Source organism: Rutilus rutilus, assembly GCF_951802725.1.
Source record: "Rutilus rutilus genome assembly, chromosome: 14".
In the NCBI taxonomy this organism is placed as follows: Eukaryota; Metazoa; Chordata; class Actinopteri; order Cypriniformes; family Leuciscidae; genus Rutilus; species Rutilus rutilus.
This window is the reverse complement of record NC_140219.1, coordinates 29,871,592-30,015,770: the sequence shown is the minus strand read 5'-3', so window position 1 is coordinate 30,015,770 and position 144,179 is coordinate 29,871,592. Positions and strand designations below refer to the sequence as shown.

The 144,179-nt window shown below is 40.2% G+C and overlaps 3 protein-coding genes and 1 long non-coding RNA gene across 10 annotated transcripts in view; 2 read left to right on the top strand and 2 right to left on the bottom strand.

The window, feature by feature from the left end:
• arhgef9b (Cdc42 guanine nucleotide exchange factor (GEF) 9b) overlaps positions 1-51,163 on the bottom strand; it is a 73,937-nt gene extending 22,774 nt beyond the window's left edge. For 2 of the 5 annotated variants that reach the window (XM_084429455.1, XM_084429457.1), the window contains exons 1-10: positions 50,804-51,163; positions 48,381-49,916; positions 43,666-43,804; positions 42,558-42,664; positions 12,270-12,449; positions 11,919-12,008; positions 5,208-5,408; positions 4,614-4,793; positions 4,158-4,390; positions 90-219 (exon numbers count right to left, since the gene is read on the bottom strand). In XM_084429455.1, coding sequence (XP_084285581.1) covers positions 90-219; positions 4,158-4,390; positions 4,614-4,793; positions 5,208-5,408; positions 11,919-12,008; positions 12,270-12,449; positions 42,558-42,664; positions 43,666-43,804; positions 48,381-49,844 — 2,724 coding nt within the window. In that variant the 5' untranslated portion in view covers positions 49,845-49,916; positions 50,804-51,163. Of the gene's footprint in view, positions 1-89; positions 220-4,157; positions 4,391-4,613; positions 4,794-5,207; positions 5,409-11,918; positions 12,009-12,269; positions 12,450-19,616; positions 19,885-19,994; positions 20,130-20,152; positions 20,215-42,557; positions 42,665-43,665; positions 43,805-48,380; positions 49,917-50,803 lie in introns of those variants that run through there. The other 3 variants (XM_084429456.1, XM_084429458.1, XM_084429459.1) reach the window with 3 other exon arrangements.
• Positions 51,164-61,250: 10,087 nt separating this feature from the next.
• Positions 61,251-143,580, top strand: msnb (moesin b). 3 transcript variants are annotated; one of them, XM_084431182.1, is made up of 13 exons: positions 61,251-61,313; positions 91,697-91,760; positions 91,887-91,982; positions 118,835-119,109; positions 119,235-119,318; positions 119,425-119,571; positions 119,674-119,770; positions 119,939-120,102; positions 129,398-129,528; positions 131,306-131,466; positions 135,963-136,055; positions 136,165-136,395; positions 143,145-143,580. In XM_084431182.1, exons 2-13 carry the CDS (start codon positions 91,722-91,724, stop codon positions 143,307-143,309), a joined length of 1,683 nt encoding a protein of 560 aa, XP_084287308.1. In that variant the 5' UTR covers positions 61,251-61,313; positions 91,697-91,721; the 3' UTR covers positions 143,310-143,580. The 3 variants fall into 3 exon arrangements, with proteins under 3 accessions (XP_084287308.1, XP_084287306.1, XP_084287307.1); XM_084431180.1 differs by having other exon boundaries at positions 91,697-91,780; XM_084431181.1 differs by lacking the exon at positions 61,251-61,313 and adding an exon at positions 90,722-90,803 and having other exon boundaries at positions 91,697-91,780.
• On the bottom strand, positions 74,267-84,647 carry asb12b (ankyrin repeat and SOCS box-containing 12b; the record flags this gene model as incomplete). Its single annotated transcript, XM_084431055.1, has 3 exons — positions 84,579-84,647; positions 80,853-81,690; positions 74,267-74,400 (listed from the first exon to the last, which is right to left on the bottom strand). Exons 2-3 carry the CDS (start codon positions 81,667-81,669, stop codon positions 74,267-74,269), a joined length of 951 nt encoding a protein of 316 aa, XP_084287181.1. The 5' UTR covers positions 81,670-81,690; positions 84,579-84,647.
• On the top strand, positions 87,503-88,174 carry LOC311304256. The gene is made up of 2 exons (XR_014629897.1): positions 87,503-87,727; positions 87,852-88,174. It is a non-coding gene; the product is annotated as an uncharacterized lncRNA (long non-coding RNA).
• Positions 143,581-144,179: the final 599 nt, after the last annotated feature.

Sequence of the window (144,179 nt, the reverse complement as noted above, 5' to 3'; positions counted from 1 at the left end):
CTAGGATCGGCAGTGGAGACCCTAAAGAACCTTTTATTAATAAAATGTGTTATTCCCCAAAAAGTTTGATTCCACACAACTTAACACACCTCCCAGTCCAACACTGAGGCTTGCCATTGAGCGATCTTGTCAATGTTCTCCAGTCTTCTTTTGCGCTCATTGATTTGCTGGGTGACGTTCCTCATGACTGCAAGCGCTGCTGCCACATAGCGGTAATCACTGTGGGGGGAAACATAAAGACCCACAGACTATTGATATATTATATACATATAGAACTCATAAAACATAGTCACAGTAAAGACACAATCTGACCAAACTAATAACACACAAACAAGTGTACACTGTAAAACTTAAAAAATATCCTACCTAAAACTTTCTATTTGAGTTGACTTAAATTGTAAAAATCTAGGAATTGTAGGAACTAGGAATTGTACTATTTGCATACTATGCCTTTGTTACTCAGAAAACCCTAATTAATATAAATTGATCATATGAGGCAGAACTTAAACTGAATGAGTTGCATCAGATTTCTAGTTCCCAGCATGCTTTGCTTCAGACTCTAGGAGCAAATGTTGAAATTAAATTATGTTGTGTGTTTTTGCACAAGATTAATACGGGGGGAGATTTGTACGTGTTTAATGTTCTGTCAGGACCACTACCGTCAAATGCGATTGACAATTAGCATACAGTTTGGATTGGCGGTATGGTTCCGTTCTGGGGCGAGAACTCCCTGCGCATCCATGCAGCCTACCATGGATAAGAGCAGGGAGAGCAGCAATAACCCCCCTTGGGGTAAACAGAACAGAACCAACATGAAAGTTTGCAAATATATTCAATTATAATTTTAAAGTACAACATATTTCGAGAATTTATTCTGATTCAAGGGGAATCAGAATGCCAAATCCTGACTGGGCGAGAGGAGGAGCTGGGGATGGAGGAGGGTAATTAGCTCCTGAGAAACGTGATAGCTGCTGATAATACTGAAGGAGCTTATATATGTGTACAGAGATAGGCGTCGTATTCCTATAGGTAGATGTGGATCAGCTGAGGGTCAGCTGATGCGAGCTTGACTAACGTGACCTGCCAGAACTAACGCTACGCTTGATTTCTGTTATGTTTGGTTTCCAAAGGGTTTCTATTGTGTCGGTATATTGGAGAGATTAACATTGTGCTGAAGAGTAGAGCCTGTGTTCCGGTCGAGGATGGGTCTGCAAACTCTAAAACTATAGACTGCTTTATTTAAACAGCAGTACCTGCACTGATAAAGTGGTAGTCTCTCTGTTAGTTGGAGATAGTTAGCTATGGCCAGCTGGATGATTGAAGCACCTAATTTACTGGAGTAACACTTACTTCCAAGTAAATACAACTAAGGAATTCCAAGTTGCAGGAAATGTTAGCTCAACTTAAATAAATGAGTTGTTCGGAATACACACTCAGTATATGTATGTAACTTTAAATGAATTTTTGAAACTAGTTGTTGTTGAAACTAAAAAGTGTTTTTTACCATATTCTTTTTTCCAAGTCAATCAGGTAGCAAGCTTTTTAAGTAAAGTTAACTAATTCGATTTTATACTGCACTTTTCAAAATGTTATTGATGAGACAGTAAGTTACAACTCTATTAAGTTTTCCTTTAAATTATATTATAGTTATCCAAAATCATTGTTAATGTACATAATGACTTCACCCTAGGCTGGAAGAGTGTGTATAGGCATTTCTCTGGATTAACAAAACTATATGTTTCATATAGAGAGATAAAAAATATATAGATCACCCTTTCTCTCCCTGTTTGCTCTTTTTTTTTACAGCAAAACTCATCTACGTCACTTTTTTCAATCTTGGAGTGAACTTTTTACCTGTATGGTGATTAGATTCACTGTTTTGGACTGCCGCCTGTCTGGTGTGCATCATAGCCTATATTTGAAGTATGTTTAAGGTTTAAAATGGCGTTTAGCAATGAGCAAAATAAATAGCACAGCTCATTTCCATAATGACCAATGCAAACTACCAAGAGCAGTGCAAATTAGCATAGGGTCGCAGCAAATTAAAAATAACATGGCTTGGTAATTGATATGTTCGGGTAGCGTCTTCCTTTGGCATTTCAAATAAATTAACATGAGTGGAGAAAATTCTCTCCCCTCTACCACACACTCTCCACGGTTCTTCCTCCTAGCAGCAACTATCGCAGCCATGTCAAGAGCTAAATGGGATAAGAAATGCTTTTTTCAGTGTGAAATTATGGCATAAGCCCAATTATGGTGAATTGACTACCACAAACCTTAGAGAATCATGTTGCATAATTCATTTAAATAATCTCCACCCATAAATTTTGCATCTGAAAGTGAAACTCCTACGAATGCATTTGCAATAAGGTCAGCTATAAAAATAACCCTGTCCACACCTTTTCAGTGCTAATTTCTCACTGCGTGTCTTTAGTAAATCCTGACAGTAGTTTTTTAATATCGTTTTAATATCGTAAATTTATAATATCGAAAGAGGGTTTGTGCTGGTACAAGCAGTAAATAAATCTGGCTGTAATTTTCTTTTATGGTCTCTGGACCCCTGAAGTAGCCTTGACTACCCCCTAGCCACCCCATGTGTTAGCAAAAACATTTTGAAATTTAGTGATGATACTGCTATTCTTAGCTTATTATATAAAGATCAAGACATCTCGTCTTACCACTCTGAAATTAACCAGTTTGCACCTAATTGTGAATGTGAATAAAACTGAGGAGATGATACTCGATCCAAAGTCAATTGGAGATCATAGCCCAGTACATATTCATAACGTTCCAATCACACAGGCGTTCTCATATAAATATCTTGATGTTTATATTGACTGTTCTCTTACATGGCATGTTCATGTTGACAACTTGTGCACTCGGTTACAGAAAAGATTGTATTTTCTGAGAAAGGCTCAGACTTTATGGTGTCAGTAGTAAGATTATGATGTTGTTTTATCAAGTTGTACTGGAGAATGTGATTAGATACGGAATACACCTATGGCATGGTAATTTGACAGTACAGTTGAAATCCAGGCCTGGACGACTTATTCAAACGGCCATGAAAACCATGGGCAGAATATAACCTTTTTATCTCCAGACCCTGTACATAAAGTCTATGCTGAGGGAGGCATTTAAGATTCTGCATGATACAACACACACCTTGAACTGTGAGTTTGAAATGTTGCCATCGGGTAGGAGATTAAGAATGCCAAGTTGTAGATTAAACCGGTTTAAGAATTTGTTTAAGAATGCATAAGGATGTAGTGTAACAACGCCCAGTTCTAGGAATGCACTAATATTTTGTTGGTAGTACCAGTTTGCAACAATTATTAGTTAACACTAAGTTGTTATCACTTCGGAAAAAATAATAATTCGTTGTTACACTACATCTTTATGCATCACTTTCTGCCAGGACTTTTACGTGCTTTTCCCAAACCACTGAAGTGACGTCGACTTCCAGGTTAGCGGTAGCATTAGCCATCAGGCAAGTGTTATTTAAATAAACTCCTGATGTACATACAAACTTTCCAATGCCTCGTTTTATGAGTACAGAACCTATTTGTACTACTGTAGAAGTTTGGTACCACTCTGGGCATTATTAGTTGGGTAATTTACGAGATCCATTAGAGGGTCCATTAGCCATCTGCACTAAGCCATCCGGCTGATTTCTCTAAATAAGCTCTAACTTTAATAATGTTCAACCAAGGGAAAAAAGGCTTCTGGGGGGGTGTTTGGCTCGAGGTCATGGTGCAAAGGACCCTAGGTTGATTTTACTCCGAACCATTAAACATGCAAAAAAGCATAATAGGTCCTCTTTTAACCAGCTTGGATGACGCATAATCTAAAGTGGGCTGTGCTATCAGGACAAACCTGAAATATTTATAAACTGAAACAGATTTGAAGGGATGGTTCAAAATTGTATAAAAGTCTTATAAGCAGCAACAGAACACATTTGATGAAGGTTTTGCTGCTAAAGAAAAATGAACAAGTTACTAAATTCAAGGCTTCACTGTGAAAACTGAGTTTAGTCAGATGCGTTTGTCTGTAATTGTGAGTTAAATTGAGATCATAGCACATTTTAAGTAATCAATGCAGATATCCCAATATTTTCAAAAGATTCACAAACTTTATTTTTTTACGTGCGTGTGTGTTACCTATGTTCCTGTGCTGTGTACTTGAGTAACTCTGCAAGTTGTAGTGGGTACTTGCAGATCTTCTGCACAGGGGTGAGGAGGAAGCCATCAATGGCGATGTCGATCATCTGCTGGAGGAGGCGACAGGCTTCAAAAAAGTGCTGATAGCGCCCGTCCTTCATCAGCTTGGAGAGCTCCATACAGGCATCAAGGTGGTTGTTGCAATACTCTGAATAGATCCAGAAACCGTCTTGCTGCATGGAAGACAGTCGTTAAGGTCAGGACTGAATCAAATTAAACTTTTTTGAAGTTTTCATGAATCAGTTAAAAAGTTTGAATAGTCAATACCCAACCATTATACACATGCTTGAAATTTTATAGATTTATTATGAAAGAGCTTGTAGGTACTTCAGCTAAAAATGGCTCTAATTTCAGATAAGATGTTGTTAACATCAAGTCATACGGCAATTTACTCACATGTTCCAGAAAACACGGTCCAATTTCACTAAGATGGGGATCCTCAATGTTGTACTGTTTCTCCAAGTCCCGCACAAATCCCATTTGAAATCTGTAGATTTCCTCAATGTTACCAAAAATCACTTTCAATTGGTCATCATTGAACATGTCAATCCTCTTTCGGCACTGCCTCAAGTAGCCCTGCAGAGAGAAACACCTTCAGTTTAGCATTCTGCAAGCCCCAGACGAGTAAATCAAGTGATGTCCACCACAGACCAACAGTGAAAGTGTGCGGAAACTCATTCTTCCTAAACGATTATGTCTCTTCAGTAACCTTGGATTCATGTGGGTTATTTTTTTACAATGCTACAAAGAATGTTTTGAAGCATCAAAGTTTTGGTGGAATGGACCTCAATGAAAGGACAGAAATATCTCAGGTTTCATTAAAATTATCTTAATTTATGTTTCGAAAGACAAATAAAAGTCTTACTGGTTTGGAATAAAACGAGGGTGAATAAATTATGGCAACTTTCATTTTTGGGTGAACTATCACTTTAATCTCTCAATGATACCAAGAGGTCAACAATCATAGTCATCTGATAATGGCAGCAGTACCTCACATATGTCCTTCAGGTGTTTGATATAGTGACGCTCAGTGCTCATGATCTCATTGATAACGTTGGCCCTCATCTGATCTCGGTTCTGAAGTGGTTGGCCAATGCACAGGCAGCCGTTGCTCGGGTCAGTGTGTCCATTCTGCACCTCACTGGCACCCTCAGTTGATTCTGTGGCCACATTTTCCTGGTTAACCCATAGCTGGCAGAAAAAAAAAACAAAAAAAAAACAGAGGCATAGAGTCATACATTATGCAGTATCTCCAAGCTGTGAGTTTTACAACGGGGAACAGGTCTGACCCCAAATTCTCACTGGGATTGAGATAGGGCTTGCTGACTGACAGACAGTTGTTTGGACTGAGAAGTTTGGACAATTAAAGGTCCTTTAGTACAATGGTTACAAAAATGCAAATTAATTTCTCTGCAGAGTTCCACTGAAGATAGTTGTTCTTTAACCATTTCGACTGGACACTTCTTATTCCAAACGAATGACGACTGAGTCTTGCTCTCATGGCCTTGGTAATAAGACCAAATATGTGTCTTTGGTCTGGGTCTCAGCTTATGGTTTCTTAAGAAACCACACATTGTGGCAAGGTGGCTCAGAAGCTGCTTCTAAAGTAGCATATATGCAGTTATATGCAGTTCACATAGACTTTTTATGTTTTAATGGGGCTCAGAAATATAATGGTGGCATAAATCGATTGATGGTGGCATGAATCACTCTCTTGAATGCTATATTACGATAATATGTCTTGGATTGTTTCCGTGGTGGGTCAGTGGCAGTATATTTTGTGGTTTGTATTGCACCGAGAAGGCCTAGAAGTTTATGAAAAAGGGTGACGTTTCAACTTTGTTTTTAAAATACACTGAATAAATAGAAAAAATAATGTACTTTAAAAAAAAAAGTAACTGGGTATTATGGATAAATTCCAAAAGTAGTTTATCCACATATTAATCCACATAGCTCTCTCTATTTACTCTTAATTTTGTTTTCGAAGAAAATGCTCCCTCAACTCTACCGAAATTCGTTTATGTACTTATGCACTTCTTATACTCTGTTTACTCAGCTCTTACGGTGATTTTCTGGAGTAAAACTGAAGCTTCATCTTTTGTGTGATGTAAAATACACTTTATTAAACTCATCAGTATATTTTTGGCCATCATTCGGACGGGGTCCACTACAGCAGGCTTGTATTAATAGTGGATACAAGCAGATGACAAATACGCTATAACCGTAATTAAAATAAAAACTCTTGAAGCTCCGCCCCCTGTGCCGTGCAGCAGCAGCTCATTTGCATTTAAAGGGCACACACTAAAACAGCATGTTTTTCTGAGCCCCAAAAAGTGACAATTTAAAAATGATGTAAAAAATGATCTGTTCGGGTATTTTGAGCTAAAACTTCACATACACACTCTGGGGACATCAGAGACTTCTTTTACATCTTGTGAAAAGGGGCATAATAGGTCCCCTTTAAAGCGTATTTGGTGTTTCCATGGTTTCTACAAAATAAAACCGGAAATCGAGGGTAAGGCGGGTATGATGTCATTGATAGGCGACGCACAGACATGGTCCGTGTCCTGGTTAAAACTGCTTATTTCTCTGGATTTAAACATTCTTGGAAACATTTGGGATAATTTAAGCACACAAGTCAAAACAAAGTATATAGCATTGTTCTAGTGGTTTTTGGATATTTTAATCCACAAATCTTACATACTGTGCCTTTAAGATAAAAAAAATTAGCAATGCAAAAAGATTTATTTAAAATTTCAGTTATTTGAAGAAATTGGAAACATTGACAATAATATTAAACTTAATTGTTTTAAATGAATGCAAAATAAATGTAAAAAAAAAAAAAAAAAAAATGTATGTGTGTCTAGGTCTTGTCTAGAGGTCAACTGATTCATTGGTTTTGCCGATATATCGGTACCGATAGTTGATTGGTGGAACTATCGTTATCGGCAAAAATCCATACCGATAGTTTTTCCGGGTTGTGTCCGTTGCTGGAGCGGCTGAGAAGAGTATGCTGTCATTACACGGTATGAGAGCACTGAGAAGAGACTGCTGGAATTATACAGAGCGAGAGCGGCCTCTAGAGGCCAAATAAAAAAACTATCACTGGCACCGCATGTTGTTTATTGTAACACATGAGGCTGCGCACAGCATGGAGAGAACACTTCACAGAGAGATGCGCATTTAAAACACTGACAGCGAAACGGTATGAATACAGAGCACTACAGTCCATAATTTGAATATCATTATAGAGTAATTACGTGGGACTACGGATGGAAATTAGCCTTTGGCTACAATCCGGCATGTTTCCATGCATGTATTCCATGTTTGTTTATTAACATGCACTGTCCCAATCAAATAAATAAATTAAATTAAATTAAATTAAATTAATTTGTTAACTAGATGCTGCATTTGCAGAGAAAGTATGTTTGCCGTCGAGGCTGAGAGGACTAACATTAGTACCTCAAGTGGTTAAAACAATGTGACAAAAACATACAAACCTGACCCAAATGTTTAATATCACAATTGTTACAATCTATTTGCATTAGTTTATATCCAGCTGGTCACTTTTATGCATTCATTAGCCGGCGAAGTTGCATATTTAAAGCTAGTGGCGTGATTGCTTTCTCAACATTGATATGTTCATGTAGCCGACAGAAACGCATTTGATTCTATTCTTTTTGATCACTGCAATACATATTGTTATTTTGATTAGATAATCATCAAGTGTTCTAATATAGAAGCAAATAAAGTGAGACACTATACATGTCATATAAATGTATGCAATTTTAATGCTCTGGCCTTTGCAGATATTTAAAGATGGCCATCTTTAAGCATAGCAGACTCATACAGTACATAGCAGGATTTATATGAAATGGTAACACTTTACAACCAGATTAAATTTTTTGCATTAACTAAGGTTAATAAATGTTGTAGTGTTGTTCATTGTTAGTTTGTTAATTTCAACATTTACTAATACATTTTAAATTGAGTTTTAATTTAAATTTTATCTGTTAATCTTAGTTAATGTACTATGAACTAACATGAATGATCAAGGTACAATTGTCTTACTCAAATATTAATACATGCTGTAAAAAAATGGATATTGAATAATGTATATACTAGGGCCGGGACTCGATTAAAAAAAAAAATCTAATTAATTAGAGGCTTTGTAATTAATTAATCGAAATTAATCGCATTTTAATTGCATGTAAATTAGGGCTGTCAATCAATTAAAAATAATTGAGTTGAACATGTTATTGAAATAATGTTCAAATGTTCAAAGGGTGAGCATTGAAATAATTGTGCCTAGCAAATAATCAATACAATACAATTGAACATTATTAAATTATTGAACATTATTAAATTATACATTTGATATTAAACATTAAATTATAAACATTATTTACACTTGCTTTACAGGTTTTTAACATTACTTCGAAAATGCTGAAATTTAAAGTTTGAGATGTTTTTCATCTGTTTTAGAAAGTATTTTTAGACTTTTGTTTTTTCAGAATAAAACTTGTTTTACAATCTTGAGCATGTGTTATATTTGTATTAAATGTGTTTAATTAAGCCATTGCTGCAAGTAATTTGACAGTTATATTTTAGTGTACAGTTAATCACAAATTCAGTCAGCATTGTCATGACTCAATATCCCATGATGAAAGCCAGGTAACTTAATACGGTGAAACAACGTCACGATATCAACGTTGATTCAATTTGCAAAACCGAAGCATAATTCATCATTGGTTCAACAACGTCGACATACAATCTTTATTCACCCATATTGAAAGAAGAGACGGTGAAACAACGTCACGAAATCAACAATGAAACAACGTCACGATTTCAACGTTGATTCGTTTTGCACAATCGAAACATAATCCAACATTGATTCGACCTTGGTCCCTTACGTTCACCGGTGAATCAACGTTGAAATGCCGGCTGTTTTTTATAAGTAAATGTTCCAATCAATGATCCAGGCAGCGCCAGCGCGTTCTCGTCTCCCTCCTTCATTTTACAGTCGAATTGTGGCTAGAACGGCTCCAGGTTCAAAGGTCAATACGGAATGGATTAATCTGCGTTATTTTTTTTTAACGCGTTATTTTGTCTCAGATTAATTAATCGAAATTAACGCGTTAATGTCACGGCCCTAGTATATACTAGTTCATGAAAGCTAGCTAATACATCCTTGTTAACAAATAGGACTTGCAAAGTGTTACCTATGAAATTTACGTATGTTTCTAGGTTATAGCTAAAGAATTATAGAGTTATAACTATTTTAAAGGAACACTTCGACTTTTTGGGACTTATTCACCGTATCCCCCAGAGTTAGATAAGTCCATACATACCTTTTTCATCTCCGTGCGTGCCTTAAGTCTGTTTGACGCACGCACCCACCGCTAGCCTAGCTTAGCACAAAGACTGGATGTAAATGGCTACAGCTAGCATACTAATCCCAATAAGTGACAAAATAACGCCAACATTTTCCTATTTATATGTTGTGATTTGTATAGTCACAGTGTGTACAAATAACAAGGTCATATGAGACACAGCCATTTTTTAAACGTTTAAATACTGGGAACTATTTTCTCAGAAGGCGAAGCACTGCTACTTGGGCGGAGTGATGAGCGCAGCACCCGAGAAGCGTCGTTCCGTCAACAAAACCAACGTGACTAACTAGCTAGTAGCGAACGTGATTTGTGATCATGGCTGACTTTGAGGAATTGTCAGAGGATTTTTATTTGGTATCAAACCAAGATCCAGAACCATATCGTTTTGAGCCAGAATACACAGACGAGGAGTTACAAACTTTGGAAGCTGATAGACAATGCCGAACAGACTGAGGTCGAGGGGAGAATCAGAATGGGAGTAGCCTACTATTTCACAAACAAGGTCACTGTTTCTCAAAAATGAAAACTGCCCATCCCCCCCTCCAATTCATTAGCAAGTTGAAGGCTACAGTCCTGAATGTTACCTTTAGCGCCGCTTATTTGTTACTGGGGCGATAGAGCGCGTTTGTGACAACACAATACTAACATTACAGGGGATACATGGAGCCCGGGAACAACTGTAATACCCTATTCATGTAATAGTGTCACTAAGGTTACATTACATCTAACGTTAGCTAATGGCACTGTAACAGTAGGCTAGTCATCTAAAAATATAACGGAACACTTACCGCAGCCGCAGGTGATCCACTTTGTCCTGTCTTTACTATCGGTGGGATGGCCGTATCCTTCAGCACACGTTTCATTGTCCGTGTGGCAAATTCCATTTTTTCAAAATAGTCGTCCTCAGTGAAATGTTCTGAGCAAACGCGATAGTCCTTGATGATGTCTACAGGTGTGTTTGGATCTATATCCAGAGCAAGTAGCCATTGATTCATCAGGTCAGCGTTTTTGGTTGGAATTCCCCTGTTTATTGTCGCAGCTCTTTACAATACAGCGAACACCCATGATTGTAAACTTTGCATTTACTATCTAGTAATTGCTGACTCTATTACTCCAACTCTGAGCGAACTCTCTGCTCCTCACCACGGCGCTTCTCGGGTGCTGCGCTCATCACTCCGCCCAAGTAGCAGTGCTTCGCCTTCTGAGAAAATAGTTCCCAGTATTTAAACGTTTAAAAAATGGCTGTGTCTCATATGACCTTGTTATTTGTACACACTGTGACTATACAAATCACAACATGTAAATAGGAAAATGGTGGCGTTATTTTTTCACTTATTGGGATTAGTATGCTAGCTGTAGCCATTTACATCCAGTCTTTGTGCTAAGCTAGGCTAGCGGTGGGTGCGTCAAACAGACTTAAAGCACGCACGGAGATGAAAAAGGTATGTATGGACTAATCTAACTCTGAGGGATACGGTGAATAAGCTAAAGTCCCAAAAAGTCGAAGTGTTCCTTTAATATTTAAATTATTTTCTGTAGAATTCGTTCTGTAGAACTTCTCATTTTAATATATTCATATTTATATATTTATTTCATATAGCACATTTCAGTTCAGCACTGTTTTACTTGGAGTGTTATATATATTTTTTTATATATCCAGTATCCATTTAAAAAAAATATCGGTTGATGAATCGGTTATCGGCACGTACGGTCAAACCTAAATATCGGTATCGGTAAAATCCACTATCGGTCGACCTCTAGTCTTGTCATAGTCTGGGTTTCAGAGGCTCTTAAGAAAGACCATTGACCATCTCCATTTCACAAGTCACCCTTGCATGGCCTACTAATCACAAAGAAACCCGTTCCCATCAGAAAGATTTGCTTGAGCGTCTAAAACCATGTTCCCAGTCAAAAAACAGCTTAATACGTACCAATGCCTGTGAATTTCCATTTGGAATTATTAAGAGTATTTTAAATCGTACACACTTGTTGCATTACAAATCTTGGCATCTACAAAGATGCAAACATAAAATAGGATGCTGCCTGGCAAAAAAGAGAAGATGGTTCTGAATGAAAAGCAGCTGCTAACATTTATTTCAACATGAGGCCTGTGATTTGGAGGCTACTACAAAACTGATCCAAAGCAGCACATGTAATGAAGAAACATGTTGGATGCTTATGTTCTAAATCTACTTGAAAAGCTATGAAACACACAAACAGCGTGATTTCAATTGGATGCTTTATAATGCTTTGTGAGAGACGGCAAAATCAGCAGCACTTGATGAGATTTGAGGAGCTGGGAACGCACCTTTGCTGTTGTGTTATGGAACCTTGGAGTTGCTATAGGGTTGATATAGAAAACTGGTTTTGTGTAAGGTTGAGGAGGGTGGGGATCAACCTTTGGAAAGAATGACAAAAATACACTGTTTTAATTTACTCTTGTTGTGGAAGAATAGAAATGGAACAGTGAGATGGAAGTAGCTTGGCAACACTGACTGCGTTCATTTCAAAGTCCAGACAGACGCATCTAATCAGGATCAGTGTCCCAAGACCTCATTTCTTCACTTGAGACCTTGAGTCGCATCATAATTAACTAATAAGATCAATGACCTTATAAGATGAGATGAGAGAGTTAGTCCAAAATGTGGCTGAAACCTACCCTCACAAAGCTGGCGGGGAACCAGCCCTCCTCGTCATCGATTTGACCCCACCACCAGTCTTTATTGGAGGCATCCAGGACTTTGATGACGTCTCCCGCCTTAAACGCCAACTCCCTCTCGGCCATCGTCACGTGATCCCATACTGCCTCTGCGCTGACCACTGAACCTCCGCTGATCAACTGTAGACAAATACAATGACCATGATGGAGAAGCGTTCATTCTTTTGCACACGTGACTGTTTCGAAAACACACTCCCCCATCTTCCATACCTCAGAAAAACAGTCCCGTCTCAAACTCATGCCACCGGTGGAGCCAGTGTTGCTGTGTTGGGCTGTTCAGTAGCTCTTGCAAATACAGCCCAATGTTTTGAATGCATCACAATTGTGTCTGCTTATTAAACTATGATAAGTGAAAGTGTTTCCTCAAAGGTACACCTTTGTGCCTTATCATAGGGGTTCATATTAGTCCCATATTATCTTAGGGTATATAATATGCAGAATGAGCCTAAACCACGCATTCTTGCAGTGATTCACAGGCTCATTTATAATCTACACATGCAGTACAACAACTTCTTGTCCTTTATGGCATCTATCTGCTCGTTAAGTCGTGACGTAAGGAATGCTGTTTCCGGGTCCTCTGTTTCAAGTGAGAATAGTGATGGGTCGATCATGGACAAATCATCATTTTGAACAAATCTTTAATATGACTCAGGAACAACGAGTTGTCTCAGAGGCTGATTTGTTCATTTTGCATTGACTATTGCTCAAAATCCCATAGGATCTGCACAGGAAACAGAAATTATTAGTTCACCTCTTCGGACTTGAGTCATTTGTTCTTTTGTCACGTGACAGCTATATTGGATACAGAAATTAGTTAATAGTTCCCAACATTCCTTACATTCCACACGTTATGCGTTTCTGGTCACAAATTTCTTACAGTTTATACATTTGTGAATTTCAGTCATGATGGTTCTTTTCCAAAACTCACGATGAACGTACAACTCAGACCCGAAGACACTGGAGGTGAACTAATTTCGTTTTCCGGTACAGACTGCATTCAGCCTATGGGGATGTGACGTGACAAAAGAACAAATGACTCGGATCGAGAGGTTAGGTGAACTAACAGACTGTATAGCCTGAAGACCCAGCTAAGCAATGAAAGAAGTCTCTGTGCTCACGGCATCATGGACACCAATATTTTAACGATTCATAAAAGATTAATAATTATTAATAATTAATCATTTTGAGACCATCCGAGATTTTGCTATGGAGATAAGTCACTTACTATTCTCACCACCTCATCATGTCTTTTTTTAAATTTGTATATAGTGTAGTGCTTAAATCAAGGTTTACCAAGGTGTTACATTTACCCGACTTTTTACATCAACAGAAAAATATACTGGGACAACCTGGCTTCTCTTGAGACTCCCCTGTTTCAGAGCGGTCATAGTTAATGATATGGCAAAGCCTGCCGGCACGTTGACGTGATTGGTTACGAGGTAGTTAGTTTGTGACGTAAGAAACACCAGCGATTTCAAACCACGTTTTTGAGACTGTCACTGGAGTTTTAAGGATAAAATACTCAGAAATGGTGTTGACATGAATTTGCATATGGTTTGTCTTAAAGGGATAGTTCACTTTGAAATTAATTTTTGATATGTTTTAGCTTACCTCAAGGGCATCCAAGATGTAGGTGTCTTTGTTTCCGCAGTAGTTTTAATTTTGATATTTTTAGGTCAAACCGTTCTAGTCTGTCAGTCATATAATGCAGGTCTATGGTCACTGTCTCAAAACACAAGCACAGAGTCCAAATTAAAACAATTCCCCACGTCCAAATGAAACAATTCCCCATCATAAGTACACATTGATGGCCTAAGACACGAAACGAGCGGTTTGTGTGAGAAAACGAACAGTATTTATATCGTTGTTATCTCTTGAAAACAGCACACGTCCAAATGATCTGACGGCGCGGGCGGGTATAGACATAGATGTCGCCTTGGCTACTGCAGTTCATTGGAACGAAACCGTAGCCAAGCGACATCTAGTGTATATATCTATACCCGCCAGATGTATACACTAGATGTCGCCTTCGCTACTGCAGTTCATTGGAACGAAACCGTAGCCAAGGCGACATCTATGTATATATCTATACCCGCCCGCGCCGTCAGATCATTTGGACGTGTGCTGTTTTCAAGAGATAACAACGATATACTGTTCGTTTTCTCACACAAACCGCTCGTTTCGTGTCTTAGGCCATCAATGTGTACTTATGATGGGGAATTGTTTCATTTGGACGATGGGGAATTGTTTTAATTTGGACTCTGTGCTTGTGTTTTGAGACAGTGACCATAGACCTGCATTATATGACTGACAGACAAGAACGGTTTGACCTAAAAATATCAAAATTGAAACTACTGCGGAAACAAAGACACCTACATCTTGGATGCCCTTGAGGTAAGCTAAAACATATCAAAAATTTATTTCAAAGTGAACTATCCCTTTAAAGCATATTAAAAACACCACATAGACATATAAACAACATTAAACACTTGATTTTCACCACAGGTAGTCTTAAATGAAGTTCAAAACGTATGTTCGGGAGGAGCCTAAACATTCAATCATCATTACGAGCATAAGCAGCAGACACCACGTCATCTCATTGACAAATTCTTCCGGCAACCCTCCTCCTCCCCTTCTCCTCCAGTAAATGATCTCTATCCTCTTATGTTAACTCGGAGCTCAAGCCGAGCCTCGGGTTCGAGCCTCCTCCAAGGACAGCAAGCCAAGTTAGTTTACTATTAACCTTTAACGCTGAACGGGCAGGCGAACTAGTGAAACACTGATTGCTCAGCTTTCTTTCTTAAATCGAGCAACTCCTGTGATGTAAAACAGTAAAACACACAGCAGGAGGATTCCTGATTGGCTGTTTGTACAGTATATGGCTCCTCTGACAGTGTCACCTCGTGCATGAGTGCAGTCAAATTGGGTGGTTGACGTGACGCTACATTTTTGTGTTCATGGTGACAAATATAAATAAAAATATATAATATTTAATTAAAATATCTGTTGTTATATACAGTTTAATCTTCCAGAACTAATACATCTGTAATTAATGAGTATTATAATTCAAATATGTAAATATTTAGTTTTAAACATGACATTTGTCCACTGGCGTGACTGTCCGGGGTAGCGTTGCTTATCTTAAAACTACCGTAATTAAATTAAAAATAAGTCCAAATACATTAAAATACTTGAATAGATGTTATAGCGGTGTTAACTTAATGAAACTAAAGGTTATAAATCATAAGGTCCCCATTTAAAATAATTGTGACGCATTACATTTTGTCCGCAAAACTGGTGTCCACCTGGTGTGACGCCATTCTGTAGATATAAAACAGGCATTAATTTGGGCACCCTATTACTGAGAGGGGCCCTTCTTCATCCAGGAAGTACAGTAGACCTCACTGGAGTACATGGACTGCCCACAAGGTGAGTCCTGTTTCAAATATTTTCATAATATTGCTATTTCCTTGCACTGTTGGAAATGGGATCCATTATGCAGTCCTTTGGTGTGACATAATCTAAGTATTGATCTGAAAATTTTCATCAATTTATATTGATTGACTATTGAAAATAATGTAAACCTTAACACTGTTAGTCAGGATTGAAGACTGTCTCTCATATAACTAGGCTGCAAACTGGCCTTGATCTTGAAAATGTCCACTGGTGTGACAGCACTGTCCTATAGTGTGACATGAAATCAGCGTCACACTGGTGGAAATGGCTGTCACACCAGTGGACGTAAACATTCTTTGTTCCTATAAAATAACCAAAATCGGACAGAAATCACACACACAAAACAGATATATTTGAATCCTGCATTTATTAGCTTCTTGAATCAGATGAAAAGATGTGTTTAGTTGTGTTTGTAGCTCAGAATAAGGAACTATACACAGACAGCGTCATTGCTTTAGAACAGCCTTATGGTCTGGTTGGTTCACGTGAGATGATTGACAGCTTTAGAAACTAATCATATCATGCTGATTTCATAGCTGATGCGAATCAGGAAGAGGAGAGTCATCGCTAGCTCAGTTAGTTGTTTTAAGCAGGAGGGCAGGGTTTCATAAAATATTGAAGCTTCTCCCGGGCGCCGCCATTGATTAGCAGACCATCACCTGCTGTTAGCATTCCATTGACTCCCATTCATTTTGGTGTCACTTTGACAGCGAATAACTTTACATCTGAGGCGTTTAAAGACTCCATTTGTCCATTATTTATTACTAAAGAAACACGAAAATGTATAAATGGCTCCATTACCTTGTATCTTACATTATGGCCCCTTGTATCTTACGTTATGGCCCCTTGTATCTTACGTTACGGCCCCTTGTATTTTACGTTACAGCCCCTTGAACAGATCACGTTACAGCCCCTTGTATCTTACGTTACGGCCCCTTGTATCTTACACTATGGCCCCGTAGATGCAGTTTTTGTAAAAATAGGCTAACGATTGCGTCATAACCACGCAACTCTCTGTCGCACAGTAGAGAATTACCGTATGGACAGGAGGAGAAGCTCGCGGGCAATCGGGGGGACGTGGAGGCAAAATGACAAAATAATTAATCAGAATACTTAGCAAAAGTTTCTCCTGCTCCTAGCTCATGGACACCTCCTACTTACACTCTTCGTCTCTGCAAGTTTTGGAAGGGAATGATTCAGATTTCTCTTGGCACAGCTACTAGAAGACAGACAGGTTGCTCACGTCACATCTACGTCGTCAAGCTCAGTTTGAGTCTGCGCAGTACACTCGACCGCCAGGAAGTGAGAGCTTCTAATTGACTTCACTTGTCTCCGTTGAATCCAATAGGGTCGCTGTGTCCAGTTTATATACTGTCTATGGTTTTAAGCTCTTGAGATCGCACATTTCAATGGGATATGAATATAAATGTTATGGGGACAGATTAGGCGATACCGCCCAAAATTGCATACTTTTACATATGTGTAATTATCTTAAAAACTGTTAATGATAGAGAGGTGCGGTCTTGTTTGCCGCATTTCTCAGATTCCGCTGAAAACAGTGGTATCCAGTTTGTATACACTTCCTTGTTGCGTAATACCACTGCATAAAAAGGCCAATGAAATCGATGTTTGTTAGGCAGATTCCACGCGCATCGTTTATTCTTCTTTCTTCTGACTTTATTGTACAAAACACATTTGAACTTGAAGTTGTAACTTTATTTTAATGATTTTTTTAAATTATTTGAACAAGAAATAATAAATGTGACTTTGTACAAAACAGGGGCATACCGGTACTTTTTGTTGTCCAATGGTGTGACGAAATGTCCTGTGGTGTGACAAACTGAATTATAAGTGGAAAAGGCCTTTAAATGCACAAATTTATGTAAAAGGTGTTGAATAGTATAATAATGATATCATCACTATGCACATATAAGGATGGATTGAAGCTTCATTAGGTTTTATACTAATTATATTGAATATAATCCAGGCGTTTGGGTAAAGTCCCTATGTATACATCTTATAGTGGGATAATAACATGATTGTGAATTTTTATTGGTTACTTTTGATGTGGGAATGTAATAAGGACAAATTGATAAGGATTGTGCATATTTGTCTTATCTGTCACACAATCTCTGAATTAAATATTAACATAAAAAATGTTGTCACACCGGTGGACAATATTTGGGACTACCACACAAAAAAGTTAATAAAATGCTAAATAAATAAGGAATTAGAAAGGGACACATTTAGTTTTGAGTTATTCACATATTAAGCAATATAATTATAAGACATTTGACATACATTTTAGAAATATTTTTTTTTTCCACTTTGGATTTGAGTTCACGTCAACCACCCATTTGTCGATGGTTGTCTCTGATCTCCCTTGCTGCGTACAGCAGCCACAGGTACAGCACATTTAGACTCCAGCCACAAATGCCCGAAGCCTTCTCTGGGCCAAGACTGCAAACATCGTATGCCAAAGACCCGATGTACATAACCACAAGTACATAACTACAAGAAGATCAAACACATACTCTGCAATTATCCGGATGATTAATGCCAATAAATATCCTCTCAGGCATTTAGCAAGTGATTTTAGACTGTTCTGTGAATGTAGCCTAAATTATTAAAAATCCAGAAGAACTATGTCAACAGATCATAATATTAAGACAACTTCAAAGTCGCCTCTCATTATGGAGTCTCAGGATTCCAGTGAATGTAATGGAATTATTGTTACATAATCGGCCTCTGTTCCCTTCATGTTTCTGCATACGGTATGCGGTAATGAATGCTATCTGACGTAGCACCAAACGCATATGAACACACAAAGATGTCAAAACTCAAAACAAAGAATGAGGAAACATGTCCTCTAGGCCTATCTATCATTTCACATCAATGTGCTATTCTGTCAGATTCATGGAGACTTTCTTATCTTTTAGGAAGAAAAAAGCTGACTAAAGAGAACTTCTACAAAGGAAAGCATTTCATTAACATCAAATTAGAATGAAAATAAGGAACTTATCATGTCTTTAATGGGTAGAAATTTGCTTAGAATTTGCTTTGAAATTTAACGGAAAATTCCATTAGCCCAAATTCCAACATCCTCACTGAAGAGTCAGTTACTAAACGGTGAAAAATATTATGTAACAGACTTGCGTCCTGAGAGTCAGGGCCAATCAAAGATGCACAAAATTGCCAAAGACAGGTGTACGCATTCAAACACATACGCAACATTTTAAACATTTGATGTGCCTTTTGAACCATCTATCTAGACTAAGTAAACAAAACTAAAACAGTTTAGAAAACAGCACCTAGCCCCTGTCAAGCTTTTCACTGTAATGCTGTTGAAACTGACAATTCACAACTTGCCAAAATGTGGCACCACGTGTACTGGCATGTGATCACAGCTCTGATCAAACATGATAATAACAGATTCCCAGAATGTACATCTCTATGACATCTGGCCATAGCCTATCTATATAACCCTTTGACTGTAATTGTGCCTTATTATATTTTGGAAGGACTCTGGCTTAAATAGGCTAAATGCATATTATCTGACCTCCTCTCAAGCAAGACTGCACAGTATTTTATCTCAAATTCATGGTTCATAGTTCATAGTCATGGTTCATGGAAATGGTTCATAAAATCTTCAGAAATAACTGATAGCAATTATTCTAGCACAAATATAATGTGTCTTGGCGTGGTTTTAGAGCATTGCCCATGAATATTAATAACCCTTATGTTCAAAATCATTCACACATTACACACACGTAGTTACGCGAAGAACACACACGCACACACTTCAAATTGTAACTGTAAAATATATTTTACCATATCCACCGCTGTATAGAGTAGAATCGCAGATACGAGGACTCGTGAAGCAGCCTCAGATGTTTCCAGGACAAGAAACAATCACAGATCTTTGTGTCTCTTTACGACTGTGTGTCAGTCATGCTGAAGATCCTTCAGTTGGAGCCCATGAAGATTAAAAGAATCACGTTGACCAGCAGTAGAAAGGCGATAACAGCGAACACCGCCACCGTTTGCACGTCCAAGGTCATGCTGCAGTGCTGCGAGATTCGCGAAGCTGATGTCAAACCTGCGATCAGTAGCCTACAATTATAAATGCATCCAGCCTCATAGATATGCATGCAAGAGGTAAAAAACACGACACTCCGGCTATGTCTCAAACCCTAGTGAGCTGCCTACCTAGACAGCATATTTGGGCTGAGCATCTGCGCGCACCTGTAATGTCCGGCAATGCTGTGTTGCTAGGCAAGTACGCAGCTCGCCAGGTTTTGAGATACAGATCTGTTTCTCTCTGTGCCTTACACGCCAAGACACGCACATATATGCCTCATCCTCACCATCATCTTTATCGGCATCTTTAGTCGTCAAAACAGCAGCGGAAATCAGCGCGAGGAGTCACTATTCACAGTGCTTATTCTATAGCACAGATGACGCGCATCTGCGTTCAACCAACCAGATCCCGCGTGCGTGATGATACACCCTCACCATGGAAACACTGTCATTAACATTAACAAACATTCAGACTCTATTATATAAGGCCTAACACACCGTTAGTCAATGTGCATGCAGTTAATAAAATTACTGCCTTATTAATGAAGTATGAACAGGTTCAAACTAAGAAGTTCAAATGTGCAAGACACAGATCTAAGATCCCTCAAATGATTTCCAGAGTGTGGATACCGAATATCAAAAGTGAAACAAATGAACTCACCAACAACCATCCTAAGCCTTTTCTTTTCACTAGCCTATTAAAAAGAGAATCGTCTGACAATTTAATAACTTAAAGGTGCTGTATGTAACTTTTTCACTCTACTAAAGCATAAAAATACCATAATATGTTTGCAGATATTTAGGAAACATGCTGAGTTCACATGCAGTTTAAAGGAGAACTCCGGTCAATTTTAACATTGAGCTCATTTTTTTGTACATTTGGAGTGCTGTCAGTACAGAGAACAACGACAAAAATCGGTGTTGCCTACACCGTGTTATCCTCGTTTTAAAATTTGCACCCTGTTGACTTCAATGGGGCAAGTTTTAAACCTGCTTTTAGCCTCTTAACATCCTTGATGTGTCATTACAAGTGCACAGCTAATGTGAGTGATTCCTTCAGAGTGAACACAGGTGAATCTGACTGGAGTAGATGTGAAAGAAATATATAAAAAATGATGTTTATTCAGCCAGCGCACATACCTGTATTTACATCCTGTTTTTGGTCGAAGTCCACAGTAATCGATTGTCGAGTTCACGCGCATAGGTTTAGTACCTATGATCACGCGCGTGAACTCGACAATCGATTACTGTTGACCGGAGTTCTCCTTTAAAGGCGCTTTCACACTAGCACTTTTGGTGCGCACCCGTGTTCGAATGACGTCAGAGTTCGGTTCGTTTGGATGATGTGAACGCTGCCTTCCGAACTCGGGTGCGCACCCGCGAACCGTACTCGAGTCCGCTTAAAAAGGTGGTCTGGGGTACGGTTCATGTGAACTCGGGTACGGTTCGCTGCTGATATGAACGCAATCGAACCAAACCGCGGAAGTGAACCGCTATTGTTGACGTATAATGTGTCTTCAGCGGACAGCCCGCTGTCTTTGAAACGTTTTCAGAATTTTTGCGGCAGACAGAGGCAAGTGTGTTTCTGTATGTCTATGTTGAAAACAAAACCAAAGGTTAAAAAAAAGAAGAAAAAATGTCAACCGAGCAAGTCTATCCATTTGGGCGCCTTTTCATTCGCGGTTACCAAGCAACACCATTACGCCAGCTGCAGCCTGATGATGCAAGTGTACCGCGGTTCGGATAGAAATAATATAATGTGAACACAGTCCATCGGGGGCAGGGGGAGGGGGGAGCAATCGAACTCGGGTTCGGAGCAGGCAATCGAACCAAGTGTGAAAGCGCCCTAAGTTATCTGAAAAACAGTTCTACAGCCAGTTATTTTACTTTGAAATTTGAAGTGTACTTTGAAACTCAGTGTATTGCAGCCACCAAACAAACTGGGTCACAGATTCGAGAACGAGAGCATATTAAAATGTGGATAAATCAACTCATCAACTTACAGTGTGTGTAAGTCTCCTTTGGCTTTCATTGTCAATTGCGCTCGTTCCTGTTGCGTGTCCTCAAACTGGCAACCCGCTTGAGCATCGAGGAGGGGGGGGGGGCGGGGGAAACAATGTTCTCCGTATTTTGAATTTGGACTGCAGTACCTATTTCGACCACTAGCTGTCATTCTTACAGACTGCACCTTTAACATAATATCTCGTAACATTGAGAAACTTTCTAGTAATTATTTATTACCGGTAAATCTACAGTCAATTCCACTCGATTTCCATGTGCAGACATGGCAAGTTTTTGTCATCTGTACGTTGAAAAATCCATGTGACAATTACAAGTGACTTTTGTGTGAGCAGTGCTTCATAAATCGCTACACTAATGACAATAGAAAATCGACCTTTTTGTAAGTGAAATTTTGCGAATGTAACCCCACCTTAAGACCGTCTTACTGATTTTGTGGTGAATTTTGTCTTCCCTCTTTGGCTCTGTCCCAAACCGGTCTTCCTACGAGTCTGCACTTTCGCAACGTAATGCTGCTTTGACTGTCGGAAGTCTGTTGCTGAACTCGCTTCAGGGCCTTTAAGGCTGCTACCTGACTGCCTAATCCTAAAGGCCGTGACACACCGAGCCAACGTAAAAGAATTAGTGGTGACGAAGCTGACTGCATGCATACTGCGGCTGCGTCTCAACCTGACAACCAACCCGACGCTGACGGATGCCGATTCAACCTGCTCACCAACAACAGGCTTGGTATGTCTGAGCCTTAACCTCACAACTAGTCCTAAACCTAACCATACTCGTGAATGAGGGGAGTATAAATCTGGAAGTCAGTCTTTTTTTTTTTTCACCACACCAGCCTGTCTAACAGTCACACTTTTGTTCATCATGAATAGCCAGAAGTAAAAAGCTAAACAAACACCATGGTCACATGACCTCAACATCACCATCATTAAGCTTCTGACAAAGCTGAAAGTTTGAGGTACAATAGCATACAACAGTGTCGTTTTAAACACAACAAGGCTGTGATCTTAGTGAGTAGAAAAGCTCTTGGGACAGATCCTCACCGATGACCTTGGATCCAATCCCTATGGCCAACTATGAATGCGTCATGCCAGGACCAGCAGGGACTTAAATGCAGTTTTAACAAGAAGGACGGTCGTGCTTAAGGCCACTTAAAAGCTAGTCGCGTACTATTGGCTCAATGGCAGCTCTACCTTCATGTTTTGCTGGACAGAGCACAACCCTTCTCTTGCCACCTAATGCCTGTGTGATGTATCCCAATCAGTTTCACACCATGTTCGTTCATATACTGTAGGCCAGAGGAGGACTGGCCCCCTGACTGAGCCTGGCTTCTCCCAAGGTTTTTTTTTGCCACCATTTCTGTTACCTGACGGAGTTTGGGTCACTGTCACCTTTGGCTTGCTAAGTTGGGGACTCTCAATATCCAGCAATATTAGGGTACTGATTTAAGTGCACTGACACTATCGGATGAGAAAACTTCTGAATAATGACATTATTACCTTGCTACAATGGCTTTACAGTAGAATTTGAATATCTTATTTGATCAACTTTGAATCAGAATTCTGTATTGTGAAGCTGATTTTAAACAATTTCTATTGTATAAAGAGCTATGAAAATAAAGCTGATTCGACTTGACCCCAAAAATGGGATTTTTAACAGATAATTGATATTCATGGTCAAGGAATAATAGTCCACACACATACAAAAAAAAAAAAAAAAAACCCTATCAGTTTCTGTTTATCATGAGTTAAAACCTGCTAATAGATGATCTTACTTCTTTACACAAACTGCACTGCAAAAAATGCTTTTCTTACTTAGTATTTTTGTCTGGTTTATCTAAAAATTCTTAAATCAAGATGCCTTTACTACATAAGTAAAATTAGACAAGATATTATGTCTTGTTTTCCGGAGGAATTAATAAAAAAAAATTTTTTGCTTAAAACAAGCAAAATTACCTGTCCATGGGGTAAGAATTTTTTTTTTTTTTTTCTGTTTGAATTAAGATTATTTTTCTTACCCCATGGACAGATCATTTTGCTTGTTTGCTTGTTTTAAGCAAAAACTTTGATTTATTTCCCCATAAAACAAGACATAATATCTTATGGCATCTTGATTTAAGTTTTTATATATATATATATATGTATATATATGTATATTTGGACTGGAAACAAGACAAAAATGCTAAGTAAGAAAAGCATTTTTTGCAGTGTATAAATGTCTCCCAACTGATTGTGTGTATTGTGTTGTTTCACACAGTACACTCAAAAAAAAAAAAAAAAAAACAAAAAAAAACACAGTACAAAAGCTGTCACTGGGCCTGTACACTCAGGTACACCATTGTACCTAAAGAATGCATATTAGTATCTTAAAGGTACATATTGCTACCAAAAATGTACATATTAGTACCTAAATGGTACATATTATAAAATGTTTAAAGGTTACTATCCCAGTGACAGCTTTTGTACCATTTTTCTAAGAGTATATAGCAGAAGACAAATAATTATTTGTGTCTTCAGATTATTCTTATGAAATATCTGAAGCATAATGTGTTTAAACAGATTTTCTCTTCTGATGCAGAACAGACAGTTACATAATGCTGACACAGAGATTCCCATATGGCTTGATTCCACCCATCCTGACATTTACACAACAAAGGTCACATCAGAAATTCAAACAGACACAAAGGATTTCGTGAATATACAGCCAAAGTTGGTAAGAATCATGTATGATTTCAGCAGTTAAACACATTATTCCACATACAAATATTAATGTCACATTATTCTGACATAAAATATCTTCTCAAAGAACTAGATTTAACTTCAAACCAATGTGAAGGTGAACTGTAAATCTTATCCTTAATTCTGTTATATTTTAGGGAAGGGGGATAATGTGTCTTGTACTTTATTTACATACGACTGTTTCGTACTGCAAGCTTGGGCAGCACGTGAGCAGAGTGTGAACTGGCTTTGATGGCACTGAATTGCTCAGAGTTTTACCACAATTAATCACTGTTTGTGTACACCTTTGAAATTAACGTGTAGTGCTGTACAATTAAACCAACCTGTCAAAAAAAAAATGTTATGTATGTACATAACAGTAAGAAAAGTACGCAAAAAATCTGTCCAGTTCAAATTGTCTGTTTTTTCCTCACATTTTTTAGTAGCATGGCTTCACAAAAAAACAGCAGAAAGATAAAGAGAGGCTGCTAAGGACGAACATTTCTTTACAAAGCAACAGCAAACATGTGAATGATGATGAAAATATATTCTTAATGAATTTCCTCCTCATTTTTGTTTTAACAAGATTTCACCATCATCTTTTAAAATTTCCTGTTACAAGCTATTGCCCACATAAGTAAATTTTGAATTTATTTTATTAATGTCCAGCCATGTGTATAGCAAGATTAGAAAACGTCTTGGTTACTGTTGGAGGGAACAGATACGTTATGTTGAAGACTGAGAAATTATACATTTTGTATAAAAAGGGCCAAAGGAATTGGCAAGTGAAATACATGCCAAGCCACTCCCCCATACATAAGGGTATATAAGATGGTGGCACGCATCCACTCAGGTTTATGCTGGGGAACCGAGAGAGGAATCCTGGCCATTCAGCGGGGTGGTTCAGGGTTGTGGCAGGAGGGGACATAATGTCTTTGTTCCCTCCATCAGGGAACATGGGTTACATCAGTAACCAAGACGTGCCCTATCTGTCAGTCACATTCAACATTGTCGAAGACTGACAAATGGGGTCCCAAAGGAAAGTGCCACATCTACTGAACTGTGTTTCGAGTGGTGGAGATGCAGATGCTGGCAAGCTCTATTGTGCCCTTTTGACAATTGCTCCCGTACAGTCGTAACCTACCCAGCTCCCCACGTAAGCCCTAAGAATAATAGTCCTCCATACCAATAGGATGTAAGGGACAAGGCTTTCCATGGAGACAGTTGTAGCTGCGGTTGCTTAGTATGTTTACTTCACAGGAAAAGTGCTTTGGTTCTCAATTCTTTTTTTTCCAGTCATGACCAGTGTTGTTAATGCGGGGGAAGTGTACCTAGTCCAATGGAGAGGGACGCTATGGAGGCCACATCCTACCCGTAGGGAGGAGCATGTGGAAATACACATATGGTCTGACCCTTGGGGCAGTGCTACATATGCAAAGATCTCTGCAGTAGGTCCTGCCTAGACAGGGATGGAACTACTACAGACGCAGAGACGGGGCAGAGAAGAATGTGGTGTGCTGAAGCGATCTCAAATGCATCAATCCAAGCAGCGTTGCCACGGCTGTGGATGCCATAAGCCCCAGGAGCCTCTCAAATTGTTTCATTGGAAGCGCCATCACATTGACTGAGTCCAACTCCATACCGAGAAAAAAGGGATGCTTTGCACAGGGGAGAGCTTGCTCTTCTCCCAGTTGACCCGAAGCCCCAGATCGCTGAGGTGCCTGAGCACTAGGTCCCTTTGCACCAGGTCCCTGTGTTCACCAGCAGCGGTACAGAAATAAACGAAACTGAAGATTCTCTCCCAGAAGGAGGGCCGGGCAAAGGAGTGATGCGGTTACCACCTCCTGGTTCTGAGCAGCTCCCTCCCTCCAGCAGGGCCACTTAGATGGATGCTTAGAGGGTTTAGCGGCAGCCTGAGGGATGGTCTGTTTTGCCTTCCGGTGGGGGGCTTGACGGGGCAGCCGGGTTTACATCTCCGATCATGCTGGAGCAGGTGTAGAAAATGCAGGGGGACTCCCTCAGCGATGAGCAGACTGGGGGCCAGCCTGCAGCGGCCTGGTGGCAGTGGTATCACGCTGGGGCAGGATGTGTTTGATGGCCTCAGAACTGCTGGGCAAAGTCCTCGCAAGCAATGCTGTCAACTCTGAATCCGATTGAGTGTGAGTGACCACCCTAGAGGGGGGAAACTCAGCTTCATCATCCTCTCCAGAGGACAATAGTTCACTCTCTGATGCAGCTATCGACATCTGATCCTCACCTGAAGCACCGAATGACATACAAGGTCTCCCACGAGAAGGACCTGTGCCATCATTCGGCAGCTCAATGGCACATGGCATGCTAGAGGAGTGGTCCGTAGGGACTTGCGTGGTGGAAGTGCTCCAACTATTAAGGACAAATATTTGTCACAGATGTTTTCAGGTGGGTTTGATTGATAGTTTAATGAACGTGTTAAAGTTGTTATGTAATGTTAACAAATAAACTGTCCAGCAATAAATCCAATAATTATTCTTTTAGTTAAATAATCTTAGTAAAGAGTCAACAAAAATAAACAATGGGTATGTGCCCGAGGCCAATACAAATCAATATTCGGAAAGGCATGGATAATGACTTCAAAACAAATTCCAACGAATGTAAAGTGAACTAGATAAAGTTGGTCAAGACAAACTTTAATGTTGCCATGAGAAAGTTTGAATTAGTTTGAAAAGCTTGAAGATTTTAATAATTGAAGTAGTTTTTGCATGGCTACTTTCGTACAGTCAGTCAGTAGCTGATCCACATTCAGGTGCCTGATTTGTTTATTTGAATTATGAAGGAAATAAACACTAGGTGTAATATAAATGAACAGACTCACAAGGCGGTGTTGATGAATCCATTTGCGGGGTTTATTACATTAGACACAGCAGAACAAAGCCAAAAAGTAAGGCAGGTAACGTGGTCAAAATCAAGGCACAAGGTCAAACACAATGAAACACGGCAAAATAGTAATCCAATAAACGTGATCCAAAAACAGACAGAGAAGTCATACACAAGAGGCAATGGTCAGACAATGAAAATGCTCTGTAATGGCAGTAAACTGGCAATACTTTGCAATGAACAATGCAAACAACCTGGCTTATATTAAGGACAGACAAGAAGCATGAAGAAGAGTATGAGCTAGAATTCTGAAGAAGACTCCCTCCGGTAGCTGGATGAATGAGAGGCCTTAACAGTTGTTACAGAATCCCTCTTCCTAGGAACACCTCTTGGTGTTCTACGTAACCGTCCCCTTGGTCTGGGTGCTGGGCTGTTTGGGTGTACTTAGTGGAATCCCTGGATTAATAAAGGGTTTAAAATGTCCTGTGTGGCCAACCATGACAGGCCATATCCTTCCCAGTCCACCAGGTGTTGCATCTGGCCCCCTAGTCTCTCTCACCAAATAGGCTGCTGCTCCATTGATCTCCAATGGTGGTGGAGGTTCAGTTTCCGTGGTTGCGGGACCAGGCACAGAGTGGACCAGTTTTAACATAGATACATGAAAGGAAGGGGAAATGCGATAGTTAGCAGGAAGCTCTAACCTGTAGGTCACTGGATTAATTTGTCGGATAATATGGAATAGACCTACATACCTTGGCCTGAGCTTCCTGCTGAGTAGCCGGGTTGGTAGTTGGGGTGGGGATGTGTCCTGGGGTTGGCTTGAATCCTCTGGGTCCTGATAGCCCATTGAAGCTTGACATGAGCACTGTCCCACCCCCAGTCGCTCCTTATGATCCAGTCATCCACCACTAGCACTTATGATGGTTAACCAGACGAAGGGGGTTATGCCTGTGGAGGATTGGGTGAATAATCTTGTGCATACTCAGCCCATGGGAGGAAGTCACTCCATCTCTGTTGTTCAGTGCTACAATATGACCTCAGGTATCATCCCAGTTCTTGGTTCAACATTTCGACCTGTCCGTTTGCTTAGACTGACATTGATATCAAGTTGTTTGTAGAAAGCTCACCAAACCCAATAGGTAAACTGTGATCCCGATCTGAGACAATACCTTCTGGAATACCATGAACTCTGAAGACGTGATTAAATAGGGCATGATCGGTTTCCATAGCTGTGGGTAGACCTTTGAAAGGGATTAGATGACATGATTTTTGAGAATCTGTCAATGATTACCAGAATTGTAGTGTAGCAGTTGGGAAGATCTGTAACAATGTCCACTGCCAGGTGAGACCAAGGCCACTGAGGAATGGGTAATGGCTCTAGAAGGCCAGCTGGAAGTTCTCAGGGGGTCTTGGACGGTGCACACAGAAGCCACCAGAAGGAGTTACGTACCAGACTGACAGTTCATTGAATACCAGGGTCCACTGCTAAGAGAAGAGTGGACCCATTTAATGATTCGTTGCCTGAGAGATCTAAGAACATTCAGGGAAGGTGGTTCAGTTTGTTGTTCTCGTTGTACCTCCTCCATGATATCCCAACGTATAGGTGCTATAATAACTGAAGGGGGTAAGATGGGACCCTGATTAGTGGGGTTGTCCGCCTAGTCATTTTTGCTTCCTGGGTGGTCAGTAACTGTAAACCTTGGAATGGGTGAGTAGATCCCTCCAGCCAGTGCCTCCACTCCTGCAGGGCATGCTTGATGGAAAGCAGCTCCTTATTGCCTACGTCATAGTTTCTTCCTGCAGGGGATAGCTTCCTGGAGAAAAATGCACAGGGGTACATTTTACCTGGACTGCCATGTCATTGGGAGAGAACTGCTCCGATACCACAGTCTGAGGCGTCTACTTCTACAATGAAGGGGAGATTGGGATCAGGGTGTTTGACGATTGGGGCTTTGGTGAAACTCGTCTGTAAAGAGCTAAAGGCAGCTCGAGCAGATTCGGTCCATTGTAATCTTCTAGGTTTTCCTTTGAGGAGTGATGTGAGTGGAGTGGCGATGGTACTGTAGTTGTGGATAAATCTTCTGTAGAAGTTTGCAAATCCTAGAAATCTTTGTAACTCCTTCACTGTGGTAGGACTCTCAGTGACTGCTTGAACCTTAGTTGAATCTCCACCCCCTGATGGCTGATGTTGAACCGAGGAAGGTTGTGTTGAGAACATGAAATTCACACTTATCTGCCTTGAAGTACAGGTGATTTCCCAGTAACTGTCACAATACAGTGGTGAGGAAGGCAGTTTTCCTTTCGCCCCCCTCTCATATTCAAATGAGCTTATATGCACTACGCATGTCTAGTTTAGTGAAAATCTTAGCTTCTTGTAATTGCTCAAGAGCTGTGGGGACCAGGGGAAGATGGTACCTGTGACAGTATTAAGGCCTCGATAGTCGATATATGGGCGAAGGCCACCATCCTTTTTCCCTACAAAGAAAAAATCTGACACCGCTGGGGATGTAGATGGATGGATAAGTGCAGTACTGTCAGACAATGTACTGATGTTGCAGTATTGGGTTAAAGGTCAATGGCACAGTCCCAGGGACGTTGAGGTGGTAATTGTGTGGCCTTGGTTTTGCTGAATACTTCCATGAACTTCCCAAAAGGTATTTGGGTCTGCTCCTGGGTTATAGGGCTTTCTATACTGGTGGTTAAACAGGGAAGCTGGATGTTAGATGGGTTTGACAGTGGGTTTGACAGTAAGGTGACCATTGTGCAAGTTCTTTGTGATTCCAGGAAATCTGAGGGTCATGGGCTGCTAACCATGGATGTCCCAGAATGATGGGGTTTTTGGCTGAAGAGATGACATACAGAGAAACAACCTTAGTGTGGAATAAACCAGCTTGAACTTTGTTCTCTCCCACCAGACTTGTTTGTGTAGGTGAGGTAAAGGGGGAACGCAAGCAGTGGTTGGACCAAAGCACTATGAGGCAAGGCAGGGGGGTTCAAAATGTTTCTAAACTTAAAAGTTTTTTGTTTGTTTTTGCATTTGTCTTGTTTTACTACTTCCATAGTTCTTTTAAGTATATATCATTATATTATTTACAATACACAGCGTGGATTTTAAAGGTACAATATGTACGAATTTTGTAATCAAATATCCAAAAACCACTTGCACAGTGTGATATATTTCCTGCAGTTGTGTACTTACAATATCCCAAAAGTTCCCAAAGATTTTTAATCTCAGAGAAATTCCAATTTTAAATAATGGCTCGTCCCTGGTCATTGTCGCCTGAAAATGACGTAATATCCGCGTTATCCCTGGTTTCCGCTCGTTCTGCCATAGTAGTGATGGGAAGTCCTACACAGTCATACATTTTTTGTATTTGTATTTTTGCCCCTCATTTAAGTCCTCGGTTCACCTATGCTTATGTATCAGCACAGCATGCACTTACCCGAAAGAAAGTTCGGTTCAGAGACGGTGCTATCACGCATGCTCAGTATCTCCAGCTCATCGGTTCTCTGTATCGAACGTGTCCGAAAGAAACAGTTCTCGGTTCTGTACTGGTGATCAGAGAACTGCTGTAGCAGTACGTTCACTGAGCTGAGAACTGCTGAAACCTGAATATAGCCTATAGTTGACAAAACTAAAAAGTTGATGCATGTCTCCAGTATGTTTAATACGTTATGTTTTGATTAACACATTATAAACATTTACTTTGCACCCTTAAAACTTTGGAGTTTACGTCAAATAGCCTATCAACTTACTTAGAAATTAAATGAGCTATTCCTGAAAATAATGTTTTAGTATAATAATAATTGGCACAACAGCGCCCAAGACCCGCCCACAAAGTTACTTGCGTTTCGCGCTTGATACTTGCGTTTCAGATCGTTAAAATAGGGCCCATAGAGTAACATTATGGGCCCTATTTTAACAATCTGAAACGCAAGTGTCAGACGCGAAACGCAAGTAACTTTGTGGGCAGATCTCGAGCGCTGTTGCTATTATACCAGCGGAATAAATTACTTTTGCGCCAGACGCAAATCTAAAATGGGTTGGTTTGAAGTAGCTACATTACTCATAGGAGTGGTTTGGGCATAACGTGAAATAAACCAATCAGAACATCTCACATTCCCTTTAAAAGCAGGTGCGCCTGTTCCATGGCGGTTTGCTATTATAATGGCGGATTTGCCAGGCGCACGCCAGGAGTAGTTCACAGGCGAGGAGACCAACGTTCTCGTCAGGGCCGTAAAAGATAGAGAAGTGACATTGTATGGGGATGGGAGAAACCCACCCAAATTAGCTTCGGTTAAACAGGCGTATAATAATTTGGGTAAATGTGTAAGCTAGATGTATGCCTATTTTTTCACATCTTCATGGACACCACAATGATTTCCCTTGTGTGGTAATATTGTTCCTTGTAATTAGGCCTTTGTGTGGTTTTCAAAAATGGGAACTGCTGCCTGCAGAATTGTTTTCTGAAACTGCAAAATAGCACCAGGGGAACGTTTGCGCTGGAACACGCCTCCTCTTTTCGCTGAACTGCCCCCGGGAGCGCAAGTTCATTCCCTAATTTACCGACGTGCGTCTGTGGAGGGAAAAGTCCGCTGTGCGTCGGGTGCAAAATAGGAATGAAACATGTGTAGGTGTACAAAGTCAGTTGCGCTGGGTGCAAGATAGGGCCCTATAACTTTCAACACACTCAAGTGCAGTTTAGTGTAAACCAAGTGAAACAGCGCTGTGTTACCTCACTAGTTTCATTCATCTAATAAACTGACCTGTATGAGTAGTAATACAGCACTTGCATGTAGTTCGGTAGAATGAAATGTCCTTATTCCTTTATATCCGCGGGACTCGCGTGTGGCGCTGATATCTGTCTCTCATTAGCAATCGCGCTTGCTTCATACCACAGTCATGTTAAAAACATCAATGTATTCACTCATCCATAAACATCATTAGATCAATCGGCATGACGATGGATAAGTTCCATAATTCTGCTTATACGTCATCAACCTACGCCTTTCTTATCGAAAGAGGTTAGCGAACCCTAGCGGCGAAAAAAATTACATATTGTAGCTTTAATCTTTTTTTGGGGGGGGGGGGGGGGGGGGGGCAACTCTCAGGTGGGGGAGTATCTGACCCCACCGACCCCGCGATTTATGCCTATGATTTATGCGTTTATGCCTACGCTCATGTGACATTGCATTTCTTCATCATCATTAAAGTTTATTTGCATGAATTTTAAAGCCGTATTAGTCCAAACTTCTGATATATGGTTTTCTGAATGCACACAATGCTCTGGCGAGGAGATAAACGTCGTGGCCTGTGTACAGCTCACTGGAGGAAGGAGCTAAGCTAATAGGGTAGATTCCATTGCCAGTCATGGGCGGGGCCTGTTCCAATGTGACGTGACATTGGAGCACATTCCTGATTGGCTCATATTGAGACACTGTTTCAGATTTATCGGGGAAATAAGAGTTGATGGATTTTTACCACTATAGGGTGGTTGTGTACATGCACTGTGGACACATAAATATGTTCAAAAACAACATAAAAGTGAAAAAATGAACTGTGGAATGTTGGACACTTCATGCACCCAACTGTTACAGCTTTGTACATAGTGCGTAAGTACATAGTTTATAAGTGCATAGTGTCTCATTTGGGACACAACTATCGACTAGTTTAGTGAATTGGCGTAGGCCTACTTGCTTAGTGAATCAAACTATTGATGCAGTGTTTAAAGGGCACCTATTATGCCCCTTTTCACAAGATGTAAAATAAGTCTCTGATGTCCCCAGTGAGTATGTGAAGTTTTAGCTCAAAATACCCAACAGATAATTTTGTATTCAAAAACAACGGGGGCTATACAAAAGCATCTTTGATTGTGTAAGCGTGAATGCGACCATCTCAGGTATATAGCCAATTACCTCTGTTTAGTGACCGAAGCTGGCGAGTTTGTGATCGTGAGAACCGCATTAAACAGAAGGCGTGAGGACCTCAAAGCGACATAGATTCCCAATATGAACGGGTAAAATATAAGTAAAGAGTTGAAAAGAATAAATCAAATGTGCTGCTAAAATAATATATAAATGACCATTAACCAATTGGCATTCTAACCTAAATTCGAGGTCGCAATAAAATGGAGTCAGATAAGTTTAATTGGAACTAAATTACTTTGCCACGCGGAAAAGACAGTAACGTGCAGAGACCTTCACCCGTTCTATCGGATACCGCCATTGGACCGATTTAGACGGGCTTACAAAACAAAAGAACTAAATACAAAATTAGAAAGTAAACAAAAGGTCAATGAAACAGTGTGGTAACCACAAACCACCACATGACCATGAACAGAGTGAACTGAAGGGCTTAAATGCACAAGATAATGAACTCAATGAAATCAATCAAACAATGAATTACTACAACAACCAAATGAAAACAGAAGGAAAACACATGAAATACTTGTGTTACAAATACACATTTTTCACTCAAGCTCAGGGACCAACTGAATTGATTGATGCTGATGTGACGGAGTCTAAAAAAAAACACAGCCAAAGAATGTGAATTTGCACAGCTGACTGAATCACTGATCCGAGACCGCATAGTGTGTGGCGTAAACAATTACCAAATTAGAGCTCAACTTTTAAGAGAACCAGATCTTGCTCTGAACAAAGTTGTGGATATCTGCAGAGCACGTAAAGTCACAAAAAGCCAAATTAAAGCACTCCAAGAGGAAACTGAAGTGACAAAATTATTAAGATAAAGCTAACTAATGCCGAGTTCACACTGCACAATTTTCAAATTAGTCGGGTCACTGCTCTTTTCACACCGCATGACTATCTATGGTAAAATTCAGATGCTGGTGTGTGCACACTGCACAATGGATGAGCGACAGGAGGTTTCACACTGCATGACTTTACAAAAGAAAGAATCGCCAACAACTTCTGTCTGGTCCGCAAACTACGTTTCACAACCAAACACACGCGTGATAAGGAAATAACGCAAGATCGCGTGTGCGTGAGACCGGAGCTCTCGCACGAGACTGAAATTGTTATTAAAAATGATAGCCTGCAAGAAGATTGCGATCCAAATTGTCTGTGCGCTGATTTGCAGTGAAAAGGAGAGAGAGAAAAAAAAAAAAGATTATGAAGGAGGAAATGGTTGGGGAGACGAGGGGAGCAAGGATTGTGTGTTCTGCAAAAAGAGTTGGGGGTAAATAAATAATTTTGCAATGTGCTGCTGTTGCTGCTGGTCAAGCAAATGTTTGTGCTTTTTTTCTGTTTGATATAATTGTAAATATATCTATTAAAATACTGATACTGATATTCTGGTCTATAACTCCTCCCCGAACATCCTGCTGCCCTGTATCTTGCTCTGTCATTGGCTGTCGGTCAAGCAAATGTTTGTGCTTTTTTTCTGTTTGATATAATTGTAAATCGAGCAAAGTTTCATGTTGTGTCGAACCTTCTTGGTGTTTTAAAAATAGCGATTTTTGATGCTATCATAGTAGTGCCCCAAGCACTCCCATTCAAAAGGCAATTTAACCGAAAACGAAAATACGGTCAAACTTAAAAGTAGCGTTTCCATTCTAATTATGCTTTTAAACGAAAGTTTGCCTACAGTAAGAGACAATGGTAACTTTAGCCACATTAGCACATTCAGAAAGGCAATTTGCAAACACACACATTATAAAGTGCAGTACTTATGTGTTCTGGATATGAAGTTGAATCACGAAGAGTTGCTATTGATCCATCTGGGAGAAGCAACTTTTGTGCAAATCCTGCGCTTTACTGACCCTCATTTGCAAAGCAGTTCAGTGTACAATGATTCACATAAACTTAAGAATATAGCTAATTTCTTCGCCATTGTTCCCTAAGTCCAGCGTCCCTAGGAAGGCCGATCAAAGAGGACCTGAAAGTAACAGCGTTTCAACGGCATGGCAACAACACTCTACTACTGTACAACAACTCTTCCTCTTCTCTAAAGCAGCCCAACATGGCCTCACCCTCTTTGTTGCGTGTTCCCGGGTGCAGGGTTTATGTAAATTTTAGGGTTTGTGATGTCACCAACCCGGGAAGCTCGTTGTAGTCCATATCAGCTGTTTGTTGTAGTTCTTAAAAAGTAATTTCTGTAAAAGAAAATATCACCCTTTGCATTGAACTTTGAGCGTCATTACTTTGCAGATGTTGTTTATGCTCAAACAGCAACATTACACATTAACTAAAGTTAAAAAGTTAAATCATAATCAAGGACCCTTTTTAGGGCTGGGCGATAAAACGATAACGATATGTATCGCGATAGACACGTAATCAATATCAATAAAAAATGCGTTCGATAAAACGTTCGATAATTTTTATTTTTTCTTCGTCGGAAGAAACCAGAGGTTGCGAAAGCAAATTTGGTTGCATGAACAAAGGCACTCAACTCTCTGGTAACCTTGCAACGTAGGGGGTGACACGCAACAGCCAGTCAGTATGGTTGCGCAATATTGTTGTCTCGTGTTGGATTCTTCAGTAACAGAACCGGCGTGTAGTGATACAGCGATTGTTGATAAAACAGGAAAAGTCAGCTCGCCTGACTTAAAGTCTGACCGTAGTCAGATCATGTCGTCTGCAAATTATGCAAGACCGTCGTCAGTTTCTGTTATTCGCGTGCTTATGAGCTGTTTTAACGTGTGCGTTTCTCAGCGCGTAACTTACATGTGAAGCTCACATGCACTCTGTCTACCAGCGCCTGGATACTGGACTGTATTTCGAGTCTTATTGTGCTAATACTGTTATATACACACAAGGTTTACATAAACTAGTTGGATATGTCTAAAGTGAAAGCAAACTTGAGAAAATTGAGAGAAAATCTGCTTGTCAAATGCGTGTATATTAGACGCGTCGCAGCTCTTAAAGAGACAGTATAGTAATAGTAAACACGCTGCCGCTTGTCCTTAAAGGGATAGTTCACCCAAAAATAAAAATTCTCTCATTATTTACGCACTCTAATGTTGTTCCAAACCTGTATTAATTTCCTTCTTATATTTTCAAATATTAATATTTTGAAGAATGTGGCTATCCAAACAGTAAACAGAGCTATCCCTTTAATGTTAATAAAACAACAAAATGCAAAGAGAAAATCATTCACTGCTCTTGACTGATAACTTTAATAGTAGCTTTAATAAGTATCAATGTATAATTTATACAGTGAAGTCTGTTTTGTTTTATTTTCATATTTGTTCATTTAATTACTTTCTTCAATGCTACTGTTAAATACACCTACTGTAGCTGAAAACATAAAGCACTGTTTATTAAATCTGTATATTAGGTTGTGTGTACGTGTAATGTGTATCTTTGATCTTAATATTTAATAACAAAGAACATAATGAGAACTTTTTTATCTTCGCCCCTGTCTGCCATTCTTTTTTATTTTACATTTTGTTACCTAAGGCTTTGAGCATTACAGCCAAACTAATGTCCATATTTTAAAAACAGCCACAAAATAGTAAAACCAACATAAAAAAGAATCGTGATAAAATCATTAATCGTGATTTTCCTGAAAAAAATATAAAAATATAAACATATTATATTATATGTTTGCCATATCGCCCACCCCTTTATAAAGCATTTCTTACGTATTCTTTAATTTTGCACCTTAATGTTAAGAGATAATTGTTAAGTGTTCATTCAGATTTTAGACTAATTATTTGAGTGAGTGTTTTCCATGGTCGTGTTGACATTTCTGCCTTTATAACTGATGGGATTATAATCAGAAAGTTTAAAATAAAAAATCTTTAAATGTAATGTATTTGTCTCCTGGACTGGTCCTTATTTTAAATATGTCATAAAAAATATCAATAATTATCGATATCGACCGATATGAAACACTTATATCGTGATACAGTTTTCAGCCATATCGCCCAGCCCTAACCCTTTTAAGTTCAAAGAGAGAGCAAGAGATGTATTGTTTTGGCACGGCATGGGAAAACAAATTGAAGATGTGGTGTCAAAGTGTGCTGTGTGCAATACTTTCAAAAGGAACAATACCAAAGAACATCTTGTCAGTCATGACTTAACAGACAGAGCTTGGGCAAAGGTAGGAGTTGACCTCTTTCACTTCAAAGCAGACTACCTGTTATGTGTGGACTACTTCTCGAAATTTCCTGAAATAGCAAACAGACAACAAGCCAGCATGTAATAACGGTACTGAAGTCAATATTTGCAAGACATGGGATTCCAGATGGAGTTGTTTCAGATAACGGACTGCAGTTTGTGAGTGCTCAATTCAGCAACTTCAGAGATAACTGGGAGTTCAAACACTCAACTTCAAGTCTAAGATATCCACAGTCTAATGCAGGGATGGGCAACTTCGGTCCTGGAGGGCCACTGTCCTACAGAGTTTAGCTCCAACCCTGAAAAAATCACCTGTCTGTAACTTTCTAGTAATCCTGAGGACCTTGATTAGCTTGTTCAGGTGTGTTTGATTAGGGTTGAAACTAAACTCTGTAGGACAGTGGCCCTCCAGGACCGAAGTTGCCCATCCCTGGTCTAATGCATGGTCAAAGTGAAAGAGCTGTACAAACCATCATAAACCTACTCAAGAAGATGCAAGAAAGTCAAGGAGATCCATACATTGCTCTTCTTGAGTACAGGAATACGCCACTAGGAGGAGTGAAGTTATCTCCTGCACAGCTTCTTATGGGCTGTAGATTGAAAGCCAGACTACCAAAAGCGAGTAAACTGCTACAGCCGCAACTGCACAAATATGTTCAGAAAAGCCTAAAGGACAGGCAGTTGAAGCAAAAGTCCTACTATAATCGTGGGGCAAGAAACCTGCCTACTCTGAGTGAAGGAGAAAGGGTGAGACTGAGAGCTGAGGATCGTTGGCAGCCAGCTGTGAAAAGCCAAGGTCATACCTGGTTCAAGCACAGGGTGGAGAAATCTACAGAAGAAATCGAAAAACACCTGCTCAAGAAGAAAGAGTTGAGTTTCCAGTATTCACAGATGCTCAGTTATAAATGATGGTGTTCCTAATGTGGTTGCTAGAAAAAGGTGTTGTCTCCTGTACCAACACCTGCAAAGATGTCTTCAATGCCTAAAGATGTTGCTGAAGAAACTCAGAAAGTGATTGGACCTCCAAAGCAATATTCTTGCTAAAGTACATAAGTTGTTAAGTAAAGTCTGAGATCTATCATATTATCTATTCATATTTCATTTTGTTATGGAGATTTAAATTGCAACACTGATTTTCTAATTTGCAATTAGAGTTGCGGACACCACCAGTCAGCTACAGGACACCAAAAAATGGGAATGTCCATGGAAAATGATTCATGAACGCGTCTCACAGCTACTCTCACAATTTCTAGAGTCTGTTAGGAAAGCAATAATACTTGCGGTTGTGAATAATAATTCAAAGATGCATCTTTACATAGGATAAGGACATGCACTCTCATAAGTAATTATGAGACACCAGACATGAGAGACAAGAGTCTTCAATGTACTATAGGTGCAAGAAAACATCACATTCTGTAACATTGACATGATGAAGATTTAAACCCGAGGACGAAAAACTAAAAGCTAAAAATTAACCAGTTATTGTACTTGGTGTGAACGGGCCATAAGCCATGTAGGCATACATTTTGAGTAGTCTGGCTGAGGAAACAACAATAAACCGGATAAAATGTTGACGAACAGGAAAACAATGATACTTCCTGTCTGAGAGCTTGTGCGTAATAGCAAATGCTTCTCAGTTCTTTTCGAATCAACTTGGAGGCGGACCTCACCAATAAATATGCAACAACACTATTGCTCTATAGTAAAAGATACTACCAAGGAAATAGAGACCATGATACAAAAAGCTGAATATCTTCTCAAATATCATAGGAAAAGAGTTATCAGTTATGTTGCATTAAGTATAATTGTCTCAAATGTTTCCCATACAATTTCTTAGGAGAAATAAAAATAGACACAATAAATCATTTTTGAAGCACAGTAAGAAAATGGAGCTATAAAAGGAATGTGGACAATATCTCTGATAATTTGCCCTTGATGAATTTGATGACAGTTTTGAGGTCGTATTGAGCTCAGTAAGCATCAGCCCTATAAAGCACCCATGAAAACCTTTCTGTTCCTATAAAGCTCCATGGTGTTTTTAGCCCCCAATGGCTCCTTCCAGGTAGCTAACCCTAACCTCAACCTTAAACCTATCCATCCCCTCGCTGCCTGGCTGGAAGGCGCCGTTGGGGGCTAAAAACACCAAACACCTCCTAGAAACACTGTTATAAGCAAGCAACTGCAGCACTAGTGGACGACAAACTGTCTGTTTAAACACAGTAGAAATGACCGATCATGTCCCACACTGTTTAACGCCTGATGATTAATTCATGCAGCCTTGAAACAAGGAGCATGATTCTCCTCTTTAACAACCCATCATCATTACTGCATGAATAAATACATTCTTCAACAACAGCAGGTCAAGGAGTAATTCCAAGTCCACAAACGGAACGTCAAACCTTTGCCGTTTAAAGTCTGCTAGTGTGCGATCTTGTAAACATAATCTGTGATAATTGGACTGCAATTACAATTGAACATGAATTATGCATATATTCATCATTTTGAAAGCCAATTGTGATACATTATGCACCTGCCATTGCAATTAAGTCACCATTAACTGCTGGTCTGTAACAAACATTTTAATCACATCATTGCCTTGACAGTTTTCTAAATTGTAAACCTGGTCTCACTGAGTCAGTTTCTGAAGCTTCTAAACTTAAGTAAAGACAAATAAACACAAACTAATGTGAAACAATTAAACAACAAAAACAATCAATCAAATTAATCAAATTAGTGTCTAATTTAAAAAAAAAAAGACTAAACAAGCTATCATGTATCAAAATAAGAGTACTCCAAAAAGTACTCTTTCCATTATTAATTTTTTTTTGTTTACATAAATTGCAGTATGAGAGAAAGTGAAGAACCAAATATTATATGAGAAGTGCAAAAAAGGAGTATAGAATATGAATGTGGAGTGGAATGGCTTTTACCAGACTGATGAGGAAAGAGGCCACTCGACACCATAGTTAATCTCTGATTCCCAGCATGCATGCTTTGTTTGAATTGATGACTCATGTCTTTAAATAAAACCTTTACATAATGCAATCGAGGGAACAATTTTAATAGTGACCCCAAATTAGCTGTGAGGCTGAGATTTCACTCCCCAAATTACAGCAATCCTTTGCGAGCATGAGCTTAAGATGACATGAGCTCATCACTAAACTAGAACTCAAAGTAGCTTCATCAGCAGTTTAGAAGTTGAGTGCTTCACGCATGCACACATCTACTCCTAAAAATGTGCAGGAAGAAAGCTTTACTCATTTACTCTGTATGATGCCATTTACCATACCAATGCCTTCAGACATATAATGAAATATATGAAGAGTAGAGATACATCCAGGCCCATTTAACCAGACTAAGGAGCTTTTTAAAGATTGCAGGCATGACAAAATGTGTAATGGGATATCATCACAACAAAACCCCTGACAACAGCTATTAAATTAAGCTATTAAATATTACATCATCGATATGACATATTGACGGATGATTGACAGATATGACATATTTACATAGATATATAGATTTTCATAATGTTATTTTATGAATAATAATCGAAATTATATAAGCAGTGTTTTCGGGCTGCTACATTGTAACTGACCTACCTGTAACTCTGAAGACCTCGATTAGCTTTCTCAGGTGTCTTTGATTGGGGTTGAAGCTAGACTCTGCAGTGCATTGTCCCTCCAGGACCGGATTTGAGGAACCCTGACCTACAGTATCACAACGTTGTCTACTCTTGCATTCCGAAGGTTATGTACATACCTGATGTCATTGCAACACAGTGGAAAAAGAAACCATAACCATGCCAACTGGCCTGGATCAGCAGGAAACAGCAAGATTTCCCAATGAAAACTGGTAACGCTTTAGAATAATTGTCCATGATTAAAGAGGTAATTCAGCACTTGCAAGATTTGCTTTTAATAAAATTTGTCTGTCTTTGTGAAAGGATTTTATTTATTTGTTTAAATCAGTGCTGCATGACCAAAGAAAACAGGAAAAAAAGGGCTGTGTCATTCCCTTTTGCCAAAAAGATAGGAACACATCCATAATACACTGAGCTCAATCCATGAGTGGGAATACAAAAATGCAGAGGTCTAATCTGTAGTTTTAACAGAAGCCTTAGAGCTGCCAAAAGTACTGTAAGAAACACGCCATGCGGCAGACTTTTGATCTTGAAGATCTTGATCTTGGCGCAGGTACACATTGTTCATTTACATTTACTACTGACATTGTAACAATACAGAGATGGTTGAAAATCAGCGAAGTTACCCTTTCAAATGCAACTAGCAAGTAATGCAGGACAACTGAGTAGTGCTACAGTAACACTTCAGCTCAATTTAGGATTGATATAGTTCCCTAATAGTTAATCAGTAACTATTGAATGAATTTAGCCTCATAAAGAACTATTAACTAACTACAGAATGACCAATTGTAAAGAATTACTAATTAACTACTTATTACAACATTAACATGTCTGATATTTGAAGTCAAGTGTGAACTAGTTACTCTGCAGTGACTACTAGTGATCTTGACCAAAGTGAAAAATGTGTTTGATGGTTCCAGGTCCAGATCGCTGACTGTCGAGTGACAAGGTAACACTTGAGAAATTAGGTGAGGCTTATTAAGAGTTTCACAAAGAATTATAGAATGGATTGTATATGTTTATATGTGAATAAAACCTTACATTTAATCTGTTCAATGTATAAAGAGACTGTGTCTCTTTCAGAAAACTTAGATGAAACTGCTTGATTCATATTGATTACATTTACAATGGCTTTGTGAACTTTTTGAAGCTCCTAAGTTTTGGTTCCATGGAATTTCAATGGAGGGACAGATAGTCTTGAGGTTGAGTAAATGATGCTGATGATTTCATTTTTGGATGAACTATCCTTTTAAAAGAAGTAACTGAAGTGTTAATGTTGTACCACTCATTTGTCTTGAATCACTTTCTCACACAGAAACATTATTCCCAAAAACATAAAGCAAACACCAGATGAAGAATAGAGGGTGGATTACTCACCATGTTTACATGCAGTGGTCCAGATCCTGGTCTAAACAACTTCCTTCTATTGGATCCTGTGCTGCTGTTCCTCACACGGAGAATGCCTGACTTAGCCATTGATTTAGCTGCAGAACAGATTGCTAGAATAAGTGCAAGTGCTCCATATAAAATTAGATTAAAATTCGTGCCACAACATGAAACTCTAACCAGAACTACATGAGAAACTTGAGAGAATGAAACTGCTATAAAAGATGTCGTAACACTGACAAGAGAAGAGTGGTAGTCCTATTCAGTTGTATGCTTTCATATTATTAATATTGCTCAGAGATCAGATTGTTTGGAGAATGTTCAGGCTACTGGTCATGTTTATTTTGCACTCCTTGTGTTATGCTTTTTGTTTATATATACAGTACTGTACAAAAGTCTTAGGCAAGCTAGTATTTTAACCCAAAAAATGTTTTTAAGACAGTTATTTGTATTTTTTTTTTTGCTGTAGTGTGTCACTAGTAAATATCAGTTTACATTTCCAAACATTCCTTTTCCCATTAATTGTTATAATCCAGTGAGAATTGAAGGAGTCTGACAACAGCCGGTATATGATCCACACTGAGATCTGATCTTACCATCATCAAGTCCGTCTGTGATTACATGAAACAGAAAAAAAAAAAAAATAATTTAGAAATAATTTAATTAAATTGAAATAAAGGTTAATTGATAAATAAAATCTATTTATGACATCATTTTTGAAAGCATCTAAAAGTGCCTAAAGCATTTCACTGTACTGTAGTTTGCAGGCAAGTTTCTTCAAGCATCTTGGAGACGTTGCCGCATTTCTTCTGGATTTAGTCTCAGTTTTTTTCTGTTTCTTCATGTAATCACAGATAGACTCGATGATGGTGAGTTCAGATCATACCAGCTGTTGTCAGACTCCTTGTGCATACAAAAATCTCACTGGATTATAACGATTCATGGCTTAAGGAATGTTTGGAAATGTAAACTGATATTTCCTACTGACACACCACAGCAAAAGATATAAAAAAATGCCTTAAAATAACCATTTTGAAATTAATCCACTATTCATCTATTTCTGCTCATGTCTGTATATGCGTTTTGACATGCACTGTACCTGGAGGAGTGAGCACATGTGTCAGGGCAATGGGCTCTAGTGCAGAGAGAGTGGTTGGCAGCGGCAGTGAGCGACACCGCTGAATCAGAGCTTTAAGTGGAGGATCTGCAGGCGACTGGCCAGGAGGGCGTGAGAGGGTCTGAAAATCACTGCATTAAGTCAGATAACCCTTAAAACAGCAACATATTACATTCCACTGCATCCAAAGTGTCTCATTTACCAACTGGCAAATAAAATGTTTCATGTCAAGTAGTGAGTGGGGTTAAAAAGGAGAAGAAGAGTATCTGAAAACATCTAACTGAGAATACAGTCAACAGTAAATCGAAAATAGAAATACTTTTAGCTATTGTACACACAGGCAGAACAATAGCTAAAAGTTGTGGCCTATTCAACTCAAATCTGTTGAGTGTTTTGGTCTTTTTGAGTTTAGTCTGAACAGGAAAACATGAAATCCTATTGTACTAGCCCTCTGGAGGGGGTTTGAAATCTGATAGAATTAAGTTATTTTCCCTAGTGCATTTTAGCCTGAAAAGTAAGATCATATTCCTTCCTACTGAAAAAAAAAGAAGAAAAAAAAAAGAATTTAAAATACATTATTTCGTATAATACAAATCAATTAACATATTTACTGACATACTGTATCGCTTGAAACTTACTGATATAAATATTATAATAGTACTTCTTTATTGCACGATGCACATTTCTTAATATTAAGCCTAAAATATGTTTAATATCACAATTAGAAAGGCTAGTATGATATAATATCAGTCTTCTTTAAATGCAAGATATTTAAAGTGTATCTAAAGTATGCTTGCAATAGTTCAATTTTAGCACAATCAAATATACTTAAGTGTATCTTTAGTTGGATCTCAGCACTATTTCTGGATAACTAAAGTACATTAAGTACAAAATTAGTTGTTCCGATTTAGCAGACTTAAAGTATGCCAATGCAGTATACCAAAAGTACAATTGCAGGGTATTTACATAAATGTATTTGTAGTATACTTAGCATAAAATAAATGTATTTCAAATACATTTTAGAAAATTTATTTTTCAACAGGGTCATCATGCGAATGGTTGTTAAGATGTCAGATGTTCAATACATACAGTTATTAAATGCATGAGCAAGGTTAGTGTGTAAAAGACCACACAGCATGTCATATGTTACCCTTAGCAAACAATTTGAAGTTAGTAAACCAACTATCCTCTCCAAACATTCAGAGGGTGACATGTTCCTACCACTGACTGTTTTGTTGCTGGTCTATATCTCTGCCAAAAATAAATAAATAAATTTAGAATATAGAATTTTATTTATTTAGAATAATTTATTTAGAATAAAAATATAGAATTTATAAATACACTTATGGTATATTGCTTGTATGTTTTGAAGACACTTGTAATACATTTGTAATGTACTTGTAACACAAATAAAGTACACTTTAATATCACTAATTAAGCATGTAATTAGTCCCTACACAGGCATATACTTAAAATATATTCCAATTTAGCACACAAAATGTACACACAATTTTATTACAACTAAAATAGCACACTTCAAGTTAACCAATCATTAACACACTTGAAGTATACTAAATTAGTCTGGCTGCAAGTATACTTAGCATAATTATTTTTTCACCAGGGTACTCCTCCTAACCACACTGAACCTGCTGATCAGTAAAGGTGTCTTAGAAGGTGCGATTAACATGAGGACAACACTTCTAGTTTGTAAAGTCCAGGTGTCAGAAAGTAAAGTGTTTATTCATGAACTCAGGCAGCTGATTTCACTAATTAGTTCTATCTCCTGGCTGAAAAACTGTGCTAATTAGCAAATCCAGGTGATTGGAACAAAATACTGAGGAGGACTTTTACTTTCTGAACCTGGACTTTACACCTCTGGTTTCAATTATATGCCTATTAAATTAACATTGGGCACTTTATTTCCAGTTTTCAAACGTTTTCTTCATTTAAAACAAACGCCTCTGCTCTGGGCTGATATAAGAAGAGTGAGTTTGGAGAAAGGATGATTCGAACTCGGGTTGGTTGGGTCAAAAGCTAAATGCTAAATGAACTGTCCTTACTCTCCACTCTCCACTGTCCCAGTTACTGACTTGATTTCTTTTGTAATTTTGTCTTTTTCAACCAGACAGTGAAGGGTGGAGTTAATGTAAATAGACACTTCATTATGAATATAATATTTAATAATTAGCACTCAAAATAATTATTATAATGAATAGAGAGTCACAGTTTTACTTTTCATTGTGGGCAGTGTTTCCCAAGCCTGTTCCTGGAGGCACACCAACCTCGCTTATCTGACCCATGTGTTTCTGGGCTGCGTTCCACTTGTTTATTCTCTTCCCTCGCTAACTTCCCCCATCTCGCTGATTCGGATGTACATCATTGCTTAGGTCAGTTCTCGCTACTGGCAGAACCCATGCAATTGAACTGGAAAGTCCTATGCCTTTATCACTTTGAACCCACTATGGAACTGATTTATTAAAAAAATTTCTTTATGAATTTGTTTCATTCACCATTCCATATGGCTACAGGTATTGATCTGTTGGAGAAAATGTATAAATTATACAAATGAACATTAATCCTTTTGCTTTCCTGATTTTATCCCACGAGGCCCATCCCATGGTAACTCCAGTTTAGATCCAGCCGCACTTCAGATGATGCCATTTTTTGATGGACAAAGTGCCAGATATTACCCTTAAATTTGAATCATTACAATCACAAGCTGTATTCATTGCTTTAAAATCACGTTAAGGTTTTGTTGACAAATCAGCAGAAATATGGCTTTTCAGGTCCAACCACATCTAATGTTCCTGCTGTAAAACCACCATCATTTTCTCTTTTCAAATTGAAAAACAATCTATCAAAACGTACATGGACCATACTGCCCTCATGAGAAAATACATCCATTGTTAAAGTCGCATGCATGATGCACCTACTCAAGTTTGTTACTGTGACAACCGATGTTAATATGCTAGCAAAAGTGACTGCAGTCTGAACAGAAAAAAATATATCTGATCTGTCAACTTATTATTTTAACAGTGAGTCTAAAAAGTTTGAGGGGAAAAAATTATCGAATTTCCCCTACAGCGTGACTAAAGGCAATGCAACACTCACTAGAACAAACTAGACCAAGGCTGGCGCTGCTGTATTTACAAAGGACTAGATGGAAATCAAAGGTCTTTTACATTAGTCAGTTACTAATTTAAAGTTACAGGTTACAAAATATTAATTACATTTTTTATATTTTTCATATCACTCTCTCTTGGACTACAAAGATAAAGCAGATTCTGCATGAGATTTTTTTTTAACTTAGATTAGAATTACGATTTAACACACTAAATCAAGGAGCGGAAACTCTGGTCCTGGAGGGCCACTGTCCTGCCGAGTTTAGCTCCATCACTAATCAGACATCTAATCAAATCTAAAGTTGTCCCTCATTTCAAAGGCTGTGTCCTCCGGAGGTTTCATTTGTCGGCCACGTACGTTATAAAAGATGTCTTATTTTAGAAAGTTAACCATTATCAAATTGACCATTAATCCTAGTGAAGCGTAATTTTTTATGACTTTGGAATGTAGTGGTCAGTTTACTGAAATGAAGGTATTTGGCTGACAAATACAACTTCCAGAGGACTCAGTCTTCGAAACGATACACAGCTTAAAGGCTGTAGTGCCTTGATGAGGTGCCTTGAAACCTGCAGGATTATTCAATGTGTTGATGTAATTTCCACTGAAACAGGAAGACAGTGCGGGACATATTAAGCAGCTCCTCCCTTTTTTTAAATGGCCAATAGCGTTTTGTTCATATCACAGCTCGGCCAGAGCCGTTGAGCTCGGCAAACAACTCAGATTCTAGAAAATCTGATGAGATGCTGAAGTGCAGAGTGATGTCATCAAAATCATTGATCCATATTGGCGAAACGATATTGTAAGGTTTGAACGCTTATATCTTCTAAATGCAAATGTTGTCATTATTTTGAAGCACACTAAATGATAGATAACCTTAAAGCTAACATATTCATACTAAATGCAAAAAACTTAAAAGACTTTAAGTCTTCAGGATTGCTTGGTATACAGGCAGGTGTGTTTGACAAAAAAAAAATGTGTAACCCAGGTACTGGCACTGAATGGAACTAAATTCTGCAGGATAGAGGCCCACCAGGACCGAAGTTACTCATTCCTGCTCTAAATGAAACCACGTCAGATCCATGACATATTTATAATAGCATTTGAAAAACACATCTTTCATTGACAGCAAAAAGAGTTAGTTGTGCAAACAAGTTAGTAGTGCGTTGATAGCAAAGTCAGCATGACACAAGGTAATGAAATGAATGCCAGCCATGACAATAAGATTGAGCAGCATTAGGATAGTCTTCTTATGAAATGTTTTTCAACATAAAATCTTATATTTACTTTCTTAATAAACATTCCTGGAAGTTTGTTTTCATGATATCTCTTCAAAAAGTACTGATTTCTAAAACATTTTAGCTGACAACACCATTACTTCTTATTTTGTCAAGCCCAACTTTCTATCTACCTGTCATAGAGACCCCCTTTCACCATCCAATCAGCTATCAATGGACAAAATCCTACAGTACACTTATTGAATATCCCTTTCACCTGAAAATATGTTACATTATAGAAATAAATATTGGTTGTGAATGTCATTAAAAAAAGTCACAGTTTAAGGCAGCTTACGTTACCTTAAATATGTCCTCCGGGCAGTTTGTTATCTTTTTCCTATCTGTGCAAATATCTTGGTTTTCATCAACAGTTTTGTTAGATAAGTGATGTGAGATCACAGAGTTTTCTTTTGGTGTATCTGGTTCTTCATATCTTGGGTGGCTCTCAATGGTGGCAAGAGAGATATGAGTCGAGCTGAGCTGAGACTGGGATTCATCCGAGTTATTACACAGGGAATTGCTATCTCTTGGAGAGTCAGGGCAAGTTCTCCAGGCCTTCAGCACCACAGGAGGAGAGCAATCCACCTTGTCACTGACAGTTGAGACCACCATGTCAGTAGATAACGTAGATGTACAGTGAACTGAGGTATCGGCTTTGTGCTCACTCTTGATTGGCATATTGTGGATGAGCTCTCCTGACTGATCTGTCTTTCTCAAATTAAGAGGCGACTGCTGTCCTTCAGGGGGGGAGAATGAGCGAGACGAGTTTCTCCATTTCATTGCTGTCTCAGCCACACTGTTGAAAAATCGGAGAAGGCCTCGAAAATGGCTGCTTTTGCCATCAAGGCCCGTTTGTTCAGGTGCAGAGTTCAAATCTTTGACCAGCTCAAAGCTGACCGAGCCATAGTCCGAATCAATGGTTTTGTCCAGGGTATTCATTGACTCAAAACTACTCTCTGCCAACGTCTGACTTCCTTTTCCTTTGAGGGAAATTCTTCTCAAGTAATTCAAAACATCACCCCCCTTTGACCATCGTCTTCTTTGAGGTATCTTGAGGCTTTGCTTCACATAGCAGGATTCCTGTTCCATCACAGATGAATTGTTGCAGTTTGAGAAGTTGGGGTGAGATTTCTTTGTATACATGACTCTTTCTGACAACTTATACCCATTTTGGTTGCCACCGGTGTCCTTGGTCTCCTGGTGGACAATCTCTGGGGTTGCAGCTGGGTCTATGTCCTCAAATGAACAGTAGAAGTCTGCAGTGTGTCCTGCAAATGAATGTCTCTTGGCTTTATTCCTAAACACATGCTTGAACTCTGAAGAAGGAGATTCCTTGCACATATACACATCATCTATGTCATCTTTCAGGTCAATGTCGAATTTGGCATCAGAAATCTTACCAGCTTTCCCTCTAAAAACAGATGGGGACTTTAATTTCTTGAAGGACCTTACTTTGTTTGTGATTGACAGTTTTAGAAAGGACGCTTCACCTGGGAGGATCACTGAGTGAGGTCGCCTGTCCAGGTCAGAGGTGGCCTTGCGGCGGTGCAGGATCCTCCAGATGGCTGCGGTCCTGGAGCGCCGGTTGGGTTCCTGTTTTTCTCTTCTGAGGGTCTGACAGGGAGTAATGGAGTCTGAGGAACTGGACTCTGGAATCCATGAGATCTCAGTTTTGCTGTTTTCGTCAGCTGAGACATTGAAAACATTATTGACGAATCCATTGGTAAGATTAGACTCTGACATGGGGCTGGTTGTGCTATCCATCCTCTCTCATTTTAAGACAAAATGTCAGGTGTCCAGTTTATGAAGCATCATTTTTGTCATCCTTGAGAAAACCTGTGATGAAGCAAAAATCACACAATATGGGAGATTTATGTCTCTAATGTAAAACAACGAAATGCAAATTATCTGTTAACATTCTGCATTCATGTCCCCAGGATTGTAAAAACCCAATATGCCCATTAAAGACAAACAAGAATACTTTTCCGCTTGTTCTTAATCCATATCCACAATGAACTTGTAGTAACCTGTAACATGAACAACCTTTACTTTCTTTCTCTCTCTCTCTCTCTCTCTCTCTCTCTCTCTCTCTCTCTCTCTCTCTCTATACACACACTCTTTATAAATAAACAATAAACAAATGTTTGTGGTCTATAAACATGTTTTTGAAAGAAATGTATACTTTTATTTAGCAAGAATGATTTAAATGGACATTTAGAATGTTACAAAAAATATATATATTTAAAAAAGTTTCTGTTCATCAAAGAAAAAAAACACACTGTAATCATAGTTTCCACACTTAATTAAGTCATAAGAAATATTACAATGATTTCTTAAGGATCATGTGAGACTGAACTGCTGTGAGTAATGGCTGCTGATACTACAGGGGGAAAAATCAAATATATATATATATATATATATATATATATATATATATATATATATATATATATATATACATAAAGTATTTATAAAGTATAAAGAGCTTTAGAAATAAAAAAAATAAAATCTTTCTGACGGCAAATGTTTGAACTGTATACGCATATACAAGAATCTACGTACAACATGAGGTGTGATTTCAAATTCTAATCCTGTAAGATTTCATAATGCTATATAATCGGAATGTACTTATAAAAAAAAAAGACAAAAATGAGACAATGTTATGAACCCACACTTCAGGAAATTCCTATTCTTTGATAAGAAAGGGATTTGGAAAAACTTACCAAATTAGAGTGCGTGTCTCATAGAAGAACAAAAAACATTCCTTTGTGAATCCTTTAACATTAAAAATGGGTTTCCAATATAATCATTTGGACGACTGCTAATCCACAGCATTCTTCAGAAATGGTCTAGGGTTTTTCTCAGCCTGATGCCCCACAGAGACCGAACAGACGCCACATACACACACGCCCAGTTCCTCTCATTAAGTTTGAAGTCATGATCCAGTTATTTTTGCCACTCTTCCACTGCAACTACAAAGACTCTAAATGGAACACACTATTTGGCTTGGTCAGTCCTTTTTACATTTGCAGTGAAATGTTAATTTGAAATAACTTTTCATAGCCACAGCAGTTTTGAATATGTTCATCAGTGCAGTGAAGAGTGCTGTAATGTCCATAGTAAATCAACACAATACACAAAACGTAGGGTCAAAGTTTGAGGGCCTATTTTAAACACTTCCTTTTTGTCCTGTTTTGGTACTACTGTAATCACATGCAATTTTCCTGCTCTACACAGGAAAGAGTGGATCTGAGTGAAAAAATGCTTTAAGTTTGACAAAGACAGGAAGCCTGGCTGACAGCATGTAAATATCTGCTCCGTACACTCTTTCCCTTCTGTCTGTGCAGCACCATTGTGAGGGAAAGACAATTGGGTTTTCTTTCCCCTTGTGAGTCAGTACGCTCCAGTTTGTCAACATGATACTGCCGCTGTAGCCATTTCCTCAGCTAAAACATATTACTGCCACACTGTACGCATCGAACAGACATATACATTTAAAGCTAAAGCTTTTTATTGGCATCCACTTTTCTTAAACTGTTTCTACTTAAAAAGACAAAAGACCATAAAACATTCTCCAAACGCCTCACATTCAGCACGCTTCCTGTGCATGAGCAGGCAGCTTTCCTGCTATCCATTTCTGTCACAATGCACATCCTGGATAAGTTAACCCTCCTTTATTTTTATTTATTTATTTATTTATTTGCTTTTTAAAACCAAAGGCAAGACTAAATTCTTTTGTCAATGAGCTGAACACACACACACACACACACACACACACACACAAACACAAGTTGAATTCTCGTTTATACGTACAGACAGAGAGATGATTAATGGGAAAAGGGTAAAAAACCTGGACTAGATTCAGAAGTTTTGACTCATAATTAAATCAACTACCTTTGATGTTTGTTCCATATTATCTCCGTTTCAAAATGTTGTTCAGAAAGCACCTCGTGTGATGTCATCACTTTTTATCTTGTAGAACAATTGGCCTTTTCCTTAGTTTCCTGTGACATAGTTCCAGATCAACATCATGATAGTGTAGGCTCAACCACACACACACACACACAATGGTTTGAGCTAAACCTGAACTTGCAATGAACTGGCTTTTGGATTTTTTGTTTTTGTTTTACTGAACAAACTACATATTATATCCCCTTACATCTAAACCTACCCATCACACAAAACTTTCTGCATTTTTTTACATTTTCCAATGATTAGCGTATGATTTATAACACGTTTTTTTTTAAAGTCCCTCCAAGGTAAAAAATGACTGGTATTACTATCCTTGTGGGGACATATTGGTTGAATGGTTGAAGCTAAACCTGAACTTGTTTTACCAGGAACTATCTATAGGCAAAGCTCCCTTTTATTAAAAGTATTAAAAAAACAGTAAAATTATATTTTAATAAGATATTATGTGGTAATATATCTGTCACGGTTCTGTACAGTTAGTTTCATTTTCACAGACTTTTAGGTTGTTGTTTTTTCCTTTGTCTTAGTTTCCCGCCAATCATTAGTTTCTATGCACACTGATCAATCTTCACAGCTGCTTATCATTTAGTTTATTATGTCTGTCTATTTAAGTTCCTCTGTATCACTCATTGTCTGGTATTGTTTGTGCGTACACACGGTTTCATTTTGTTTGCCCGTATTGAATAAATCAGCTGTTATTGGGAAATTCTTCTTCTTCTTCTTCTTCTTCTTCTTCTTCTTCTTTGACCTGGGATTGTTCTTTTATGATTGTATTTTATGATTCTTACTTTACAAGGTGTTATGACTGACAACTTTAATAATTTTATTTTTTTTGAAAAGCACATTACTTATTTTCCTAACCGTATAACTCAAACCATGCTTGTTTGGACTCTGGCTAGGAAGAACATTTATAGACGGGACCTTTTCAAACTTGAATGCCCCTGTTGAATGCCTCTGCTCTAATCAGTCTATTTATCTCATGTGGGATGATGCAACAAATATGAGGTTCTAAAGTAAGTAAACAAAAGAATATTATTTTACAAAAAATATACAAAGTTTATTGTTGAAATGGGAGGTTGTGTTCTGTTATGGAAATCCATTTCCTGCTCTCTCGCTCTTCTGAAATTTGACTTTCAGATTTTAGGAATGTAACGTTAAATTAAGATCTAAACGATTTTAAATGATATTTTGTGTATGTAACACAGTCAAGTGAAGTGAAGTCTTAATATTACTAAATTTGAATTAGCAGTTTAACTGTTATAAATCAGTGGCCAAGGATGCCTACTATCACCTACAGTGTGGTATTAAAGTGCCCTTATTATTACCTTTATTTTAGTGCTGGAACGAGTCATCAGCAATTCCAGTCTCACTTCCTGTTACATACCTACATCCTGTTACATACCTTACATACCTACATAAAATGTATGTTTGAGCTGGTTTAACTGAAAATAACTGGCATACCTTAAAATATGTCAGTGCCATTGTTTTGTCTCAAGTAACACACCAGTAATGTTTCTATCTAAGGCATGTTTATAAAAGCTACTTAAATGTCCTAATTGAACTAAGGCCTAATCCTGGCTTAAAGGGATAGTTCACTTTGAAATTAATTTTTTATATGTTTTAGCTTACCTCAAGGGCATCCAAGATGTAGGTGTCTTTGTTTCCGCAGTAGTTTCAATTTTGATATTTTTAGGTCAAACCGTTCTTGTCTGTCAGTCATATAATGCAGGTCTATGGTCACTGTCTCAAAACACAAGCACAGAGTCCAAATTAAAACAATTCCCCACGTCCAAATGAAACAATTCCCCCTCGTAAGTACACATTGATGGCCTAAGACACGAAACGAGCGGTTTGTGTGAGAAAACGAACAGTATTTATATCGTTGTTATCTCTTGAAAACAGCACACGTCCAAATGATCTGACGGCGCGGGCGGGTATAGATATATACATAGATGTCGCCTTGGCTACTGCAGTTCATTGGAACGAAGCTAAAACATATAAAAAATTAATTTCAAAGTGAACTATCCCTTTAATCTAAGCCCTGTCTGTGAAACCAGGCCTACATGGTCAAAAGTATGTGGACACCCTTTTCTGATTAACAGGTTTGGTTATTATAGTAATTCAATTGAAGCCTAAATCATTAAAAATACACTATTCAGTTAAATTCTAAAGAATTCTTTCAACTTTTTTAGTAAGATAGTTTAAAGATCAGTTAAACTCACATTCACTTGTCCATTGATAACCCATCACAATATGGCATTTAAGCAGTGACTGTCATACAACTGTCAACAAGTGCAATCACTGTTTGAGAAAACCATAGAAATTATTGGGAAGTGTCATAAACTGGGTCCTATCTGATGCCAAATTTTCTGTTGCTTCTTATAAAAGAGCTATGTTTAGGTTTTTACTTTACTAAATAAAGTTTAAAAAAAAAAATGAAAAAAAAAATGTTTAAATGGCAAAAATGCCTTACCTCCATTGACATCCATTAAAAAGAGACTCTTGTCTCTTCACCAGTAACTCTGAGGCTTGCCTAAAGGGGGCTCTGGTATTAGTGTGTTCTAAATAGTTGAATTGTTCTATATTGCTAATATTCTAGCAGGGACACGTGCCACAAAAAAAGCTATAAGCATGTATAGAGCATCTGCTGTTTGAAATTCTGTATTCTCTGTCAAATAAAACAACAATAATATCCTGGCCCTAGTTATATTATAGTTTACTTTGTTAATACTGACACCTAGTGGTTACCAGACATTTAGGATTTTCAGAGCTCATGGTGCAGAGTACAGAGGTGGATCCACGTCCATCCTTCTTGCTTTGCTCTTGAAAAGGCACAATCTGTAAGTTTAAAAGGTTAATCTATGTAGTAGCATATGGTTATGTGTATTTTGATAAGTTATGCATGTGTTTGAGACCAGTTAACATGTGAGATCCTAAATGTAACTCGAGGCATTTGATTGTGATGCTTGTAATTTGATTGTTCATTGTAACATCCTTAAGTCCTTAAGTCATATGTAGGTGATTTATATGTATCTTACATTTGAGTACATCTTACATATTGTTTTGAGCTATGTGAAGTGACTGTAACTTTGTAAGCGACAGTATTTTTTCAATATCAGTGTTCATTTGTGTTACAGTTTCACAAATTGGTCTTCAGTAGTCAAGTCAAGTCACCTTCATTTATATAGCTCTTTTTACAATATAGATTGTTTCAAAGCAGCTTTACAGTGATAATAGGAAATTAAAGTAACAGAGATTGTTTTGACTTTACAGCAGCTCTAGAATAAAGTTATTGTCCAGCTAAAGTTAGTTTTGCTTGATTCACTTCCGTTGCACAGATCATTAGTTAATAACTTAAATAACTGCACATTTTAGAGTGGCCTTTTATTGTGGCCAGCCTAAGGCACACCTGTGCAATAATCATGCTGTCTAATCAGCATCTTGAAATGCCACACCTGTGAGGTGGATGGATTATCTCGGCAAAGGAGAAGTGCTCACTAACACAGATTTAGACAGATTTGTGAACAATATTTGAGAGAAATAGGCCTTTTGTGTACATAGAAAAAGTCTTAGTCTTAGGGGCAAAAACGGATAATAAGAGCAAATAATTTGTGACTCTAATGAGAGCTGTCTCAGTACTATGGTACGGTCTAAATCCTGATTGATAATCCTCGCAGATATCATTTCTTTCTAAAAAGGAACATAGTTGTGAGAATACCACCTTTTCTAGTATCTTTGACAGAAAAGGTAGATTTCAGATCGGCCTGTAATTGACTAATTCTGTAGGATCAAGTTGCGCTTTTTTAACAAGCGATTTAATCATAGCCAGTTTAAAAGATTTTGGTACGTATCCTAATGGCAATGATGAAATAATGATATTAAGAAGAGGATCTATGACCTCTGGAAGCATCTCTTTCAATAGCTTAGTCGGTATATGGTCTAACATACATGTTGTTGATTTAGATGATTTAACGAGTTTAAAAAAATTCTTCCTCTCCTATAGCAATGAATGAATAAAAATTTTCCTCAGGGAGACTACAATGCACTGCCTGATGCTATACTGTAGTAGACGGTTGCATAGTTATAATTTTCTCCCTAATATTATCAATCTTGTAAGTAAAGAATTTCATAAAGTCATTACTGCTGTACTGCTTGGAAACCTCTGGGGTTGAAGATTTATTTTTTGTTAATTTAACCACTGTTTCAAATAAATACTTAGGGTTTTGTTTATTTTCTTCTAATAGGGTTAAAAAATAAGCAGATCTAGCAGCTTTTAAGGCCTCTCTGTATGCAATCGTGCTCTCTTTCCATGAAATGCGAAAAAATTCTGGTTTTGTTTTCTTCCAGTTGCGCTCCATTTTTCTGGCTGCTCCCTTAAAGGTGAACTAAGTAACTTTTTTACCTTAACTGAACAGCTTCGGAGTCATTGGAATGGTTATATTACTTATTTCGGGTTGAATGGTGGTAGTTTCGCACCCCCCTGGTGCCCGTGAGCGGAAAATTCGCACTTGCAACTTTGAGCCGGTGGGCCGCCGGCCGCCGCGTCAGGAAGTATCGCGTGATATCAGGTCTCGCGATGTAAACAATTGCTTTACGGCCAAAAGAAATCTGCTAAAATGCTGTCATTATTGCGCTCCCTCACGCTGTTCGAACCCGAATGAAGAAGACGTTTTAAAGAATGTCCCATCTGCTTTGATGTCGTTGATCTACTAGCCTCTGGTGTCTGAGAATCGCCAACGAGTTTTTACAACAGTGTTGTCAAATATCTATTCCAAAGCTGTGGGGGGAGCTCTAGAGAGAAACCTGCGAGCAAAAAGCGAGAATATAGCGAAGAAATCCCGAAACTACTGAGCCCCGCCAGAGAATGTCTAATATGGCGAGAAGTTTCACTCTCACTACACTTCCGGCTTCTAATCTGGTTGCAGTTCCACTCTGATTCCATATGAGGGCGCTCACAGGACGAGTGCAGAATGAATGGAGGTCAATGGCGGTATACCCCTCAAAATCCACTTTTCTCAGGATATAATTTTTTGTCAAGTAATTTGAATGTTGTATTCGAAAGGAGATGCAAAGAAATTACACATTGCTGGGTGTTAGATTTTTTAGAGTCACTTATTTGCTTTAAAAAGTCTTTGAAAATGTCAATGACGTCAGAATGCTGACGTCATTAGCAGAATGCTAGCGTGTTATGGGCAACAACAACTCAACCTGTAAGAAATCGAAAGGACATAAGTACTCGTTCATTCAACTTTCGACCTAAAACCCATGTTGAACTTGCAAAATCTACAATCAAATCTGAGATTTCTCAACGGCAATCGGGTGAAAGAGACAAATTTAGCTGTCTAGCCCCATTGACTCCCATTCATTTTGCACTCATGGCGATCGCCCCCAGTGGAACTCTGGTGGTACTACAACCAAAATTCGGTACAATAGAGCTTAATAGGGAGTGGGCAGGCTCTCCGTAGACGGGCTCTGGCCCCGCTTTAAAGGAGCTATATGTAGTTTTCAGCGGCCTCTAGCGGTGATGTTTCAGATTGCAACCAATAAGTTGACAAGCGCATGCTCTTGCGCGTGCTCGAATTTATGAGCGAGCACTGTGGGAACAGGTGTTACAATATATTCGGTTCCTGAAATATTTGGTTCCAATGGGTGGAGCTATCATGAATATTCACGAGACCATAGCGTGGGCGGGCCGACAAATACAAGCGAGTGGAACAGAAATTATTAGCGTGAGCACCTCAGATCGCGTTTTGTCCTAAACTACTCCTAACTGTTCGTTTCTCACTAATGACTTAGCCTGACTACGTCAGACTTCTTACTTCCGCTCAATTTCATTTCGCTTCTGTACTCAGTCTGAGACAGCGTAATAGCTTTCCGGTTTCCTCCGGCCTGAAAACAGCCGGCCAATCAACGAACAGAGGGCGGGCTGAGAGCCGTGACATAGACACTGATTGTACCGTGGATGCGTAGATTTACTTCACATAATCTGTTCACAGCCATGTTCACTCCGGTATTTCGCTCGATGGTTTTGTTTTCGCATCATACATGTGTTTACAGTGGAAGTTAGATGCGGCTGAGCATGCGCATAACACACGCCATAACCAAACGTTATGTGATTGGCTTACGGGAACCAATGATTTTAAACTTCAGACAAGCGCCCCCCCACGAGAAAGAAAACGCTTTTCAATTATGCCATGCCAGACTCTGTCTACGAAGCAAAGCGAAGTAGCAGAGTTTGGTATTACCAGGCTACTAATGACTGAGATTAAACTTTTTAAATGTCTAGTATTGCATGTTTAAATAAATATTAACAAATATATTCTTGTGTTTTGATTCATCTCCCAAAGTTGTCTGTAGGCTATTATTGAAATAGCTTTTATATTATATATGATAGCTCAAGACAACATAGGCTACTTGGAGTTGCATGTTGTTGCATGCTTTGAATGTGGCTTTACACTCAACTGAAAATCTTTTTGATACAGAACTGTCAAAGGTTATCATAAATGTTAAGCTTCAGTTGCTTTAACAGTTGTTTTCTCTAGCAATGCTTTAGAACGTTGGTCAAATTAAGTGATAATTATTTCAATTGTATTGATGTATACATAGCAAGGTCCAACTAAAGTAATGTTATATGTGCAATTTGTAGTTTTGAATGTACCATTCCAAAGGTAAGTGCACTTAACCCATTTGTGCCCAAATTTTTCTGAATGGTTTCATGCATATAATCGTGTTAATAGTGTCCTATGTTCTGCATTTATTTTCCCCAGGTTTTTTTTTTTCTGTCTTGAAAATCATATTTGAATGTGCGGCAACTATAGTTGCCGGTGGGCAAATATGTTGTACGCACCCCCTCAATGTAAAATATGAATAGGAGGAGAACATTTGGCATTTATCTAAAAATAACTGCTTTCAACAGATCAATCTTTATTCATAAACAAATTTATTATGTATAAAAGTCGAAGAACATTTGATGCAAAAAAGTTATGTTTATGCACTAAACAAGACCAATAACCTTGATTTATTAATCTATTAACACAGTATACCCCATTTTCCCATGATATATGTACTTACAACTATAGTTGCCGCTTGGACTTTTGACTAAGTATACAAAAAACTATAGATCTCTTGTAAGATTTGTTTTGTTTGGATGATTCTAGAGACCTTCATGATTATGAAGATATATATATGTCAACAAAAAATACTTATTAGTAACATGAAAATGACCTTTCTTTGGGAGGGTTTGCCTTCGCCATACTTCCTAGAAGTAGGGCTAGGAAGTTGACAGCCTCATGTGACAGGGAGGAAGTGAATAACTTTTTTTTTTTCTTGAAATCCTTTATTTGGTTGTTGGCTTGCATGTCATTGAGAAATAAAACATGGACAACATCTAGAAAAATACTTACAAAAGGAAAATTACAACTATGCATTGCGGCAACTATAGTTGCCGGTGGGCTTAAATGGGTTAATTGTAATAAAACAGAGACAAAACTCTAGAAAATTGATTCATTTAATTTAGTTTTTTATTTGGCAATGCCAAATTTCTAATTTTCTTTCATTGATATCATGCATGGGAGTACAAAATTAAGGGTGTTTGCATCTAGGGCAAATAAAAACCTCACTGTATAATATAGTATAAGACTTCATCTAAAAAGTTCTGTGCCCTTCTAAGAAGAACTTTTTTTTTTTTTTTTTGAAACACCATGAGGAACCTTTCCAGATTTTTTCAATTCATACAAGGTTTTAAACATTTCCTTATCTATATTGTCAGCCAAAATGACAAATTCAACAAAGAGGGGTATGTTTATTTATATGAATTGTGGTTGAGACTCGTTATTCTTTTAAAACATCACCATTGGATGTTGAATGCTTCACAAACTATATGTACTGAACCAATTATTTATTTGCCAAAGCTGTGTACAATAGTAAATTGCACAGAAATAGAGGTCAGAAAATAAGTTTCTCAGGTGTGGTGGGATATGGACATATAATTAAAAAGTATTCGCATTTAAAGAATATAATAATTTTTATAATATAAAACAATATGCATAAAGTTATCTACCTATCCTAAATATGGTCTAGAGTCTAGACTGTTTAAAATTGATAAACAAAAACATCTGCCTCAACATATTTCTGTGTAAAAAAAATTTTTTCGAAATTACTTTTATAGTAAGATACAGTGTCTTAAAATTACATATTTTATTCATATTCATCTGTAAAAACGAGAATGTTAGACAAGAGAAAAAAATGGGATCAAGGACAAAATTAATACAGCATGACTAATAAAATATTTACTATGTTATTCAAATATGTATTTATAAATATACCTTTCCTTAATATTTTGGTATACCCATGCCTTCTACACCAGTGTGTTTTTGTGTTCACTTGTTTACAAAAAGATTACATAAGAATGATAACATTACTAAACTGATAAGATGTAGGCCTAATTTTTATGATTAATGGTTAGTCATTATTGTCAATTAATTTGACCAACGTTCTAAAGCATTGCTAGAGAAAACAACTGTTAATGCATTTGAAGCTTAACATTTATGATAACCTTTGATAAAGTAAAGGTTGTGTATCAAAAAGATTTCCAGTTGAGTCAGTATAAAGCAACATCCAAAGCATGCAACACGCAACTCCAAGTTCTTATGTTGTCTTGAGCTATCAGCCTATAATTGAAAGGCTATTTTAATAATATGCAGACAACTTTGGGAGACAGAATAAAGACACAAGAATATATTTGTAAATATTTATTTAAACAACAATCGCACACCTTTAAAAATCCTAATCTCAGTCATTCATGAGAAACGAACAGTTCTATACACCATAGAATGTCAGCAACAACTAATCTGGGAAAATTTGGAGAAATTATGCCTTATTGTAGGTCTTGCAACGCTTCCTACAGGATCAGGTCTGTAATAGTTCAGGTAAACTCAGAGTAGGCTACTGAACACACATGCTACAAAACGATGAATTATTTCTAAAATATATACGAGTAGTTTAAGCTTAACTTCGTTCAACTTTATTACCTGTTTGAAATAAATAATCCATAAAACAAAACGAGGTGCTCACGCTAATAATTTCTGTTCCACTCGCTTGTATTTGTCGCCCCGCCCACGCTATGGTATCGTAAATATTCATGATAGCTCCACCCATTGGAACCAAATATTTCAGTAACCGAATATATTGTAACACTGGCCAGACTGAGACGCGTCACGCAACACACCGGAGAAAGCATCCCACAACATGCTGGAAACTCAGGTAAACTCCCACTGCAACGTTACAATAATAGGCTACTTTTATCAGCTTGACATTGAACTAATGCTCCATGCTCGTACCATGATAAGTATGGAACCCTATCAACCGTGCCGAATTTTGCCACTGCAAGCACTACTTCACATTTTCTTCAGGAAATGTACATTCTAGGTTTGTAGATAAGGTTTCTCCATGATTCAGATGCCCTGCCGATGTTGATCCGTGTTTTTTTCACCCGAAGATCATCCTATTCAAGTTTGGCCTTTAATACGAGCTTCAGCAGAAAAAAACTTTTATTGTTTTTTTTGTTTTTTATCAATATGGGGAGTTTGTGTTGGAGTCTGTGACGTGTTGTGCTGGGAGCAGGTTGGTTGACTCTTAGTGTTATCAGACATGCATAGTTCGAATTACAGGGATGTTAATTCAGCCCCCAAAGGGACAGAAATATCAGTTTTGGGGGGGTCAGATAATTTTTCTGATGTTGTGAAAAAATATAATTACAGTTACAATACAAGTCAACTCCTATTTTCACTGTAGGAACATTTTAATGTAAAGCGATTTCAGACACCCCTATTGTGGACCGTACCATTTTTAACCACCGTGGCTAGAAGCAACGGAGATAGAGAACGACTTCAACTTCTTAAGCAAGTGTCAACGTTGAATGATAACACGCTAGTTTCATAAAGTATTATTCTTTTCAACATTCCTTATTTGTATATTCAAAAATGTTTAAAATAATCTAATTTAATACAGTTATACGTTTTCGATGTAAATTATTTAATTTTATTGGTAACAGCCTAGTGTCTAATTATTTTAATTGAATATATTTATCAAATTTAAGAATTTGAAATGAAAGATGGAGCATACATTTAATAAAATTAGGGGAAAATGCCCTTTATAAAGGTACCAAAAAATTATTCTGAGTGTTTTCAAACAGTGATGTAATGAAACATTGACAATTTAAGCTTGAAGGGAGTAAAACCTCTGTTTAGGCTATTAAGGAAATGTAATTTTGCCAAAAGAAGAACTTTTATTTTAAATAAATGTTCATTTTAAATCAGCCTACTTCAGTGTGATGTTACCATATTATCATGCTTAACACTAAGAATTTGAATAATTGTAATATGATGATCAGATGCAGATATCTAAATCAAAGAATATAGGCGGATTTGTGGGTGGATTATTTATTTTTAATAGTGGATTCGGGTGACTCAAAGTGCACCAGATTAATGAATTTATCTTTAAAGGGATACTCCACTTTTTTCGGAAATATGCTCATTTTACAACTCCCCCAGAGTTAAACAGTTGAGTTTTACCGTTTTAGAATCCATTCAGCCGAACTCCGGGTCTGACGGTACCACTTTTAGCATAGCTTAGCATAAATCATTGATTCAGACGAGTCCAGTAGCATTTCTTTCAAAATGACCAAAGAGTTTCAATATTTTTCCTATTTAAAACTTGACTCTTCTGTAGTTAAACCGTGTACTAAGATCGACGGAAAATGAAAAGTTGCGATTTTTCTAAGCCTATATGACTAGGAACTACTCTCATTCCGGCGTAATAATCAAGGAACTGTGCGGCCGTACCATGGGTGCAGCAGGCGTAGTGATATGACGCAGCGCCTGAAAATAGGTCTAATAGGTTAGACAAACTTAGTCCCGGTCACGTTGGAAGAAGTTACCGAGCTGGGGACTATTTTTAGGCGCTGCGTCATATCACTACGCCTGCTGCACCCATGGTACGGCCGCACAGTTCCTTGATTATTACGCCGGAATGAGAGTAGTTCCTAGCCATATAGGCTTAGAAAATCGCAACTTTTCATTTTCCGTCGATCTTAGTACACGGTTTAACTACAGAAGAGTCAAGTTTTAAATAGGAAAAATATTGAAACTCTTTGGTCATTTTGAAAGAAATGCTACTGGACTCGTCTGAATCAATGATTTATGCTAAGCTATGCTAAAAGTGGTACCGTCAGACCCGGAGTTCGGCTGAATGGATTCTAAAACGGTAAAACTCATCTGTTTAACTCTGGGGGAGTTGTAAAATGAGCAAATTTCCGAAAAAAGTGGAGTATCCCTTTAAAATGTACAAAATTTTCTTACGAGGGGGCATGCCCCCGGACCCCCCTGAGATACCAAGCTCCACCAACAAAAAAATGTGGGAAACACATTAGGCTATATGATGATCTACAAAAAAAATACACATTTACTTAGCTTATTATTAAAATACATTATTATGATTTTACCACCTCCGCCTCATTTTGAGCCAGGAAAAACCCTGAAATAGGCAATAGGCTTCTTGTAAAGGTATTACTTTTACTAGTAATTAGAATGGTATTTCAGTGCACCTTAACTTTTGGGAGTTGATCAAAACAGTTCTCTTTTGGATATATAATAACAATGAGATATTCTTTAGCCTACTGATTATCAGTTTGTCGCATGTTTAGACCTTGTAGGCTATGTGTGTTGCACAACACATGTTGCATTTGGCGAACACGGTGGGGATTGATATGGTAGTGGACCATGATGGTCATAGAAGAAGTGAAGGAGCAGTTCCCCCCAATTATGGTGGGGTAATTCACACTCTGCAGACATGTCATAAGTTGCATAAGTCATAAGTCCATGTCATAAGTTGCAGCGTCGTCGCTGTTGAGTGCAAAGTCAGTAGGCTAGATGAGGCGAGAGGCTCGGGAGCGCGCATGCAGGTGACGTCACTGGCAGGTGACGTCACTGGCACCTTCACATAAAAATAAGAATACTTGCTTTCAGAGATAATAGCAAAACCCGCAAAGTGGATCATTTTAATGTGAGATTACAACCCCTTCACACACAGGCAATAAAAAAAGGATTCGTTTTAGTAGAAAAGCTACATACAGCACCTTTAAGGGCCCGAGTGTGCTCGTTGTACCACGGCGTTGGACTATTTTCTTTAATCTTCTTTAAGCGCAAAGGAGCAACTGTGTCTAAAGTGCTGGAAAAGAGAGAGTCAAAAGTTTCTGTCACAATATCGAGTTCTTCTAAGCTATCTGGGATGCTGAGGAGATGAAACTGATCAGGAATATTATTAATAAAGCAATCTTTAGTGGCAGAAGTGATAGACCTAACATATTTTTAACACGGAGTCTGCTTTGCAGCCTTGTCTAAATTAAGTTTACACGAGACTAGATAATGATCTGAGATGTCATCGCTCTGCTGCAGAATTTCCACGGCATCAACAATGATTCCATGTGATAATATTACACCTAGAGTATGATTACGACAATGAAGTAAGTCCTGACACATGTTGTCTAACTCCAATAGAGTTCAGAATGTCTCTAAATGCCAATCCCAATGCGTCCTTTTTGTTATCTATATGTATATTAAAATCACCAACAATTAGGACTTTACCTGCAGCCAGTACTAACTCTGATAAAAAATAAAAAAAATCAGCAAATTCTTTGATAAAGTCTGTATGGTGCCCTGGTGGCCTGTGTATATATATATATAGGAAATTTCCAAGCAACACAGCAGTAATGACTTTATGAACTTCTTCACTTATAAGATTGATAATATCAGGGACAAAATTATAACTATACAACAGTCTACTACAGTATTGCATCAGGGAGTGCATTGTAGTCTCCCTAAGGAAAATTTCGATTCATTTATTGCTATAGGAGAGGAAGAATTCGCTAAACTCATTAAATCATCTAAACCGACAGCATGTATGTTAGACCCTATACCGACTAAGCTACTGAAAGAGATGCTTCCAGAGGTCATAGATCCTCTTCTTACTATCATCAATTCATTTTTGTCTCTAGGATACGTACCAAAAACCTTTAAGCTGGCTATGATTAAACCGCTTGTTAAAAAAATGCAACTTGATCCTACAGAATTAGTCAATTACTGGCCGATCTCAAATCTACCCTTTCTGTCAAAGATACTAAAAAGGCAGTATCTTCACAACTATGTTCCTTTTTAGAAAGAAATGATATCTGCGAGGATTTTCAGTCAGGATTTAGACCGTACCATAGTACTGAGACTGCTCTCATTAGAGTTACAAATGATTTGCTCTTATCATCCGATCGTGGTTGTATCTCTCTATTGGTGTTACTCGATCTCAGTGCTGCACTATTGACCACAACATTCTTTTAAATAGACTTGAAAATTATGTTGGCATTAGTGGAATTGCATTAGCATGGTTTGAATCATACTTATCTGACCGTTATCAGTTTGTAGCAGTAAATGAAGAGATGTCTTATCGATCACAAGTTCAGTATGGCGTACCACAAGGCTCAGTACTAGTACCACTGCTGTTCACTCTGTACATGCTACCATTAGGAGATATCATTAGGAAGCATGGAATTAGCTTTCACTGTTATGCCGATGATCCTCAGCTCTATATTTCTTCACAACCTAACGAAAACCACCAATTCACAAAATTAACGGAATGCATTGCTGATATAAAAAATTGGATGACTAGTAATTTCCTACTTCTAAATTCTGAAAAAAACAGAGATTCTAATTATTCTAATAGGAAAAACTTCCTCACGTAATAACCTAGAATACTGTCTAACACTTGATGGCTGCTCTGTTAAGTCGTCATCGGTTAGGAACCTGGGTGTGCTCTTTGATACCAATCTTTCATTTGAAAGTCACGTGTCTAGTATCTGTAAAACCACATTTTTCCATCTTAAAAATATATCTAAATTACACCATATGCTCTCATTGACAAATCCGGAACAATTAGTTAATGCGTTCATGACCTCAAGGCTAGATTATTGTAATGCTCTACTGGGTGGTTGCCCTGCACGCTTAATAAACAAACTACAGCTGGTCCAAAACGCAGCAGCTCAAGTTCTTACCAGAACCAGGAAGTATGACCATATTAGCCCTGTTCTGTCAACACTGCATTGGCTCCCTATTAAACATAGTATAAATTTTAAAATATTGCTGATTACTTACAAAGCACTAAATGGTTTAGCTCCGCAGTACTAGCGAGCTCTTAACGCATTATAGTCCTTCACGTCTATTGCGATCTCAAAATTCCGTCCAGTTGATAATACCTAGAATATCAAAATCGACTGCTGGCGGTAGATCCTTCTCCTATTTAGCACCAAAACTTTGGGAACAGTCTTCCTACCATTGTCCGGGAAGCAGACACATAACACATTATAGACTTCTATAATTCAATGTTAGGCTGCATAGATCAGGTCAGCCGGAACCAGGAACACTTCCCATAAATCCTGATGTACTCATTACATCATAAGAAGAATGGCATCTTTTTTTTATCCCTAGGTTTTCCCGCAGCCTGCCGGATACAGGCTGTATCCAGATCTTATGAAGGACCTGCGCCTGGACCTGATGTCATAGCGGGGTGCTAAAGTGCCAACTAGTTTCTCCTTATGGAGGATCCCTTTACCACTCAGATAAAGCGTTGTCGGGAAAATTCGGTTCGCGTATCTACCCCGAAGTGATACAATTCTGTATCAAAATGTTAAGGCCAGACAAGTAGTTTTTAAGGCTTAGTTTGTAGGGAATTACAAACCTGCGCACATATATTCAAACGTGCATACCAATAGACTGAACTCATAATACGCATGTGCACGCCATCAGCGTTCTCACAGGTTTCGCGTTTAAAGTCTGTGTAGAGTTTCCTGTTAAAACGGTGTTGTGTTAGCGGCCCCTAAGTTAATAACTAATGATCGTTGCGACAGAAGTGAATCAATCAAATTAACTTTAGCTGGAAAATAACTTGATTCAAGAACTGCTATAAAGCCAAAACAATCTCTGTTACTTTAAACTATCCTTGTATCTCTGTAAAGCCGCTTTGGAACAATCTACATTGTTAAAAGCGCTATATAAATGAAGATGACTTGACTTGACTTGTAAAAGGCGCGAGCGTGCATGAGACGGCAAGCACGGAAGGCAGGTTGACAGGCTAGCGAGATACTAACGATTTAGATAAAAGCTAGAAATGTCAGATTAATGTGATAGGCAATGAAAAGGAGTAAGGGGATGCTTAGGTAGCTAGCTTGAAGCCAATGGGGTTGTCACTCAGGTATCAAGGTCTTTATTTTACATCCAAGCAGGTATTGTATGTGTGTGTGGTTTCTACAAAAGAATAGAAATACAGTGTTTTAGTTTACAATAGTCAAGTCAAGTCAAGTCACCTTCATTTATATAGCGCTTTTAACAATATGGATTGTTTTAGAGCAGCTTTACAGTGATAATAGGAAATTACCATAACAGATTGTTTAGGCTTTACAACAGCTCTAGGATACAGTTATTGTCCAGCTAAAGTTAGCTTTGATTGACTGATTGACTTCCGTTGCGAAGATCATTAGTTATTAACTTAGGGGCCGCTAACACAACACCGTTCTAACAGGAAAACCCTTAACACACTCCGGCCGCCCATCTGCACAAAACAGTGCCTGGTGTCTCGAGAACACACTCCCTGAAATAGCTTCCAAGGTGCAAACGATTAGCCGTTATCTCTGCACAAACCTCTAAAACGCCAACCCGCGAAAATGCAGATTTCGTGCACATGAGCATTACGTGTTCAGTCCAAAGGTATGCGCATTTGAATATATATGTGCGCAGGAATGTAGTCCTTCTTTACAAATCAACCCTCAATAAACTACTTGTCTGGCCTTATAATACAGACATTTTTTGTCGCGTCTGCGTAGCCACGTGAACCGGAATTATCCCGACAACATTTTATCTGTACTGAGGTAAAGGGAAGGGAAGGAGGCCTTCACAGGGGAGGGACTGGTTGACACTTCAGGACTGCATTGTCATCGTGTCCAGGCTCAGGTCCTTCATCAGATCTGGATACGGCCTGGATCCGGTGAACTGCGGTAAACCTTTGATAAACAGAGAGACTAATATTAGCGTAGACGCCATCCTTATTATGATGTAACAAATACATCAGGATTATTTAATTATAGAAGACTATAATGTGTTATGTGTATGCTAGCCCAAAGAGATGTGTTTTTAGTCTAGATTTGAACTGACAGAGTGTGTCTGCAATAAACAATGCCAGATCAGATTGAATTCACAGGAAATAAAGTAATTTAAACAATACATGAGGCCATCTACTCATACTATAAGCTCATCAAATACAAATCTAAATAACTAAAGAACATGCCTAGGCAGGAAATATAGCAAGCATAAAACACACATTTAGGACAAACTTAAGAAATACAGAATAATATTTAAGTATCAAAAAAGGCACTTACATGGTCAATTACGCACACGCAGGAAAAAACAAAGAAAGGATAAAAACTCAGTCCTCTGCACAGTACATAGCTGGAGCTAGAGGTTAATAGGGAAATTAACAGGCTAAGAGGGGTGTGGCACATGCTTTGCACCTTGCAGCTTAGGGACACAAAAACTTCTCAACAGGCAATATTAGACAATATCTAATATATGTTGATGAGTAAGAATAAGTTAAATATAAACAACAAGGAATGATAGTAAATAGATATTCAAAGCAGAAAGCTGTACGGAGCATACAGACGCAAACTAGCAGCAAGGCAGACAGTAGCAATCGATCAGGTGCTAAATAGACATTTTCCGCCCAGAGACGCCAGACAGGGTGTGCATCTTTTAGAGTCCTGGCATTGAGCCACCTGAAGTTGGTGCAAATTCTCAAACTGCCATCCTTTTTCCATACCATTACCAGTGGTGATGCAAACTCGCTGGTGGATTTGCTTATTATGGCCTGATCCTCCATTTCTGTCAAGACCTGCCTTAGTTTTTGGTAATGAGCTGGTGGAGTAAGGTAAGGAAGGTGAAATGGTCATTCATCCATCAGATTGCAATGAGAGAAGCCTTTTGCCACACCACAATCCAAAGCATGTTTCGAGATGATGTCATTATAGCTAACTAAAAGCAAATCCTTTTTAGTAGAGAGGCCAACTTGGCACAACTTGATGTCTGTATCTTTTAGGCCAACTTCTGCAAGTTTCTTCTCAAAAGCCTCAGAGTTTTGGAAAACCGTAAAATCTTCGGTAGCCACAGAGGGCGATACATCGGCCAACTTGCAATTCCTCTTCAAAGTCTCCTTAAATGCAGTCTCCAATGATCCAGAACAACCAATGATACTAACACCAGGAATGCTGCTCATGTAGAAAGTTGGAGCAACTCCAGTACCACCTGGCCAATTTGAAAATCACAACCTATGCATAGCTCAGTTGTTGTGTTCAGTATTTAGCCAATGTCTTCTGGGGAAGATGGAAGAATGAGTATTTGAGTGGACTTTAAGGATGTTGCAAGTGGCGCACAGCTAAGCCAAACCTACAGAATGGAGATGTTGTTCTTCTGAAAGATGTGTGGGAGAAAAGAAATGACTGGCCAGTTGGGATCATAACTAAAACCTATCCAAGTGAGGACGGCTAAGTTAGAAAGGTTGATCATGCTCGGACTCGGACCACAGCAAACGTGCCCATTGTAAAAACGGCTGGTGTTTTTGGTGTGCCATCTGTTTATGTCAGGTGGGGAGTATCTTGGTCTTAGTTATATTATAGTTTACTTTGTTAATAGTGACACCTAGTGGTCTAGAAATCTGTCACTTTTTAGTGATGGGAAGTCTGGTTCTTTTCCGCGAACCGGTTCTTTCAGACAGTTTATTTCAATGAACCGGTTAAAAAAAATGGTTCACCCGTTCTTTTATGTCATCACGTAATGACGTCAATTCTATCATCCCGACGGATAAAAAAAACCTTAAAATAAAGTAATTTGTAATCATAACTTCTGTTAAATAGTAATCATTGTCATCATCTTGGATAAGTTTCTTACATTTACGTTTTTGCAAATTAACCTGCGAATGTCTTACATGTCTTAAAAGATATACATTGAATAAATTAGTCTTCATCAACTTTTTACAGAAACCAGGATCTAGCTCATAAATCTAAAAATATAGGTTCACTAGTTCGCCTGCCCATTCAGCCTTAAAGGTTAATAGTAAACTAACTTGGCTTGCTGTCCTTGGAGAAGTCTCGAACCCGAGGCTATTAGAATATTTTGCTGAAGTCGCTGTGGGGGAATACAGGGCGGCTCGTGGGATGAATCTCTTGTTGAAGCTAAGAGAAAACGAAGGGGCTCCTGCGGGGAGCAGGGGAAGAAATCACTGATGCTGCAGTGAAAAGAATGGACTTTTGACATGTGACTTGCTAAATGTAACTCGGGGCACATAATTGTGATGCTAGATTGTTTACTTATCTCAACATTGCTACATTCTAAGTTAAATAAAGGTGATTTATATGCATCTTACATTTGAGTGTATCTTACATATTGTTTTGAGCTATGTGAAGTGACTAACTTTGTAAGAGATAGTATTTTTTTTCAATTTCATTGTTCATTTGTGTTACAGTTTCACAAATTGGTCTTCAGTAAAGAGAGTTTGACCCTGACTTCCATCTACGACCTTTACTGGGTCTTTGTTTAGCTCTCTGCCAAAACAAAATAAGAAAAACATAAGCTGAGGGCAGAAGAAATAAAATGGAGATAAGTTAAAACATTAGAATACTGCTTTTAGAAAAGAATTATGGATACAATGCATAAAACATTAGAGATTAGATCATAAACATTCTTATGATTTGTTTGCATTTTGTCAATGACATTCAAAAATAAAGCACATGATGAACTGATAACAGGTTTCAGTAATAAGCCTACATGTACAAAAGCAACTAACCAGCAATTGATTTGTACCTCTATGGGAAATAATGGTCACACCTGTGATAACAGAGACCTCTGCTGGCAGTAGGCTACTGAGATGCATTCTTTTTTTTTTGAGACAAGTGGATTTTGAACTGTTTTTGATAATGAAGTTACAGCAGTATTGTTGTCACGAGAAGGTTTATTGAAAGGTTTGGATATTGACAGGCAATTCAGGTTAGACATAACAAAATGAATTAAACACGGGCAATAGAGCAGACGATGGAGAACATCTAAGAAAGTATATCTAACAGATAAGAGTCTAAATACAGAACAGTCTAGCAGAGTAGACTTATGGCACTTTTCCACTGCATGGTACGGTATGGCATGGTACGGCACGACACGCTTTGGCGCTTTTCCACTGCATGGTACGGTACGGCTCACTTTGGTGCTTTTCCACTGCATGGTACGGTACTGTACAGTACGGCTCGCTTTGGCTCGCTTTAAATGGTACCACCTCTGTTGAGGTTTCATGCGTACCGTACCGATACTAAAATGTGACGTGAAAACACTGCAGATCATTGATTGGTCAGTCAATCTTTGGTCACTACCAGCGTCACTGTATCTGCGACACGAGACACCAAACCCGCTAGATTTAAATAGCCAGTAACAGCCACCGCTGTAGCACCTGTTTTTAAACTACACTGAACAAAATTATAAACGCAACACTTTTGTTTTTGCCCCCATTTTTCATGAGCTGAACTCAAAGATCTAAGACTTTTTCTAAGTAGACAAAAGGCCTATTTCACTCAAATATTGTTCACAAATCTGTCTAAATCTATGTTAGTGAGCACTTCTCCTTTGCCGTCACACTTACAAAAAAAATCTGAAATCGGCCAAGAAAATTGCAATCAGTGCATTTCTAGTTATCATCTATTATGCTGTGCTGTTCAGACTACATGACTTGCTGTCTGGAATTGAAGTCGCTGTGGTGTTAACACTATGTGACACTACGTAAATTATCCACAACAGGGGGGTCACACACTACACAAGCTGACAACAGCTCTGTCACCCAACGACTCCATCCGGGCCCAAAACCACGTTTTATCTTGAAAACACATGCAAGAAGTGAAATGATGCGAAACAACGCGCAAAACAGGAGTCGTTAATTTGAAAATGGATGTCGGGAAGAAATTAGCCCTACAAGCTGTTTGCACAATGACCTGTTCTGAAAAACCCAGAAAAAAGAAAAAAAGAATATGTGTAAAAGAATATATCAGCACACATGGGCAGCAGGGATTGTCTGTGATACAGAGAGAGTTGGAGGTGAGTAAAACATGTTTATAATGAAAAAGTTGCTGCTGCTGTTTTTCCTCCGTTTACCTCAACCTATGCCTTACTCTCTCATTGGCTGTAGCTCGTCACGACACTTGACACCACATGATGTCGAGTCGGCCAACAGCTCCGGATATTTATTATGCTAGATATTTGTCTGCCGTTTGTGAGGTGTTGGCGAGGCGTCAGCGAGCCTCTTTGATGCGTTGTTGAGTAGTTCACACATACAGTAAATATTGGCGAATGCTGATTTGCCCATAGCCCAACCTGTCTGCAAGCCCATTGACTTCCATCCATTGACTAAAATCCTGTATTGTGGACTTGGCAGTTTTTTTTTGTTGTTTTTTGTTGCGCATAGAGAAATTTATTTGGTCTCATGGTTTATTTATGGATTTATTTATGGTCTTCTTATCGGATAAGCAAAAAATTATCCTCCTTTATTGAGTGCATTTATTTTTATTCATTTTAAGATTTTATGCATCTTGATGTTTGGTGTACATTCCAATATATGAATAAAAATATATAGATGGAAACATAGCTAGTGATACACATCACCAAATAGCAATTAGGTTATCACTAAGCCATATTGCTATAACAAAACCTTACAGTCATGTCAAATGATCCTCCATAACGCTAAAATATGTAAATCCAACTACCCACAAAGTACACTCAAAGCGATATATAGGCTTTTTGCAAATCTCAACTGCTTCATTGTTTATATTATCACCATGTTTAAACTATCCTAGCACCAAACTGTTCAGTGTGGAGGTAATATAAATATTAATATCATGAATTTCTATAAATCTACTTTAAAACAACACGTATTGTGGAAAACACTATACAAATAAAATGAACTTGACTAGCATGACAATAGTTTATATGTCCGGTTGTAACAAACAAAATACAAATCAAATGTGGTAAATGATTGTTATAGAACAAAATGAATGACAAATAGTTTCTGAAGTGAGGCATGGCATAATTTATTATGCAAAAAAGAAAACTTGAAGATATTCTAGAGGCAGAAATAAAACAAAATACAATTATGAACTTTTTCATATAAAATAATGACATTTTTTAATAATTAAAAATAAAGTCATTTTTGAGTTGACGACAAACACACCACAAACACAGCTATACAGCATACTTCAAAACATAATGATAATTAATAATTTCTGAACATTGACTCTCAGTCTTGATTCACCCTTTTCAAATGGTTTCTCAATAGAATTCATAAAAGTAATAGAATAGCGTAGCTCTAATAGGGGCACATTGTAACGCAGTGTTACAATGTTCCCCACCTGCGCAACTGGGATTTAAACCCGGCTAGTGTCTTCTGCTGGTGAGATCATTAAATAGATATCTCAACTTTTAAATAACAGATATGATTAAAATAATATCAGATTTCTCTCATTTTAAATAAACACCAAAATAAAAATTGATATGAAAAATCAACTTAAGAAATTTAGCTCTGCATTAAAGGGATAGTTCACCCAAAATTCATACAGGGATTCATACAGGTTTGAAACAACTTCGGGGTGAGTAAATTATGACAGAATTAAACATTTTGGGAGAACTATGCCTTTAACAAACCTCCCACCAGCCAGAATTAAGAAGTTTACATGCCTTGGCTAGCTGATTCAACCATGGAACAGAAACCATTTTGTCCAGGGTCACCACAAGACAGTAATCATTTTAACCATTAGAGGGCAGAAAATCTTTCACATGAATTGATGCTACATTCCATCAACAAAACAAGAACCTAACCTACTGTATAAACAAAAAATTTGAACTCTTTTCGTTTGTTGCATTAACCAGATATTCATACATTATTTATTAAAAATAATAAAGACACTCCTGTATAAACTGTTATATAATATTTAGATTTCTTAATACAGAAAATATTACAAATTTAAATATCACAACATTTTACAAAAAGGGAAAATAATATTAGTCAAATTTTAAGTTGTGTATTCCACATTAGAAGGGAAATCAGGATACATGATTCAAATAGTCCTTCAGTATTTTTGGAATGTCCAGACAATTTATGGAGCACATTTTGTTTTCCGTGGGAAGAAACTTCCATAAAGCAAGTCGCGCCTGAGACATCAGTGGTTTTGGACAAACTGTATATAGAGAGGATTTGGTGTTACAATCACATAGGAATGAATGACAAAATAAAAGCCGAGCACACGCATGCACACACACAAACACAATATTTGAGGCTGTATTAGTGAGCATCTCTCATAGAATCAGTGGTTTTCATTCTTAGCTACTACATGCTAATTTCTACATCACTGGTTTTCAACTCCGTCCAAGGGATCCATCCATTTTTTACTGTATTCTCTCTTATATGACACACTGGCCCTGTCCCAAATGGCACACTTCATATGCACTTTCGGGTCTAACAATGGCCGCCGCGTGCGAGTGTCCGTTAAGTCCATGAGACCGAAGGGTGTCCCATTTGATCCTTTTAGGTCTAAAAAGTGTGCTCGCGAGCACCCCCGTCACTGCCGATGTGCACTTTTGCCGAGCCCGCACTGAAGAAAGCTCCACAGCAGACTTCTTCCCGACAGTCAAAGCGGCATTACGTCACGAAAATGTGGACTCTTAGGAAGACCGCAGGCATTTCTCAATACAAGTATGCAAAGTTTGGACTTGCCAAGTTTACTCAGGAGAATGAACTCCCGAGGGATGACGCAAGTCCAGTAATTCTGTAAATGGTACAGCAGCATACTTGAATACGTTTATTTCTGTATGTATATTTAGGCTTCAATAAAATGAAATGTGTTACAAAACACCACCCTGCCTCTTTTCATTTTTTACTTAAAAAAAATTTAACATATTAAGTCACATTAATGTAGTTTAGGCAAAGAGTACATTGATTATCTTCACTGCATGAATATTTGTAACAAAACAAAATACATAACACAACCTTGCCTTTTTTTTTTTTTAAGTATTAAACATATTAATATGTGGTTCAGGCAATATGTGCATGTGTACTCTGATTATCTTCACTGTAATAAAATTAAATATGACATAAAACACAACCCTGCCTCTTTTTGTTAAATGTCAGGTTTAATGATCAATAATAGCCATTATAAAAGTATAAAAGGTATAAGAAGCAAAGTCAGCACTCTAGTAGGCTACAACGGTAAAGTTAAATAGCCTAAATAAATATATAAAGTTATCAAACTCCTCTTTGCCCTCAGCCAAAACTATTTGATCGGGAACAAATTATAGATTCATGAGACCAAAGATCGCCCGTTAGATATACACAAGATTAATAATATATAACGTTTAAGCACTACAGAGACATCAGAGCCAGCGGCAAATGTCAGAAGGATCAGCCGAGGAAAGGCTGCTCCAGTCGGGGTACATGAGCGCTGAGCGCCTGGTGATCGACTGAATCTCACAAAACGAAAACGTTGCATAACATTTTCAAATAAGAGCTCTCTTTATAAATAAACCAAAGATTTTAGCTTTAAACAACTACATTCTCACCTGAAAACTCTTAAACTAAATTTTGTGACACAATAACACAAATAACACAATAATACAATTTTGTGACAGTTTTAAATTACGTGGGTTTTCTCCTTTGCTATTGATGCTTGCTGGTTGGTGCAAGATGCATTCTGGGATACCTGACTGTCTCAAGTCCTCACAAGTCACTTCTTGATGCATCCTCGATAAAAGGGGCGGATCAAGAAAACATCCAGGGATCTGAACTGTACTTGGCTAGATGTGAACTTCGAATTGGAACAGGACTTGGGAAGCGACTGATGACGTTTCACAAGTCCACAAGAACACAAGTACAGACAAGAACGCATATTGAGAAATGCTTGCGAGTGTTTATGGTGCTATTTGGGACAGGGCCACTGGCTGCATCCAAAAGCTTATGCAGCTGACTTGTTGCAATAACTGCAGGAACCGTTTGTGCAGGTACCTCACAAAGTTGCTTTCGGACAGGCTTCTGAGCCAGCATAATGGTTTAATGATCTACACCAAAATAGAGAGAGCTTTGGTGAAAACTAAGTAAATATGTATTTACACTCACCTAAAGGATTATTAGGAACACCATACTAATACTGTGTTTGACCCCCTTTCGCCTTCAGAACTGCCTTAATTCTACGTGGCATTGATTCAACAAGGTGCTGAAAGCTTTATTTAGAAATGTTGGCCCATATTGATAGGATAGCATCTTGCAGTTGATGGAGATTTGTTGCAAAGATGCTCTATTGGGTTGAGATCTGGTGACTGTGGGGGCCATTTTAGTAAAGTGAACTCATTGTCATGTTCAAGAAACCAATTTGAAATGATTCGAGCTTTGTGACATGTTGCATTATCCTGCTGGAAGTAGCCATCAGAGGATGGGTACATGGTGGTCATAAAGGGATGGACATGGTCAGAAACAATGCTCAGGTAGGCTGTGGCCATTACCATTACACCACCATTACACCACCACCACCAGCCTGCACAGTGGTAACAAGGCATGATGGATCCATGTTCTCATTCTGTTTACGCCAAATTTTGACTCTACCATCTGAATGTCTCAACAAAAATTGAGACTCATCAGACCAGGCAACATTTTTCCAGTCTTCAACTGTCCAATTTTGGTGAGCTCGTGCAAATTGTAGCCTCTTTTTCCTATTTGTAGTGGAGATGAGTGGTACCCGGTGGGGTCTTCTGCTGTTGTAGCCCATCCGCCTCAAGGTTGTGCGTGTTGTGGCTTCACAAATGCTTTGCTGCATACCTCGGTTGTAACGAGTGGTTATTTCAGTCAAAGTTGCTCTTCTATCAGCTTGAATCAGTCGGCCCATTCTCCTCTGACCTCTAGCATCAACAAGGCATTTTCGCCCACAGGACTGCCGCATACTGGATGTTTTTCCCTTTTCACACCATTCTTTGTAAACCCTAGAAATGGTTGTGCGTGGAAAATCCCAGTAACTGAGCAGATTGTGAAATACTCAGACCGGCCCGTCTGGCACCAACAACCATGCCACGCTCAAAATTGCTTAAATCACCTTTCTTTCCCATTCTGACATTCAGTTTGGAGTTCAGGAGATTTTCTTGACCAGGACCACACCCCTAAATGCATTGAAGCAAGGTGTTCCTAATAATCCTTTAGGTGAGTGTATAACAATAGTAATTTCTCACTAGAAATGTCAGCAAAAGTGGAAACCGTCAGTCAAAATGTACTATGTATTTAAAGACAAACTGACCACCAACCACAACTTTCAGATGCCATCTTTATTTATTTTATTTATTTATTTATTTATTTAGCTCAACTGTCACTGGAATGGAATGCACAGGATTGTGGGATATTTGCTGCCTTCAGAAATCGATCAGATGAAGGTATCTCAGGAGACAGGAAGTGAAGCTGTGAATTTGGATGTGTCTTGATGCCTTTCTACCTTTGAATGCATCCTCCAAAGGCATAATTTTTAAAATTTAATATGCAGCCACAGTTCAGTTCATGGAGCTTTTCCCTAACGAGCTGATGATCAGAATCACGTTTGTTAAATGGGTCCCCAGGACCGGAGTTAAGAACCACTGCTTTACATATTGTTCAGCCCTAAACTGGGTGACTGATTTTTGGGCTGGCAGGGATGGATGAATTATTGAAAAGCACAAATTCTATAAAAAGCATGTAAATAAAAAAAATCTGTTTATAATTGGTTGTTTGTTTGTTGCTAAACAATGTGCCATATATATATATATATATATATATATATATATATATATATAATTCATTAATATATTATTTGTATATTATAATCATCGAATCATTATGCACAGTAAAGCTTTAGGACAAAACCATACCACTTTTTTTTTTTTGGAGGATAAAAATGTGGTGTCCTATCTAGTTAACAGTTATAAGCCTTTAATCTATTTATGCACCACAACTGTCATTCAACAATACTGTCTTGATAGGCTATGAACCACCAAAGCAGATTCAGCTTTAATACACAAGCATGCAGATTTTTTTTTATATATTTTTTTATAATTTTATTTATTTATTTTTGACATATGAATTAAATTACTTAATGTTGGTGTTACAAAATATGTTTTTATTTATTTATCTTTAGTAATATATTTGGCCTTCCCACAAGTTACGTCCAAAGTTACTAAATCTAAACCTACCCCTCACAAACACTTAAGATCAGATTTAAGTGCATATTGAGTGCTAAAAGTGAATTTAGAGGATTTCTTACAATGTTGAAACAAACAGGTCTTAAAGGGATAGTTAAAATTTGCTGTTACTTTACTCACCCTCAGGGCATCCAAAATGTAGGTGACTTTTTTTTCCTCAGTAAAACTGTAAAGAAGATTTTTAGCTGAAATAGTTCTTGGTGATTCATAAAATGCTAGTCAACGGCTACTGTCACTTTGCCAGTCAAAAAAACATATGCAGACAAAACAAAATGAATACCCGTGGCTCCTGATGATACATTGAGGTCTTATAAAGCAAAATGATCGGTCTGTTCAAGACACTAAACATTATTTACAACATTATTACCTGTAATCCACAGCCTCGGCAGACAGTCTGGAGGTCGAGCTTCATGTCACATATGCGCTGTGTATGCGCGAGAGAAAACGTCTCAGGTTACAACTGTAACCATGATCAACCCATATTGCCATGCTGAGGGGAGTGCATGCCAAATTATGGCTGTGACAAAAAAAATCATAAAACGGCAGTTTCACTGAAATGCCAAAAACAACCCCCCTTCGGGTCACATACTGTCAGTGACAGTATTGCCTATGGCCATTGCCCAAGCTATAAGCCTCAAAGAGGCCTCCAATACAATGAAGGCCTACCAAGGCTGCTCAAAGGCTTTGGAATCAACAACTTCTGTGGAAGGGGTTCCTTTAAGGGAATACGGCCAGGAGGTCCAAAGGAGTCCCGTCCAGTCCCTTTCTGAGGGGGACATGAAGTCAACCCCACATGCCACCAGGGAGGCTGACCTGGTCTAATTTAATGACCTAGTCTTGCCCACAACCTGTCTGTTTCCTAAACAGAGTCTCTAACATATGTTGCCTCACGAGTGGAGGCATCCGATAGAGAGGGCTGCAGATAGTGGGACATCACATCCCAAATGGGAGTGAGCAACTAATCTGTCTCTACCTGAGCCTGGGTGGTGAAGAGTGATATCATACGAGCTATGGGTAGCAAAGAACTTTAAATAAAGACCCTAACAAGGGGAGTACTATCAGCATGACCCTGAGGAATGTATCAGGGTCGAGGCCTATTATCTTGTATTTTTTACAAGACAGATTTTGCATACTCTACCAAACCTAAGGAAATTGAGTCCACGATAAGTGGCCAACCACATTCAACCCCATGACTTTAATTATTTTATTCAATTTTAAGGCCTATCTGGATAAACTAGCTACAATATTCAGCTCTAAAGGGCGGAGGCCTGAGCATACTGCTTCTTACTTTCTAGAGAGAAAAGGCCTGACAACACCCATGAAATATCTGCATGGGAGGCTTTTTGAAGATAGCCTGCTACCTATGCTGCTATTTACCCTGTAACACCACTAGCATTTTTATGCCTAGTGCAAAAGGCGGGCCTTGGCTAGATGACTCTTGTAGGAAGAAGAGGCCAGTACTAGGAACAACTAGATTTACAGGAATAATTTATCCTGATGGGCTCTAGCTCTAAGGAACCTACACTCAGATACTGAGAGGCTCAAGGCGAGAATGCTTAGCAAACCGCCGCCAATTTCCTAGTTACTAAGCCTAAGCCATAAATCGAGGTGGCCCCATGAGGGCCGACACACGAATATAAAGTGACTGACGTTCAGAGCTATAATCTCAACGACTTTCTAAAGTGAGAAGAGAACTGCTGCTCTAGTATAAGGTGTCTATCAAGGTGGCCAGAAGAGGGCCAAAGCTTGACTTTGTAGTTCTAGCTGGAGCTTGACAGAGCGGTGGCCTCAGTAGAATAACTCCAGATAGGGAGGAAGCCATCTCACACAAAAAAATTATATTAGGTGCTCGGACGAATGGTGGCCTCACTAGAGAATTTTCCATACAGCCAACCTGTTCATTACTACAGATTGGCACTACCCGTTATATAAGCCTGCCGACTCTAACATAAGAGGAGGCCTATGGGAAGGGTATGCATAGCCTACCTATATACTTTTTGTTATAGCCACAGAAGTTTTTTTTGTTTTCTCAAAGGAAAGTGGCACAAGCAGATCCCTCAGGAACTCATCATACACGTATGTCATAATGCGAAAGGCAGCTCGAGCTCCAGACTACCGTGAACATGCTGAGGACCATTTGCCAAGGCTGTGTATTACAAGCGATAATGTTGTAAATAATGTTCAGTTCAATACAGACCGATCATTTCTCTTCTTAAGATGTATCGTCAGGAGCCACGGGTATTAATTTTGATTTACATTTTTTTGATTCACCAAGGACCATGGTTTCAGCTAAAAAATATTCTTTACTGTTCTACTGAAGAACTCAACAACATCTCGGATGCCCTGAAGGTGAGTAAATTAACAGCAACTTTTATTTTTGAGTGAGCTAGTGTATATATCACAGATGAATGTTTTACAGACTTACCTCTCTCTTTCAGCAGAAGCATTACTGCTTCATTTTGTCTGGTTGTTTTGTCAACAATTAAAGTGGGTAGAAAGACATTTGCTCCAAAGTCTATGAGCAGCTGAATGTATTCTAGCCCACAGCCGTATCTCAGACACATCTCCAAGACAGTTTTAGGCTGTTTGATCCTGGTCAGCATCTTTTCCTCAGTGCAGTTGTAGTCTGGGTTCGCTCCATGCTGCAGTAACAGTTTGAAGCAATCCAGATGGCCATAAACAGCTGAAATGTAGAGTGGTCCTCGGCATGTTGTGGCGTTCGAGGCCCAGTCGGGCATTTTGGGCTTGACGTCTACGTCAGCTCCGTGTCGCAGCAGCTCCCTCAGGATGTCCACGTCACCCTCTCGGGCCGCAGTGAGCACTGGGGAGCAGTTGTTATACAGGCTACCATTAGGGTTTGCACCAGCTTCTAATAAAGCAACAACACAGTCTAGGTGTTTGGCAGCGACGGCCGTGAAAAGTGGAGTCTGAGCTTTGACATCTAGGCTGTCCACCTCTGCCCCGTGAGCCAGGAGGACCTCGAGACAGTGCAGGTGACCCTGAGCCGCAGCAGTGCGCAGTGGAGTAACCGGGATGCCCCAGCCACTGCGGTGGTTGATGCATTTCCTGTACTTATCCTGAGACAGGAGATCAGTAAGGAGTTTGTCGTCATCTTTATAGACAGCTTGATTCAGTTCCTGGCAACAGTTTGTGTCTTCTTCCTCATCCTCTTTGGGTTGAAGAAGAGAAAAGATCTTTGAGATGTCCATCAAACTCATGCTGGTGGACTTATCCAAAAGCATTCTTCAGCAAACTGATCAAGTCTCCATTCGACAACAGGAAAGAAAGAATTAAAATTACTCTCAAGCTCTACAACATAAAAAAAGATCAAAATAGTTGTTACATTTAAAGCAAAGCACACTCAAAATCATGCTTTTGTTTCCAAGCCCACACTTAATAGCCTTGCTGATATTCATAGCTTGAGAGCTTTCATAAACAAAGTTAATATAGAGTAACTGTCTTTTTAGACACAATATTTAATTGTCTGTTTTTGCTTTAGTTCCAAACGAAACAGGATCAACCGTTGCATGTCTCTGAGCAGCAAAGTATTGGTGTTTTGTTACTGAGTCAGTGTTTTTGAGCAAATCGGTTTAGTGACAGTCACTCGTTGTCACATTTACCCTTGCACAGCGAGATGTCTTCTACAGTCATTTGGTCTTCTGATTGCGGAAAAAGCTAATTTTATATCGCATTCAAGTTTGTTGAACTTTAAAAATCCCTCCACTAATGCAGAGACTGATAGTCTATCATCTGGAGTATGCAAAACACAGATAAGCGAAGTGATAGCAACAGTTAAAAGACCTAATGCTGTTGGGTTTAATATCAGCAACTGAGTAGTAAAATTTGGTATTTGTGTATACTGTTGGGTATATTAGGGTTTGCCCCTACTCGTACAATTCCTCTTGAGGATAAGGATGCTTTTATATATTTCTTTATTATATATGTTTATTTTACTCTGATCATTTAAAAAAAATTGTAATGTATGCTTATGCTTATATCAATCCCGGAACTTACAATGCAACTAATCATCCACATATCTGCTAATGCATCCTTTTTACATACATATTATGACACATAACAGTGAACATTATTAATTAGTGTAGCTTCTGCATTAATGTTTGTACTGTTTACCATCATAATATACTGTTTTATCTGTTTTACTATGAACCGTGTTTACAATTATGCACGTACCCTTAATACTGATGTTGTTTTTAAGGTACTATACTGTGGTTGAACTACTGTTTATACTGTGTATTGTTTAAATTGTTTATATTGTTTATTTTATTTTACTAGTTATTTATTATTACTTATTGTTTTATGCGTCTTTTTTTAGAGCTGCTAACTCCATTTTGTTGATGTGTACAACTGTGTGCATACAATGACAATAAAGATGCTTATCTCATCTTATATCAGGTCAGTAGTATTATTATTATTATTACTATTATTTGTGGAATTTATGCTTTTAATCATTTTCACACTGGGGGCAGAAACACATTGGCCGCCTCCGGAAACTGAAATCCTCCGCAGGCAGGATACAGAGATAGGATGTCTCCTTTCGAGATACCTTCATCTGATCGATTTTTGATATCCCACAATCCTGTGCGTTCCATTCTCTGACTGTTGAGCTTTAAAAATAAAGATGCCGTCTGAAATTTGAGGTTGGTGGTCAGTTTGTGTGTAAAGTGTACATTTTGACCAACGTTTACCACTTATGATGACATTTCTAGCGAGAAATTTCTAGTATTGTAGTTATTTAAATTAATTTGTTGTCACCAAAGCTCTTTCTGTTTTCTTATCGATCATTAAATCGTTACGCTGCCTCAGAAGTCTGTCTGAAATCAGTTTTGTGAGGTATCTTCATGCATAAACGCTGCCTGTTAAGTCATTGCCTGACAGGGCAGGGAGGCAACAAGTCAGTTCCTGGCAGCTGCCTAGGTTTTTGGATAAAGCCTTTGTCGCACCATCAGAGCAGTCATAATAAAAGCACATATTATAACACAGTGTTACAGCTGATCACACTGGATATTTGCCTGATTTTCTCAGCTTCCTAACATATTTGCATGTCCCAAAAGGTGAATGAAAAATGTATATTTAGAAAACAGACACAGTTGATGATCAGAAAATAATTTCAATCTATTCACAATAAAAGAGGAAGTCAATTTAAAACATAACGTCGTGGACTATGCGCTAATGTGAATGTCTGCACAGATTATGAAAATTGAAAAATGAACATGCACAGCTACTGTTTATAGATAGTCCAGTACAAGCCTATGCTGTTGTAAATATCTCAAAAAACGAAAACAAAATATTTTTATGTGTGGGGGATTGGGTTTAAGTAACACACAATTTGTACTATTTTGTTTTGATGTGGAAACCTGCCATTAAATTGCAAATTATAGCCTAATAACAATTAAGTACAAAGAAGTCGATACATATTATAATTAAATATTGTTTGCCGAAAGATCATGTCATTTACTAAATATTTGAAAGTAACATTATTTAAAACACGTGGAAATTTGCCCTGATCTGACATTAATGAAAATATTCTTTCAGTTTAGCTCTACCTTCATTTTACAGTTAAATATTGTCTGTCAATATGATTTTGATGTTAATTTGTTAATAAAAATATTTTGTTGATTATAGTTATGATAGAGACAGGATGGGTTTTCATTTGGTGCTTTGAACTGGCAAACCATATCCTAATTTAAGACTAGCTGTTGGAAATCATTGCAAGAGAAAACAAAATTTGTGTAATTGGACATTTATCTCAAAACCAAATATTAAGTGAGATATATTGACCTCTGACAACTTTCCACTGTGATAACTAGCTATGGTGTCCATTATATTTAGCATATGTTTGAGTTGTAGTCACAGTCTACCAAATGGCACCCATGAACAGAAATCTCCAAATTAAACATATTTATTTATTCCAATATAAGTCACTGCTGCTGTAACTACTTCAAAAACAAACTATGCTTATGTATTTTTTTTAAGTAAAGTCACAAATGCCATCGTTAACAACAGTTCATATTTCAGCAACAATAGTGTCAATCCACCAAGAGAAGTTTGGAGGTACTTTAAATGACACTTAATGCAGGTTATTAAATGCTTCTGCTAATAAAGTACAATTTCTTGTGTAATTGTAGCTTACCTGTAGGTGTGTAGTATCCACAGAGAGAAACGCATGTAAGCTTTGTAGCGTTGAGGGTCAGTGTGACACAAACAGATCTGAGCAGCCACAGGGGCTAAGTTTAGGCCACAAATGGATCGGACCAAACTTCCATTCTTGGAGGGCCAGAGGATGGAGTTATAATTAGAAAGGTGATAGACCTGTGACAGTCACAGACAGCTCGAGCTGTTAGTGTAAGTTTGGAATGTGGTCTATAAATGGATAATAACCATTGATAACATTTGCAAAACAACAATGTTGTGTTGAAACTATTAAGGCTGTAGTAGTTTGTTATAATTGTGTTATAGGAGTCATCTGGTACTTTTGTCTTTATAACTGTCATTGAGTTGCAGCTGTCAGGGGCTATAGATGACGTCAGCTGCTGATGTACCTAAGTCCCTGAGAGACAAATGTTCTGAAGTTATTTTTGTTTTCTTACTGTTTTGTAGTTAAGATTTCTACTGCTAAACAGACTATAAATAACTAAATGAAGTGATGGGGAGGGGCTGGGTGTCACTGGACTAATTTGGCCTAATTTGAATTCGAATTTTATGAATTGCATCGTTTTTTCATTAAATTACATTAAAGTTGTCTCAAATCATTGTGAATGTAAAATGAGCAATGTTTATATTTTAATAGTCCTGGATACTGTAGTCACTGTTGGACTGTATCATGATGAGGCCATGTAAATACTGCTGGGTCAACAGTGGAATATTAATCTAAATACTGTAGGTCTACATATATGAATATTGACAGTACAAAAAGTGTTGCACAAAGTGTTGAGATTGACAGTAAAAACATTCAAATATTCATAAAACAAGTGATTTATCTATTGATCAACAATTTATTTATAACAAAATTATTGATTCTCTTTAGTTAAAGGATAAATACCATTGTAGTGTGTGTGTGTGTGTCATGTCTGTTTTTGGTTTAATTTCATGGTCTTGTTTTCATGTCTTTTATTTTGAAATTTAGTCATGTTTCCTGGTTCCTTGTCATGTGATTCCTTGCCCTCATACAGTATGATCATGTCTTGTTTTTCCCTAGTCAGAGATTGTCTTGTTATAAGGAGATGAGAGGGTCTAGGGTTTTAACTAACTTGGATCACGTAAGGCACCTCAGCCTATCGTGTAATGGCAGTGACGTCAGTGACGTATTATAGGCTGCATTGCCTATAATAAAAAATAATGAATTTCAAACCTGAACCAAACAGATCAACAGTCTGTCATCTTTAGTCTGCCACAAAAAAAACAACATTAAAATCATGAACTCAAATGTCATTCTGATTGTGAACAAACAATGACTGTTGTAAAAAGTGCTTAAATCAGACCTTTCCGGATAGCCTAACGCTAATAAGCCTTACGGCAAAATTATTATTACGACTAAATTGTCGGTCATTAAATAAGAAAACTAAATATTTGTGTAGATGATTTGCTTTGTGTAACCCGACATCAGACATTAGGCCGAAGTATTTTTTTTTGCACACAGTGCCGTGACCAATCAATCACTCTTTACGACTGGCTGCACATTCACTGTCCTTCCTGTGAACTTGCACTCACTTATCAATGCATATCTAAATTCGCGCCTACGGTATATTTGTAGATTTGTAGAACTTCAAAAAAAGAAACAAAAAAGATGCTGCAGCCATTGAGCAGCCAGTGGGGGCTGGCTGCAGGACGACTCAACCTCCACGGACAGTTTTTAATGTTTTATCAGACAATAACTACTCAATTTTGCTTTAGTATAATTTTCGGGACAATTAGGGCCGGATTCGCGATTCGGGACAACACCTTAGATTTCGGGGCTGTCCTGAATTTTTCGGGACACCCTAGCAGGGAGAGTGAAGCGTGAACCACAGTTCAAACAGTAGGGCAGGGCAGACGACATGACGACAGGCAGGACCATTGACAGTGTCAGTAAGATGGTGATGACGTGAGTGCAATAGAGGCAGCTCCAAAAGAAAGACCAGGCAGGAACACAAGGAACTCGTAGCTTAATGTAGATTTCAGATGTAGCATCAGTCTTGCCGCCAGGGAGAGGCTCACAGAACCAGAGGCTTGACACAGGGGTTAGATAGCTGCACCAGTCAGGCAGTTAAGAGTCAGTGGCCAGGGACACACAGAAGAACATACAAGACAAGACAAGACTCAAGACAAGGCAGACAGACAAGATAAAGCAACAATTAAGAGAACCAAAATTAAACTAAAAGTAGAGAAATAAGCAAACTATTGAAAAAAGGTAAAAAACGTAAGATCTAAAACTGGAATAGCAAAAGAAAAGCAAGACTTCCACTTGACAGGGAAAATAAAATTCTAAAACAAAGGAGAACTCAAACTAGATTCTAAAGCACAAGAGCTAAAGCTAAGCAAAACTGAAGCGGAGAAAAACAAAATAGCTACGAGGATACTCTGTAGTGATGTTACAAGGACAAGGAGCTTGCGTATGGAAACAGCACATCATCCATGCTAAGGCATTTCAGAGCTTTTCATGCACAGCCCGAGAACAATTCTACACTTTTCACATGCTTCAACAGCTGCATGATGAAAGACAAACTGTGGGAGCATCCCTTGCCTCACTTAAAACTGATGTCTCTCCACTTCATGGACAGGATTATGAAGCCACAGAGCAAATTCAGTTTGTTCTCTTCCCATTCCACCTGGCCACAGTAGAGCTGTCCGAGGAAAAACGAGTGTCTGGCTCCAAAGTCATTCCTTTACTGCAAATGATTCACCATTCTTTACAGGGTGAACAAATCCGGTATTATTTTGTATTTATTTAGTGTACTCATTAGCAAAAGTAATCAATGTTTAGATTTGTCTTTTTTTTGCACCTTTTAGTAACTCATTTTGTATTTTGTAGGTTAACCATGGACATCTCTAAAGAATTAACTGAAAACCTCATCAATCGTCTGAGAGAAAATATTTGGAAAATGGAGTCACTCAGCATAAATACCATGGCAACTTTGCTGGATCCAAGGTTTAAAACCTTGGGTTTCCTTAACCAAATTAAGATGACTGTCAAATGGTTAAAAGCTGAATGTGAACATGTCATCAGAGGCGAAAATGAAAGACCATCGACAAGCATTCAGTCACCAGAATCACCGTCATCATCTCAACAGCCTTCAAGTGAAAGTATTTATTTCTTATTTTTTCACCATAATATTATAATTTTTTGGTGTGTTTGTATGTCATATTAGATTCAGTCAATGTACGTGTACAGTCCCAATCAAATATTTTTGTCTTCACACTTCTTAAGTGGAAAGCTTTGGCTCCTGTTGCAGTGCTGAGAAACAGAGCAAACCAAGCTCAAGTGCCACAGCTGATGCTACAGAAGTTGATAGATATCTTACAGAGGCAAACATTCAAAGAGCTGAAGATCCACTAGAATACTGGAAAATGCAGAAATATTTGTACCCCCATCTATACACTTTGGCATTGCAGTTTCTTTGTACACCTGCCTCCTCTGTACCATGTGAAAGAGTGTTCTCCAAGGCAGGGGAAGTAGTGTCAAAGAGGAGAAATAGACTTAGCCCCAACACTGTGAAACAGCTCTTATTTCTCAATAAAAATACTTAACAACTTCTTTGTCACTTTTCTGTAATTCCCAGTTACACAAGCAATATCACTGTCTCATAAGCGCATTTAATAACCAGATGATCTCATTACTCTCTCTCTATATAAATATATATGTGTGAGTGTGTCATGTTAAATCATATTAGCTTATACTGGAAATTATTGCCACACTTTAATGGGTAAGTAAATTAATTTATTAGATTGAGCAATTCAATACACACACATACAGGGAGTGTGTGGTGGCTGCGTGCTTCATCAAGGGATATTCTTCCACAGACTTTTGGCTGCTAAACTTTTTAATAACCAGCAGATGCCGCTGTTTTCGACACTCTCGAAGCATTGGATCTTTTCCTGGAACAATCAGGGGAAAGCCTCAGTGCTTCATTTGCCCATTCTTAATACTCTGATACTGGGAATAAAAAAAAAAAAAAAAACCTAGAGTAAACGCTAAGAAAATTTCAATAGCACAAACCGGAAAACACCACAAAGTACATACACAATCAGAGACCAGCAGAGACATGAGGATCAGGGGTCTCATTTATAAAACTGTGCGTAGGAACCTTACTAAAAGTGTACGTGCGCCCGAAAGCCAAAAATGGCGTACGCAAAAAAATATTCAGACTTATAAAACCGTTCGTACGCCAGAACCTGCGCAGAATTCACTTTATAAATCCCAGTCAGCGGAAGATTGTGCGCACATGCGTCTCCTCCCCGAAATAACCATATATGGAGCTTACAACGCCTAGTTTTACTATGCAGATCCTCATTTGCATATGATTATTCATCCACGTGATAACGTTTAACGGTACAAGACACATTACATTAATAAAAATCATGTAGTTGCCTATCCTTGCCTTGTTTTTGAATACATAAATCAAATAGTGTAAAATACATTTCAGAGAAAGTTTTTCTCAATCTTTTCCACTGACCGAATTGTATTTTTAATTGATTTCTATTTTTAATGGAAACAGATAGGCCTTGGGCATTATTTGCACGAAACTATTTTCTCAGACAATCTGGTATTATCATGATAAGCAATTATCTCTGTGGTTAAAACATTAAAACAGCACGCCACAGGAAAAGTGTTCAAAAACATCGCATCCACAACAAATATTTCTATTGATTGATATTTCTATTGAAAAAATGTTGTAACTTCTCAGTAATGATTTCATGTTTAAGTGTTTAACTCCATTAATTTGAATGGCATATTTAATCTAAATGTTTATATCAGAAGTAAAACATAGTTTAAATCATTATTTTATTTATTTAAACTGTTATTTGCGTCAGTTTCACTAAACGGTCCAACGCGGACATTTAAGAAGGGATGGATATTTGCTTCAAGTGATAGGCTTGGTGAGTGAAATTATATTTTGTATTATCTTTCTGTATATGTCTTTAGATTTTCTGTCTAAAAGTGACCAAAAATACATTTGCTCCACCGAGGTGGGCCTCAGCTCAGCCAAAGTGGTCTTTAGGGAGGATATGTCACATCTGTTTTTGGTTTAATTTCAGGTTCTTGTTTTCATGTCTTTTGTTTTGAAATTTAGTCATGTTTCCTGGTTCCTTGTCATGTGATTCCTTGCCGTCATGTGATCATGTCTTGTTTCCCTTGTCTTGTTATGTGTCATGTTCTCATTGGTTGTTCTGGTCATGTGTCCTGTTTTCTCATTGGTCCATTTGTTTGTTTGTTCTCAGGTGTATGTTGTTTAGTGATTCATTATTGTGTATAAATAGTACTCATGTTACAATTGTATATTGTCTAGCTTTGTTCCCTGTAAACTGCTGTTTCTGTTCATGTTTAAGTTTATGATGTCAAGCCAAGTCTTTATTTTGTATCTGTTCGCTTTTGGATTCAATAAACTGCACTTGGGTTCAACTACACTTGCCTTCAGTGGACGTGTGTGTGTCCTATCATCGGAATTTGATCTTTGCTGGATCTGTATAACTATAGCGATTACACATCCTTGCATGTAAAATGCTACAGATAACTATTCTCCAACTACATGTCTGTCTGCCAGTGTCCCCCTGTGTTGAACCTTAAAGGGATACTCCACTTTAATGAAAATTCTGTCATCATATATTCACCATCATGTTGTTTCAATCCTTTATGAATTTCTTTCTTCTGCTGAACAGAAAGGAAGATATTTAGAAGAATATCAGTAACCAGACAGTTTCTGGCCTCATTGACTTCCATAGTATATTTTTTTCCTACTATGGAAGTCATTGAGACCAGAAACTGTCTGGTTACTGACATTCTTCTAAATATCTTCCTTTCTGTTCAGCAGAAGAAATTCATACAGGTTTGAAACAACATGAGGGTGAGTATATGATGACAGAATTTTCATTTTAAAGTGGAGTATCTCTTTATTTATTTTTTTATTTTATTTTATTTTTACAAATAATTACATACTGTAAATTTGATTTCTATTAATTTCCTTTATTTTTTTCCTGAGGTTAATGTCAGGGTTTAATCTGAAAAGAGATTCCAGGGCTGCTATTGGATTAGAGGTACAATGGACCACATTAACTAGGGGTAATCCTGGCAAATATTGCAAGTCCTTTCATATGACTCTGACGAGAGCAGACCACTACAAGAAGGACACAGTCAGGAGCTCTAAAATATATTCAAATGTCTGTGAGTAAACATATATTTATTATTACCATAATACAGATAATTTGTACAGATAATAGACAAATCTTGACCTCATGTAGTACACAACTATGACTTTGTTAAAGCAGAGTCATTTAATTTAAATAAGAGTAATTTATTGTACTATATACTTTATCTGGTAACTCTTTACAATCAGGTCTCATTTATTTACATCAGTTAACGTATTAACTGACATGAACTAACAATGAGCAATAGGCTACATATGTGTCAGTATTTATTAATCTTTGTTAATATTAATAAAAATCCAGCTTTTCGTTGTTTGTTCATGTTAGTTCACAGTGCATTAACATTAATTTAACATGCTATTTTAATAATGTATTAGTAAATGTTGAAATTTGCATTTACTAAGATTAATGAATGCTGTAGAAGTGTTGTTAACTCTTAGTTCATGTTAACTAATGAAACCTAATTGCTGTGTTACCCTTTATCTTTTAAAATACTGTTATTTAATACATAATACATGCTGAATTATATATATATATATATATATATATATATATATATATATATATATATATATATATAAAATAACCTAGGATATCTGCCCAGTGTCCATCATTTTGTTAATTTTGATGCTATTGTGAACCAGGTATACCAATATACTCCAGGTGTGGCTGTAACAAATTGTCCTAGATCTTAATGCGCCTTCTCTGAATACTATAGTGTATTCAGTACACTTTCATCTGAATGGCTTCCAGTTGGTTTGAAGTTATAATGTTTTGGGTTAGTGATACTTGTCAAGAAATTGTAGTGTACTATTCAATTGATCAAATGCTGCTAACCTTATCCACGGGTCCTTTTACAATGCTTTTAACAATGCCATATATTATTGCACATAATGTATTTGTTCTTTTCAGATAAACGTACGGGTCACTACAATGGATGCTGAGCTGGAGTTTGCCATTCAGCCCAGTACAACTGGTAAACAACTTTTTGACCAAGTATGTATCTCACATGGAATTTAGGCAAAAGTCAATAAATGCAACATGACATATAGACCCTAAAGAGTGAACAATTAGTGACATCATTACGTTTGTCCCTTTGAAGGTTGTGAAAACTATTGGACTCCGAGAGATCTGGTACTTTGGACTGCAGTATCAGGACAGCAAGGGCTTCTCTACTTGGCTGAAACTCAATAAGCGGGTTAATCTTGATCTACTTGCATATTTTACTTTTTTTTTTTTTTTTGCCATAAGCTATTTGTCTTATAAACAGGGCTCTGAACTGTTTCAAGAAACAAATAGAGACAAATGAAATTTTAGCAGAAGATTATCAAACATTGTTCTTTGTCTTTTAACCAGTTAACAGTATTATTTTTCCACTCTGATATTTTTTAATCAGCTAACTATACCTGCATATGACATTTGTGCATTGGACGTGAAATGTCCTCTTTCATTTGAGGTGTATTTGTCCACCACCATGTGCTGACTGAGACAATCACAAAGCGACATCAATCAAATGGACAGAGTTGTTTTTAATAAAATGCATTCTCAAAATTATATACATCATAAAATATATGTGACCACTCAATCATTAGGCTCATTTAAAAATGCTAAAATACTCTTATGAGAGCCAAGGTACATTGTTCCCTATCAGTTCGGTCACGTTCGACGTAGTCGACGTGTCGACTGATTGGGATCATGCTTAGGGAGTCTGTCATCTTCGAATATTGTTCAAACGAGCCAATGCACATTGGTGTGCGAGAATTGCATCACATGCTCCGCCCCGCAGTGCGGGAATAAATTCGGAAGTGGATGCACGCATCAGTTGTCTTTCGCTTCGGAGCCGATCATTGTCGATGTCTCCGAAGAGTGTTGTTGTGTACAACGAGCGAGTGTGTCGTTGTTCTTCTGGAAGACTCTCCCAGTGCTGGTGTTTCTACAGCGAAGAGTGCAGTGGCGATCGCAAGCTTCTGAAGCTCTCAACTGCTGTTTTAACAGCATCAAATTTCCAGAGTATTTGTTGACGGTTGGTTGAGGGTGAAAGAAGTGAGTGCTTCACTGTCACTGTAACAGTGTTGCCGTGGTCATTTTTCCTGTGTGCTCCGGCACTGGTGACGGGTCCCACTTCCTGAAAGAGCAACACGGGTGTTTTTGCGTCTTTTTCAAGATGCCATTCCATCCGTGCTTTTCTGGGTGCGGATTGGCTCTGTCCCCCTCTGACGGTCACAATAGTTGTATCATGTGTTTGGGCTTAAAGCAGCTTTTGTGGATGAGTCATGTTCTCACTGCGGGAAGATAACCATTGCGGTGCTGAGATTAAGACTCGCCTTCATCCGCAAAGGTGGAGTCCCCATTCCTATGCCCCGCTCTAGTGTTTCTTCTGGGCCACCTTCCCAGAAGAAGGCTGGAGTGCCGCGTGAGTTGGGTTCATGGGTCCCTCACTCCTCCTTCGCAATGCAGCCGGTGGAGCTCCCCAATGAGCGCGCTGGTCCCTCTGTAGTGGCCCGACCAGCTGTTTCGTTCGGGGCCCCTCCAGAGGACAGGATGTCCATCACAGCATCGGAGGGTGAGCTGGGCTCTGGAGATGACGACTCGGCTCCGCTACATCCCTCTGAGAGACCAGCGTTGCCCGAGCCAGATCCAGAGATGGCAGCTATGCTGAAAAGGGCCGCCGAGGTGGTAGGGCTCGTGTGGAATCCTCCACCGTGTCCCGAACCGTCTCAGTTGGATGATTGGTTTCTCGGGGCGGGCCGGGCCGGTTCTCAACCTGCCGCCCCATTACCTTTCTTCCCTGAAGTGCATGAGGAGCTTACTAGGTCGTGGACGGCACCTTTCTCTGTCAAAAACCGCCTAAGTATTTCCTCCCCCCCACTTCCCTTGACGGAGGAGCGGTGAAGAGTTACGAGGCTATCCCTCCAGTGGAGCGGTCTGTCACAATGCAACTGTGTCCGGCGACCGCTACCTCATGGAAGGAGGATCCTCGTCTCCCCTCTAAAGTTCTCGTCCGTCCTTACGGGCAAGGCTTACAAAGGCTGTGGGTTTCCGTTTGCCGCCGCCTCTGCTCCTGCTGGGCCACCGCAGTAGCCTCCACCTAGGCCTCAGCATTGAGCCGGCCACAGCCCAAGCCAGGTGGCAAGCATCAGCGTAAGCGTTCCTGAGCGGGCCACTCAGGGATGGAGGAAGGAGCTCTTGGAGATGGTCACCGATCCACTCCCTCCCCGTGGAAGAGGGCCGGGTGGAGTTCTTTGTTTGTGTATGTGTCCGCCGCTGGCTCCCAAAAAAGGGGAGCCAGTGGGACCCACATTTTCAAAGAAAGAGCAATTTCCTCTGTTCCTGGGTCCCAAGAGGGCCAGACTGGTGGTGTGCGACCCTGTTAAGCCTTGCACCCTTCAACCACCTCTTGTATCGCCAGCCGGCAGCTGGGTGCAGTTCGAGGACCTGGTCACGCCTTCTCACGTACTCTCTGCCATCATGTAGGGACAGATAAGTGTTGCACCGCACACTCAGACCCTGCTTCGGGCCGCCTTCAGACCTTCCGAGCCAGGTCCCTGCTACCTCTGGTCCCCCTGGGCCGGTTCATAGAAGCCTAGAAAGTGCTCCCAACCTGTCCAGCTGGCTCCTCCGTACCAACAGACTCGGCTATACAATTCAGTTCGTCTGGCGTCCGCCCAAGTTCAGCGTTATTTGTTACACTTCGGTGTTGAGCGAATGTGCGCTTGTCATGCACGCGGTCATCGCAGTCCTACTGGCGAAGGATGCGATTGAGCCAGTCCCTCCAGCTGATATGAAGACCGGCTTCGATAGCCTGTCTTCAGAAACGCATTTTCGAATTCTCCGTCCCCGAGATTGGTCTGCAGCGTTCAACCTCTGAAGGACGCGTACTTCAGATCTCTATCCTTCCGCAACGCAGGCCAAAATGCCTGTGTTCTTGCGTTCGAGGGGTCGAAGGTTCAGTACAAAATCCGGTAACCCTTTATTTTACAGTCCCCTAATTACTAGGTATTTACCTAGTAAATACATGGTAAGTTATAGTTGTTTATTGGTAATTACCACAGGTAACAAGTATGTAAATGCAGAGAAACTACAAACTAATTACTAGGTATTTACCTGGTAAGCATATGGTAAATTATAGTATTTTAGTGTGTAATTACTTAAGGTGATTAGTATGCAATTACAGAGAAACTACCAGGGAAAAAAACACCACTGTTAAATATCAACTCAACAAAGTACTGTGTACTTGTTACCTGTTTAGGTTGGTAATAACTCAAATAATTTAATTGTGTACTTCCTCAGAATGTAGGCAGCCAATTTTTAGAAACACCTCCAGTATTACTCATCAATTCAAGTTAGGTTTGTAGTTATCCTAGGGTTATGTTGGTAACAGTCCATGTTTATTTATTACTATCTTGAAATTAAGACGTAGTTTCCAATAAATGACCTTGTCTTACATAGTTGTTGTTCATTGCTACACCCATTTATAGAGGGTTTATCAAATAATTTACCTTACACTTACCTGGTAACTACCCCGCAGGAACAGTTTTCCCTAATGTCATGGCACATCTTAAATACTGGGTATGTTCTTGCAGATGTTTTTACAATTTACTCGGTAAGTAAAGTGCAACTGTACTGTAAAATGAAGCCTTGTTTATTTCCATGGTATTACCAGAATTGTACCATATAACTTGATCATTCCCTTTTCCATATAGTCACATTTTTTTACCTCGTATGTCCTGCAACGTTACCAAGGAAAACATGACAATTTACTCAGTAAGTAAAGTGAAACTGTACTGTAAAATGAAGCCTTGTTTATTTCCATGGTATTACCGGAATTGTACCATATCATTCCCTTTTCCATAGTCACATTTTTATTTTTATTTTACCTCATATGTCCTGCAACGTTACCAAGGAAAACATGAAAATTTACTCAGTAAGTAAAGTGAAACTGTACTGTAAAATGAAGCCTTGTTTATGTCCATGGTATTACCGGAATTGTACCATATCATTCCCTTTTCCATATAGTCAAATTTTTTTACCTCATATGTCCTGCAACGTTACCAAGGAAACCATGACAATTTACTCAGTAAGTAAAGTGAAACTGTACTGTAAAATGAAGCCTTGTTTATTTCCATGGTATTACCGGAATTGTACCATATCATTCCCTTTTCCATAGTCACATATTTTTTTTATTTTACCTCATATGTCCTGCAACGTTACCAAGGAAAACATGACAATTTACTCAGTAAGTAAAGTGCAACTGTACTGTAAAAGGAAGCCTTGTTTATTTCCATGGTATTACCAGACTCTTACCACGTCCTTTGCTACTGCTTAAACATTTTTGAAATCACAAACTTTTACCGTGTGTTCTGCAACTTAACTAAAACATTCCAGCCTGGTCTCATTGTTAATACGTAGTATTAACACGTAATTTTCAAAGATAGAAAACTACATAGGCTACAGTTATGAAGAAAAACAACATAGGCTACGTGTAATCACAATAATTTATTTATTGCGAAAATGTCAAAACCGGTACCAAAAGTCGTTCACATGACGATGTGTTGCAGTCACAGTCCTCTCTTTCAGTATATAATAATTTTGAATGAGGTAATTTACAGAGCAGAATTTAAATGATTAATCCATGAAAATGTTAATCCAGCTTCGCTCTGTGTGAAGGCGCGCGCGCTTCTCCATTTCAAATATAGTTTACCGACTGAAATACGACATGTCGCAATCTGTGACGAACATATAGACGAACAGGCGAGAGCCAATGAGCGTTTGATATCACTGCCGTAAAACATGTCGTAACGCTTCTTGAGGGCGCAATTTTTGAATTTGAATTCATCAACGAGCGCGGGTCCACGGGATTTGACAGTTACAGACTGCGCTGTTGTTAAAGCCTGGAATGGAGATGAAGATCACTCACTGGATAAAGGGCTGAATTTGGATCTCTTTCTTGCAAACGTATGGATTCTAAAGATTTGGATTATATCAAGTAGGCTATAATAAAATTGATGTCTTTTGTGAATTTATGTTGGGTTTTGGTGTATTATTGTTCTATTGGAAAAAACGCATTTTGTGTCTCACTGTAAATAAACTAAATATTAAAATGGTTAAACGATTAAATAAGGTACTTTTAAGGTTTTAAAGTGTATTCTTGTTTAACTGCATGTATGCTAATCCTCCGAAACGAGTTTGCAGCAGAAGGCACGAACAGAGCGAAATGTTATTAGTCTATTTCTTGAGTAAACTGCATAAATGCGACTGAAAACGTAATTGATAAGACATTTGAATGCAATAGAGTCAAAACATTAATGCCACGATTTTAATATGCATAAATAAGAATGCGTACAAATACGTTGGTATAGAGTTGTTCATACGTAAATAATTTATGTTTTTGTGCTGTTAATGCAAACATTTTACGTTTTAGTGCTGTAAATACTATACGTTTCTGTGTGTATAAAACGTAAGTAAATGTACGTATGGTAGAATTACACTTTACGTAAAAATACACACGTATTCTCATGAGATCACGTTGAACATTCTCAGTAAGTAAAGAGAAACTGGAACGTTACTGTAAAAGGAAGCCTTTTTATTTCCATGGAATTACTGGGATCTTACCCTATAATCTGTAATAGGTACAGTTACGTAGCTATAACAGATTATAGGGTAAGATCCCAGTAATTCCATGGAAATAAAAAGGCTTCCTTTTACAGTACAGTTTCACTTTACTTACTGAGTAAATTGTCATGTTTTCCTTGGTAACGTTGCAGGACATACGAGGTAAAAAATTGTGACTATATGGAAAAGGGGAATGATCAGGTTATATGGTACAATTCTGGTAATACCATGGAAATAAACAAGGCTTCATTTTACAGTACAGTTACACTTTACTTACCAAGAAAATTGTCATGTTTTCCTTGGTAACGTTGCAGGACATACTAGGAAAACAAATAAATAAAAATGTGACTATGGAAAAGGGAATGATATGGTACAATTCCGGTAATACCATGGAAATAAACAAGGCTTCATTTTACAGTACAGTTTCACTTTACTTACTGAGTAAATTGTCATGTTTTCCTTGGTAACGTTGCAGGACATATGAGGTAAAAAAGTGTGACTATATGGAAAAGGGAATGATCAAGTTATATGGTACAATTCCGGTAATACCATGGAAATAAACAAGGCTTCATTTTACAGTACAGTTGCACTTTACTTACTGAGTAAATTGTAAAAACATTTGCAAGAACATACCCAGTATTTAAGATGTGCCATGACATTAGGGAAAACTGTTCCTGCGGGGTAGTTACCAGGTAAGTGTAAGGTAAATTATTTGATAAACCCTCTATAAATGGGTGTAGCAATGAACAACAACTATGTAAGACAAGGTAATTTATTGGAAACTACCGTCTTAATTTCAAGATAGTAATAAATAAACATGGACTGTTACCAACATAACCCTAGGATAACTACAAACCTAACTTGAATTGATGAGTAATACTGGAGGTGTTTCTAAAAATAGTCTGCCTACATTCTGAGGAAGTACACAATTAAATCGGAGTTATTACCAACCTAAACAGGTAACAAGTACACAGTACTTTGTTGAGTTGATATTTAACAGTGGTGTTTTTTTCCCTGGTAGTTTCTCTGTAATTGCATACTAATCACCTTAAGTAATTACACACTAAAATACTATAATTTACCATATGCTTACCAGGTAAATACCTAGTAATTAGTTTGTAGTTTCTCTGCATTTACATACTTGTTACCTGTGGTAATTACCAATAAACAACTATAACTTACCATGTATTTACCAGGTAAATACCTAGTAATTAGTTTGTAGTTTCTCTGCATTTACATACTTGTTACCTGTGGTAATTACCAATAACCAACTATAACTTACCATGTATTTACTAGGTAAATACCTAGTAATTAGGGGACTGTAAAATAAAGGGTTACCCAAAATCCTACCCTTTGCGTGATCAGACCTTTTGTTTCTCCGGGCCTGCTAGAACAAGTGTCCACCAACACCGGCTGAGGGGCCACGTACAACGGGCATGCAGTAGCGGGGGTCTGGGGAGGCCTCCAACTGCATTGGCATCAATTGCCTAGAGTTGCTAGCAGTATACCTTGCTTTGAGACGCCACTGCTTAGCAAACCTGTACTGGTCTGTACAGACAGCACTGCGACTGTTGCGCTATGGTTCACTTGCATGTTGGAACTCGCCCGCCACCTCCTCCTTGGAGTCAGGAGCTTCTGAGATCACTTCATTTCACTTATTTTCCGGCCTTCTCAATCGTGCCGCCGATGAGGCCTCACGACAGCCTGTGGCCAAAAAGAACGAGACTCCATCCCCAGGCGGACCAGCTGGTCGAGTACCACTTCGGGGCTGCACAGTTACATCTCTTTGCCTCTCCGGACTTGTCCCTTTTTGCCAGTTGCTCTTCTTCCTGATCGAGCGGAAAACCCTCGGCATGGAGACACCGGCACACAGCTGGCCCCGGGGCCACGCAAAGTTGTGTTTCCCCAGCGAGCCTTCTTGCACAGCACTGTGCTAAGTCAGGGAGGAGAAGGAGCAGGTCTTCCTAGTTACCCCTTATTGGCCCAACCGGACCTAGTTCCCCCGAACTTATGCTCCTCTCGACAGCCCCTTCCTGACCCATTCTTCTGAGACATCTCAGGGACAGGGCACCGTTGGCACCCGCGTCCAGACCTCTGGAAACTCCATGTCTGGTCCTAAAGCGGACACCTTCACTTCTGCTAGAGCACCCTCTAAAGATGAGGCATGCTTACGCCCTGAAGTGGAACCTGTTTGTTGAGTGGTGTTCTCCTCACCGAGAGGACCCCTGAAGGTGTTCGATCACTTCCGTGCTCTCTTTCCTGCAAGATGGGTCAGAGCGAAGGCTGTCTTCCTCTGCCCTCAGAATTTATGTTAATATTAACGCATATTCATGATGCAGTGGCAAATCCATGGGGAAGCTCGACTTGATCGCCAGGTTCCTGAGGGGAGCAAGGAGGAATGAATCCGCCTTGCACCCTCTCAATACCTTCTTGGGAGTTATCTCTGGTGCTACTGCACTGCAGAGACCTCCCCTTGAGCCACTGCAGGCAGCTGAGTTAAAAATCCTGTTTTTAAAGAAACAGTTCTCCTGCTTGCTTGCCTCTATCAAGAAGGTAGGGAACCTGCACACATTTTCGGTCGACATATCATGCCTGGAATTTGAGCCGGCCAACTCTCACGGTTTCCTGAGACCCCGGCCTGGATATGTGCCCAAGGTTCCTACCTCTCCCTTAAAACGGGACCAGGTGGTGAGCCTGCAAGCACTGCCCCGGAGGAGGCAGACCCAGCCCTGGATTTTCTCTGTCCTTTCCACTCCTTGCGGTTATAACTGAACAGAATGCAAAGCGTCAGGACCTCAGACCAGCTCTTGTCTGTTACAGAGACCAGCAGAAGGGAAGGCTGTTTCCAAGCAGGGGTTTGCCCACTGGATAGTGGTTGCCATCATCTTGGTGTGAATATTCCAAGGTGCACCGTGCCCCCTGGGTGGTGAGCCTCTCCAAAGAGAGAGTGTAGCTCCTTCCTGGGCGTTGACAGATGTTCCTTCCTAGGTGCCTCGCTGACAGATGTTTTTAGAGCTGCGGGCTGGTTGACATCAACACATTCGTTAGAAAAATAACCTATTGGTCGAGCCTGTTGCTTCCCGTGGGCTCCCTTCACATGAAGCCAGTTTCACTGTAAGCCCGGTTCGAAGTGTCGACTTGCTGCGCCATTCCCCTCCTATGGACTGGATACGTGCGCCATTCTTGCTCCTGTAGAGTTCCTCTTTAGCCGAATCCTGTTGAGTTCCTCCACACCCTTCGGCAACGGACTTGGCGGAGCGTCCGATGTCAGGCCTAACACTCGTATGCACTGGTGGAACCTGTGCTAGGCTGGGTCCATATGTTGTGATCCCTACGGCGATCCCATATGTGTATCCCTGTGGCGAGCACGTGTCTTTCCCTTGGCAAAGCCTGCCCTGCTGTCCCTGTCCGGTTGAGTCTCCCCCTGTTATAGGCTGGAGCCACCTCAGTGACATTCCATATGTTGTACTGCCTGGTAATTGGCCAGTCCATATGTGTAACCCCCACATGTTACCTCCCTATGGGCAAGATGTGGCTTCCGCAGCGTATTCCTTCCAACAAAAGGGGAACGCTTTCCCAGTGGTCTTGTGGAACAGCAGTGACTTCCCTGGCCTAAGCCCTGTCCTATCTCCGCCTCAATAATGTGAGGGGATCAGAAGGCTTTTGTCTAGGCACTGGAAGGTGGCAGCTCTAGTGTCGTTTTAATAGAGGATCCCAATCAGTTGACACGTTGACTACGTAAAACATGACCGAACTGATAAGAAACGTCTCGGTTACATATGTAACCCTCGTTCCCTCCTTTGTAGTCCCGTCGCCACTATTGCTGGACCACCGCTGACTCCGGGCTCCGCTTGGCTCCTCAGCGAAAAACAATTCTGCAATGCAATTCTCGCACACCAATGTGCATTGGCTCGTTTTAACAATACTCGAAGATGACAGGCTCCCTAAGCGTGATGCCAATAAGTCGACACGTCGACTACGTCTCCGTTCCCTCCTTCAAGGAACAAGGGTTACATACGTAACCGAGACGTTCTTTGACCAAGGTACTACAGGTGCTTTCTACTAACTGCACAAACTCAAGGTTTGATGGGATTTTTTAAATTTTTTTGTGTGAAATACAATACAATATTTGAGTCGTCGCTGGAAATCGTTGGAGAAATATGTAAGAGATCGTTGGATAAAGATGTTGGATTCACTTGAGATCGCTAGAGTAATTGCAAGAGAAAAAGTAGCAGAATTTCTCAGGTATGTCTTTGGAGTAAGTGAGTCTGTGTCCAAGACGAAGCCAGATGCCAACTGACTGGTGATGTATGCACTTGTACTCCTCTGATTGTGGCAGTGATGTGTGTAGGTGATTAGTATTTGGGTGAGAGGGATGGCCTGGTTTGACCATAACATTACCGCTCCCAAGGATAGAGGACCCCAACGCTGTGGCCAGCGTGGAGCTCGACAATGGGGATGACTTATTAATGGAAGCTGGCAGTGAGGGCCAGATCTAGAATGTCGTCCTGAGCAAGCCATGATCTATCATCAGGTCCATAGACTTCCCAGTCGACTAGGTACTCAAGATGACCCATGCACCACCAGAATCCAGGATCTCCCTGAAGATGACTCCTAGGTGTGACCACGGGCAGCATGAGAAGTTTACAAGATGGTAACTGGTGAGAAGTTTTGTCAATGGTGCATTCCTGACATCCCTGAATGAACCTCCTGATGTCTTTTGTTATGTGGGGCCAACAGTATCAGTATTGGAGGAGCAAGAGGAATTGTTTGTTCTCTGGGTTGCCATTTCCCACAGAGGAATGTGTGGATTAAATGATCGGAATCATTTGGGAGGTGGGTACAAAGATACGGTTGCAGGGAAGCCCAGCAGAGCAAGCTCTGTGGTAAAAGCTTCATTTTTTTGAATGGGACTAACCACCAGGTCAGGAGGAAGAATGTTCTCTGGTTCATATGGGCTTTCCTCTAGGGCGAAGAGACGGGAAAGGGCATCCGCCTTGACATTCTTCGTTCCTGGACGATAGGACATGGTGAACTTGAATCGCATGAAGAAGAGGGCCCATCTTGCTTGTCATGAGTTGAGATGTTTGCTGTCATAAAGGTTGGATTCCAGGTTGCGTAAACATTAGGAATGGATGATGTGCTCCCTCCAATCAATGGCGCCATTCTTCGAGAGACAGTTTGACTGCCAGGAGTTCTCTATTGCCAATATCATGGTTTTGCTCTGCCAAGGTGAGTTTGTTAGAAAAGAAGGCACATGGATCATGTCAGGAGGGTTTCCCCTCCTGCTGTGAAAGAACTGCACCCACGGCAGTCCTTGAGGCATCAACTACCACAATGAATGGCTTATCAGGATGAACAAGGAAAGGGGCAACGTGAAAGCTTCCTTGAGTTGCTTAAATGCGTGGGTGGTTTCTGTGGACCAGGACAGAGACTTGGGCGTGACATCAATGGAGCAGTAAGGGTGCTGTAGTTATGGATTTAACAGCAATAGAAATAAAACCCAGGAAGCGTTGGAGTTCTTTAATGGTTACTGGAGTGGGCCATGGCTTGACTGCCTCTACCTTTCCCTCGTCCATCTTGATAACTTCTGGGGTGAGCTGGTAACCAAGGAACTGGATGGAGGTCTGATGGAATGAGCACTTCTCCAGCTTGAGGTACAGATGGTATTCTCTCAGCTTGGCCATCTCAAGCATGACATGGTGAGGATGGTTGGTCGGGTTCCAGGAATAGACAATGAAGGCGATCTTACACTCATCACCCTCCCATATAAACTTTTCCTCTGGGCACTGGCTCTCTGGATAGGAGGTCTATCGTGCAGTTCCATGGTCGGTGGCAGTTGGGAGGCTCGTTTGGGCCTGGAAGTGTCACGGTTTAATACGACAATGCATCTTTAACCAACTGAACAATATCCAGAGGAAAGGCTTTTAACAAAGAAAAATATTATCTTTGAGTACAAGTGATGTACTTTCCAGAAAAATCATCATGGTGAAATTCCCTATAATAATGTAACAATGTTCAAAGAATATGGAACGAAGAAGACCGGGTCGGCTTGCTGAGACACGTGTTTTTATTTCGGTTTCTCAAACTTCAAAACAATAGTCGCACTCACAGCACTATCACAAACTCAGTCACAGTCCACACAGTCTACATGCAGCTCTCCCGAACATTCAGTGTCCACACGAGTCCTCAGCTTCTCTCTCTCCCGGCTTCCCGTTTCCAGGTGGCTTTTATCTGCTCTCTTCGCGCCAATTACTGCAACGAGACCCAGGTATATGTCATTTTGCACTTGACCCACTTACGTACCGCTCATCTCCTGCCTCTCTTTCCCATTGCAGACCTCGCTGAAGCACACCCCCCTTGCCACAAATAATATCTGATTATGAAAGGACGACAATTTATACTTTAATTTTGATGGCTCAAAATCATGAAATTGATGCCCTCTATGGCATGGTGTTGCCATTGTAGTGTCTTTCTTGTCTATCAAACGAAAGCTCACATAGACAGGAAGAGTTGCTCTCAAATGTGCAGTTTACTTTTTTCTTGCATTCACTTGTATCACATGACAATCACATCCGCTTTCTTTCGTACTAATACGTGCTTACATCACTGTCCGATGTTGAAGCGCTGTGTTTCAAGTTTAAGTTCAAGTTCAATACCTTTATTTGTCCCTCAATAGGGCAATTAGTTTCGCAGCATAGGAGCACACAAACGTACAAAAAAATATATAAATACACAAATACACATAATATGATAAATAACATAATGCACATTCTGATCAAATTCAATAATGTGTAAGCTACCTTTTCCTCCTGGCATTTAGAAGAGAGACAGCAGACGGAACAAAGGAATGTTTGAATCTGTTTGTTTTAGCAAATGGGAGTCTAAGCAATGAACCTGATGGTAGAAACTGAAACTGTTGATATAAAGGATGAGAACAGTCAGTCAAGATGGAGTTTGCTTTCTTAAACAGCTGTTTTTTGTAGAGATCCTGTAAAGTTTCTTGTGGAAGCCCAATAATTTTACAACTGACACTAACGACCTTGTTCAGTAAGTTCCTCTCTTTTACCCTCAAGGATTGAAACCAACAAATAAAGGAGAACGTAATAATAGACTCAATAAAGGCTCGCTTCATTCAAATGCCTCATTCATTCATTCATTCAACCTGGAATTTAGATAGTTTTCTAAGACAAAATAGACGCTGCTGGCTTTTCTTATTGATCGAGTCAGTATTTTTCTTGAATGTCAGCTTGTTGTCGAGGAAAGTGCCTAAGTACTTATAAGACTCTACCGATTCGACTATCTGGCCATCAATCACTGTGATGTCAGGGGAAGGCTGAACACGTCTAAAATCAATGCACATGTCCTTTGTCTTTAAAACGTTTAAAGATAAAAAAGATTCCTGACACCATTTTAAAAAGTAATCAATCACAGGACCATGCGAAGTTTCAGTACTATTCAACAGGCTCACTATAGCTGTATCATCCGCAAACTTCAATATATGACGGTTTCCAAAAATGCTACAACAGTCATTTGTGTACAATATGTACAGCAACGGAGAGAGAACGCACCCTTGTGGTGAGCCAGTAGATGTTACAGATAGATCAGAAAATTGGCCATTTACTCTGACTCTTTGTGTTCTGCATGTAAGAAAGTCCAAAATCCAGACCAAAGTTATCCCTTAGTCTCTGGATTAGTAGGTGAGGCTGAATAGTGTTGAAGGCAGATGAAAAATCAACAAACATCAATCTGACATGGTTGTTTGGACTGTCAAGGTGCTTGCAGATGTAATTCAACAGAGTTATGGTGGCATCCTGAACCCCTCTCTTGGTCCTGTACGCGAACTGCAGGGGATCCAGCAGGTGTTCAGTAGTTTTCAGCAGTTCAGCTTTGATCAGTTTTTCCAGTGACTTCATAACTAATGAGGTCAGGGCTATCGGCCTAAAGTCATTTAATGATTTGGGATGTTTAGATTTACCAACAGGGACTATAGTAGACTGTTTCCACAAATTAGGCACCTTCTGATGAGACAAGGATAAATAAAAAATATAGTTAAAAATCGGACCTAGTTGTTCAGCACAGTTGGAGAGTAATCGACTACTTATATTATCTGGGCCAGCACTTGTTCTTATTTTACAGTGTTTAAAAGTTTTAACGACAGAATATTCATCAAAAAGAGGAGAAACTTGTTTTGATTCCAGTGCTGTATTTCTCAGCGTCATTATTTCATTATTGAAGAAATGCACATCGAATCTGGAGTAAAATTTGTTTAGCTCTTGTGCCAGGACCAGATCAGAGGTGAACCCATCTAGTGAGACCCTTTTCTTTACATTGTCAGTCAAACCGACCATAGACATGATACTGTCCCATGCTGAACCCATATTATTATTGCTAAGCATGTCTTCTAGTTTTCTTTTATAAGATAATTTAGCTCTCCTAATTTCCCGTTTAATTTCCTTATGTACGGACATTAGCTCAGTAGAATCTCCCTGTTTAAAAGCCTGTTTCTTTTTATTTAGTAGCACTTTAAGGTGTCTGCTTGCCCAAGGTTTACTATTTGGGTAGGTTTTGACAGTCTTTACAGGAACAACAATGTCCTCACAGTAAGTTATCCATGAACTGACCACATCAGTGAGTTCGTGAATGTCTCTAGAGGATTCGATAAACACCTCCCAGTCTGTGCTCTCCAGACAGCCCTGGAGGGTGAGGGTGGCCTCTTCTGACCACACTTTGATGAAATTGATTTATATGCATTTTTGATGGGCCCATAACACTTGTCCAAAATCCTGTCTTTCCTAGTGGGGCAGGAAACGTACTGATAAAAGCTCCTGAGAGATTTGTCCAGTGAGCAGTGATTAAAATCTCCTAAAACCAGGTTAGGAGCGTCAGGAGATAAAGACTGAAGTTTATTCACAGACTGAGAGATGAGCTCTGAGGCGTTTTTTTCATTCGCCTTTGGATGAACGTAAATGACAGTAACGAAAATCTGTGGGAATTCTCGTGGCAAATACATAGGGCGCATGGACAAAGAAAGCAGCTCCATGTCCTTGGTGCAAAGTCTCTCTCTCACTATAACATTTTTACACCAGCGTTCATTTATGAACGCGCATACTCCACCTCCGCATGATTTCCTGGTAGTCGTGGACGTTCTGTCGGTGCGGAACGGGATCCCAAACCCGTCTATAACTAAATCACCGTCAGCGTCCCTTTCCCCGAGCCAGGTCTCTGAAAAGGCCAGGATACAGGCGTCTTTGAATGCGTGTTGATGGCGAACAAGCGCCTGGAGTTCGTCAGTTTTATTACGGAGAGAACGGGCGTTGGACAGGATAATTGAAGGCAGGGGAATGCGAGACGGATGTTGCCGTCTCATACGCTCCCGCACCCCGCCTCTTCTTCCTCGCCTCCTTGGCCTCCGTTCTGGAGTTCTGAAGTGATCGCCTTTCCAGAGGCCGGCCAATTCCTCCAGATCAGGTATGATCAAGTCCACTGGTGGTCCGCTGATCACAGGTTTTTCAAATGTTAGCAGATAGTCTTTGGAGTATTGAATCGGCCAAAGTGATCCCAGGTGCCATACGGACGCCAAAAAAAGGAACAAAGTCGGATCCATGTCGCTGAATTTTGACACGCTTTGGCAAGCCGGAGTAGATGTTTGATCAGTACAAAAAGCAAACTAAAGCAAACTACTTAACAGACTTTAAAACCACAAAAAACTCTGACAAACAAAACAGACATGCTTCCCACTGCTGCCGGTCGCTGCGTACGCATGCGTCCTTTTTTTGGTCTGCTAGAACCCCTCCCGGGGGTTTCACATGCTCCCTCTGCATGAGTATTTACGCGTCAGTGCGGACAACAACGCAGAAGTATAAATTAAATCCAACGCAAAGCCTACAGCCTAGAGTCTCCGTCGCAGGTCCGATGAAGAAGTATAAATCAGCCTTTAGGCTCACCATCTGTTTTATTGAGCTATCAAAATCTGATAGTTGTCCGACGCACTGGACAGCACGGAGTGGATGCATTTAAAATGTGGTTCAGAGTGTTTCATTTTAGAATGAATTGGAACCTTTGAGCGAATGATTCAATAACCCATTATCAATGTTTTGAACGTAATGACTTGCCTACTTGTGTTCATAATCTAAATATCATTTAATTTAGTGATTTACTCTAATATTCTATATTCAAAATGTAAAGATTATTCTCAAAACATTATGCAGTTGTAATTGCTATGTTAATGCATTTATGACCTCTAAGCAGTATTAAACTGTAAATACATACATCTAAATACCACTTTAGATGCAGCTTCTGTGGTACCTCTGCAGTGCAACTAATTCTTTTATTTTACATTTATTTTGTTGATTTGGTAACAGCTACTGTATTATTATTAAATTTAAGAATTGATTGTACCCTGCCCTGGGTTCATTATTATATTATTATAATTGTTTACTTTTTTCAATGTGTGGTATTGCAAATAAAAAATAATAATAATTGAGAATCTCTGAAAGTGACAATCTAATCTCAGTCGCTAGTCAATTTATGTTTTTGGGCAATTGCTGCCTTTTATTTAATCAATACATTGACCACATCATGAGACATTTAAATCAATAATAGAACATTGCTCAATAAATGCTTTCTGGTATTTTGACATTTGAACTGATCCACTAAGAGAAGTAAGAAACTTGACTGCACTTATTACACTTTTTTGTTGCAAATACTTTTAGTTTGAAAGATATATCATTGCTTCTCTTTTCTTTTCCTAAGTTTTATTCCTGTGTTTGAATAAGTTTCCATGGCTCCATATTATGTTCAACTGTTTCTTGTTTAGTTCCTTGTTGCCCTGCATTTGAGTTGCTCTTTGGCTGTGATTGTCTATGTATAGTGAAATGCTAGCTGTTGCATTTGATTATTCCTGTTGTTGTCGTCGTCGTCTTCATCTTCACAAAGCCTCTTCTTTTTTTGGTTTAAACTAATTAAAAGCACTGCTGCATTCTGATCATCTGCTTCCTTGCTAAGACATTACAGCTTCACTACAACATAAATGCTTCTGTCCAGTGGGTCGTGCAGTTTTGCCATGCAGATTTTGATAGCTGGACAGCTAAATAAAACAGGCAATGAGCCTAAGAAGTAGGCTAAGGGGTAATGTGTGTGCAGATGTTAAGGACATTCATATTTCTTTGGCACGCATAGGTTGCCAAACCTATGCCTTTAGAGAAGAAAACCCTGTCTAGGCTTTGCCTCAGAATGTTTTGTGTCAAGGCATTCCTTAATCCTGTTTGTTTGGTGAGAGAAAAAATGATATATAGTTGTAATAAATCAGTTCAACTATAGCAGCGGATGACTGTTATTATGTTGCATGGAACTGAGAAAGAACAGCACAATGACACAAACTGAGCTGAGGGAAATATAGGCCACTGCAGTTTGTCATGTGGTTTTCCTCTGGGTTCTCCGGTTTCTCACACATGCAATCTAAGTGAATTTGAGTGACAATTTTGCCCATAGGTGTGAGTGAGAGTGTGAATGTGTGTGTGTTAGCCTTGTGATGGGCTGGTTATCATGGACTGTGCCATAGCATCAACATAACAAGCTTTTAACAAGACAAAATATCAAATTATCTTTCAACATCAGATTCAAGAGCTGAAGACTGACTGCACAGCTAAATGGACTGATTAATAAATGTTTGGATAGTTGGGTTGGGCCAGAGGTTGACACTTGTAACCCCTGGCTTCCATATCATGCTGGACTACATCACGGACAATAAAGCTCATTAATAATTTTTGTATAACTATCAGCCAGAAGGAAGTCTGCTTTTAAACGCTTTTACTTAAGGTCTGCAAACTTCAATGGATCAAAAGAAGGTAGACAAAGAAACTCCAACACCAGAGGAGAGTCCAACACTGGGGACACACACCCTTCAAAAAACTGCAAATCAGATGGTGGGAGCCCAGCAAGAAGCAACAATAGGAGAATAGTGAACAGATATGTCTACATAGACCTTTAACTCTTTTTCCCGCCATTGACGAGTTTATAGGCTTTCTGTGTGTAAAGCAGTATGTTGTTGTGGGAAGGAGGAGGCAGGAGCCGGCGAACGTTTAACGCACTTTAATAATAAAATAAACAAATGCAAAACAGAAGTAAAGGCAGCAGCGCCTCACGGACGACTGCTGCCACATATAATAAAACAGAAACAAAACACAACACAAAGTCCAGGCCTGTCCTCTCTTGTCCTTCACTATTGTCGCTCCTCCTTTTATGCTTCCACTCCTCCGTGAGAGATACGAGACCAGTGCATCGCACAGGTGTCGCTCATCATCAATCACGCCACCGGCCTCGCATCGTTCTCTCATGGCCCTCGGCCTCGTCCTGCTCGCCACACCGTGTTATCACTGTTATAGGTAGGGGGCACTATTATGCATCTCCTGAACGAGTACAGTATCTCACGATCAAAACACAAGCAAAGAAGAAGCAGAAACAAGTGATCTCATATGTAAGCAGATGCATATGTAAATTTATGCGATCATCATCAATCTTTTTTTCTTTTTTTTCTTCTTTTTTTTTTAAAGCAGAATGCCTGTTCTGTTCTTTTCTTTTTATATATTGCATGTTCATATATTCATGCAACAAAATATTCTGGGGGCCATGACATTTTTGTGAAAATGACCAAAAAATGCTGGCATTAGCTGGCAAAAAAAAAAAAAAAACCGCTGCCAGGCCAAGAGTTGCCTTGCCACTGTTCAAAAGACCTTGTTGGACATTCAAAACTGCTGAAACTGTGCAATATACAGTTCATGATTCCAGTACCAGGAACAAAAACACTTCCAGTGGCATAAAACTGTTGTGTAGAAGCAGTCCTTGCATTGAGAAAATTGTGAATGATAAGGGCTCACAGTCTGCTGGGAGGGAGTTAGTCCCAGAGGTCAACTTCATAATGGGCCTTTCTGAATGCTGAACATGGCACCCAGCTGGGATAACAGGTGGTTCATACTTCTAAAACAACTTGGTAACTTTTTAGAATAATGGTCCGTCATTAATAAATAACTATGCAGGAAGTAATGTAGGACTAATGAGTAGCACTACATTAACACTTAAGCTACTACTATTAACTAATATGGAAACAAGATTAACTAATTTGAATTTAGGACTAAGATAGTTCCTTATTAGGTAATCAATAATTACTCAATGAGATTAACATCATTGAGAACTAATAGGTAATCATGACAAATTATAAATAATTACTAATTAATTACTAATCACAACATTAATGTGTCTGAGACATAATCAGTCAAGTGTTACCTAGTCACTATGCAGGAACTACTAGTGATCTGGACCATTATTTCTTTCACTTTAAACTAATCTCATTGAGTAATTATTGATTACCTAATAAGGAACTTAGGTACTTGAGTAATTAGTGATGCATTTTATGGCCATGTTCTGATTAAAAAAAGACAATCTTCAAGAATAGTGACTAGGTAACACTTGAGTAATTAGTGATGCATTTTATGACTTTATTCAGAGTAAAAATGATGACTGATTACATTTCAGACACACGATAATGTTCTTTATAATTTGTCAATTAATAGTTATTAATGAGACTTATCTCATTAAAGGTGCATTGTGTTATATTTAGCAGGATCTGTTGACAGAAATGCAATATCATATACATAAATATGTTTTCCGTTATGTTTTTATTACCTTAGAATGAGCCATTTCTATCTACATACACGGCGGGTCCCCTTACATTGAAATGAGACGACATGTTTCTACAGTAGCTCTAAACAGACAAACGCGCTTCGTTGTTCTTTGTGCAAAGAAGCTAGCTAAAGTCAGTGAAAAAAACACTGACGCAATGATGAACAAGTAACATTAATATTCGCAATAACATACTGGTTTACTGAATAATTAAGTAAACATCATTTCTTAATTTACCTTTGTAAAGAAACCTCATTGCTTAACTGGCTACTCTCTGCTGTCTCAGACAACGACATCTTTTACTGTCGGCCACCGTAACTTTTGATTGTTGCAATTTGCAACCTCACCACTAGATGCCGCTAAAAATTACACACTGCACCTTTAAGTAGTTATTGATTACCTAATAAGGAACTATCTCCTTAATTTGAAATTACTACTGATTAGTTAAGCTTGTTTCTATATGAGTTAATAGTAGCTGAAGTGTTAATGTAGTACTACTCCTTAGTCCTGCATTACTTCCTGCATAGTTACTTATTAATGACGGATCATTATTCTAAAGTATTACCAACAACTTCTACAACTACAAGATGGCTACCCTTCTTCTCTTTCGTTTCTGCCTTCACGCATCTCAGTCACTGAGACTGCTCCTCACTTCCTCATTTCGGCCATCGAGGCAGTTCATCTCGGCCACGGGGGCCACAATTCTCTCCCTCGTATCGCTCCCTCATTTAGACCACAGAGGCTGCTCCTCTCTCTTTGTCTTGGCCACAGAGGCCACCCTTCTCTCCTTTGTCTCAGAAATCACAGTCAAAGAATCCCTCTCCTTTGTCAAGAGTCAAGACCATAGTAGTCCTAGTTCCTCCTCCTCTGGTTGCATCTGCTCTACCATGGTCCCCTTACGTCCCGCCTTCCAGCTCCCGCTGCTGCTGTGGTGCCTTACTCAACCTTGGCCTTTCAACACCATGGTCACACCCCAGTCCTCTGTCCCTCATGCCCTGTGGCCTTCCCCTGGGGACTTTGGGGTGTCAGGTGCCGCCTTTAGGGTGAGGTTCTGATTGCACATTCTGATTGATCCTGGGCTGAATTTATACTCTACTCACACACACTCTTTGTCTGGTCTCGTCATTGTTCACACAAAGACTGTTCAGACTCCCTTATCAAACTCTCCCTTACCAATGTGCTTGCTCCATTCCGACTGGTCGCATTGCATGCTCATCTCATTTGCCAAACAAAGAACTGTTATTGTCCAGTTAAGTGTTTTCATTGTTTCTTCCGTATCCATTCTACTTACCTGCCTAACTTGTCAATGCCACAAACCTTTAAATAAACCACACTGTCTCTGCCTCTGAGTCTCGTGACAGAGCGTTCACTGCTTTGAGAAAAGCTGCACTTTATGATTGTTAAACTTAGATCATGTTTATATATATATATATATATATATATATATATATATATATATATATATAACTTATTGATACGAGAATAGACAACAGTGTTGGGGAAGTTACTTTTAAAAAGTAGTGTTTGCTCGTTACTCGTTACTTCTTATAAAAAGTAATCTGTTACTTTACTTAGTTACCCCCTATGGAAAGTACATTTTTACGTTACTCGTTACTTTTACGTTACTTTTATGTTGCTTGACTTTGGGCAGAACCCAGTATCTCTGTTCCTAAATGTGTAGGCCTACATAAAGTTCTACTATGGAGGACACAACAGGTATTTCTTTTGTGCTCTTTATTATAAAAAATGGTATCAATGGGCTCCTTAGGAACAACATTAAAACTTCAAAATGGGTCATATGTCTCAAAATAAAACATGCCTCATCTAAATCCGACAGAAAAAAGACATTTTAGCCAAAATAAAATCAAGCACAACTTAAAGCATGACTAGCCTTAAAAAGGCTATGTTAACTGAATATGCTGGCCCTTCTTCACAGTATGATGGCAGATAGAAAAGAGGATATTAGGCATAGGCTTGAGCTATGTCTATAGCATGGGTGGCAGGTAACCTATTCCACATCAGCACAAAATTTGACAAAATATCTTATCAGGAGCAGTCTTTCAAAACGTTTATCTGAAAGTTTGTTTCTTCTGGGGGTAAGCACAAGACCTCCCAGGCTGAACAGCCTTTCCACCGGTGTACTGGATGGTGTGGCAGTGTTGTATTTCATGAACACAGATTTTACTCGGGGGAAACGGTTGAGAACTTCTAACTCTGAGCCTGATCTCATGTACTCAAGTACTTCTGAGTCTGCACTAAAGGACAATGTATGCACTAAGGGTATCCACCTCCTCATCAAAAGAAAAAAAGTTGTTTTTTTATTCTCAGCCGGCTCTGCATCATGGAGTAGAGAGCAACACTCCATAATAAGCAGTGCACGCGCCGCTTCTCTCCGCTCCGCTCCCCCTATCCATCGAACTTTACATTTTGGCAACGTCAAGGCGACCAATAAAGCTTCCCTGCTCCCCAACACCGGTGCGAATCGCATCTTGATAGCCTAGGACAAAATGATGTAGAAGACACACGACTCTATCAAGGGAGGCATAATGCATTTATCAAAAAAAATTATATTTATGAAGAAATGCCCGTTAATGGATAGGCATATGCCTAGGCTACAAACTTTCAGATAGGCTATTAAGAATTAGCCTGACTACGTCAGACTTCCTACTTCCGCTAATTTCATTTCGCTCCTGTAGTCAGTCTGAGATAGCAGCCTATCTTTCAGTTTTCCACCGGCCTGAAAACAGCCGGGCCAATCAACGAACAGAGGGCGGGCTGAGAGCCGTGACGTAGACGCTGATTGTACCGTGGATGCGTAGATTTACTTCACATAATCTGCAAAAGTCGTTCACAGCCATGTTCACTCCGGTATTTCGCTCGATGGTTTAGTTTTTGCATCATACATGCGTTTACAGTGGAAGTTAGATGCGGCTGAGCATGCGCATAACACACGCCATAACCAAACGTTATGTGATTGGCTTACGGGTAACCAATGATTTTAAACTTCAGACAAGCGCCCCTCCCGCAAGAGAGAAAACACTTCTCTATTATGCTATTCCAGACTCTGTCTACGAAGCAAAGGTAAGTAGCAGAGTCTGGTATTACCAGGCTAATTAAGAATTGGCTTACCTGTACAATTACACACGGTAGGTCTGCTGACATCCTTGACAGTCCATTTTGGAATGCCAGCGTCCTGGACATCAGGGTCTCCAGGGTTGATAGAAGACTACCGTAGTAACAGTTATCTTCACCTTGCAAGATATCCAGTGCTACTGTCATCGGTTTCAAAACACTGCAGTATTCCTTTAGGAATAGATGTTTGCGTTCTGTCTGGGCTCTGATGTCCAGTCTAGTACAAAGCGGATTCAGATCTTGGGCCGGGATGTCACTGATACGGGACAAAGCATCGTGGTAGGAATTCCACCTTGTTGATGTAGGCACGATAATTATTTTCCCACAGATTTCATCGACAATCTCAGAGGCCACGGTAGAACGGCTTGCCTTTGTCCAAAGAGCAGCGCACTTCGCCATTGCACTCCTGTACACAAATTTTGAGTCACTATGACAGCCAGTTGTCGATGTCATTGCACGAGATCAAATCGAGCGTATGCGAAGCACACCTAAAATGCGGGGGAAGAGAAAACTGTCCTTCTGTGGTCCCAAGCAACTCCACATCCTGTGAAAACTACACCTCGCTCTTTATCCTCCTCCTCATCAGGCTCAGGGGGTGCATACATCTTAAAAGCTTTAACAAAATTTGACCCATTGTCTGTAACAGTGGCAGTGATCCTATGTGAAAGGCCAAAAGGCCAGGAAGACTAAAACTGTCTAGAAAAAAATACAAAACATTGATCAGTGCTTTTTACTTTTTAAGTACTTTAAAAATTAATTACCTTTGTACTTTTACTAAGGTGAAAGTAATGAAAAATGAAATAGGCCTGAAAATGAATAGGCCTAATTATAATTTTACTGGAGTAATATTTTATTGGGGTATTGTCACGGTATCAAATGAGGAGAAGGATTTGCCGGTTAACCGTGTTTAATGAAAACATAAACTCACAGCCGTACACAAAATGATAATCCAAACAGGTGACACAGAGAAGGCAACAGAACAACCAGTGACATCAAACAATGAACCAGCAAAAGACACACACAAAGACACAGCTTATATATGCAGGTTAATGGGAAACAGCTGGTGACAAATGATCAATGATTAACAGACAGGAGTATGGGAAATGCAGTTCATGATACATATGACAGTGAGGGGAAGAGACATCTGGTGGCAACTCAGGGAACAACACTAATACAATACACACAAAACACAGTCTCACACTGTGACAGTACTCCCCCCTAAAAGGAGTGGCTTCCAGACACTCCATAAGACCAAGCACAAAAGTTCAGGTGGGTGGAGGAACGGAGGTGGATCTGGGGGAGGGATGGAGGGTCTAGAACCCCAGGGCGGGGCCGCAGGCGGTGCCGGGAGCCAGGGCGGGGCCGCAGGCGGTGCCGGGAGCCAGGGCGGGGCCGCAGGCGGTGCAGGGAGCCAGGGCGGGGCCGCAGGCGGTGCAGGGACCAGTGACCAGAACGGCGCTGGAGACCAGGGTGGTGCTGCAGGCATCTCCAGACACCAGAGCCGAGCTGCAACCCATGGTGGTGCTGGCGGTAACAGGAACCTGGGCAAAGAAGCACAAGAGGCCCTATGGGCCAGGTTAGCTAGGGCAGACAGTTCAACTAGCTTGGGGTCGGCCATCTTGGGCCAGGCAGAGAGTTCAAGGAGCTCGGGGACGGCCATCTTGGGCCGGGCAGAGAGTTCAAGGAGCTCAGGGACGGCCATCTTGGGCCGGGCAGAGAGTTCAGGGAGCTCAGGATCGGCCATCTTGGGCCAGGCAGAGAGTTCAGAGACCTCGGAGTCATCCATCTTGGGCAGGACGGAGAGACTTTCAGTCGTGACAGGAAGTGCAGTAGACTCATGTTCAGACCTCTCAGCTGTGACAGGAAGTGCAAGAGATTCAGGTTCATATTCCTCAGCCGTGACAGGAGGTGCAAGAGACTCAGGTTCATCTTCCTCAGCCGTGACAAGAAGTACAGTAGACTCAGGTTCATATTCCTCAGCCGTGACAGGAAGTACAGTAGACTCAGGTTCAGACCTCTCCGTCGTGACAGGAAGTGCAAGAGACTCAGGCTCAGACCTCTCAGCCGTGACAGGAAGTTCAAGAGACTCCGATTCAGACTTAACGGCCGATTCAGGTTCATGGGCTTGAGAGACATCTTGCTGAACAGAAGAGCAGAAAGCAGACCACACACACCACAGAGCCATGGTAAACACAGGAAATACTGAGTCCAATGAACATACCTCTGGTGCCTTCCTGAGAACAGGTGCAGGCATGATGACAGCCCTCCTTAGAACAGGTGACGCTGAGACAACAGCCATCTGGAGTGTAGGGGCAGGTATAACCCCAGCAGTCTCAAAAATAGGTGCAGGCATAGTGACAGCCATCTTGGGTACTGCTGCTGGCTTGGCGGCGGCCATTTTGAGGACGGGTGCAGGCTTGGCAGTGGCCCTCGTGAAAACCGGCATCGGGGTTGGAAGGCCAGCCCTCCGCACTGACCTTAATGGAGTCTCTGCCAGACTAGACCTCAGACGCTGGGTTCTGGCATGGATAGGAGAGAAAGGTGAGGCAGCCATCCTGTGAAGTGGCTCTGGTGCGGCAGCCATCTTGTGAAGTGGCTCTGGTGCGGCAGCCATCTTGTGAATAGGCTTGGGTCTCCTCTCCATCTCCCTCTCTCGTGGCCGACGCTCGGGAAAGAGTGAAACAATCATGTCTCTAGCACTCGCTACATCCATAATTGGCTCGGGTGTGGCAGCCATCTTGTGAAGAGGCTCAGGTGTGGCAGCCATCTTGTGATATGACTCGGGTGTGTATTCCTGCAGGCCCAGAGTCCCAACACACAACGACCGGTGCGCACTACCTCCCCTCAAAAAATTGCTTGGACGGGGTCTCCTCCCTGACCTCCGAGAAGAATTCACCTTAGTCTTGGAAAAGACCCGAATCATCTCCCCGGTAAGTGCTTTGAAAGAGGCACAGCATGGGTCCCGTCTCTCCCACACCTCTGTTCCCCATGTGGCTGCTGGACCGGTCAGCAGCAGTAGCACGAACGCTACTTTCGATTCCTCAGTTTCGAAAGTCCTGTGATGCATATCTAGATGCAGAGAACACTGATTAATAAAGTCTTCACATAACTTAGGCTCACCAGCGTATCTCTCAGGGAAGTCCGTGCTAGGCTCCGGCTGACCACTCGACTCCGTGGGGTTGGGGGAAATGGATGGTGTGGGCGACACGGAACCACTCTGCAACAACAGGAGCTGTTGTTGCAAATCCGCCACCCTGGTACTCAGTGCCTCTCTCACCCGCTCCAAGTTGCTCTCCTGTGTCAGATCCATAGCAGTGATACAAAAATAACTCCGGCTACAAATAACTCCTGTGGCTGATAACCCGCTCCTTCCTTAATGGCTGGTTCATTCTGTCACGGTATCAAATGAGGAGAAGGATTTGCCGGTTAACCGTGTTTAATGAAAACATAAACTCACAGCCGTACACAAAATGATAATCCAAACAGGTGACACAGAGAAGGCAACAGAACAACCAGTGACATCAAACAATGAACCAGCAAAAGACACACACAAAGACACAGCTTATATATGCAGGTTAATGGGAAACAGCTGGTGACAAATGATCAATGATTAACAGACAGGAGTATGGGAAATGCAGTTCATGATACATATGACAGTGAGGGGAAGAGACATCTGGTGGCAACTCAGGGAACAACACTAATACAATACACACAAAACACAGTCTCACACTGTGACAGGTATTTGTACTTTTACTCAAGTACTTGATTTGTGTACTTCATCCACCACTCCACTGCTAAAAAAAAACCCGGATCATTGTAGTGACTACTGTGTATGTGTCATGAACTGCTCCGAGACTCGAAGGGGAGATCCAATTGCAGCTTTTATTAAGAGGCAATCCAGACACGTAATCCAATAAACAGGCAATGGGTCAAAACACAGGTAGACAGTCCAAACAAATGAAACAAAACAAAAACAAGACAGGCAGGGGTCAGAGGCAAGAGAGTAATCCAAGGAACAGGCAAGAAATCCGAAAACCAAGAAACAAGAAAACCAGGAAAACGCTCAGAGATGCAGTATGACACAAACAAAACTTCACAATGATTGAATGAATGAACAGGGAATAAATAGGCTGAAACTAACAAGGTGATGAGATACAGGTGAATGAGATACAGGTGAATACAATCAGTGATGATGAGTCCGGGCAGTGAGTTATGGGAAATGTAGTCTGTGAGTGAATATGATAGTCTGGTGTGGAGTGCGCTCTGGTGGCTTTCAAAGGCACTCCAGCTGGTGACCGTTACAGTATGACTGTTCATTAGTAGTTACTTCATAGTTATTTTTCTTGAACCTTAATTAGTATATAATTAATAGTAGTTCTTCGGGAGGTATGACAGAATTCATTAGTTATTGATTAACTAACTGATACTTAACACAATCATAAAATTCTATTACATACTGATTAGTTAACATATCTTCATTAGTAGTTAACAGTAGTGGTATTAAGTGTCAATAAAGAATACCTATTAGTTCTTCAGTAATTCCTTATTAGTTATGCAGTAAGTAAGAAACAGTATTCTAAAGTGTTACCAAAACATCTAACAAAAACATTTGTGTTTATATGTTAGGTGACAGCTCAAGATGTCAGAAAAGAAAACCCATTGCTGATTAAATTTAGAGCAAAGTTCTACCCTGAGGACGTGGCTGAAGAGCTGATTCAGGAAGCTACACAGCGCTTGTTCTTCCTCCAGGTGAAAGAGGGAATCTTGAATGATGATATCTACTGTCCACCTGAGACGGCTGTTCTACTGGCCTCATATGCTGTGCAGATGAAATACAGTGACTTCAATAAAGAATATCACATCCCTGGATATTTGTGCAGAGACAAATTGCTGCCACAAAGGTGTTTCTCTATTCTTTTAAGAGCTTAACACCAACTATGTTCTATTCTTTTAACACTAAAATCACTTTATAGTACTTTATTATGTTTTGAAAGTTGCTGCTTTATATACTGATACCTTCTTCTAGAGTTCTAGAACAACATAAACTGACTAAAGAGCAGTGGGAAGATCGAATTCGGGTGTGGCATGAACAACACAAGCGCATGATCAGGTACAATCCATATGACCCATTTATAAAATTAAAAACAACTTCACAACTATGTCCTGAACCTAAAACTAGTTGTCTGAGTATAGTCAATACAGGTTTATCTCTACAGAGAGGATGCAATGATAGAATACTTGAAGATTTCCCAGGATCTGGAGATGTATGGAGTGAACTATTTCAGCATAAAAAACAAAAAAGGATCGGAGTTGTGGTTGGGTGTTGATGCTTTGGGACTCAACATATATGAACGTTCAGACAAGTATACCATATTTCATTTTTAACCTTTGTTACAAGTCTAAGTGTTTTGTTGTAAATTCTTTGCAATGGACTGTGCTGGACAATATCGCTGTTTTTTTAACAGGCTGACACCTAAGATTGGATTTCCTTGGAGTGAGATACGGAATATTTCTTTCAATGACAAGAAATTTGTCATTAAGCCCATAGACAAAAAGTCACCGGTAACTTAAAATAATAAACTTAATCCCAAATTTATTTCTTAATTTATTTATTCTTTCATTCACTCATTTTTGGAGATGTGGAGAATTTCAGTTGTATTACACCTGTTGTATTACAGTTGTATTACTCTTGTCTGAAATGTCATGACATGTCCTCTGCTCCAACCACAGGACTTTGTGTTCTATGCACCTCGTCTGCGCATTAACAAGCGTATCCTGGCTCTGTGCATGGGAAACCATGATCTTTACATGAGACGACGCAAACCAGACACTATTGAGGTGCAGCAGATGAAAGCACAGGCCAGAGAAGAGAAGAACAAGAGACAACAAGAAAGGTGAGAACATTAATAACAAACATATCTGACAGCACAGACAGAACATATACAATGCTATTTTTTATGATACCACAGTCACTATCTAGTGCTGAAAGGAGATACTGTCTTTCATGCAAATGTACTAATTGTGTATTTTTTTTTATGAAAGTAAATCAATATCAGAGGAGCTCTGTTCTAAAACCTAGTGAGCTGCCTAGCTACAGTTGATACATAAAGTCTACTCACCCCTGTTAAAACTGTTTTTGTCATTTAAAACATGTGAAACAAAGATAACTAATATTAGAAGTTTTGCATGTTTAACGTAAAAATCACAACCCATGTAATTCCACTGAAAACCTAAATGACATATGTCATTTAGAAAAAAGAAAAGAAAACTTGGAGTAACTAACTGCAAACGTGTGCACACTTTTTTATTACAGCACTCTTTTTGGATAGTCTATCTGCTTGGTACATTTTTACTTAATTTTTACGAATATTTTCCCATTCGTCTTCGCAAAATTTTTTTCCAGATCTGTTCAATTTGAAGGGCATTTTGACTGATGAAATGTAAAGGCAATAAACAAACTATGTTTTTTAAGACATCTCTGTGTATTTTAATAGCAATAAAGTATATGAATAATGCAGTACTAATTATGTTTTAAATATATTTTCTGCCTTATTCTGTGATTTAATTTTTTTTTACACTTGTTGTTCAGCAGCGTATTTGATTACTAAGCCAGATCAAAGCAAGATTAGACCTTTCAATTAGAAAAAAACTGTCTATTAGACAAAGGTCTGAAAAAAAAAAATGGTATTGCACTTGACATTTCTGTCCCCCTCACTACTGAAATGATGGCTAGGCACCTGGCATTATAGTGTCAAGCATTATATTGCCAAGCATTTTGCCATTGATGAACGATTCAGAGATAATGGATTTTCTTGACATCAGTAGTTAAAACCAAACTCAGTGTGTGTGTGGCAAACCTGATGTGGTGTGGTAAAATGATGGCACACTGACACTTTTTTTTTTTTTAAACCAGATATCAGCAGAGGTGCATAGAAGTTGTTCTTAAGTATGCTCTTAAGATTCTCCATAAGTTTAAACATAAGTTTGTTGTTTTAGTATTAAAATATTCATCAATTATTCTTCTGAGTGTTCTCCTTTATATTTATCTTAGCACCCTTGAAAAGGCCCTGTACTAATTTCTATGAAAAATATTTGTTCAACAAATGCCAATGGGAGAGAACATCACCTGAGAGAACATCACCTCTGCCTGAAACTAGAGAAGTGTGAGTTCCACCACAACACCATCCATTTTCTGCCGTATATAATCAACGAATGTGGTGTGCAAATGGACCAGAAGAAGGTAGAAGCCATCCTTAAATGGCTTCAACCCTCCACAATAAAAGACCTTCATCGTTTCCTGGGGCTTGCGAACTTCTACCGTCGTTTCATCTCCAACTTCAGTCAGATCTGTGCTCCACTCACCTCTCTCCTCAGAAATTGACCCAAGTCTCTGTCCTGGAATTCCACAGCCAAGAAAGCCTTCCAACAGCTCTAAGAAGCCTTTTGCTCAGCTCCAGCCATGGTCCATCCAGATCCCGAATTGCCATTCGTTGTGGAGGTTGCCGCTTCTATAACCGGGATTGGAGCCGTCTTGTCTCAGCGGCAGGGTGATCCATCAGTCCTCCATCCATGTGCCCTCTTCTGTCCCCGACGGAGTGAAACTATGACATAGGCAACCGGGAGCTACTGGCCACCAACTAGCCTTGGAGGAGTGAAGACTATTCTTTACCCGGTTTGATTTCATTGTCACATATCGACCAGGAGGTAAGAACCTGAAGGCTGATGCTCTTTCACGCATGTATCATCCAGAGCAGGACCTTTTTCCACCTGAGCCAATACTCCCTCCAGCCATCTTCGTAAGTCCCGTCCAATGGTCATTAGACAACCAAAATACCGAAGCCTCACGTTCTGAAATAGCTCTGCCGGGAGGTCCAGAGGGACGAACCTACGTACTATCAGCCCTATGTCTGTCCCTCTTTTCACTCAGTTCATACATCTTCGGGGTCTGGACACCCAGGCAGCCAGCAAACCTTCTCGCTCCTCCGTAATAAGTAATGGTGGCCTGGCATGACCCAGGAGGTCTCCCGATACGTTAGAGTCTGTTCAGTCTGCGCCTTCCAAGACTCCCTATCATCTGCCAGAAGGCACACTGATTCCCTTGCCCATTCCTAATCGACCATGGTCTCACATCGGAATAGACTTTGTCACCGACCTGCCACCTTCAGATTTCAACACATGCATTCTTGTAATGGTAGATCAATTACCAAAAACCTGCAAGTTAATACCACTAAGAGGCCTACCTACTGAACTTGAGAAAGCAGAATCCCTATTCCACCACGTCTTTCATCATTTCGGACTGCCTGAGGAAATAGTTTCCGTCCGTGGTCCATGTCCCAAGTTTGGCGCTCCTTCTTCCAGCTGCTGGGTATCTCCGTTAGCCAATTATCCGGTTATCATCCCCAAACCAACGGCCAGACTGAACGAAAGATCCAGGAGATCGGGAGATTTTTTTTGCTACCGTCACCATCTGGGGACCAGTAATGGGCCTGGTAGCAAAACTCCTCTTTCGGCTACTGATGAGTGCTGGAGAACAGTGTTCGCCGGAGATGAGGAACTCACATAAACAAAGGAGAAATACACTAATTGCAAGCGATAAACAGAGCCGCTGCCTCAAAATTACCTATTCGTACTCAATAGCACTCGGGATGAAATCGGCTCTACTCACAGATTATAGTATCTTGTTAAAGTATTAGCTATAGCCCAGCCATCTGTTCTACAGATGCCTGTCAGGGAGGCACCATTCGCCAGTGCCCAGGAGGATGCCACACACCTGGTGGAATGTGCTCGCACTCCCAGGGGGCAGGGTATGCCCTGGGCTCGGTACGCCAAATAACTGGCTTCCACAATCCAGTGGGCGATCCTCTTTTTGGAGACAGCCTCCCCCTTCTGCTGTCCCCGGAAACAGACATAGAGCTGCTCAGAGCATCTAAAGTTCTCTGTGCGGTCCAAATAGATCCACAGGGCATGCACTGGACACAGTAGGGATAAGGCTGGATCTGCCTCAATATGAGGGAGCACTTGCAAGTTCACCACCTGATCCCTGAAAGGGTTAGTGGGGAAATTGGGCACATAGCCTGGCCTTGGTCTTGCAAGTCCCCATCCCCTCTTGATAGAAGTGAGCATGGTCAGGAGGGCTATCTTCAAAGAGAGGGAAGAGCGCCAACTAGCAAAACGTCACCACTTCAAAGCATACAGCTGCCTTGTGGAAGGGGCTCTGGCTTGAGTGTCTATGCTGGTGGTAGTCCACTCTGGTCTTCTGCATCCCATCCTGGAGCCAGACATAGAGGTCCCAGAGGTCTGGGCACAGTTGCCAAATTGTGTCCTGTGTCTGAGAAAGGAGGTCCTTCCTCGGAGGATTTTGCCAGGAATTCGGGCTGTCACGAAAAGCATGAGCTCAGAGAACCATGCCTGGTTGTGCCAGTGTCTGTGTGAGCAGGGGGGGAATCCATACGACGCTGGGGCCAGCTGTGTGCCAGGGCATCTGTTCAGAGTGGATCTTCAGAAAGGGAATATCACAGAGTGCAGTGGGAGGACTTCTGAAACAGAAGTCTGAAAGAAGTCTGTTTGTTCTGAAACAAACAGATCTACCTGTGCTTTGCTGAATCAACTCCATATCAGCTGGACCACCGGGGGATGGAGTCTCCACACTACATTAAGCACCAACTTTCACAAGAGCATGTATGCTGCACGTTTGAAGTCGCCCAGAATGTGAGTGGCATGCTGGGACTTTTTTGAGATGGCAGGTGAATTTTGACATGTGACGTGAGCGGATGCCACCCTGGCGATTTTTGCATGCTACCGTCGCTATGCTGTCTGTCTGGACTAACACATGTAAGTATAAACAGCCGAAACCTTCGCAGGGCCAGCAACACAGCCAGCAACTTGAGGCAGTTGATGTGCAAATGCAGTCGAGTCCCTGTCCGGGGTCCTGAGACTGTGTGCCTGTTACATACAGTGCTTCAGCCTCTTTTGGAAGCATTTGTTGTGACAACAACACACCTTGACACTTGTTCTAAGGGAACCCCTGCATATAGAAATGCAAGGTCTGTCCAAGGATTGAAGGTGCGGCGACAGATTGGACAATGGGCGGAGGCCAATTTTAGAACTCGAGTCTGAAGCCAGTGCTGGCAAGGTGCATCAAATCTCAAATGCATCAACGCAAGCGGTGTTTCTGCCACCGAGGGCGCAATATACCCCAGGAGCCTCTGAAATTATTTCAGTGGGACCTCTTTTCCCCGTTCATAGCACTCCCAGTACCAGCACTCAACGGCTGGCTGACGTGGAGCTCTTTTTCTGACCACGAAAAAGCCATCACCTCTTTAGCATCTGGTATTACCTTCTCTAAACAGAAATCAAAACGAAAAGAAAAATCCATCTCTTCCATCAAAAGAGAGTCTGGGTACCTTTGCTCCATTTCAGTTATTTGTTCAATCAGCTGTTGTAGTGCAGGAGGGATGTACACATTCGCAAAAATGAAAGAGGAAAACTCCCACTGTGAGTATAAGGGTTTACAGTTTATGAAGAGCGCCTCTAAATTAGGACAGCATATCTTCTTCAGTGTTGTTACATCTGAACACCAACTTTCATTAATATAGAAACACAATCCACCACCTCTCATTTTCCCCTTTAAAACGAGTCATGCAATGCGATCCGGTCGGAACAGCTGGAAGCCCGGCAGATGTAGCGCGTTGTCCAGAAATAGCTTCACTCAGCCATGTTTCAGTGAAGCACAATGCAGCAGAGTTTGAAAAGTCCTTGTTGATGTGGGTTAGGAGAAGTAGTTCATCTGTTTTGTTAGTAAGGAATCGGACATTCGCAAGATGAATACTTCAAGTCAAGTCACCTTCATTTATATAGCACTTTTTACAATACAGATTGTTTCAAAGCAGCTTTACGGTGATAATAGGAAAATAATGCAACAAAGATTGTTTTGGCTGTACAGCAGCTCTAGAAGAAAGTCATTGTCTAACTAGAGCAAGTTTTTAATAGATTCATTTCCCTTAGGGGCCGCTCACACGACACGGTTTTCAACTGAAAACATAAACCTTCAATGTGTTCTGGCCGCTCATCTTCACAACAACAGCACCCTAGTGGCCCAAGAACACAAACCCTGTAGTAGGTTTCGAAGTGCAAGTTTTTGAAAACGAGTTTTGAAAGCGATACCTTTATTAGTGATACGTTATAAACTGCTACTCCCATGCAAACTTTAAAAATGTGAATCTGCTAAAACGCATTATGTGTTTAGTCTATAGGCATGTGCGTGGGTGCGTAGTCCTTCTTTACAAAGTGACACAGCCAACCACCTGTCCTGAACGCTTAAAACAGCACTTCTAGTCATTTCCTTGGATCCGTGTGAACGGGAATCCTTTTGATAACATTTTCATCTGTACAGAGGAAAAGCATTTGTTGTGAAAAAAAGCAACAACTTTTGCTGTGTCCCCTTCGCAGGGTATAGTCTAATTGACACGGTCTCTGCTGACACTTCAGGGCTGTGTAGTGGTCATGTCTAGACACAGTTCCTTCAGAAAAGGTCTGATCTGGATCTGATCTGGAAACGGCCTGGATCTAGCTGACTACTGTAAACCTTGGGATAGAGAGAGAGACTAATATTAGCATAGATGCCATTCTTCTTATGATGTAACAAGTACATCAGGTGTTATGGGAAGTGTTCCCGGTTCCGGCTGATCTAATTTATGCAGCCTAATAATAATTTTACATGATTTGAATTATGGAAATTGATAATGTGCGATGTGTATGCCAGGTTAAAGAGATGTGTTTTTAGTCTAGATTTAAACTGTGTGTGTCTGCATCCGAACAATGCTAGGAAGACTGTTCCAGAGTTTAGGTGCTAAATAGAAAAACGATCTACTGGCTGCAGTTGATTTTGATATTCTAGGTATTATCAACTGGCCAGAATTTTGATATCACTGTAGACGTGAAGGGTTATAATGCATTAAGAGCTCGCTCAAGTACTGGGGAGCTAAACCATTTTATGCTTTGTAAGTAATTAGCACAATTTTAAAATGTATACGATGTTTAATAGGGAGCCAATGCAGTGTTGACAGAACCGTGCTAATATGGTCATACCTCCTGGTTCTAGTAAGAACTCTAGCTGCTGCGTTTTGGACCAGGTGAAGTTTGTTTATCAAACGTGCAGGGCAACAAGCCAAATAGAGCATTACAATAATCTAGCCTTTAGGTCATGAATGCATGAACTAACTTTTCTGCTTTTGTCATTGAGAGCATATGTCGTAATTTAGATATGTTTGTTTTTAAGATGGAAGAATGCTGTTTTAAAGTAGTGTTGTCAAAAGTACCAAATTAAAAAAAATTGATGATACAATTGATGATTGATTATTAAACGCCTCTGGTTGGCCATTGCGTTCACACGCTCAACATATATGTCTCTGATTGGCCAAGTCGTGCTGGGGCAGGATGTATTTGATTACCTCCGTCTGCTTCTTCACTGCCAAGAACTGCTGTGAGAAGTCCTTAACATTGGTGCCAACGAGGTGGGGGCGGCTTTATCGGCATCTTGCATCTGTGCATGGTTAAGGCACAGATGGAACTCCTGAACCACCTTCATCGGTTGGTCAGTCATTGCTGAGTGCAGCTCCTGCATCAGCCCTGGGTCAGGACTACCCAAGTGCAGCTCTTTAAGTACCTTGGCCTGATGGAACTGCAGGATGGCCATGGCATGTGGAGCGAAGGTGAACTTACCATTAAAGGGAGCCTTGGACGGTTCCTCCAGGTGGTTGCGTTTTGCAGGCATAGATGCACCACAATCACACCCTCAACCTGTGGGACCTCTGAGTACCCCCTGGCCACACCGCTATTGAGGGTAGTAAGGGAGGCGGTACCTGTGAAGCGTGGCTGTGTCATTCTCCGAACTTAGAAACCAATCATTCAACTGCAAATGCTCATAGCAGGGTGGAGGATTCCACTCTAGCCCGATATTCACAGAGGCCTAAGAAAGCACGGTAGCCAACTTTGGGAAGTCATCCACTTCAGAAGGCAAAAGCAAGTCCTCCGATGCTGCGATCAACAATTCTTCCTCTTTACGAACCCTGAATGAGAAATAATATTCGCCCTGATGTGAACCTCCTTACTTATTTGACAACTGAACTGGGAGGAAAGAGTATGAAGAGGAATGCGAGGCCCAGGGGGTTTACCTGTGGAAACACTTCCATTGAATTCCTCATATCACCCTCAGCGCTTTCCGCCTTGGCCTTGTGCACATTAGCTGCAGAACAGTTGCAACCAAGGAGACTCTCTGCCTTTAATAAAAGTATTATAGTTGCAACCGCGACGTCTCCATGCCCATACTCTCGCAGTGAGATTATGTGCCATACACAAACACTGCCTCAGTGTGAGCACGGCCCAAACAACAGACACAGATTGTGGCCGTCCAAGGGGGAAAGGTGTCAACGACATCCAGAAATACACTGGTGGAAAAGCATTTTTAGAAAAACGATGTCTGCTGGTGTCTGCCCTTTTAGAAGATTTTGATTTTTTTGCTGTCGAAGTGCCCAGGAGAACTCCCTGCTCTTAACTGTGCGTTACTGGAAAGAGACCGCTGAAACGCACTGTACAGATTTCCAACAGCTCTTTTTCTCTTCTAAGGTGAATGAGTTGCCAGTGCTCATGTGACTGCTCAGCTCCGATGAACAAATCTGAATTAGTGGAGCAAGCCATCTCCTTTTATACCTGTATGTCCAGAGGAGTGGCATGAAAATTCCACTCTGCAATTCTCATTGGCTTTTTCTGAAGTATCAGACCTGTTTGGGGCTCCCAAGTGTGACCCCAAGTGTTATTACATCGACACAACATAGAGTGAGTGACAGATAGGGAACTGACCTTCCACAGATATGTATAGTAGTAAAATATACACCGCAGAACAAAATGACATCACATGATGCTGGTCAAATGGATTTGCGATAAAACATTTTTCAAGGGGGTGTTCGGTTAGTAACACGACCCACTCACTTCAAAAAGCAGACATTGTTAAAACTGTAATTTAAGGGACATAAAGGCAATTTCAAGCAAACTGAAAAACAGGGTGCACAAAATATTTGTGACAGATTATAGTATGTATTTCATAGTATGTATTCTCTTAATAGATGAAATATGATATTTCCAAAGAAAATTGTTAGAAAAAAATTATAATTATCATCAAATATATCCAAAATTATAGAATGACCCACCCAGCAAAGGATGCCCTGTTAGAGGCTGCACAAAGACTGTCTTAATTAGCTGCGTTCTGAGTCTGAGCATGATTGTTCCTGTTGCTCCTCACAGCGTTGGTCTAGTTTCACACTCAGCTTGATTCTATCGAACCCTGGTGCATTTACATTCATCTTATGTCATCACAAATGTGCACACCATATAATAGAAAACAGGACGTGGGTGAATATATTAATTCATTTTTATTAATTTGGTGCTATTGTGAGCAGCAGTAGAGTGAACAACACTTAGGTTTACTGGATCTGCGTCTCATGAAGGCAGATTTTTGCTGCTTGCAAACAGACTCTTTTGAGGAGACAGCAGATTGCGAGCCTATTGCTGCTCTGATTGCACTCACTATGTGCGGTTATACTGCAGGTTCACTCTTACTCATATCCAAGGTAAATCATCACCACTGTCATCCCTTACATTTGTTTTATTGAACTAATGACGTTGTCATTGGCTAACCCTAGTCCTGGTTGCTTTCACATTTGCGCAAAACATGCCACATTCCCAATTTTTCACATTAACAATTTTTTTATGCGAACCATGCTTCATTTCAAACTAAGCTGACAGTGTCAAAGCACCCTTAAATTACCTTGATGGTAAACTCTGCAGGAAAGTGGCCCTCAAGGGGCAGGACTGAACATCCCTGCTATAGGAACACCCTTCAGGGTGATGACCCTCCAGAAGTATGCAGCAGTATTCCCTACATAGGGAATGAGGTTTACATGTAACCGAGATGTTCCCCTTAATCGTTTCACTCAACTGTGCATCAGTAGCTGACACCATACCACAGCACCAAACTACAGAGTGACTACCAATATATTAGCCTGGTAATAATATTTGCATTTGGTGTGAAAGGACCTTTAGAAAGGCAGTAGACAAGACTGCTCACTAGATGTTGGTACAAAGCATAACATTCTTTTAGATGTGACAATTTTTTTTTATGCATTTTAATTTTAGAGCACTTCTGGAAAATGAGAAAAAAAGAAGAGAAAATGCAGAGAAAGAAACTGAGAAGATTGCAAGAGAGACGATGGAGCTCATGGAAAGACTTCGGCAAATTGAAGAGCAGACCAAAAAAGCTCAAGAGGGTTGGAACTACAAATGTCTACATAGAACTACAAATGTCACATTATTAGTTTATGGGTTTAAAGGTGAAGCTTGTAATCTCTTCGCCACTAGTGTCAGCAGATAGATTTGGAATAGTAATGACATTTTTTTAAATAGGTTTTCTAAATGTCTGCAATTAGTGCCATCTGCCAGGAGTCACACAATCCTGCCACACATTAAAGGCACCAACACACTACGGGCCCTATTTTAACGATCTGAAACGCAAGTGTCAAAGCGCAAAGCGCAAGTAACTTTGTGGGCGGGTCTTGGCGCTGTTGTTATTTTCCCGGCGGGATAAATGACTCTTGCGCCTGCCGCAAATCTAAAAGGGGTTGGTCTGAAGTAGCTTCATTATTCATAGGTGTGGTTTGGGCGTAACGTGAAATAAACCAATCAGAGCAACATCTCACATTCCCTTTAAGAGCAGGCGCGCTTGTTCTAAAGCGGATTCCTATTATAACGGCGGATTTGCCAGGTGCACGCGAGGAGCGGTTCACAGCCGAGGAGACCGACGTTCCCGTCAGGGACGTTGGGGATGGAGAAACGCACCCAAATTAACTTCGGTTAAACAGGCGTATGATAATTTGGGTAAATGTGTAAGCTAGATGTATGCTTTTATAATAAACTGTCTATCTATCTATCTATCTATCTATTTATCTTTCGTAATAATGTATGATTTGCAAAAATGATAACTGCTGCGTCTGTGTGTAGATGAGAGAATCAAAGTGTATGCGCGTTGTGCACACGCTACATTGATTAAGGCCAAGCATGCACCCTTAAAATAGCATATGAATAACATGCGCAACGCGCCACTGACTTTAAACTGTTTTTTTTCGGTTAGTGGCGCAATTGTTTTCTAAACCTGTAAAATAGCATGAGGGAACGTTTGCGCCGGAACACGCCTCCTCTTTGCGCTGAACCGCCCCGGGGAGCGCAAGTGTATTTCTTAGTTAACCGACATGCTTCTGTGGAGGGAAAAGTCCGCTTTGCGCGGGTGCAAAATAGGAATGATACATGCGTCCGTGTACAAAGTCAATTGCGCTGGGTGCAAGATAGGGCCCTACAAGATAATTGGGCCGATTTTTTTGGGCCCAATTCTCCCCTTCCGACAATCCTAGCTAAAGTCCAGATTATCTTGATGGTTCTACAGATTATTTGATCAGATTTGTTAATAGACATCTTATCAGATGTGTTAAGAGTGGTAGAATCTGCTCGGAAGAACGTTGGAGCCGCACCAATCTCAAATCGTAAATATCCAACATGTTGAATATTTACGATAATAAATCCTGTTGTGTGGAGAGAACCTAAGGACAAATGCTCACACACTCACATGGAACGGAACGAAACGATACCCAATCGCAAAGCAGGCCGACGGAAGACGGAAGCATAACACAAATTCATCCAAGGTCTTTTTTCCCTCAAATTTTCTGTAAAAAGCAGTCCAAACACTACTATCGTCATTTCTTGGATGTTTGTGAATGGAATCTGTTAGTGTGTGGAGTGCTGTCTTAGTCACATCACGGCACTCAACACACTATAGGGTCAAAACTGTTAAATCTATGATTTTTTTTTAATCATCATGCTTGTGGTCTCTCACATTTTGAAAAATCTGATAAGATTTGAAAAATCTGACAAGATTTGAAAAATCTTTTAGAGTGGACCAGGTTACTCAAACAAACAGAAACACCATAAATATGTCTATCATATTTTACATTTCAGAAAAGTTTATTTGTGTGACATAATCGTTCTGTTGTTCAGAGCTAGAGGAGCAGACCAAGCGAGCATTGGAGCTAGAACGGGAGAGGAAATGTGCTCAGGAAGAGGCTGAGCGACTGGAGATAGACCGCAGGATTGCAGAAGAGGTTAAGTCCGCTTTACTGCACCAATCTGAGAACCAGGTCAAGAACCAAGAGAATCTGGTAGGAAAGAAAAGTACTCAAAAAATCTTCTAAAGATACATTAAGATCTTAAAGGGTTAGTTCACCCGAAAAAATGGAAATCCTGACAATATTTACTCACCCTCATGTCATTCCAAATACTTATTGATTACTTTATTCTTCAGAATAACAAAGAAAGATATTTTGAAGAACCATGGTTTGGAGTAGGGATGTGCCATGTAGCCAATTACCTTATTCTTAAAGGCATGGATAATGGCTTCAAAAAGAATAACGAATTCTACTGAATTACAGACAAAATATTTGGCAGACACAGTCACTCCTCGTGTTTGCTGGATAACAGGTGAGCCAGGAGATAGCACAATATTATACATAAACATCTAAAACCACTACACAATGAGTATGTGTGAAGTGAACGAGTGTAAACTCTGCGAATAAAATGAGCGCAAATCAAGTAGCCACGTTGCCATCTCCATGTGTCTCTCAGAAATCATAGCTTGGCAAAAGCAATAACTAAATTACTACATCATACACATTTTCTACTATTTGATATTGTCCTTATTCCTCTGTGTTCTTTGTTCTAGGAATTAAATTTTTTCTTACTGTGTCTGATTTTCATTTCCTGTGTTTAGTTCCTGTTGTAATTTTTTTCCATAGCTACCCTTGTGTACCCATTGCTACCATGACAGCTAATCACCTTCACCTGTTAATTGTTAGCCTGTGTATATACCTCTGTGTTTCAGTCTGTGTTTGTCGGTCGTTGTCTTTACATGTCTTGTGTTAAAGCTGTTGCGTTTCCCCCTTTTGTATTATTGTCTCCATCCCTGCCTGGATTTATATTTCATGATTGGAGTATCACTTCCTGCTTTCATATTGGAATTATCTTTGTCTTTGTGTTTATTTAATAAACTGCCCGCACATAGATGCTCGCTTTTCCTCTTCCCTGCACTCTGTGACAGGAATGTGTATTTAAATTATTTAAACATTGTGTGATATGATATACGAATGAAATAAGCACAGCATGATCGCAGATCAAACAGACGCGTTGCAGTCTCTGCACATCTCTCAAAACCTAGCTCTCTGTCAAGAGTAATATCAACTAAGCTATTGAATCATACACATTTTCTACTACTTAATATGTCTATTTAAATGTTTTGAACTTTGTACGATATGATAGGCTACATGATATTTCTGTCTCACTCTCAGAAACGGCAAGCATTTATGTGTTCTTTATAATTTGTTCAGATTTGCATTTGTATGCATAGTAAAAGTTGTTTCAGCAATTTTCAACCACTGAATATTTTCTTTTAATTATAATGAAAATATATATATAAGAGTTATACAAGGCATATTTCTTAAATGATAAATATGAAGGGCACAGATATACGTTTAAAACGTTCTTCTCATATAATTTAAAGCTGCAGTTATGCGGAAGAACATTGCAGCCGGAGCTACTTCTCTCTGTTTATATCTATGACGAGTCACGCAGGTACTGGGCTATTCCACAAAATATAAACGAATATAAACACTTATTATAGGTGTACCACAGTGGTTCAGGATGAAACAAAAACATGGTTTGGAAAATGGATTCATGATGTACTTGCATGATGTATATAATTTCTGTAAATTTTGAACACAAAAAAAGTAATGGGCTTCAGCTTTAACACACTTTCTGTTAAAGCTCCGGCCACTTCTGGTTATATCAGATACAGATAATTTTGAGATTGTTACAGATACAAATATTGGCTCCGCTGCACACCCCTAGTTTGGAATGACAGGAGTATGGATAAATTATGACAAAATGAAAACTGAAAATTATGTTATTATTTACTTTTCCTTATGTCATTCTAAACACATATGAATATCTTTCTTCTGCAGAACACAAAAGGAAAAAATATAAAGTATGTACACTGAGCTCTTTTCCATACAGTGGGAATGGATGCTTTCAAGCTCCATAAAAGTAGTCTGTATGACTTGTGCACCATACTTAAACTTTACATGATTTAAAGCAAAAAAACAAAAAATTCTCATTCTGTACATTGCTACAGCAGCTCTTTTCATCCACTGCCTGAAACACACTGTTTTAGTTCCTGTCTCTTTAAAGCCCACCTTTCCGAAATGTCCAGTCTGCTGTGGTTCAGCACACTCTGCGGCAGTCAAGGGGCCACACGTGAAGGCTCTATAGCTCCAGCTGAGGGTACAGATTAAGCCACACACTCAGTAACTGCGCCATCCCGGGGAACCATGGCTGGCTCTGCCAGAGTGGAGCCACCAGAAGAACCGACTGTCAGGGCCACCAGAGGAAAGGCATATAAGCTCTCTTTTGGTTACTCGTGGGTCAGCGCCACAGTGAGTCACACCACTCCAGGACAGCATGTCCACACCCTGATTCAGCCTACCCAGCATGTGCACTACTCTGATTGACCGGAGGTTGTGCTGTGCCCACAGGAGGAAGAGACTCACCAGTCTGTTCAGATGGCACAATCTCAGGTGCGATCTCAGGCCTCCTTAGAGGTTTATGTATGCGGCCACCATCAGGACATGGCTGGTCTCTCAGGTCTGGCAGAAAGGACTTGAGTGCCAGGCGCACCACCATTATCTCCAGACAGTTATTGTGCCAGCAGAGTTTCGAACCTGACAAGGTGCCGAATGCTGGCCTGCCATAGCAGAGCACGCTCCAACCCATGTTAGAGGTATCTGTTGAGACCATTTTACTTTTGGAAGGCAGCCCGAAATCCACTCCCGATTGGTACAATTGCATAGCCTTTCAGGGTGCCAGGGATTTGACACAGCCGTGGGTCACCCTGAGGTTCAAACGTCCTAATTGCAAAGCATGGTGCGGGACATGGGCTTTTAGCCAGAACTGAAGCAGCCGCATATGAAGCAGGCATAACGGGATGACTGCAGAGGCTGCTGCCATCAGGCACAGCATCCTTTGAAATGCCTTGAGGGTACAAAGACCCCCGGCTTTAAATGATTCAGACCTCACTGAGTTTTCAGCAAACGCTCTGGTGACAGCCAGGCCAGCATTTGGACCAAGTCGAATAGCGCACCCAGGTTGATTCTGAACCCCAGACACTCTAAGTTGCTGTGGAGAAAAGAACTGTGCACACACAGCTTATCTCTCGACTGGGCCATAATAAGTAAATCGTTGAGGTAGTACAGGATGTGCACCCCATTCCAACTCAGGGGGGATAGTGAAGGGCTGGGCGATATATCACATGACATTGTTAGGCGCATCTCGTCAGTAAAGCCGGTTCCTTGATTAGTAGTAAATCGCCATCACCTGCTTTCAGATGGAGCGGCATTTACAACACAGAGCCGTAGTTAACTGACAAGCTGAGCCATATCGCATTAATTATCACAGGCAATACGTCCGTGATAATTAACACATTTTGTGAATGTGCAGGGTGCCAGTGACAGTCTGAATGGCAGGACAGTAAACTGGTAAGCCACTCCTTTGAATGCAAACATCAAGAACAGTCTGAGAGGCTACCTGGATATGAAAGTATGCATCTTTCAGATCCATTGATAAAAAGCAATCCCCTGGGCGAATCTGTTTGAGGGTTTCAACACCCTCAAATCGGGGGGTTCTGCGAGCAAACTGGAGAGAAGACTTGTTTGATCATGTTCAGGACTCAGTCTGACACTTTCTCCATAGTCTCCTCTAAGAGCTGCCTCCTCTTCACTCCTGACTAGTCAGGAAGACTGCTTGGGCTGCTGACCAGGGTCCAACACTACCTGGGGGCAATGGCCCTGATACTTTGGGAAGGGGTAGCACTTAACGCTCCGGAAGCGATGCCGGTCTTCTGGCTCTGCTTTGGGAGATCACTCACCAGATAGCCAAAGGGGAGAGGTGTCGTCTCAGCCGAGTATGCTTCTTCAGCATCACCAAGTCCACTTCTTGGTGAGCAGGTAGGCTTCTTCTTCTGTGGTCAGTGAGGAGACGATCTTCGCTCTGAAGAGAAAGATTGGGTTTGCTGAGATGCCATTTGTCAGTGTAGTTTTTCCTTCAATCAGGCTAGAGTATTTAGAAGAAATGGACTATACCCATAGCGTCAACTACTGACGCAATATTGAGTGAAATGTTATTGTAAGGGAAACAGTGTGACACAGTAAAATCACTCCAACTGTTCTTTGAAGGTTGGGTCAAAGCAGCCAGTATTTGGGCATTATGCAAATGTGTAAAATGGTGACGTAGCTAAATCATGGAATTAATGACAACAAATGAGGCGTTTCGGTTGTGTTTTATGGTTTTTGTTGAAGAGATTAACTATGACATGTGACTTTGCAGATTGTTTACATACACAAACAGCTATATTACATACTAAAATAAATGCTAGATTTAAAAAAGCATAATATTTTTTTCTGGATTTTTTGATAATATTTTTTACTTGTTTCCAGGTTTGCAGTGCTTTAATGGTTCGTTATGTGCTTTTTGAAGCTTGCCAGCCTCTGGTTACTGTTGTTGTTGTTGTTTATTGTATAGAAAATAATTTTGCTTCATTATATCTTTAAAGGCAACAGAGCTGGCTGAGCTAACATCCAAAATCACTCTTCTGGAAGATGCCAAAAAGAAGAAAGAGGATGAAGCCAGGAAATGGCAGAAAAGGGTGAGAGTGTAAATATACTGTTTTATCTGTTCCATATGGTTAACCTCAGGCAAACACATTAGCAGTCTCATAATAGTTTACTGAGATTTCTCTTTGAGTATCTTGGCAGGCGATTATGGTTGAGGTAGACCTGGAGAGGACAAAAGAGGAGTTGAAGAGTAAGCTAATTGGGGTCCACATCCAGTCAACGTCCCAGACGGAGAATGACCATGATGAGAATGATGAGAGCAGTGCTGAGGCCAGTGCTGAGCTCACATCCACTGGAACTTATCAGGACCGCAGTGAAGAGCAGCGTATAACAGAAACTGAGAAGAATGAACGTCTGCAGAAGCGCCTACAGGTGAGCATGAGAGACAGCCATGATTTTTATTAAAAAAGATGTCATAACCATGCCCTAGTGCAGAGGTTCTAAAATCTGTACCACGAGTGCACATTTTGTTAGTGTTCCTAATCAACACATCTGATTCAACTCACCAGTCGAAACTCCAAGACCTAAAATGGGTGCGTCAGACCAAGGAGACATTAAAAATATCCACTGTTGAGGGGCTGCAGGAAGAGGGTTAAAAACCACGGTCTTAGTGGCTAGAGCAGGGGTTTTCAAAGTCAAAGATATTGGGCCTCCCTTCTGACACAACATACACAATGGCAAACACTGAATTCAGCACTCATGAGCTTTGTATGTGCGCCACAGAAAGCTGCCTGTCAGTACTGACTCAGTTCTCTTTCATGGTTTATTATGCTTTTAATAACTCATCATCAAGCACATCCTGCTCTTTCTTCTCATTTATCCATGTTTCTTTGCTGCTCTAACATGTTTAAGCAAGTCCCTCGCTGCACGGATATATTTACATCGACATTAAAAGCAACTATTTTTGACTGACAAAATGCTGGCGGATGGAAACAACAATAGCTACAGTGAGTTGTTCAAAATCTTTCTTTTTAGTAAACTCTGTGTACACAAAAAATTTTCTCAATGCTCAAGTTCATTTGTAGAGCCCCTGGTGATACTTCGAGCAAAGTTTCATGTTGTGTCGAGCCTTCTTAGTGTTTTAAAAATAGCGATTTTGATGCTATCATAGTGGTGCCCCTAGCACTCCCATTCAAAAGGCAATTTGACCGAAAACAAAAATACGGTCAAAAAAGTGGCGTTTCCATTCTAATTATGCTTTTAAACAAAAGTTTGCCTCGGGTAGATTAACAAAAAGACCCTAGGTTGTATTTTGGCGAGAGTTCCACTATAACCTTAGACCCTGAATAAAATGCATGTTTGAGCTGTTTTAACTGAAAGAAACATATCTTTAAAAATGTCAGTGCCATTGTTTTGTCTCAAGATGCACACCAGTAATGTTTTTTTATAGGCACATTTATAAAAGCTATTTAAATGTCGTAATTGAACTAATCCTGGTTTAATCTAAGTCCTGTCTGTAAAACCAGGCCTTAGTCTTCTGTTTAGTTCCAATTATAGACATCACTCCATTCCAAGCTAGATGAGATTTCCCATTTGTAAACATAGTTTCTACCTTTTTCTTGTACCGAAATGTCACTAATTTTACTTAATTTCACACTAGTTTATGAGCCTCTCTATACAGAATACTATCTTCTTGTTTAAAATAAACATTCATTAAATCATTTTTGATACATAATCATTTTTAACATGTGTGAATGTGTGGTTTAGAATAGCCTAAAAATATCAATAAACTTTGAGGCAAACAACAAAGTACTGCATTCATAAAAAAAGTCCATGGCTTCTGCATAAGGTATGATTTGTATAGTTATGTGTAATAGATAAGGTTAACAACAAAATAAATAAATAAAAATCTGCCTATAATTTGAAGCAAAACTATGGGTAAAAAAAAAAAAAAAAAAAAACACCTGAAACCATCATAGATAACCTACAACACTTTATATTTCTGAAGTAAACTTTTATTTGGGTACATACTGTACTTTTCCAATGCTATAGGTGGAGATTTAGGTGTCATTTATAATCTCTACTGAGCCAAAACCTGATGCTGGTCACATTTGCACTGTTCACATTTTCCATTAACATGCGATTCATATTCAGATGTTTTTTTTGTTTTGTTTTTACCCGACTGCATTTACACCTTCATTCCAGTATGGTTGGATAAAGATCTTGTCACACTTACCTGCACAAAATGCAAATCACCACTTAAACAGGAGAACGTCTCGGTTACATATGTAACCCTCGTTCCCTGAGAGAGGGAACGGAGACGTCTACTTTGAGTGTAACTAAACGAGGCAATTTCACATTGGCATGCAATTATTGCATTCAGCTGCTCTGCCTCGTCAGTGCGGGTATAAATGAGCAGCTGGTGCATGAGAGGTTGAGCCGAGTTGGTGACCCAGGAAGCTGTCCGCTTCCAGCGCACTGGGCAAGCCTCCTAAACCCTTTTACCCTTCTTGGCGATGAGACAGGGCTTACACAGAGAGAGTATCACTGCTGTTCCGAATACTCCCTTTATTGTGATAATTATTGGATAATGCTTGGAAAGCGTGCCCCCATTTTTTACAAAGGAGGGGATGCTGCGGAATCCACATCCTACTAGAGGTCTAGTGGAAGATACCATATGGACTAACCTTGTGAGGGCTGTGCAATACGGAGTCCCTGAGTGGCTCTCACCATCCGGAGGGTAACAACATTGACAGGGCAGGGCGGACTCTGCCAGGGGAGACATGGGCTTCATTAAGAGCTTGCCGTGGAACACGCATATGGAAACCTGCTGAAGGTTGCACATATGGGCACCCTGGCCTAGAGCTGGCTCTCGAGGATACATCAGTCGTAGGCCTGGCACCGGACTCTACACAACGTCCGGACGCCATAGGGATGATTGGAGGACTCACAGGGTCTGCTAAGAGGACTCTCTGGAGAATTCTAGCACACTTGTGGGCACACTAACCCAGGGCCCCCTCATGTCTCTGACCGTTTGAGGCGAGAACACGTGAGGCGACCGGCTCCACACGAAGGCTATAAAACCTAGTGAACGTGTTGGATGTCACCCAGCTCGCAGCTCTACAGATGTCTGTCAGCGAGGTGCCCTGTGCCAGAGCCCAGGAGGATGCAACACTTCTGGTAGAGTGAGCTCGCAACCTGAGAGGACAGGGCACACCTTGTGCTTGGTAAGCCAAGGTGATGGCATCCACTATCCAGTGGGCCATTCTCTGCTTGGAGACAGCCTTCCCCTTCTGCTGACCTCCGAAACAGACAAAGAGCTGGTCTGAGGTCCCGAAGCTTTGTGTCCGGTCTATGTACACTCTGAGTGCTCGGACGGGACAAAGCAAAGCTTGGGCTGGGTCTGCCTCCTCTGGAGGCAGCGCTTGCATGTTCACCACCTGGTCCCTGAAAGGAGTGGTGGGAACCTTGGGCACATATCCAGGCCGGGGTCTCAATACCACGTTGGTGTCACCCGGCCCGAATTCCAGGCACAATTCGTTGACCGAAAATGCTCGCAGGGGACCCTCTTGATGGAGGCCAATGAAAGCAGAAGCAAAGTCTTCATAGTTAGAAGCTTTAAGTCAACTGACTGCAAAGGCTCAAATGGGATGAGCTGAAGTGCTCTTAGTACCAGCGTAAGGTCCCAAGAGGGTATGGAGGGAGGTCGAGGAGGATTTAACCTTTTCGTCCCCCAAGGAACCTGACGACCAGGTCATGCTTCCCAATCGATTTACCCAGTATGGGGTCATGGTATGCAGATATTGCAGCAACATAAACTTTGAGCCTCCTCTCCAACCCTTGCTGCAGGAAGGAAAGCACGGCTCTGATCGAACATTTCCGGGGGTCTTCTTAGTGAGAAGAACACCACTCGACGAACAGGTTCCACTTCAGCGCATAAGCTCATCTCATAGATGGTGCTCGGGCCGAAGTGATGGTGTTAAGTACCTTTTGGGGTAAGTCACCTAGAACCTCCGCGTCCCATCCAAGGGCCAGACATGGAGTTTCCAGAGGTCTGGGCGTGGATGCCAGAGGGTACCCCGTCTCTGAGAAAGCAGGTCCTTCCTCAGAGGAATCGGCCAAGGAGGGGCTGTCGCGAGGAGCATTAGTTCTGGGAACCAGGTCCTGCTCCTCGTTCTCCCTGACCTTGCACAATGTCTGTGCGAGAAGGCTCACTGGGGGAAACGCATATTTGCGCAGGCCCCGGGGCCAGCTGTTTGCCAGAGCATCCGTGCCGAGCGTTGCCTCGGTCAGGGAATAGAACCACTGGCAGTGGGTGGTCTCTGGGGAGGCAAACAGGTCTACCTTTGCCTCTCCGAAATGACGCCAAATCAGCTGAACCGCCTGGGGATGGAGTCTCCATTCTCCTGGTAGTGCTGCACGTGATAGCTCGTCGGCTATGGTGTTGAGTGCACCAGGAATGTGAATGGCACGAAGAGACCTCAAATGCTTCTGACTCCAGAGGAGGAGGTGGCGGGCGAGTTGCGACAGACCACCTTGATGGTTGATGTACACAACAGTCGCAGTGTTGTCCGTGTGGACCAGCACGTCTTTACCTTGTAGGCACTGTTTATGGTGGCTCAGAGCAAGACGTACTGCTAGCAACTCTAGGCAGTTGACATGCCAATGCAGATGGGGTCCCGTCCAGACCCCTGAGACTGCATGCCCGTTGTACGTGGCACCCCAGCCGGGGTGTACTGGGGCACCCCACCCCAGCCATCTGTGAACACCACTGCATGTCTGGACACTTGTTTCAGGGGGACTCCTGCCTGCAGAAAAAACGGGACCGACCACGGGCTGAAGTGTTTGCGACACACCGGAGTAACTTGGACCCGATAAGTGCTGCGGTGCCACGCCCACCTCAGAACTCGGCCATGGAGCCAGTGCTGAAGCGGTCTCATATGGAGAAGACCGAGCGGTACTACTGCCGCTGCGGCCGTCATATGCCCCAGGAGCCTCTGAAAATGTTTCAGTGGAACCACGGTTCTACCCTTGAAAGTGTTCAGGCAGTTCAGCACCAACTGGACACGCTCGTCTGTGAGACTTGCTGTCTGTTCGACCGAGTTCAACTCCATACCAAGAAAAGAGATCCTCTGCACTGGCAAGAGTTTGCTCTTTTCCCGGTTGACCTGAAGACCCAGCTGGCTGAGGTGACTAAGCACCAGGTCCCTGTGTTCACACAACTGAGCTCGGGACTGTGCTAGTATGAGCCAGTTGTCGAGGTAGTTGAGGATGTGAACGCCCTGCTCTCTCAGAGGAATAAGGGCCGCCTCCGTGACTTTGGTGAACCCGTCCGATGCTGCCCTCTGGCGATAGAGGAAGGGGAGTGTGTTTGGGTAGTTACGCTTCCCTCCTGGTTTGGCGGGGGCCTGGACGGGCGGGGCGCCGCGGCCGTGTCTGGCTCCTCTGCGCTGCTTTGCTGGTGGTTGCGGAGGAGGAGCGGATGCGGGAGGGCGCCCTCGACGAGGAGCAGACGAGGTCGCTGGCTCCGACGGCCTCTTACTTGGAGCCGACCGCCGGGGCAGGATGTGTTTAATAGCCTCCGTCTGCTTCTGTGCCGGCGCACTGTTGGGTGCAGCTCTCGACAGCCTTGCCGAATAGACCGGTCTGACAGGGGAGTTAAGGAATCTGACCTTCTCAGTCTCCCGCATGTCCACCAGGCACAGCCAGAGGTGTCGCTCCTGGACAACCAGGGTGGACATCGCTCGACCCAGTGACTGTGCGGTGACCTTCGTCACTTGTAGCGCGAGGTCAGTTGCGGCACGAAGTTTCTGGAGAACCCCTGGGTCGTGACTACCCTCGTGCAGGTCCCTCAGGGCTTTGGCCTGATGGACCTGCAGTAACGCCATGGCATGTAAAGCAGAGGCAGCCTCTCCACAAGCTCTGTAAGCCTTGTCAGTTTGCCCCGACGAGTTTTTACTGGCCCGGAATTGGAGACACGGTTCCCCCCTTATTGTGGAGTTAGGGGAAAGTTGCATGGCGACTGCCTGCTCCACGGGGGGGATACCCGCATAACCCTTGGCTGCCCCGCCATCGATGGTAGTGAGGGTGGAGGGGACCCTTTGACCGCTTCTGGCAGTAAAAGGTGCTGTCCACGATCTAGTGATCTCCTCATGCACCTCGGGGAAGAATGGCACCGGGGCAGGATGCTGCGAACCAGCGCGAGCTGCCCCGAGAAACCAATCATCCAACCGAGAGGGTTCGGGACACGGTGGAGGGTTCCACACGAGCCCGACCCTCTCAGCGGCCCGAGATAACATAGCCATCATCTCTGGGTCCGACTCGGGCAACGTTGCCACACCCGAAGGGGGCAGCACAGCTGAATCATCATCCCCGGAGAGAGAGGGCTCGCCCTCCGATGCTGCGATCGACATCTGATCGTCAGGCGGGGCACCGAAGGATACGACTGGTGCAGACCTCGAAGGTGGCCCAGCCCGTTCCTCTGACGGCCCAACTGGCTGTGGAACAGGGAAGTGAGGGGGTCTCGGTGGTGGTGGCCCCGCGGAACCGGTCCTCACTGTCACCCTCAGATCTCCCAAGCTACGGCCCGAAGTAGCCCCCCGAGGAGGGTTAGATCGAGGCAGAGGCTCTCTTTTCTGTTCTCTTTTCTTTTCTCAACTCCGAAGCGAAAGACTGATTGTATCATGCACCAGCTGCTCATTTATACCCGCGCTGACGAGGCAGAGCAGCTGAATGCAATAATTGCATGCCAATGTGAAATTGACTCGTTTAGTTACACTCGAAGTAGATCGGTCCTCTGAGCGAGATCCCAAATCGTTGGTCACGACGAGACGTTGAGAGTGACCGAACGATAGGGAACGAGTTTTAAAGGGCTCTCTCTGGAAAGAGAAATGAGAGAAGCGAGAGTCCAAGTGTAATTTAGTAAAATAATTTGATAAATAATTGAATATTGTTGATTTAATCTGCTGTGTTAATTGTAGGAGTTCAGTATCTACTATTTTCTTCACATTGCAAAAGCAGAATAAAAAGAAAAATTTGTATGGCAAGTAAATGTAACAAATGTAACGAGGACACTGTAATAAATAGAAATTCTGAAGAACAAATGTGACAGCCTTACAGAAACTATTCTCTGCAGCTTTAATTCTTATGCTAACTGATTTGTTTCTAATGTTTTTTTTTAGGCTCTGAGCTCGGAGCTAGCAGATGCCCGTGATGAAAGCATGAAGACTCCAAATGATCTTATCCATGCTGAGAATGTGAGGTTGGGAAGGGACAAATACAAAACCTTACGGCAAATACGACAAGGAAACACCAAACAGCGCATTGATGAATTTGAGTCCATGTGAATTCCCTGTTGCACAGATTGTCTGTCTGTTAGCCACGTTTGCAGTCAGTATCCGTGTATGGTAATCTGTTACATAGCATTTTCAACTGCTGTGTTTGTGTCCAAATCTGTGGCAGGTATACTGAAGTGATCATAGTCTTTTGAGGTAAAAAAAAAAATAACATAAAGTTAAATCATTGATTGTTTGATTGTATCAAATTGGACTGTAGTGAGTTTCATGTGATAATTAAATAAAATCAACAAACAAAACAATTAATGTACTCATACCCCTGAAATACAGTCTCCAGTGTTCATTGCAGGTTATAAAATAATTTGACAAGTTTCAACCACATCATCACAGTGTTTTGGTGAGGAAATGTCCTGCGTTGGATATTCAGTCACTGATCATCACTAAAGACTAAGGTCTTAGTTTGGTTTAGTGTTGGGACATCTTTCTTTGCATGCTGCAAACATCAAACTTACATGTGCACACACTCATATACTATTCTTAAAGTCTGGATCAAACCCTGAGTTGACAGAGAGATAGTTTACAGCTGTTGTTTCATTAAACCAAAACGATCCTGTTTAATTAGCTTCATGGTACATACTTCCGGTGCATATGGAGTCATGTGAGCTTGGCCAGTGACATGGGTGTAGTGTTTTTTTTTTTTTTTTTTACGTTTCTCCTCAAATACTGTACCTGTATAGTTCAAATAAATAAATTTGGAGAGGACACAATAGGATATGAAGATTCATGCTGCCTTTACGTGCCATCGGACATTTCCTGCTTTCCACTTTGAAGTTGTGATTATGAGCTTGTTGCATTCAAGTGCTTTGTTGTCAGAAAAAAAACAGGATAAATGGAGTTGCTCAGGTCTGTAATAGCAACAGG

Excerpts from the sequence above, each read along its gene's own strand:
- msnb (XM_084431180.1), top strand. Across the intron at positions 119,319-119,424 it reads CAACACAAGCGCATGATCAG|AGAGGATGCAATGATAGAAT; the intron begins GTACAATCCATA and ends TTATCTCTACAG. Across the intron at positions 136,396-143,144 it reads GTCTGCAGAAGCGCCTACAG|GCTCTGAGCTCGGAGCTAGC; the intron begins GTGAGCATGAGA and ends GTTTTTTTTTAG.